The sequence below is a fragment of the Aulostomus chinensis genome, chromosome 4, assembly GCF_037954235.1.
Source record: "Aulostomus chinensis isolate RoL2024-O1b breed Wild chromosome 4, RoL_Achi_v1.0, whole genome shotgun sequence".
NCBI classification, from domain to species: Eukaryota; Metazoa; Chordata; class Actinopteri; order Syngnathiformes; family Aulostomidae; genus Aulostomus; species Aulostomus chinensis.
Window position 1 is genome coordinate 369,865 of NC_141323.1, and position 144,179 is coordinate 514,043.

At 42.7% G+C, this 144,179-nt stretch overlaps 5 protein-coding genes, 2 long non-coding RNA genes and 1 pseudogene across 12 annotated transcripts; 4 read left to right on the forward strand and 4 right to left on the reverse strand.

Annotated features, from left to right (window-relative positions):
* The first annotated feature begins 6,565 nt into the window (after positions 1 to 6,565).
* On the forward strand, positions 6,566 to 16,392 carry glipr1a (GLI pathogenesis-related 1a). 2 transcript variants are annotated; one of them, XM_086200941.1, is made up of 6 exons: positions 6,566 to 6,792; positions 8,654 to 8,899; positions 9,082 to 9,200; positions 13,361 to 13,446; positions 14,702 to 14,728; positions 14,845 to 16,387. In XM_086200941.1, exons 1-6 carry the CDS (start codon positions 6,622 to 6,624, stop codon positions 15,018 to 15,020), a joined length of 825 nt encoding a protein of 274 aa, XP_086057067.1. In that variant the 5' UTR covers positions 6,566 to 6,621; the 3' UTR covers positions 15,021 to 16,387. The 2 variants fall into 2 exon arrangements, with proteins under 2 accessions (XP_086057067.1, XP_086057069.1); XM_086200943.1 differs by lacking the exon at positions 14,702 to 14,728 and having other exon boundaries at positions 14,845 to 16,392.
* On the reverse strand, positions 13,862 to 28,262 carry krr1 (KRR1 small subunit processome component homolog). The gene is made up of 10 exons (XM_086200940.1): positions 28,012 to 28,262; positions 27,174 to 27,349; positions 25,639 to 25,773; positions 25,405 to 25,530; positions 23,665 to 23,748; positions 23,422 to 23,478; positions 16,412 to 16,582; positions 16,033 to 16,110; positions 15,815 to 15,914; positions 13,862 to 15,711 (listed from the first exon to the last, which is right to left on the reverse strand). The coding sequence occupies exons 1-10, from the start codon at positions 28,181 to 28,183 to the stop codon at positions 15,566 to 15,568; spliced, it is 1,245 nt and encodes a 414-aa protein (XP_086057066.1). The 5' UTR covers positions 28,184 to 28,262; the 3' UTR covers positions 13,862 to 15,565.
* Positions 28,263 to 33,117: 4,855 nt separating this feature from the next.
* Positions 33,118 to 52,726, reverse strand: LOC147262235 (uncharacterized). Of its 5 annotated transcripts, XM_086200947.1 has the most exons (20): positions 52,521 to 52,726; positions 52,359 to 52,417; positions 52,218 to 52,278; positions 48,850 to 49,004; positions 48,698 to 48,762; positions 48,527 to 48,620; positions 44,927 to 45,190; positions 44,516 to 44,541; positions 44,248 to 44,341; positions 42,500 to 42,751; positions 41,142 to 41,456; positions 39,832 to 39,956; positions 38,940 to 39,159; positions 38,678 to 38,830; positions 37,642 to 37,832; positions 36,861 to 37,012; positions 35,902 to 36,159; positions 35,648 to 35,801; positions 33,763 to 33,883; positions 33,118 to 33,554 (listed from the first exon to the last, which is right to left on the reverse strand). In XM_086200947.1, the coding sequence occupies exons 1-20, from the start codon at positions 52,550 to 52,552 to the stop codon at positions 33,430 to 33,432; spliced, it is 2,916 nt and encodes a 971-aa protein (XP_086057073.1). In that variant the 5' UTR covers positions 52,553 to 52,726; the 3' UTR covers positions 33,118 to 33,429. The 5 variants fall into 5 exon arrangements, with proteins under 5 accessions (XP_086057073.1, XP_086057072.1, XP_086057071.1 ...); XM_086200946.1 differs by having other exon boundaries at positions 33,119 to 33,554; positions 42,626 to 42,751; positions 44,248 to 44,541; positions 52,521 to 52,725; XM_086200945.1 differs by having other exon boundaries at positions 33,120 to 33,554; positions 39,832 to 39,953; positions 44,248 to 44,541; positions 52,521 to 52,725.
* Positions 52,727 to 58,937: 6,211 nt separating this feature from the next.
* Positions 58,938 to 78,147, forward strand: LOC147262236 (cAMP-regulated D2 protein). Its single transcript, XM_086200949.1, has 8 exons — positions 58,938 to 59,521; positions 61,709 to 61,910; positions 62,359 to 62,492; positions 63,333 to 63,460; positions 63,670 to 63,788; positions 64,271 to 64,411; positions 68,443 to 68,615; positions 77,128 to 78,147. The coding sequence occupies exons 1-8, from the start codon at positions 59,030 to 59,032 to the stop codon at positions 77,578 to 77,580; spliced, it is 1,842 nt and encodes a 613-aa protein (XP_086057075.1). The 5' UTR covers positions 58,938 to 59,029; the 3' UTR covers positions 77,581 to 78,147.
* A 7,904-nt stretch (positions 78,148 to 86,051) lies between these two features.
* On the forward strand, positions 86,052 to 90,142 carry LOC147262237 (uncharacterized). The gene is made up of 3 exons (XR_015112528.1): positions 86,052 to 86,401; positions 86,622 to 87,674; positions 87,793 to 90,142. It is a non-coding gene; the product is annotated as an uncharacterized LOC147262237 (long non-coding RNA).
* A 137-nt stretch (positions 90,143 to 90,279) lies between these two features.
* Positions 90,280 to 92,262, forward strand: LOC147262238 (uncharacterized). The gene is made up of 3 exons (XR_015112529.1): positions 90,280 to 90,735; positions 90,965 to 91,000; positions 91,297 to 92,262. It is a non-coding gene; the product is annotated as an uncharacterized LOC147262238 (long non-coding RNA).
* A 10,888-nt stretch (positions 92,263 to 103,150) lies between these two features.
* Positions 103,151 to 123,672, reverse strand: LOC147262239 (uncharacterized). Its single transcript, XM_086202500.1, is given in 3 exon segments — positions 103,151 to 103,894; positions 120,110 to 120,895; positions 121,399 to 123,672. Coding segments are annotated over 3 exon segments (3,804 nt in total).
* Positions 123,673 to 136,436: 12,764 nt separating this feature from the next.
* Positions 136,437 to 140,177, reverse strand: LOC147262240 (uncharacterized; annotated as a pseudogene).
* Positions 140,178 to 144,179: the final 4,002 nt, after the last annotated feature.

Sequence of the window (144,179 nt, forward strand, 5' to 3'; positions counted from 1 at the left end):
CAAATGCAAAATACGCAATCAACAGAGTTGCCTTAAAGACATTCTCCATCCCCCCCGGCACTAGGGTGTGCAATCAGGAAAACCTTTACAACGGCCAGGTCCCGAAATTTGTAATTGTATGCTTTGTTGATAACGAGGCCTACACAGGGTCATATATCATAAACCCATTTGATTTTCAGCATTGCAACACCGACTTTTTTGTCTGCAATGAGTCTGATCTGTTTTTTTCTTCTTCTTAAGCTGTCTGTATTGCCTAGTGTTTAGAGGTATGTTCCCATGAAGCAAATGAGCGCTATTTCACACAGAAATGATGAGATCGGACACCGCATTTGCTATAATGACCCTTCTCATATTCAGCGGTGACTTATATAGCAGTTCAGCAGTGGGAGGTTTCTTTGAACGTGTGAAAACGTCATGACTTTTTTTTTCGAATCTTTTTTTAGGCACGCAGACGACCGTCTTCTCAGCCAAAAGATTGCTTCTGAGTCTCAAATGATCAGGGATCTTTGCTTTATAATCTATGAATCTTACTCGTAAGCGGCGGAGGTTGCGTCATTGAACGACTCTAAAAAAATTTGCTGTTTCCTGTAAACATCTGTCTCCCTAATAATGAGGTTTGGTAACGGTCCCTGGGGTTTTTGAAAAGGACCAGATAGTTGGTGTTCAGGCTTATGGTCCTGCTGGCTCTGCCTTGGATAAACAGATTTTGCACCAGATATATGCAACTAAGATTTCGATGATGCACATATTTTGTAAAAACATTTTGAACTTCTATATTACCACTGGCGTCATTCATCAAGTTGTCAATAATTAGTAGATTATTTTTTTCAGGCGGTAGTAGAGAATCGTCACACAGAGAGTTCGGTAAACCCTTTACAAAGTTTATCTCTCTGAGTTTTAAGAGTTGGTCGTACAGCGGCTGCCAACACGAATAAATGTAAACAATGTTGTCCATCGGGTGTGAAATAATTCGCTGCGCATTTTCTATAATATCTTTGACAAAAAAAGTTTTTCCACAATTGGATGGGCCGCTCACCACCATGCTAAAGGGGTGTTTTAACCGGGGGTCAAAACCAGAATCCATTTTTAAAAACCGTAAGGCAGAGTGGTGTAATCGGGAAACACTCGGCGCTTGGTATGAACTACCTGAACTCTTTTAACTACTGTGTCATTTTTAAGGTGGAATTGCTTTTTATCATGCTTGATCGTATCCGATACAGCTGTCAAGTGGGCGTCTGTGTTTTTATTGGCTGCAAATGATTGAACAAAGCCCATCAGGGATTGGGGGGTGACGGTTTTGGAGTTGACACACCCTTGCATTTAACAGCGGTCTTGCCGTGGTGTGTTTGGTACGTGTAACACTTGGGCCCTCCAGACACAAACTCTGTGATAAAATCCCCATCCTCTAACTCATCTGTTAAATCACCCAGATACGGACCTGTCAGGGGGACCCACTCCCCTGGTTGAGATGTGAAGACCACAGAGTCTGTGTCACAGTCAAGCACGCGCTCCTGCAGCTTGTCAAGCAGGTTGTAGAGCTTGAGGTGTGCATGCGCGGTAGTCATGGCGCCTATGAACACATTCACGTCTTTCACCCGAGCCCCCACACCGTCGGCGTGTGACCATTGCACCATAGCAACGTCGTCAGAGATAAAACAAAACTGGCTCACTTTGTAATGATCACTAAACATGAGCTGGGTAAACCTCTCAGACTCTGTGATCAGCTCACATGTGGCCATGTTACAACGCATGCTAAAATGGCCCCAGAGCGAGTTGAGGAGGAGTTTGTTACAGCTTCTGACTGCTTTGTTGACACAGATTTTGGGCGGGTCAAGTCTGATACCCTCCTTTTCATTATAGTTGGATATGTATTTCTCACGCTCCTGGGGTGTTGTGGCGTGTTTGGGGTAGCCTGAGGCTTCCTGTTTGCATTTCAGGAAGGTCTTGACATATTCTTTAAACAGCGTGTCTGTCTTGTCCGGAAAGTGCCAGACCTCTTCAATGTGCAACAAACGATACCCCTTTTCAAGAGTTTTTTGGAGTTCAAAAGAGACCCACGTCCCAGACAACTGACGCTCTGTGTCACTATGTCTGCACTCGTCTGACTGATTTAGCTCTTCAGCACAGGTACGGCATCGCGGGAACATGAGCTTGGCGTGAGCCTTGTATGGGAGGACGGGTGGTAGAGCCCCCGCAGTGGCAGCACAACACATTTAATGAGACTAAAATAGTTTTCAAAGTCATCAAATTTGTTGTGAATAATTTGCAGTTGGCCTACAGGGTATTGTTTGTTAGACTGCGCTGTGGGGTAAAGGCTGGTGAAGTCGTAGTAGCGAATTTTTTCACCATCCACACACTGGTGGTACAGTTTCATTGCATTTGTACGGCCCCAAACAATGCATCTCTAGGGTTTAGACGTTCGGGTTTTCTGTACGTGGAGAGAAAACCTCTAACAGTCTGGTCAGATCTACACAGTGCACTCCACTCACACCCCCACATCACAACCACTCTCAAGCCATACTGCATTCTCAGGGCTGTCACATGCTCAGAAAACTGGTGGAAGAGTTCACCGTAAGAAATTTTGGACACTGGGTTCTTCTCGCTCTCCACATGACACTTGACACAGCCGTGGTAAAAACAACCAGCAAATTCATAACACGTCTTTGTAGACTCACAGAAACCATCAACAATGTATGGTCCGATCTTCCGCTCGCCCACGTTAAGAGTGTGTTGGATGTGTACATACACAGCGTGCATCACATACTCCAGCCACCGTATGGAGGCGTGAGAGCAGGTCTTATTTTGTGTCACATATGCGCCATCGTATGTCAGAGCCACTGTGTTGCGGGGTAAGAATAGTGTTTTATAAACCCCCATGCAGCTACCCGCTAATGTGGTGAAACTGTATGGATCTATCTGGGTAGAGTTTAAAAATGCGTTGATTGTGCAGGCCTTTCTCAACACCTCAACATCATTAATGCAGTATTTGCACACTTCAGATTGTAGGTCAAATGTTTCATGACACACCGTGTTGTACCACTCCATAAACTTCTTCTGCTCGCTGATGCTCATTTTATCAAAGCCGTAGCAAGACGGTTCTGGGTATTTACCCTTGTAGTTTTCATTTGCTCTTGTGTTAAACTGGTGTGGAAAGTGTCCTTTTTCCAAATCTTTAAATCCTGGAGCGTCGGGGTTTTTTGCCAAACACATCGGTAGAAAAGAAAAAGAGTCAATCCATCTCTGGTCGTATGATTTATCATATATATGGATCACTCTGCTGCCGCGCATGGTGACGGACGGAACATTCCCCCGCCGGACAAAATGCTCCAGCAGGATGTAGTTATCAAAACCTGAAGCATTGTGGGCTATGAATGTGAATCCACAAAACTTGGGCCGTCTGTAATGATCAACAAATGCCCCGACGCAGCGCAAAGTGTTGAAACAGGATATGTTTCCATCCATGTCCATAGCACACACAAAACATGCCTCGTGTTTTCCCTCATGGTACCGGGTTTCGAAATCATAAAAGATGTATTTTCTCTTGTAGGAATTTTTCAACAAGTCATCATTAATCAATCAGAAGGACCCACAGAGTATATGTATTGCGCTGTTCCAAATCCGGAGAGGACACCTTCCAGTTGGTTCAAAAGAATTTATTCAGATTAACAGGAAAGAATACAGAGCTCTGGAGATTGTCTTCCCCTATGCTGGAGTCAGCATACGCAGATGCGTCGTCCCTGGCGTTGGGGCAAGAAGTCCAACGATAAAAAATAAAAGTGGGTACACATTCAGGGTTGTCAGTTGCTACATCCCTGAAATCAACTTTTTGACGCAGTTGTATCGCATTAAATTGGCAAATCGCCCTCACAGACCCCTGCCCATTGCCAGTTTGTCTTGAAATGTGTGGTGTTTTCATACTGCTACAAGCAACAGCTTCAGGTTCATGTACAGGTCTAGCAATTACCTGTTCAGCTTTTGGTGGCTGTGTGGTGTGAGGCCCTCCATTTAAAAGTTCAGGGTCTCTTGCCGGTTGTGCTGGTTCGAACTCTGCTGCAAAAATTTCCTCCAGAACTTTTAAATCCTCATCTATGGGTTTACTCTGGTTCATCTCCGCTCTGTCAGCTTGTTCTAGTTTGAACTCTGTTGCAAAGATTTCCTCTAGATCTTTAAAATTGTCTTCTGTAGATCTGGTCTGACAAATGTCTTCCAGCGCCGCTAGCGCCACCACTGTGGGTGACATTTGTGTGATCCACAGCCCTCTAGCGCCCTCCAGTGTCAAGGGCAGTTGAATGTTGTGAGGTGTGGAAATAGTCTTTCAAGCACATTGACCACCTGTTGGATATGAAGGAATCCTGGTGTAGGATCGATGAATTGAAAATAAGAAAAACTTGTTAGGTCTGAGGGTCTCGGTAAAACTGTTTGAAAAGCATGCAATTACATCCCATCATGCCTGGGGCTCACTGCCTTTCTCTCAGCTGTGCATGGCTTCTTCTCACAGGGTCTGTATTTTTTTAAATTAAATGTGTTAAATTGTGTGGTGGGTGTTTTACATACACAAAGGATGATTTTGCCCTGTTACACACCCTTGCGCCCTGGTCAATCGTCTCCTCTTTAAACCGAGCCTGTTTTTGCGCTCAGGTGCGGTAGGGGTGTCTGTAAACAAATAAGTGATTAATTAATATAGGGTTAGGGTTAGACTTAATGAGTGGTAAATTTGTTCCTGTAAAATGTGAAGACAATAGCTGGGTTTACATGGAGCCTAATATTCCAATCAGTATCGGATTAGTCGCCCGAACCCAATAAAAATGTTCCATATTAACACCTCAATCTGAATAAAGAGGCCTAAACTAAATGGAATTTCATACGGTTTCACAGTGGTAGAATATTCCTTTCCCAAACCAATCAGATGTAAAATCTTATGTAAACGGTGAAGCTGTTCTTTCTGCGCATGCTCTGTCTTGATGTAAATGCGCATTAACGTTTCCTCACGATAAAAATGGCGGCTTCCAAGCAGCAGTAAACAGAAGTGGTCTGTGGCTGAGAGTTTATTTTCTAATACAAACTCTCAAAGACCTGAACATTATCGCACACGTAGACGGCAGGAAAACAAGAAATTCCGAACTGTTAAAAAAAAAAAACTCAGTGAAGCCGGCATCGACCAACATCTCTCTGCACAAGACACGGCAGGAAAACGACTGTTCCGATTAAATGAAGTGGCACATAAAACACCAGATCAGAATAGATCACGTCACATGAAAACAATTGACCCGAACTCTTATATAGGAACAATTTCAATCAGAATGAAGAAAAAGTTTGCATGTAAACGTGACTAATATATACGGAGTTGCTCCGGTGCAATCAGCCATTATTTCTCCCAGCAATAAGGAAAGTCAGGATCACGATCCTCTGTGCTTGTGCACCGCGTAGGCCGGTTACACAAACTGTTTGACCTCCTGAACCACTGTGGTTAAACCATACTAATAAATGAAAAACGGGTGGAGCCCTGCCACCTGACCGGGGCAAATGGTCAGACACCCCTCATTCCGTCTACATCAAACACGTTTAATAATATCACACATCGATGCTAGGCGAGATAGAGGAAACGCTGTCAGCGGTATGTCTTGACTTGTCCGGGCTTGAGTTTTCTTTTAAATGCAGTATTTTGCATAATCAAATATTTTAGCCAGAATGGGTTACTACAGAACCCCTTACAAACAGATACTCATGTTTAATTACATTTTCAGATTTGATCACACTGACCCCTTTAAGATCATGTCATCACAGAAAACAAGAATGCACATAGTGTGTAAAAAAGGTTGATATTTATTTAACTCTTCAGAGTTTACAGGGAAAAACAAGAACAAAACACCCACATCGAAAATAACCTCACTTTGCCTGCCATGTGTTTGAAATCAAGCGGCGTTCCACACAGCTGGTCCAGTATCCAGGTCCTGACGCTATGCTGCGGTAATAACTGTCGATGACTTTTAGCGTCTGAAAAACTTACCTCGACAAACACACACACACACACACGCACGCACGCACACAACATGCAGGGCATCTGGTCACACACCCCTAATTACGTCTACATCAGACACGTTTAATAATATCACACATTGGTGCAAAAGAGAAAACAGACACGTTTGAGCGCACATAAATATAAGAAAAAACCACAAACGCATTAAAACAAATAGGCAGTAGGGAAAAACTTACCGTTAACCTGAGCCATGTCCATGATTTCGCCGGAAAAAAACAGGGGTTGGAGTCCTCCGGTCTACACCTGGTCCGAAACCGGTATGATACAGCCAGCAAACTCCGGACGTATGCCGGAACATGTCGGGGCATGATGCATGGCAGGTGCAGCTACAGAATCCCAGTGTTTGAGATTTCCGGAAGGAAACTGACACGCCCCCTTTTAGCGCGGCGGTGCACGTGCACGAGGACGCGTTTTCACATGCACGCGCAAATGTTTTCACATGCACGCGCTAAGGTGCCGTCATATTACTACTTACATCCTCTTCCTGTTGGGTGTGTAATTTCCTTAAAAAAAATTGAGAGCACTTCTCAAACCACACTGACTTTTCATGCCATTGATGGCCTGTTAGCGTTACCCTGTGAAGCATGGAGTACATAGGGCAGATATTATTGTTGACCTGGGTGGTCCTGGAATCTGGGGTGCATTCAGGTGCGCTTCCAGGTATCACTAATGGGAAGTTCATTGAAGAATGTGTGCAGGAGCACAACAGGGCACGTTCATTGGTCAGTCCACCTGCAAGCAACATGCTGTACATGGTAAGCAGGGATAGCTCTTCTCTTTCTTGCTTTCTGTCTGATGTTCGGGCATGACATGATCAGGTGATCTGAATAAAATTCTCATTTCATTGTTGGAGTTATTAACTTGCAGACAGAGCTCGTTTTATTTTTTCTCAAGATGCAAATATTTCCCATGATGCCCACTAGACTTTGACACATGAATATGTACCACTTACTAAATTATACTTTAAAGTGGAGCAGTCATAGAGTTCAGACTGGAGGAAGCTGTGTTGAAACATCCTCTTACACAACCTTCAACTGTAAAATGCGTAAATCAGACACAAGCAGCTTTTACTTTAGTTAATCTCCAGCTACTGTAGGTATTTAATCAATCATCTTTTCAAGTGACAGTAAGCTTTTTGCACACTTAATGTGTGACTAGGGAATATACTATACCACATCATTCTTTCAAGAGAACAGAAAATTCAAAGGCTTATTTGTCAATGTAAATTCCAAAATGTCCATGTACATACATTTAGTAATGGAACTGTTTATTTGCCTAAACTACCCTAAGGATTGAGGGGTGTACAGATACAATCTCATACAGTTTTTTCACCGCACACATCCATATAATGTGAATTTTCAAACCTACCAAACAAAAGTTGAGTGGCCTCATTCCCATTTAAGATTTTTTCTGTTTTTTTTTCCATTTTGTTTTTGGTGCATCACATTTGTTTAGCAGCACATTTATGTATTCAATCAATTCTCATCTATTTACTTCTATCTATCTCTTTCTCTGTCTCTGTCTATCTCTCAGTCTTGCTAATTCCTGTCCCTCAAGAGCAGGTTACCTTTTTCTTGCAGAAATGGGTTGCATATAATTGGAGCATATATGTTTTTGGTTACATCAATGTCAATCAAAGCTAGAACCAAAAAACACCCATGCCTTATCGCAGGATCATTTGGATTTGGCTCACAGGAAAATGGAAACTATGATGAGGCTGCAAGGGAGTCAGCATCAGCTTAATACCTCCACAGAGTAAGGCAGGTTGTGAGAAGTCAGCTGGTCTGGGCCATCAACACATATGCCCTGGCAGTCAACAGATATCCTGTTGGTATCGTAAGCTGGCCAAAGGAGGCGATAGAAGCCATTGATATCAAGACAAGGAGGCTCCTCACCATGCATTAAGGTGTTATCCCAAGTCCAGCACCCTGAGACTATACACTGAGACTGAGGAATGACCATCAAAGCCACTGTTCAGGACAAAACAATAAAGATCCACGAATACATCAGGAAGATGGCTTCCAAAGACAATTGACGATACAGAGGAGAATGAACCATCATGCAGCTATATGGAGGTAGAAGAAGTGGCTGATATGAAGTGGCTGGAGAGGGCAAGACTGAAAGAGAGCACAGAGGCACTACTCAGGCACAAGAGCAGGCATTTAGTACAAGATGGATAGAGGCCAGGGTCTAGAGACATTTCAGCATATAGTAAGCATATAGTAAGATGCAAGCAGGAAGAGTGCAATGTAACACCATAACCAAGTGGCTGGCATAGTGTACAGGAACATTTGCACTGAGTGTGGGCTGAAATGCAAAGGTAAGAATGAAAGACCCCTCGTAAGGTGTTTGAGAATGACTGAGCTAAGACCCTGTGGGACTTCCAGGTCCAGACAGACAAAATGATAACCAGAAAACATGTTGATGAACAAACAGCAGAAAGTAGTGGTGCTGGATGTAGCAATCCCAAGCAACAGCAACATCAGGAATGACATATGCAAGAAACTATATGAACCAATATAAACCAAAGGCTACAAGGAGGAGGTGAAAATTTTTATGCTGTCTGTCTGTCTGTCTGTCTGTCTCTCTCTCTATTTGATTTCTGTGTTCATTTAGACATGGGATGAAGCTTTGGCTGTCACTGCCAGAGCATGGGCAAGGCACTGCGTGTTTGAACACAACATCTTTCTCATTGATGTCCAGCGTGTGCATCCCAGTTTTCCCTCAGTAGGAGAGAACCTGTGGGCAGGCTCCCCAACATTTAATGTTAGGCGAGTAATAAATGATAGCTGGGTGAAAGAAAAACTTGCCTACAACTATGAAGAGAATATTTGCTCCGATTACTGTGGCCACTATACACAGGTGAGTGAATGAGAGAGTGAGTGTTTGTGTGTGCATGTGTGCTATTTTGTGCGTACACATTTTTGTAGAATTGTTTTCCTGTATATGATGTTATTTCTTAATGCCAGTCAAAAAGAGGAACTACTACATGTTTTGTCATTTTGTGGGCATTGCACAATTCAACCATTCTTTTTTGTCTGCAGGTTGTTTGGGCCAGTAGCTACAAGGTTGGATGTGCTGCCCAGCTATGCCCACATGGTGTCAAAAAAACCAAATTTGCTACTAGACAAGGAATCATTTTTGTTTGTAACTACGCTCCAGCGTAAGTTGATCACATCTACAAAACTACAAGGCTGACATCAAAACAGAAGTACCCTTTTGAAGGATCCAGAGTTCCACTGTTGCCCAAAAACTTCAAAACACATAGATAAGCATCAGTGTTAGGCTGAATGACATTATCACTTTTCATACCCACTCTGTGGTTTAATTTTACTCAATACATCACCATCCTTGGTCCAGGGCCCATATCTGAAGGCTAAAATGCATTAAATTTGCATCCAAGTTAGCAATAAGTGAGAAATAACAGATTTCAAATATAAATATCTTAACAAGCACCATTTACAATCTGTAGCTAATTTCCAGCCCAAGAGAATTTACATACAGTAATAATTGTTAGTTGTGCCAGCCATAAACGTTGAAGGATGCTGTCGCCCTTGGTTACTGGGGTGCTTGATAACTTGATATACAGATTGGAAATATTCAAACTTCTATGGTTAATATCACAGGTATTTTTAGTGTCATTTAGAAGAACTCTTAACCTGGGCTCACACTGGAGGTACTGACCAATCATTAAATTTGTTTGTATCATACACTAAAGGACCATCTGCAATGACCAAAATCATTCACCAACTCCACCAACAACTTCACCCTCAAGTTCAATGAATCCACAGTACTTACCTCCACTGATATCTGAAGTGACCAAAACCTCTCTGTCCACCAACACATTAAACACATCACAAAAAAACAGCCTCCTTCACCTCAAGAATATTGCCTGCCTCCATCCATCCCTCTCCTCCACAGCTGCAGAAATCCTCACACATGCCTTTATTTCCTCGCATCTGGACTTTTTTAGTAGTTTCACCATCGATGGTTAATCATCAAAAAATCTCAATAAGTTCCAACACATCCAAAACTCTGCAGCTCCTTTTCTCACCCACTGGCAGACCCATGACCGTGTTTTCCCATCCTCCACAAGCTCCACTGGCTCCCCATCACTAATTCACTACAAGATCTTCCTCCTGACTTACAAAGCCCTTAATAACCTGGCCGCAACATACTTAACTGAGCTCCTCCATCAACACACTCCCATCCGCACACTTGGTTCTGCTAATGCCTTCTTTGTCGCTGCTCACACCTTCTAGAACTCACTCCCTAAAACATCAGAGACTCCTCCTCTCTCTCCATATTCAAAAAAACTACTCAATGTCTTTCAGTCACTGACAGTCTCCCCTAGTCATGCCTTATCTGTTTCCTTTATTTAGTTATTAACAGTGTTACGCACGTTACTTTGAAAAAGTAGTTAGTTATATTTACTAGTTACTTCTCCCAAACGGTAACTGAGTTATTAACTGAGTTACTCCACTATGAAAGTAACTAGTTACCAGGAAAGGTAACTACTCACCAAAGGAGAAAAAAACACACGCATTTGTGCCTCATGTGTCTGAGTGAGCTGAGTCGGATGACAGCTTCAATGAGTAGCTTCAGTAATGCATAGTAATGGCGTGTTGGTAACGGTAACAGCGTTGTAACGATAGAGAAAGTAATTAGTTAGATTACCCGTTACTGAAAAAAGTAACACCATTAGTAACGGCATTTATTTTAACGCCGTTATTCCCATCACTGGTTATTTATTATTTTTCTGTTTATCTATTTACTTTTCCTGATCACCATGTAAAGCATCTTTGAGTGTCATGAAAAGCACTGTACAAGTAGCAAATATTATTATTATTAAATTATTATTATTATTACCCTCCCTCTCACCCAAAAGCTGCTGGGATAGGCTCCATCCCCCCCCCCCCCCGACCCTTAACAGGAATAAGCAGAAGAAAATGGATGGATGGATGGATAAAATGTTTGGAATGTGAGATGAGCAAAAAAGCACACACAAAACATGTGTGAACTTGTATTGCACAATGTGTATGTACAGTGGCGAGAAAAAGTATGTGAACAGGTTGGGATTTCTTGGATTTCTGCATATAATTGGCATAACATGTGGCCTGATCTTCATTTAAGTCACCACAATAGATAAACAACTTCTGTTTTAACTAATACGGCACAAAATTTTATATTTTCATCTTTTCACTGAACACATAATGTAAAAAACTCACAGTGCAGGGTAGAAAAAGTATGTGAACCCCTGGGTCAATGACTTCTACAAGAGCTAATTTGAGTCAGGTGTCATCCAACGTGGAGTTCAATTAGTGTGACAAGTTTGCAGGAGTCGATTCAAGCTGCCCTGCCTTTATAAAAACTCACACTAGTTTTGAAATAGCTGTTCAGAAGAAGCATTGTCTGATGGGAATCATGCCCCGCACGAAAGAGCTCTCTGAAGACCTGCAAGCAAGAATTGTTGAGCTACATAAGGCTGGTAGGGGATACAAAAGTATCTCTAAAAGCCTTGATGGCCATGTCTCAACAGTTAGACAGATCATCTACAAATGGAGGGAGTTCAAGACAGTTGCCACTCTCTCCAGGCGCGGTCGTCCTGCAAAGATGACCGCAAGAGCACAGCGCAGAATGGTCAGTGAGGTGAGAAGGAATCCTCGAGCATCAGCCAAAGCCTTACAAACATCTCTGGCACATGCAAACATTTCTGTTCATACCTCCACAGTACGTAAAAGTTTGAACAAGAATGGAGTTCATGGGAGGACACCACGGAGGAAACCTCTGCTGACAAAAAAGAACATTGCTGCACGTCTAAAGTTTGCAAAAGACCACCTTGATATTCCACAGCAGTTCTGGGACAACATTCTTTGGACAGATGAAACAAAAATTCAGTTATTTGGAAGGAACACACAACGCTATGTGTGGCACAGCACACCAGCATCGGAACATCATCCCAACTGTGAAATATGGTGGAGGGAGCATCATGGTTTGGGGCTGTTTTGCAGCCTCAGGGCCTGGACGGATTACTGTCATCAATGGAAAAATGAATTCCAAAATGTACCAAGACATTTTGCAGGAAAACATAAGACCATCTGTCCACTAGCTGAAGCTCAAATGAGGATGGGTGATGCAACAAGACAACGACCCCAAACATACATGTAAATCAACAACAGAATGGTTCAAACAGAAGAAGGCGTAATGCCTTCTGGAGTGGCCAAGTCAGAGTCCGGACCTCAACCCCATTGAGATGCTGTGGCATGACCTCAAGAGAGCCATACACACCAGACAACCAAAAAATATTGCTGAACTGAACTGAAACTGAAACAATTCAGTTAAGAGGAATGGTCCAAAATTCCTCCTGGCCGTTGTGCAGGTCTGATCTGCAACTATAGGAAATATTTGGTTGAGGTTATTTCTGCAAAAGGAGGGTCAACCAGTTACTAAATGTTAAGGTTCACATACTTATTCCACCCTGTAATGTGAATGTTAACATCTTGTGTTCAATAAACAAAAATCAAAACACAATTTTTTGTGGAGTATTACTTTAGGAGAATGTACGATTGTATTGTTGTGACTTAAATTAAAATCGGAACACATTTTATGACCAATTTATGCAGAAATCCAAGAAAGCCCAAAGGGTTCACATACTTTTTCTTGCCACTTTAGTTGAAACCAATCTTATGAGAACAAATCAAGGTTGGTTAAAATTTGTTCACAAAAGGATGCCATGTATAACTGTAAAGCTGGTGTGTACTTATTTATGGAATGTGATTTTAACCTTTTATATTATGGAATTTTTTCATTGTGTTGACTTGTTTGAGTCAAGAATACAGATTTTTTTTATCCTGTTATCCATGTTCAATACATTTCAATATCAAATTTATAAAGCTATGCAGAAAAATCTTAAATGCCTACCAAATGTGTATGAATTCACATCTGAAAATACACCTAGAAACTATATGAAAGTCAAAACTTTTTTCTTAAGTCAAATATTGTGTACAATGATGTATGTGCAAAGTTTGATACGAGAGGGCACTTTCCACATGTGATGTTGGAAGGGTAATTTTTAAATCAGATTCTAAGGGTGGTTCTATGAGCCGGATTTGTGGCATGTCAAATATATGAATATTCAGCATATTTTTGTTGTGGAATATAAGTCATACACAACCTTAACATCCAGTGGACATGGACAACAGAATTGACATATTGGGGCATTTGTGTACAGCAATTTAACATAGGGCTGTAATGTATTATCTAAAATAAAAAAAAACATTAATACATCTACAGATTTTAACTGTAATGATGGCTCTTGTACAGGGGGAATGTGAATGGAAGACAACCATATGAATCTCAAGGGCAAGCCTGCTCTGGATGTGAAGGGGCCTGCAAGGAGAATCTCTGCCGTGAGTCCTCCGCCTACTTCGTGATGAAATAAATGAAATATATTTATATATTTTGACTTAGTGCAGCTTTAATGTAATCTAAGGCTTATGCTTATGTTGATGTTTTTGCAACATCATGTTAAATTATGTTGTGGTGTAACATAAGGCCATAATAAGCATGAAAGTAAAACTGTTCGGGTGATAGTAATTAGAGTTATGATTCAGCTATAATCCAAAACATTGAACAAAATTTAAAAAAAATTAAAAGTAGATGTCCAGAGTTATAACAATTCATCCTTTGAGCAACATGAATCAAAATACTGAACGTGACACTTATGAGATAGAATGTGATGTCCTCGGAGGGGTGCATGTTTTACAAACTACTAAATACCACACTGTTATCCAGACTCTGAATGTAGTTACCAACAGGTTTATTGACAAAAGTGCCGGTTGAAACTAAAACAAAACAATGAATCAGTATGTGTGCATTGTACAGATTTGCAAATTACTTATTGCATTACATTAATATGTATCAAAGGTAACATGCGTACACCTAGGGTATGCTCTAAATCAGTAATTCTCAAACTGTGGTGGACGATGTAGTGGTTGGCCACAAAATTATTACAAGATCGACAAGGGCGGCATGGCTCAGGGGTGGAGTGGCCGTATAGCAACCGAAGGGCCGCTGGTCTGATCCTCAACCCCGGTGACCATGTCGAAGTGTCCTTGAGCAAGACACTGGACCCATGATAGCGCCTGTTGAGTAGGTTGGTGCCTTGCATGGCAGCCTCCACCATAAGTGTATGTGAATGGGTGAATGAGATGACACTGTAAGGCACTTTGAGTGCCGCGAATGTAGAAAAGCGCTATAAAAAATTGAGTCCATTTACCATCAAATTTATGTGAATTACAATTTGGTTTACATGTTTTAATTTTAAAAAATTACTGTTTTGGGAGTATTCCTTTTTTTTTAAGAGTCTTGGACACATTTCATTTTCATAAAAATATTTCTGGGATTCTCTGCATACATTCTGCATTCTTGAGGGAGCTTGGACAGTTTTAAAATCAATGGATTAAAGTTACAATTCTGACATGAACTCATACAATAAAAATGATTTACCATGAGAATATTTTTATCAAGGCTGTTTTCTTTTTCTGTGACTGGCAGGGATGCACTTCCATATGAAACCCTGTACTAAACTTCTCAGCAATCCATCCAATAAATTTCAAGTCTTAATGCAGCAGTTGTGAAATATTTGTTTCAATGTCCTTGCAGAAAGCCCAGAACGGGATTCACAGAAACGTGTGTATCACTACACCTACAGTCCATCAGATTAGAAATGCACAAATACTCATTTCACTTTTTAGTGAATAAATGAGATGCCTTTAAACTATATCATTGTAACTTGTTTTTTCAAGGTTACAACTGGACCACAGATTGGGACCCTGCACTTATGTCCACTGGCTCCACTCACCAGGCCACTCGCTCCGGATATGTGGCTGTTCTGATCGTGCGACCCATTGCTGTGATCTGCACATTCATGGCAGCGTACACAGTCCATCGCTTTTATCCCAATGTCTTCTGCTATGAATAGAGCTGGAGATCACTGCATCTGACAGTACACTTTCCATCGTGTAAACCTCCTAAGACTCTTAGAAAAAATGCATTGTTAATGTTCTAAACTGTTCATTTCAATTTCTGAACATAGCATGAAACATTTCAATAGGCTGACAAAAATTATCTTTATTTTAGGATCCCAGTCAGGTGTTTATGCTATAAAAGTGTCGTGACACACTCCCCACTTCAATGAAGCAGTGGTACAGGGAGATCAGGATGCAAAGTGTGCAAGTAAAATATTATTGTTGAAAAACAAACTTCATTTCAGTCTTAAGCCTCCTCAACACATATCAGCAATAAATGTGGAAAAATGCAAATACTGACCATTTACAAAATCTATACAATAGGTTAGTACTGATGTAAGTTATCCGTAACAAACTTCAGTTCTTTATAATGTTGTCAAAATTCATTGATCTCTTGGGAAGCACACATTCCATACATGATAACCAATGCTCCTGTGTGCTTACATTCCTGACACTGCCCAACAAAAAACATGTCACACGATAAAAACATTTATGAGGGTCAGCCTTTGTTTTTTGTTTTCTTCTTCTTATTGGTGCTGCTGCTGGAAGGAGTCATGTTCAGTGGTGGAGCACCGAGTTTCTTAGTTGTGGCTTTTTTCACTTTTTCCTTGAAGGCCTCAATATCCAATTTACCTTCTGACAGAGCTGTGAAGTTAAAACAACAACAACAACAAAAAGATCAAGATGCAGAGTGAAATGAGCATGCTTTGTTCTTGTAGAAATTCTTGGCAAGTTGCTTTACTTCTACCTTTAGTGGTCGTCTTCTTCATCAGGGGTTTCTCTTTTGGAGGGACGAAAGCCTTGTTGCGGTCTTCCTGCTTTTTTGTCAGCAACTCTTCTTGTTTGACCTGAGGAAGATGAGTGTTACATAATGTTATAGTTCCCCTTTGCTATAACCAGATGAGTACGTTTTCACAACTGCTGTTAAATAAAATGTAACACAAAAAGAATGCAAATTAAATTTACCTTTCTCTCTTCCATCTTCTTCCTCTTTTTCACACTATCACGCAGGAAATATTCTCCAGTGGCCAACTCTTTGTCAACCTACACAGATAGAATTAAAAGATACAATTAAAGAATACTAAAGGGATGTTTAAATGTCCAGATTTGTATAAATGTTAAAGTCCAAACACCACCAGTGTAGAAGTTTGTTTATGTATATTAACATGACCATAAACACCTGCTGGAGTGGAACTTTTCATGAGTGTTTTTAAAGGGGCTAATGACAACGTATACTGTATAATACTGCTGTATACCTACTATTCTGTGCCACCCCCTGTGAACCTTAGCAGACAAGCGGTACAGAAAATGAACGTATGGATGGATGTTCACCACAAACACCTACCTTGCTATCTGGCTGTGCTGGAGGGAACGGTGTGTACTCTTTCTTCACGCTCTTCTTCTTAGGCTCCTTGCGCTTCGTCAGATTCTTGTGGCGAAACTTGGGCAGGAAGCGCTCCCAACTCTGCATCCGCAGGTCAGGGTCTTTGGAAAGCTCCCGTTTGATCATCAGTGTCTAATGGTGTCAGCAGCAAGACAATTCAGAAGAGATGGAGGACAGAAAATTAAAGAAAAAATGTGGCAATTTGTTGAAGTTAATGAAACTGAATCATAGTGATTAAAAGCCACATGTATCACAGAACAATTAACATTTGAAATCAGATACAGAGAACTTCACCAAAATCTGTGATTCACTCTTGGATAACATCCAAACAGATGACAGTATTTCATCTGTATAATGAAGCATATGTTCAGACTGTACTGTCATGGTACATGCCACTGACAAGAAAAAAATGCATGTATACTATCACTGTCATTACGACAACACTGTCATGGCAACACTGTATATTCTATTTGATTATTTGATGAGGATAATTGATGGCCTGCCAATTTCAAATCCAGGGGCTGGTTTCAGAAAGAGGGCTCATCAAACTTCGAGACTCACCCTGCAGTAGCATTGATGTTGGATATGTGAGGACAGATAGAATACTGCAGATGTATCATGCACAAATAAAGAATATATCAAAGAAAAACAGTAGTGCTCAAATAATGTGGAAATGATTATATACACATATTTAGTATGCAGTACTAGTCCCAAGACAACTCCCTGTGGACTGTGTGGAGCACTGAGTTTCTTCATCCGTGGATCCTTTGCAAACAATGTGCCATGTTTGACAAAAAATAGCTTTGTTTGTCTAAAAACTACTCCTATACCCTAGTAATTGACTCAAAGCTGAAGTTTTCCCCTTTCCACTTCTGAAATGGGCTGGAGTCACTCTCAAAAGGAGTACACTCTTGTGTACTCCTTTTATAAATTAACTCCCTGTCTTAAGGAAATGCTTGACAAGTGGCAAATTCCGCTGAGCAAAGTCCATGTTATTCTGAGGGACAACGCCAGCAACATGAGAAAGGCGATGAACAGCATGGGAGTGCGTAGTTCAGGCTGCTTTGTACACATGATGCAACTTGTAGTCAACGAGGGACTTCTAATACAACGGACTGTGAGTGATGCTGTTGCGAGTGGAAGACAGATTGTTGGACACTTTAAACATTCTCCACTTGCATATTCACGGCTCCAAGATATCCAGCTCGAGTTGAACATGCAACCAAAACGCCTTCGGCAGGACGTCAAAACCCAGCGGAATAGCACCTACATTATGATAGGGAGTCTGCTGGAACAGAGGCAAAGTCGACAGCCACTTTTATTTATTATAGTGCACAGCCGTCCTGGTTCTTACTCAGAATTCTTATCTGAATTCTCAGAGTTTATATCCAGTTTAGTTCTTAAAACAGATACATTTTTTCATAATTATTTCCACAGAACGCGCTTTTGTCTGACCATCAATAATCACTTTTGAATTTGTACGAATCGACTACACTCCACTCAGGAAAACTGTAGTTTCCAGATGTTTGTCTGATCAGGCTGTAGCCAGATTTAAGGGAGTGATTCCATTGGCACTAAATTCCGTATCATGTCCCATTGTAACAGAGGACGCCGATGTAAACTTTAGTCCCTCCCAAATTGATCATTTCATCGATAGTGCAGGAGGCACCTTAAGAACAACTTTGGACTCAATTGCCCCACTAAAAAAGAAATCTATAAATCCAAGGAAACAAGCACCTTGGTACAATTCCGAAACCAGACAGCTTAAACAAAAAACCCAGAAACTAGAGACAATATGGCGCTCCTCCAAACTGGAGGAGTCACATGTAGTCTGGCAAGACAGCCTTAAAAGTTATAAGCCCTTTGTATAGCGAGAGCAGCCTACTACTCGGCACTAATGGAGGAGCAGAAGAACAACCCCAGGTTCCTCTTCAGTACTGTAGCCAGACTGAAAGAGAGCCACAGCTCTACTGAACCAAGTATTCCTGTTTCCCTGGGTAGCAAAGACTTCACAGACTTCTTTAATGACAAAATTCTCCTTATTAGATAGAAAATTCATCTCCTCCTGCCATCTGCTAACAACATGGCACCTATAACCTCAGAAGCCTTAGAGGCTGCTGGAGGACCAGACATAAACTTTGACAGTTTTTCTTCCGTTAGCCTTCATGAGCGAAGTACAATAATTTCCTCCTCTAAACCGTCTACCTGTCTCCTAGACCTCATACCAACTAAGCTGCTTAAAGAATCTCTACCCCTTGTTAGCACCCATCTCTTGGACATGATCAATGTGTCGCTGAAGTTTTGGCCAACTACAGACAGATATCAAATCTTCTTTTTCTCTCTAAAATCCTGGAGAAAGCAATTGCTAAACAACTCTATGACTTTCTCCACAGCAACAGCTTATTAGAGGATTTCCAGTCAGGTTTCATCATAGCACAGAAACAGCACGAGTCAAAGTTACCAATGACCTCCTACTAGCACCAGATGAGGGACTGGTCTCTGTGCTGGTCTTATTAGATCTTAGTGCAGCTTTTGACACTATTGACCACCATATCCTTCTACAGAGACTGGAACTTGTCATTGGCATTAAGGGAACTGCACTAAATTGGTTCAGGTCATATTTACTAGGTTGATCTCAATTCGTACTAACTAATGATAAACCCTCTGAAAACACTAGTCAGCTATGGTGTTCCACAAGGGTCTGTGCTTGGACCAGTCCTCTTCACCCTATACCTGCTTCTTCTCGGTCACATTGTTAGGAAACACTCGATTAATTTTCACTGTTTTGCAGACGATACCCAACTGTACTTATCAATGGATCCACATGAAATAAATCAGCTGACTATACTGGAGGACTGTCTTAAGGAGATGAAAACTTGGATGACCCATAATTTCCTTTTATTAAACTCAAATAAAACTAAAGTTATTGTGCTGGGCCCAAAACATCTTAGAGACACCCTATCTACGGAGATAGGTACCCTGGAAGGTATTACCTTGGCCCCCAGCACTACCATAAGGAACCTAGGAGTTTTCTTCGATTAGGATCTGTCCTTTAACTCCCACTTTAAGCAAATTTCTAGGACTGCTTTCTTTCATTTACGTAACATTGCTAAGATCAGACACATCCTGTCACAAAAAGATGCAGAAAAATTAGTCCATGCTTTTGTCACTTCCAGGCTGGATCACTGCAATTCCCTCCTATCAGGCTGCACCAGTAGGTCCTTAAAGACTCTCCAGCTGGTCCAAAATGCTGCTGCCCGCGTGTTGACGAGAACTAGTAGAAGAGACCATGTCTCTCCTGTACTGGCCTCTCTGCATTGGCTCCCTGTCAAATTCAGAACAGAATTCAAAATTTTCCTTCTAACATACAAAGTCTTCAACAGTCAGGCTCCTTCATACCTGACAGAGCTCATAGTCCCCTATTATCCAGCTTGAACCCTTCGCTCCCAGGATGCAGGGTTACTTGTGGTTCCTAGAGTTTCTAAAAGTAGAATGGGAGTCAGAGCCATCAGCTATCAGGCTCCGCTCCTGTGGAACCATCTCCCGGTTTCAGTCCGGGATGCAGACACCCTCTCTACCTTTAAGAGCAGACTTAAGACCTTCCTTTTTGATCAGGCTTATAGTTAGGGCTGTTAAGGCTGGCCCTTAGATATGCTGCTATAGGCTTAGACTGCTGGGGGATCTCCCATGGTGCACTGGTCTTCTCTCTCCTCCTCTCTGTCCTCCTATATGTGTCATACATAAATCATACTCGTATGTGTTGCTAACTCCTCTTCTTCTCCGGAGCCTTCTGGCTCCCTGCATCCCAGATCCCGGGTGCTGCTGGAGGAGACTACAGACCTGAAGAGGCTCAAGCTGCCACCCGTAGCACCACCTGCTCATGTCCCCGTCTGTCCCTCAGTCTCTTCCCTTTCTCTCTCTCTTTATCTCTGTCCCACTCTTTCCTTCTGTATGTCTGTCTCTCGCCATGATCTGTCTTTATCTCTGCCCTGCTCTCCTGCTCTCTTTCCCCCAACCGGTCAAAGCAGAAGGCTGTCCCCACTGAGCCTGGATCTGCCCGACGTTCCTGCCTGTTAAAAGGAAGGTTTCATTGCCGCTGTTGCAGGATGTGCTTGCTCATGGAGAATTGTTGGTTGTAAATTCATAGGAGTATGGGTATGGACCTGCTCTACTTATAAAGTCATAAGATAACTTATGTTGTGATTTGGCGCTATATAAATAAAACTGACTTGACTGTCTGCTTATGCTGCCGACCATGATCTACCCACCACACAAACCAGTGGGCCTTGCTTGACAACACTATGACCTGTCTTGAACCATTTGTTAGCAAGAAAGGTGAGCTCAGCCACAGCCTCCACTGCTGATGTCATCCCAAGTGTGACCATTCTCAAACATCTGCTCATTATGGGAACTGAGGCTGACTTTGGGATTAATACCATGAAAAAGACCCTCTTAGAGGCTGTCAACAACCTCTTTAACACTGTGGAAGATGAAACTCTGTATGCACTTTCCACACTCCTGGACCCATGATATAAAGACAGGTGAGGCTATAAAATTTACATTATAGATGGAGCTCAATAAATTAAGAGTGTAATGAAAAAGTTCAATATGTTTTTAAAATGTTCTTTATGAGAAACAATGTAAATTTAATATACATTTTACAAGATTAATTGACACACATTATCATTGATAGTGTTTTTTCATCTTATTAAGTTATTAGTGTATGAAATACTGATAATTTATTGATAACACTATACACTAATAACTTAAATTTGAAATTTAAAGTATGGATAACTTGAGTGTGTTATTTTATTTCTATTCTAGGAAGTATTTATTTATTACTCTGTTGAGTCTATACATGAACCCTAATGTTGTTTGATTTTTTTTTCACATTTTTTTTTACCAGTGCAGATTATGCCAAGTGTGGGAATGATGTACTGGCCAAGTAACTGAAGGAAGACTTGAGGACGACCACAGCTGGTGAGGCTTTGGAGCCACCAGTAATGGCTTCCCGATTGGGAAATGAAAGAACTGGAAAAAATTCAGGGGGAGCGTGAGGAAAATCCCGGTGCAGCATGCTGCTCTGGCACTGCCGTTTAAGTGCATGGATTTTCTCTACAGAGGACACAATTCCTGTCACAAGACCCATACAAATACTGTGAAGACCGCCAGCGGTTCCCTACTCTTGTTGCTGCTGCCCTCAAATACATTTGTGCACCTTGCACAAGCGTCAGAAGTGAAAGGCTGTTCAACACAGTCGCCACCATTCTGGGCGAAAAGCCAATCTCACAGCCGAGAGAGCAGAAATGCTTGCTTTCCTAATTGAGAACCTGCCAGTGATGCTTAAGCCTGAGCTTGAAAAATCTGCTTGAGTAGGTCATTGACACTGAGTGGTATATGACTTTCAGCCACAACACAGCAAATGTTCACTGAGTCTGTTACTGGCCAAAAAAACTTGATAAGTTAAGGACTACCTCTTTTTGTTTATTATGAATGTTTACCAAGCTAGTGGTTTATTCCCGTGCTTTTGCAATTCCTGTTTGTTTTGAATGTCTACCAACCAAGCTAGTGAAGCTAGGTATTTCTTTCTCAGTTTTAGCTCCTTTTTATTATTTATTTTTCATTGAATTTTGAGTTCATAATTACAGACCATTTTAAATATCTGTTCCTGTTTGTTTTTCTATGTTGTTTGACCAAGCTAGTGACACCTTTCAGCTGCTTTTGTGTTTATTTTCGCACTAAACCACTGCAAAGACCTTACTGTTTATTTTGAAAGTTTATCAAGCTATTTTCCTTAATTAAGTCTAAATTCTTGCTTGTGTTGTACGTCGCTTTGGACAAAAGCGTCTGCTAAATGAAATTGTAGAATTGTAGAAAGCTATTGAAGCTATATGGTTATTTATTATATCAGATTTTGAAATCTTACGGTTACAGGAATGTGTTTTTCCTGAATGTTGCACATTTATTAAAAAAGTAAATCATGACATTTGTATTTGATTGTTATTTATTTTACAAAATTAGGAAAGTAATGTCAAGTCTGATGTTGCTTGCAACAAAGAATGATCCTAGTCTCTTCCGCACAGTGAGGCATTCCGTCTGGTAATTCAGCGCCTTTTTTCCCCCTTTTTTTCTGTATCGGTATCAACAGATACTAAAACAACAGATACCGGTATCGGATCGGTGGCCAAAAAAGGTGGATTGGTGCATCCCTAGTTTTAACTACACTGAAATGGACCTCTGGATGTAACAAACTATGACGATTAGGGTTATAATGGTAGCAGACTGTCATGCTGCACTGAAATATCATTGTATTACACAACTACTTTTTGAACAGCTGCATCTGAATATGAACCAGGAAAAAAGCTCCTGAATGGCCTACTCTTCCCAGACATGAAAGCTGATATGAACTTGATTGTCTGAAAACAATATTAATCTAGAATACTGTAAATAAGCAAGTGCACACGGTATGATAACCGTCAGGGTAACAACACTGCAATGACACTCACTTTTCAAGGAGACTTTGCCAAACTCAAGCATATTATCTTGATAACCTAGCATTAAAATTGCTCTAATATTCCAAGAAGCCCTGAACAATTGTTTTGTTTTATTTTGTTTTGATGAGTAAATGGATTATTCTATCTATTATTACTCAACAACGATATATAGTGTAGTTTTGGCAATAATGGACCCAACATTCATGCCAGTATTCATTCATGTTTGTTTGGCAAGAGATTCAAGCCCTAAAACAAGAACATGGCTGTTCACATTACGTAAACTAGTGCTATAATGAAGGATCCTCATCTGGGGTGGTGTCTGGTGCCCTCAGCTCCAGGTTGAGGCCCCTCAGCTCTTAAACCCAAAGAGATTGTAGTCGGTCAGGATATCCAGACCAAGGATGGAGTTCTTCTTCATCGGGCCACTGCTACGACAATGACGTTTGATGAACAGACCAGGTCTGAGAATAAACCTACCTTAATGTTGTAGATGGGGTGGATGTTTTTCATTGTATCCAGGACTACTTTGCGCACCTGAAGAACATCAACATCATTATCAGTAACTCCATACTTCTACACAGTCACATGAAATCTTGGAGGACTGGCAGCTCTTAAGTGAAAGTTCTGCAACATTTCATTTGAATAAACATTCATTTTACAAGATCACTTTATGCAAGCTTCTCTGATGCTCAGTTTAAGCAGAGAGCAAGAAGCTCTTACCTCCTTGAGGCCGCTGTAGGGCCCCAGGGCTGACACAGTGTTACCCTGCACCATGACATAGCAGTTGGTCAACAACTCTAAGGCCTGGATAGGAAAAAGGAGGGCAGTCAAATATTATCAATGTTCTTCGGGCAATCCACAAGTTCAGTAACAATATCAGAAAATGTACTGCCACCTGGTGGAAATTATAAAATGCACTGTGATGTCCAGAGACTCAAATATGTGCAGTCTCAAATTTCCCTCTTCATTTGACACAGGAAAAATCACTATGAATGAACTGCTCAACTTACTGTGTAACACGATCAATGATTCAATATTTGCTCAACCATTTTTTATTTACAGGTTATAAATGTTAAGTAGTTTCCCTTGCCACTCCTTACATCAATGAGTCCATATTCATGTTAATATGATGTTAAGACAATTGGGGGGAGCAAGTCAATACATTTTTAAGAAAAAATTAAATGGTAAACAAACGAACAAAAAACAAACAAACAATATTTGGTTTCAAACCACCTGAAAGGTTAAACCTTAGGTAAAGGTAAAACTTTATGAAGCAACTTTTTGTTTGTACATGTATGTTACCAACTACTGCAGAGCTGTTCATTCCGAGATTCAGCACCAGTCAATAGCACAATAATTTCATTAAACCAAATCAACACAAGAAAGTATGTTATACAAGCCAAAATGCCAGTTCTACTGCTTCAAATTGAACAGGCTGACCCTGAATGATTCAGCCAATCACAGATAGCCAACATATTTACCCAATTTCCCCACCCGAATATTTTGTGCATACTTTCAACCCAGCACTACATAATACATTTCTTGGCCTACTGCTGCTAAAATTGGGTGATCTGATGGATGCACTGAACATTCATTTTAAGCTGTCCTGAAAATGCATCTTTTAATATGATGCCATCATATACATGGTTTTGTGAACTCCCCCGACTCATTTATATGTTTCAAACTACGCATGACATGACATCCAACATAATATTTGAGGGTTTCTCATTCAGTTCAAGTCAAGTTTGGGATTCTATTATTTAGACAAAACAAAATAGAGGTCTCGGCTGCACGGTGGTGCAGTGGTTAGCACTCGGGCACGGGATCTTTCTGTGTGGAGTTTCCATGTTCTCCCCATGTCTGCGTGGGTTCTCTCTGGGTACTCCAGCTTCCTCCCACCGTCCAAAGACATGCAATTTGGGGACTAGGCTGATTGGATTCTCTAAATTGACCGTAGGTATGAATGTGAGTGTGAATGGTTGTTCGTCTCTGTATGTTGGCCCTGCGATGGACTGGCGACCTGTCCAGGGTGAACCCCGCCTCTCGCCCGTAGATGCTGGGATAGGCTCCAGCCCCCCCGCGACCCTTACTAGTGAAGAATAAGTGGAAGATGACGATGGATGGATGGAAAATAGAAGTCTCCTATCACATCTTACCCAGCGAGCCAACTTTTTAGAACAACAAGTCTTGGAGACAGATTCAAACTGCAACCATTCAACCACAACTTCACAAAAGCTCAGCTTAATGTTTCACTTTATACGCAAGGCTACGTGGGTAGGAGTCGCTTCAGACTGGTAAGACTAACTCAGAACATGTCTCTGTGTTATTAGACTTAAGTCTGCATGTGATTTACCTGAAAAACTGTACAATAGTTTAAAAATGGGCAATGATGAAAAGAATGTGGTGTGCTAATGTTTCCCAGGAGGTAAATGATATATGATGAAAGATGAGGGGACTCACTTTAAGGGTGGAGCCTTTTGGGCCAATCAGCCTCTGTCTCCTCTTCACAAAACGCTCTCTGTTCCGCACCAGTGTCCCGATTTTGATGATGTCGCAAGCTGTGTCATCTTGTAATATGCGGACAGCCTGGAGGCGAAAAACAACACAAAACACACCACATCTACAAGGAAATCATGAACTTCACTCTTTCACTGATCATCAGTGAGTCCCTTACAGAAATGTCAGCATCATCACCTGTTCGTACGGAACGCTCCTGGCCAGCAGCTTGATGAGGTCTCGGGCTCTGATTATAGCGTAAGGGTCATATGTTTTCTTTGTGGTGCAAACGGTCATGCTTCCCTCTATCAGGTCCAAAGAGGCTCTAATGTGCTGTAGGTCACAGAAAGCAGAGTGATAACGTCGTTGCACCGGATCTACGACTAGGCATCATCATGATAGAAGAAGTAGATAATAGTAGATGAAGATCTACTAGGCCCCTCCCTGCAACTTAGTCTTGACAAGAGACATTTTATCTTTTATCTATCTATTGAGGGGTCATCACGGACTTTGTAGACTGGTGTGAGCAGAACCACCTGCTGCTGAACACCAACAAGACCAAGGTGCTTCTAATGTGATTGATTTCCATAGGAAACCCCCCCCCCCCCCCCACACACACACACACGGCTGTGAACATCCAGGGCTAAAAAATATTGTTTCTGTCAAGTGTCTAATATACATATTCATATTTATTTATTTTAGTTTTTGGTTCTTATTTAATAAACATTTTTCTTTCTACTAGTTTATATTATCCTTTTTTCTTTCCCCTGTAAATGCTGCTGGAACTGCCTAAATTTCCCCTGTGTGAGATTAATAAAGTATTCTTATTATTATGTAGCTGAACTAGGCTAATTCTTAACATTGCTAATACAAATCTAGCAATCATGACAATATTCAGGCTCTGGGAAATAAGTAATGCTTGTGGATAAAATTGAAAGTAATAGTTAAATAACTCTTAAATCTTAGTTTATCCAGTTTTTTAAGTATCACATCACAACACAAACTCTGATGGTTGACAATAAAGAAATAATGACAGACATTATGGTCACCTAAGTCGAGTAGGGGTGTTAAGAAATTTTGTGTCACAAAATTTCACGAAATAAAAAAATGACAAAATAAAATCAAAGATGCATGAAATAAAAAAACAATGTAAAAAAACTGCAAAGCAGCGCCGCGCACCACTAATACTGATGATTTTTTACCCTCTCGCCTACTGCAGTGAGCACTAGTAGCATGATAGAGGAATATGCATCTGTTGAAGGCTAAATATTACAATTCACTGAGGTTCGACATTTATAAATCTAGATTAGGCTGCAGCCTTGAGGATTATTTAATGTGTTTTCCTTTTCATTCAAGAATGTAGTTGTCCTCATCGTTTACAACAAAAGCACTTTTTAATTGAAATTTTATGTTTGTATTTGCATTGTAGTCTAAATAAGGGAAATAATACGAATATTTTGTTTTTTCAGAGCAAAGAGAATTTAATTTTGTACTGACAGCAACAACTTGTATGTCTGCATGTTAAGGAAGAAAATATAGATTATTTCACTTTTGCATTTCAGATTTTCTTTAATCTTGATTTCAAATTGTGAGTATTTTGTATCGAGAGCCCTGTTTCGTATTTCGTATTGCTTCATGAGTTCACTGTTTCGTTGCACCCCGATTGTCAGGTATGATGAGATGCATAAATAAAGTTGTGTATGGAATTATTTGGCATATGCTAGTGAACTTACTGCTTCTCCTAAAGCTTTCTCAACCAGAGGCCAGCAGTCTTTCAGGTACAATTCTCTGTATTTTGGGAAGAGGGTGGCAAAGCTGCTCTCCTCAAGTAGACCGCGGGGGTTGTCTTCTTTGGTGAATGGCTGCTCTTTCCACCCATCAGGGACAGTCAACAGCTCAGATTCATCGTCTGCATGATCAAAAATATAACTGTAGACTGGTTGGCTAAATTTTTTCATGTGGCATAACATTTGTGTTGACCACCATTAATATTCGGCACATTGACATCAAGGAAATGACCAATGGATCACTGGCAAAATCCCTGTGGTTCTGATGATTCAAGTTACTGGTAAAACGACTTTTCAGAGCTCACAAGTTAAATCATCAAAAGACAAAATTGACAGTGTTGCTGTGAAGTTGTATGGTAGTAAGCAATGTAAGTGTTCACAGATATATCAAACTTTGAATTTCACCCGATTAAATCCTTTTTAAAGCAACATTGAACCAACAGAAACACCTTTCTACACAATAACAAGTTTCATGAATCGTTCCTTATAGCGTTGAATTACTAAATCACAAACAACTTCAGTTAAACCGGAGTCTCCATAAATGTCAATTCAAAACGTTATACCATGCCAACGTTGAAGAAATGTATTTAAGCTTAGAGATTCTTCAAATTGCTGTTGACGGCACAAGACATGTTAGCGCTGATGCTAGCGCATGCGTACCTGGCAGCTAACACGCCAGTTGGAAATTGTTCGAAACTTCTTCACACTCCGTAAACTTAAACTAAACTTGTCAGATCCCGGATATTCAGTAACACTTGCTGTCTTCGCAACATCGATAACTTGCCTTGAATTTTAGTCTTTTTCGATCTTTTTCCAGTTTGTTTTTCGCTCACGCTGTCTGCCGTCTTGCCAGACGCCATTGCAGAAGCGGAAGTGACATGCTCACTTTCTTCTTCGATGTCTAGGAACTCATTTTCCGGCATGCTGTAAATCTCATCGGTGAAGCTTCCCTCCATCTGCAAAAAACGCTAGTCTTTTCTTACGGTCTAAAATAAAATGAAAAAAATTACACGGTTAGCAAAATTATAAGTACATGCTCAGCCTGACACGTTTTGCAAAATACAACGACTTGCAATACACCAAACCAGGGGTGGAGCAGTGAATTTAAAAGAGGGGGTGTTCCAGGGGTGGCACACAGCACCACATCCTGCAAGCCTTTGACTGTTTCCCTCTCCAAAATTAATGATCCCTGACAGTATTCAGAGGCTCTTCCAACATAGAGTCAGACATTTTGAACTGAGTCATTCACTATGAACAGGAATATTTATTGAAACAAATGGAATCTATTATCAATTTTAATATTTTTCCTGATTTTTAAAGTTCTCCTCAGACAGTCATTTATATCATGCGCAACATTCATCTTCCATGTTCTCACACCTCCCACATTCAAACATACTTTAAAAATACTGAGGACCGTCACTATGAAACAATTTGGAACAATGATGGAAGAATTACCTGTATCTGTATAACCAATATCTAAACTAGCTTTGTTGGGAAAAAAACTGAAAATTGCTAAAAAAAAAAAAATCTCTTATTGAATATCATATGAACTTTATTATTTATCATCCTTTTTGACTTTGAAGATGACCACTATTTTCATAAGCCTTTTCTGGCTTCCACCTCTCCTGCACAATGTTTAATTTAACAATTGACATTTTTTTTTAGAAGTAGTTTAATTGTAGGTTTTCTAATCCATCCATCCATCCATCCATTTATGGTCTTCCGCTTATTCCTATTAAGGGTCGGGGGGGGGGGGGGGCTGGAGCCTATCCCAGTGGCTACGGGGAAGAGGTGGGGTACACCCTGGACAAGTCGCCAGTCCATCACAGGGCCAACACATATAGACAGACAACCATTCACATTCACTTTCATACCTATGGTCAATTTAGAGTATTCAATCAGCCTAGTCCACAATTGCATGTCTTTGGACTGTGGGAAGAAGCTGGAGTACCAGAGAGAACCCATGCAGGCATGGGGAGAACATGCAAACTCCACGCAGAAAGATGCCGTGCCCGAGCCGGGACTCGAACCCGGAACCCTCTTGCTGTGAGGCGACAGTGCACCACCGTGCAGCCAAGGTTTTCTAATGTTCAAAAAAACAAAACTAAAATAAACTACGAATAAAATAACATCACCCCTAAAAAACAATTGTGGGTGAAAACCTCAAACTATTAACACAGAATTTAGTTGACAAAAACTGCCCACATTACCTTTCCAAAAAAACAAAAGTGTTCTTCCTACATTCTCTGTGGGACACAAACTCTGGCAATTGCCTTTCTGTCCATTATGTCCAGTTTTTTGTTTGTTTTTTAATATGACACACAACCACACATTGCGTCATGGTATTCTGAGCCATGTCTTCAGCCTTTGTAGCCCACTGAACCCTCTTTCTGCCTCAGCCGATGACCCTGGCACAACATTAAGGAGTCTGATGAATATCTCAACTTGATCAAAGAGGCCACGGATCTCTGCACATATCCTCTGAAGGATACCAACAACATCACTGCTGGACTGGAAGTTGTACTCTGAACATGCAAGCTGTACCTTCAGGCTCTCTGCATTGCTCAACAACCCCCGGCAGATGTGGCAGAGCAGATAGTCCATCACTACAAGGGCTGTACTGTGTCAGCTGCGGACTCAGACGGAGCACTGGCAGAGGAGCTGAACAGCTTCTTTGCTCACTTTGAGTCCCAGGCACAGCACTCAGCCACACCACCCCATTCCAACCCACAACGACTTCTGATAGCCCCCCATTCACTGTGGGGATGGAGGACGTTAGACGGGTACTTCGCGCCGTCAACCCCAGGAAGGACACGGGCCCGGATGGAGTACCAGCGAAAGTGCTGAAGGCATGTGCAGACCAGCTAGCACCAGTATTCACTAACATTTTCAACATGTCATTGATACAAGCCAACATCCCAGCCTGCCTGAAATCGGCCACCATCATCCCAGTCCCTAAAAAGTCACCCACAACCACCCTCAATGACTATCGCCCAGTCGCGCTCACACCAATCATCACAAAATGCTTTGAGAAATTGGTGCTGAGACACATCAGAGCCTGTCTCCCCGCCACGCTGGACCCGCATCAGTTTGTGTACCGGTCAAACAGATCCACTGAAGTTGCGATAGCCACAGCCCTCCACTCTGCACTGAGCCACCCAGAGAAACGAGGAAGGTATGTCAGGATGCTCTTCGTAGACTACAGCTCAGCCTTCAATACAATATTACCGGACATTCTAATGCCCAAGCTAGCTGACCTGGGGCTCCCACCATCCACCTGTTCCTGGATCAAAGACTTCCTAGTCAACAGACCCCAGCATGTGCTGCTGGGCCCCCACCTATCATCAGCCCGCTCTCTAAGCACCAGCTCACCCAAGGGGTGTGTGCTGAGTCCATTGCTCTACTCACTCTACACGCATGACTGCAGACCCACTCACCCTAATAACATCATCATCAAATTTGCGGACGTCACTACGGTGGTGGGCATGATCACAGGGGGGGAATGAGGCAGCCGACAGAGATGAGGTCCTTAGACTCAGCCAGTGGTGTGCAGGCAACAACCTGGCACTGAACATCTCAAAGACTAAGGAACTCATCCTGGACTTCCGTCAGAACAGAACCCCCCCTGCACCCCTTTACATCAATGGGGAAAGCGTGGAGCGAGCAGAGACCCTCAAATTCCTCGGGGTCCACATCTCTGCCGACCTCTCTTAGACAGCCAACACGTCAGCACTGGTTAAGAAGGCCCAGCAGCGACTCCACTTCCTGAGGGTGCTCAGGAAAGAACAGCTTGACACCAACCTGCTGGTGACCTTCTACCGCTCAACCATTGAGAGCCTGCTGATGTACACTGTGTCAGCGTGGCACTCCAGCTGCACTGAAGCTGACGGGAAGAGTCTGCAGAGAGTGACCAACACAGCGCAGAAGATCATCGCATGCCCCCTGCCCGACCTAACCACCATCTACTCCTCACACAGCCTTAACAAAGCCAAGAACATCATCAAGGACAGCGCTCATCCCGCATTCCACCTATTCAACCTGTTGCCCTCTGGCAGGCGCTACAGGTCCAGGGCCATACCCAGGATTTTTCAAATATTGAGGTCAAATATTGCGATACATCTTATTTGACACAAAAACATTGTAATTTGGTGACTTTTCATACATTTTGGTAATGTGAATAGAGTTCAAATTACAAGCCCATCAAGGAGGTGAACATGTTTATTTTAACAATTCCAAAACGGAGTGATCACAAAAGTAGATTATTTATGTGTGTGTGTGTAACAACGTCATAAACAACAGGTTGCGACGACTCTTCAGCCTTTTTTGAATCTGAAATGCGCCAAAATCAAATTGAGAGAGATGAAAAATCCTCGACCTACTCTCCAAGCATTTTTGTGCCGACTGGAAAACTAAATCCTATCTAGCCAGTTGTTGCTTGAACAACTGTTGCTTGAAATGCTAATTAAAAACTATACTGATGATAATGATCATTGATCAAGCATCCCTAGCTGCCATGCAAGGAGATAGTGTGAATGGTGAGGCACCCGTAGAGGGGAGTTACATTGCTACAGGGGAAACACAGGGAACACAAGGGAAACCAAACACTGCACCTTCTCACTAGCGAAAGCAACTCACCTCCTTCTCTCTCTCTCTTTTCCCCTGGCCTGTTGGCTTTCCAAAGCTGAGTTTTGTTTGTTTTAGAGTAGACTTCATCTTGCTTCCATTTTCAAATTCCACCCCGACAAAAAAAAAAACTGACTGCGCGGAGTTTGACGAGAACGTAGGCTATATCCCGCGGTGCTTAGCTGCCTTTCACGAGGCTGCATCATATGATACAATGTTTCAAGTGTCGGATCGTTCAGCTACGTTTTAAAATGGTGATGATAAAAAAGATTGTCTTATGTGGACTTTATTTTCAGAATAAACAAATGAGAATAGCTGCTGAATTTTCCACCAATCAATGAAAGTCAGAAGGATTTTTATCATAAATTTATTTAACATTTCTGAATTTAAAAAAAAATGTGGGAAAAAAATACCGAGGATATGACCTCGGCGTTCTCAATGGTAGTTACGGGCCTGTACAGGTCCATCCCAGCAAAGACAAACAGACTCAGCGACAGCTTCTTTCCCAAAGCTGTCACCATGCTCAACGCAAGCCTGCACTGAGGAACTGAAGTGCCTCTGCACAATTACTGGCACTATGTTTTCCACCACCAAATCTGCTAGCCTCCTACACAAAACCAGCTCAGGATGAGGACTGAACTGTATAAATACCTCTGTATGTTTTGCACTATCACCAGCACTGTTGATCTGCTCTTGTTCTGCCATGCTTGCACTGCAAATGCTATGTCACCTCAATCTGTTGATGACACAGCCACCTTGAATCTGGTACTATAATGTGCCTGTGCACCTAGATGAACCACAGCACCACTTAAAGCTGCTATCCACTCTCACATGTATCTACAGTGGGACTTGCACAAGCCTGTTTACAGTTGGACAGTATGTATATGTCTTATATGTATAAGTCCTTATGTCTTTGCAGAGTCTATGTACAGTTATGTCATTTGACATTTCAAATTGAATTTTGGTACATATTTGCTGGGGCATCTTTAGAAAATTAAATCTCAAATGGCTTTTTCTTTTACATTTTAATTAAGTTACAGAATGATCAGCGTTGAAAAAGAAAAAGTAATTGCAGTTTGGATTATTTATTTCTAATTTCATATATGAGTCAAGAAATGCAGGTACATTCTGAAAAAGCAAATGCATTCCTGTTAATCTATTTTCACTTGAATTATGATACAAATTTGCTTCCATGCATAAAAAAGGAATCAGGTTCTCTCTTCAGTGGTACAACAAGAGAGTTAAGAGGAGAGGTGTAAGATGAGCAGAAGGAAGGAAAGAAGGTGGTTTAAAAGAGAAGGGGAGAGGGAAGAGGAGAATTCTTACAGATGAGATCAGGGCTACTTGGGTTGACCATGTCATCAACCATGCATTCGTCATTTGTCACAAGTATTACTGTGTGTGCTGCAAAAGGCCAGGATGCTGTGCATCACCAACTTGACACCTACAACACAACTCATATTCTCAGACTTCCTTGACACCATTTTATCTGTATTTCTCCTTTCACTCAAGTAAAAGAAATATGTACTTCCACACAGTGAGCATCTTCATAATCAACTGACAAAGTCATTGAAATAGTTTATTGTAGCCGTAGCTGCTCACAGTAAGTCATGATTGCTTTGATGGCATTCACCAAGAGTACTGTTGATCCTAAAATGGCAATAGATCCGACCACTGTGGCGATCATCATCATGTGCTCCAACCCTGACAAGAGACAAGATATGACATTTAATTCATGCATATTCAGGAAACACATTCATCAGGCCCTCAAACATATGCTTAACCAATATGAGCCACAGCAAGTCCAAAATAAAAGATACTTTGTATTTGTTTTTTTGTTTTTTTAGAAGGGTGAACTTTAAAAAAAATGTATCCAATAATTTTAATAAAAATCTCTTGGTAACAAACTTACAGGAATATTGCCGGCCTGCTGACGAAACCTCAATTCCAACAAATAGAGGTCCAGCAGACACTACAATGGCTGGTTTCCCCTGGTGTATCGCCCTTTTGCTTCGCTTCAGGCTACTGCAGTCCTATTAATTCAACAAATTCAGTGCTAATTCAGGTGAAATGAATGTTGAGTATCAAAACTCAGATTTTTTGCTTGGCTGTGTGAGACTGTCTGTGCTGAACAAACTAACACAGCCACACACACACACACACACACACATATATACAGTGGGGCAAAAAAGTATTTGCCAGCCAGAGTCTGCAAGTTGTCCCACTTAAAAAGATGAGAGAAGACTGTAATGTTCATCATAGGTACACTTCAACTGTGAGAGACAATGTAAAAAAAAAAAAAAATAATCCAGTAAACCACATTGTACAATTTTCAAAGAATTTATTTGTATAATGGTGCAGAAAATAAGTATTTAGCACATACAAAACAAACAAAGAATTCTGGCCCTCACGACCTGTTACTTCTTCATTAAGAAGCACTTCTGTCCTCCACTCGTTACCTATATTAATGACACCTGTTTCAACTTATCTGTATAAAGACACCTGTCCACACTCTTAAACAGTTAAGACTGGAACCTCTCCACCATGACCAACACCAAAGAGCTGTCTGAGGACACCAGGGACAAGACTGTACACCTGCACAAGATGGGATAGGCAAATCTACAATAGGCAAGCACCTTGGTGAGAAGACATCAACTGTTGGAGCAATTATTAGAAAATGGAATAAATACTAGATCACTGACAATTTCCCTCGACCTGGGGCTCCATGCAAGATCCCACCTTGTGGGGTACAAACGGTGAGGAAACAGCCCAGAACTACACAGGGGAAACTGGTCAATGACCTGGAGAGAGCTGGGACCACAGTAACAAAGGTTACTTTTAGTAACACACTCGGTCGACATGGATTAAAATCCTGCAGTACTCGAAAGGACCCCCTGCTTAAGCTAGCACATGTCCAGGCCCATCTAAAGTTTGCCAGACACCATCTTGATGATCCAGAGGAAGATTGGGAGAATGTCATGTGATCAGATGAGACCAAAAATGCAACTCCACCTGGAGTGGCTTAGCTAGTGTCCAGACCTCAATCCAATAGAAATCTGTGGAGGGAGTTGAAAGTCTGTGTTGCCCAGCAACAGCCCCAAAACATCAGAGCTCTTGATGAAGAGCCGGCCTACATGGAAGAATGGGCCAAAACACCAGCTACAGTGTGTGTAAACCTAGTAAAGACCTACAGGAAATGTTTAATCTCTGTCATTGCCCGACAGGGTTACATTACAAAGTATTGAGGCGAACTTTTTGAAATTGATCAAATACTTATTTTCTGCACCTTGATACTAAAATTTTTTAAAAATCATACAATTTGATTTCCTGGATTTTTTTTACATTCTGTCTCTCAAAGTTGAAATGTACATATGATGAACTTTACAGACCTCATCCTTTTAAGTGGGACAGCTTGCAGAATCGGTGGCAGTCAAGTACTTATGTCCTAATGTACATACGCGTACATACACCCACCAACCCGTACATACACCCAACCGTACATACACACGCTTTGAGTTAAAAAAAAATTGACAAACACAAATTTCACAATAATAAATGTTGCATCTTGTAAAATCAAAACTATAATACACAAATACTGTAGCATTAAATTGATTAAAATCTATAAGTTTACCACAAGTTAAAGCTTTGACTCTGTCTCATTTTGACTGCTATAGATAATGGAATCCCGTTTCAACCCTTTATGAGGCTATTAGCAAGACTAAATCGAGAGTCCATTTAGCTACTTATCTCAGAGCAGACACCAGATATAAGGCTGCATACACAGTGTTTTGGTTTACCCGAGTGCACTCTTCATTATGTCCACAGATATCTGCCAAGCAGTGAAAATAGAGCGGCAACCCTGTGGGCATGTGAAACATCTTAATGGAGAATCTGCTTTCCTGTGCCAGGCCATTAACTGAGAGCCAATGGAAGGTGTCATCAATGGGACAACTGGAAGCAATAAATGATTAGATTCATTCAAGTACTGTAAATTGCACTATTTCAAACTCCTAGACCAATTGTGGCCTGCCAACCAAGGCTGCACATTTACCCATCCTGAAGAAAAATCGCATGGACTGGATCTTGTGGGTTGGTGGTCTCAGTGGCCCAGCATGAATCCACCTGCAGCAGAACACCTGACGCAAAAGACCTATTGGTCTCCAGGGCCACCTTGAAGAACAGGGTGTCCCCAACTTCCAGTGTTATGACGTTCTTATAACTATGGTTGTAGGACACATCATTGTACAGGGTCATGGTGAGGAGCAGCTGCAATGAGGAGTTGAACTCCACAAGTGAGAGAGCAGACAACCTACAACAGAGATATGAAATATCTGTTTAGCTGTATTTAGGAGGTTTCACCAAATCAAATAAGTCATGATAGTTAAAAAAAAAAAAAATTTCCATACAGGAGTAAATAGCCATCATATACTGTATACAATCCATAATCGTGGCATCACCAAGGTTTTTTTGGGGGGGGGGGGGGGATACCATAGCCGCAAAGAAGTAATTTGCAGGTCCTTGCAATCGTCTACACATTGCACTTTGCGGCTGTTGTGTAGAGCTTGAGGATGATGAAACTTTATATTTGATGCCTGAAGGAACAGGTTAATGTGTGCACTGTGGTGCAGATCACTTCCTCTCCCCACTAGGTGGTGCTTGAGAACACCACCTGCTGCTGTACTTCACCTTTTAAATCAAATGAGGTTTGTTACATCTGGCTTAATCAATAGCTAATCTGAGCTGGATCTGGTTGACCCACAAGGAGTACATCGAAGTGTAAGAACAAAGTCATTTTCTTTAGCCACTATTATTATCGACACCAGGTTGTGCCAAACAATAATAACTGACAATAAAGTAGAATTCTTTTAAGGCCTACTATACACAACTCTAAGTTTTAGCCCCACTCAGTTTCATTTTTTTGTGTAATCCTCCTGAGAAACATCACCACATGACATCCTAGGTGCCAATTTCTAGTGAGTCCTTAAAATATTGGGATCCAATTTGTCTCACCATTCCATCCCCACACTGACTTGAGCATTGCGAATGTAATGGAGTGGGTAGACACACTTCCAGAAAACCTTTAGATCCCGCCGGGTGATCGATTGTTCTTTGGTCAACATCACAGTAAGAGTATTTTGAAACTCGATGTGGGTCTTGTTCACCTGTGCACACAAACATTTATATTCTCAAAAAGTATATAGGTGTACAGAATATAAATTTACAAGACTGATTACAAAGTGAAATTTCTAATATTATCCCAAGTCAGAACTTGATAGGCACATTAATGTTCACAACACAACTTCCAATAATATGCTGGAGAAATGAGGCAGTACTTCATCAGGGACTTTTATCATGTTAATGTAACAGTTTTTGACCACAAGGAGCACTCTGGAGCCAATTTGAGGCCGTGTTCTTATTTTCGTTTTCATTGTGCAACCACATGATATACAGCAACATCGTCATTAGTTTAATTTTACTCTGCTGATGGAGGGTTTGGACATCAAATGCCTGAATTCAAATAGCATCAATGAAGAACAAGTTAAGGTCAGACAGCCCCCCCCCCCCAAAAAAAAATCTTACATGGCTGCCACAGGAAGTTGGCAATGCAATGCAAGTACATGTTTATAGGAATAGTAATCATTGTAAAAGTTCTTGAATTACATTGCAAGTAATCTGAAGTGCTTACTGTTATTGTTGCAGAGCTAAGACATGCAAATTTTACTCTGCATATTCCAGAGCATCAGTCATTGTAATGTAACAATTATGAACTGTGGTAAGGCTGGTCACTCACACGCATCTCTGTCCCACATTCTGAAGCTTTCCGAGATGTGCGGAAGTAGTAGAACATCCCGCTCTCACTCACAGTGCATCTCCCATCGTTCAACTTCACATCAATCTTACCCCCAATGTGGGAGGTCAGGTAGGGTTTCGCTATTCCACCAGTCATCATTTTATCGAGACACTGACTGAAAAGGCCTTTCTCTATTGAGAGGAGGATGGCAATTAAAAGTTGTTGCATCTGTACAGCTATTGCATTCCTTTGATAATGTTGCACTGTAAGACAAATTCTTTCCATTATGAAGAGTTATGACAACAAATACATGGTCACTCACCTGTAAATCTAGACTTGCCAAGTTTCACCCAGAGTTTATATAGAAATACGTCTGACCAGTAGCTACATGGAAGCAAATAAACTTCCCATTGTTTCCAGAGTATAGTGCAAAATTTTACAACTTGCATACAAAAGTTAAGCCAAATGAATATAGTTGTAGACTGTCGAAAATTGAGTAATACACTGCATACAATGAAATGTGACATGAACTATTAAGTCATATTTTCAAACCCATTGTCAGTTCTTTATATTCCTGATGAACAAGGCAAACATTCTTTGTTTGGAATTTCTGAATATTCAGCCAGGAAAGCCTTAAAAATATCAAAATCTAAATAGTGCTTCAACAATGGGCATTAATTTTTATCTACAGAGAAGCAGAGTTGAGTGACATGGACAAAGTCCCAAATTGTGGCACTGAAGTAGGTGGAGTTATTACTTCTTTCACAAAGTTATGACTAAGATTTTTGAGAAATAATCAATGTTGATATAATGGCTGAAATAATTTGGGCAAATACTAGAATTGCTTCATCACTTTGGTAGGTTCAGAATATTTTTTTATTTCTAATGCATTTGAAAGATGTGCTAAATCACAATGATATTCTTTATCTAAGATGATATTTAGTCTAATAGCACAATAACTGCAACTGTATCTGCTTCATATCAAAATAGATATGATATACTGTCCAACCCTACTGAGAAAAGGTCTGTACTGTACCGTTGCAGACTGCATACGAGGACACAGGCAGCTGAAGTACAGGGCTCACATCATAGTAGCCATGTTGACACACACACGTGTAGGAACCCAGAGTATTGAGGCACAGGGAATTACGAGGACAATTCTGGGCGAAGGTAGCACATAGATCCGGACCTAACAGAATAAGCAGCCAAAGCACACAAATACAGTATTGTATGTGATTTGATTAACAAGCATGTTTACTTTTTTAATCAAGTTTTAGCTGATGTCCACCATCACCTACCATCCCAGTGAATGATACCATCTCTTACGCTGATGTTGGTTGTATTTAGGGATTGAATATAATGAAGCTGATCTTGAGCTGGCAGGGGCATACCATCTTCTGGGTTAGATGAATCAAAAGACATCAACAGAAATTCTGTTTTGTCTGGGTCATTAGCAGGTTCAAATGATGCCAACTCAACATGGACTTTCTGATCAAAACCACTCAACAGCTCCTGCAGCTGGATACACACACACACACACACACACACACGTTTTAACAATGGTAGAAATAAGAATTCCTGAATGTCAACCTTGTCCAACAAGCCCATCAATTTCACTGGACTGAATAAGCACTTTTCTAGAGCAACTTTCCAAATCACAGTTTATATTTCATTTATTCTAAATCCATTCATCTTATGCACATAAAAATAAGATGTTAGGATCTATGGCCTTGTAAAGCCTGATTGGTGTATCCAGATCGATTTTAGACAGACTTGACAACCATGAAGCACAAAAAAAAAAAAAAAAAATCAGATTTTTCTAAATCTGACTGAAACCATATTTGTGGGTGGTGTGAAATCTGATTCAAACCAGATTTCTGCAGTTGTATCTCAGTCTGGAAGATCAGGACACTCAGGTTTTGAGTCACACAACAGAGATTTTGAAATCCCATCTGTTTCTCAGATATTGGCTGACTTAAGTTTGGGTCTGTGTATAGGTTGTCAACACATCTTACCACCTGAAAAAGTGTGGGCAGGAAAAAGCTGATTCGAGAAAAATCAGATGTACCTCCAGTATGAATGAGGTCTTAATATCAGATAAACAGATTCAATTTAATTTCTCAGCATGTACAACTTGTTGAGCTGCAGTGTACAATCACTTGTGAGGCCTATTCAGTAGTTTTTCCTTACCTTATTCTGGACAATCTCCCCGAATTTAACTCTTGGTTGTGATACTTCATCTTGCAGTTCTTCAGGCAGAGACCATGGCACGACCATGGTGATACCCAGGTTGGAAATATCAAACTGCATATCTACTGAATTGAGCAAAATCCAAACAGATTTGTATTTGTCAACATAAATGAATGACAAATATGTTCATTTTGATGGGCTATTTTTTCTTAAGTAATTATGGTTCTATTATTTTTATTGTCAAGGTCACCACTGCCAACTCGTTTTAACCAGGCCATCATCAATCAGGCCATTTAAAATTTCAAGTCATCTTTTACATATTTTAAGAAATTTTAGATTGGGTCACTGCCCCAAGTTTCTACAATGGGGTAATTTTTGATCCCAGTGCAACTGCTATCAACTCTCATAGGAACCTATCTGCTATTTCCTTACTGCATCTGTCTCGTACAATTGCTGTCATCCACACATCCAGTGTGAATGGTGTCACCACTCAGGACATTTCTCACAGCAAGATTTGATAAATACAAGTATTTAGAGAAAATCATTGTAATTTATTGAAGGAGTGTTTTTAGTCCTACTCAACTTGTTAAGCGTCATGAAATAACTCTTGTGATTCAATGCAGTACAAATAAAATTTACTTAATTTGGTTAGAGTTAGGGCTTGGGTAAGGCAGTCCATATGAATAGAAGGGGAGGATAAGGATGAAGGTTAGAGTCCCCCCTATAGAATTTGATCTCATTCATCTCATCTCATCTGTTCATGTGTTTTAGTAGTCTGTAGAATGATATAACCCTGTTTTTTTATGGAATGTGTCAAATTGTTCCCTAAACCACTGATAAGATTTTGTATTTTGTGTGTGTATGTTGGTGGCGAAAGTAGCTTAGAATTAGTAAAGAACTTTTTTAGTAGTTTGATATGGTATTTGTGTTTCATTATCAAAAATTTCATAATCTGTTAAAAAGTAAAACATTTCAATAATGAAATCATTGTTTTGTGACAAAACTATAATACAAATCATTATTCTAATAAAAAAAAACAATGGAAATGGCATATTTATTCTACACAACATTGATTCCAATTGGGGTAAAAGATGACCACTTAATGAAAGAGAGTAGGATCTAATCACTCATGTCAAGGGATTAAAGGAATTACTTAATCTTTTGAGAAGAGGTTTCACATAAGGTTAAGTTCTGAGTAGAAACCAGAAATGGTACCAGACCGGTTCATTCTGTATTGTTTTTGCTATTGTAATAATTTACATTTGTACATGAAGCTAAACTGACTCACTGTAGAAGATGACAAAACTGACCTTGATTTGAAGCAGGTCCGGCAGCCCTCAGCAGGACTCCATATGACGAATTAGCCACTGTAAAACACAAATAACTATGTTCTGACTCCCAACGTCCGTCACACTCCTCCCACACATCAAGGATGTACGTTATCCCCTCCTCCAGTCCTTGGAGGTGCAGCTCTGTCTCGGTTATGTTACTGACATGGAGAATGGTGCCATTTTCCAGGGACAGTTCATACAAAAAGGCCACAGCTGACTGGTACGAGGTGCCGGGAGTCCACAAGGCTATTGAATCTTTGGACTGGTACCTGAGCTCTGACACGCCACGAGGTCCTGGAATCATGTACCACAATAAGTAGAAAAAACATGTAAAGACTATTTTCGGCATGGATAAATGAAACAACTTGTTAGAAACCAGTAGAATTACAATCTACAAAATTTGCATTTCCTTTTTTTCCCCACTGTCAGCCAAGAGCTGCTGCTGTAATGATAAGACTAATACCCTTTTCACACTGAAAAACGCGTGTCAATGCGGATTTTTGGACCTGTGTTTGCTCGTAATTAGGGTGCATTCAAGCTTCAAGAAGACCTGGGTCTGGACTCCCAGTGTGACGGCTGCGTGCCTGTGTTTTTCTCTCTCGTACGTCATCGCGTGACGACAACGTCATCATTTCACATAAACGCGCGCCGGAACACTGAGATGTAAACAAACGACAACATGGATGTCGCCGAGTCAAACGTTAGCGTTGTCGTTGCGTACATTGAAATGTTGTCTCTTTTGCAAAGCATACAAACTCGGCACATATTGCAAAATGTCCGAGCGCTAATGCAACTAAGGAGGATGGAGTTTTTGGCGAGTCTGGAAGGGAGCCGAAGAAGCTACAGACAAAGCCTGACAGGCGGCACAATGACCAAATCAGGATGCAATAGGAAGGTTGCGTGAAACCTGAGATGCGGGTTGCCTTTTTCACACTGCAGGCGAGCAGAGCCGCTAAACACTCTGGTCGCTTGGAGAGTCGGTTGACGCAGGTCGAAATGCTGAGTTGACCCTTTCAGAGTGCTGAAAAACCTGTGTTGACCCGCGTTTTTGGTGCAGTGTGAAAGGGGTATAACAGAGATTATACAGAGTTCGAATAATTTGAAGAATGCTTTCTTGATAGCAGGTGTCCATCCATGTCAGGATAGAGGCTAGACAAGACTTAATCCTAGTTTTCATAGAATACACAATATGAAAGTCTGTTAAGTGTACAGGTACCCGTCCTTGAAAAAGGTCTGCCTTTAGATTTTGGACTACAACTTGCCTCTGTCAAACTTGTTTAGTGTGTGCAATTTAAGTCCATTTTAACACTACAGCTCCATTGTAGATTCTACATCACCTGTATATACTGTAACCATCTTCGTGCTCATTAGCACACTGTCGCCACACAGGGCCTGCACCTCGGCATGATACTGGTGGCATGGCAGCAGCCTGCTAACCGTGTAGCTGGTGGTGAGGGTGGTACCTTGAAGCGTGCCCTCATGGTAGATTCTGAACATGGAAATGGATGAAATGTTCTTCACCTCCCAGCTCAGAGTGTAGTTGTCGGGAGCAATCAATGTCTGACGTATAGCTTCAATGTTTGAGTGACCTGTGTTGCAGAGAGAGAAGAGTGTTGTCATTTCATCACTTCAAACTGTTTAAACAGCACTTTTCATACATATCAAAATGCAGCAATAAGTGCTTCACAAATTAAAAATACAAAAGAAAAATGACACTCAAAACACTTCAAATATTGAAAACCTGCCCCTCCCACATATATACACACACATGCACACACAAACTGTCAGTCTACAAACATGGCAGGGGACAGATTATGCAAATAAGGGAAAAATTAAAGCTTCAAGCAGCGTTGTTAGGGCCTGAGCCTCCGTGCGCCTGCGACCGGGTGCCAAATGCTGGCCCCAATCCAACGGTGTAATAGGCTTCTATCTCCTAAACTGCAAGGCCCAGGGATTTGCCAGAGTCTGATCAGAGAATGAGAGCAGAGCTGAGAGCTGGCCCTTTAAGAACCCCTCCCCCACTGCACTCTGCTGTCTGTGTCAGAGTGGCGAGCAGAGGAGGATTTTTCATTTAACACCATTTAATTCGTCTCATAAAGACGGACAAATCATACACTGACACCCCTGTCGTAACTAACAGGATGTCCACAATTTGTACATAAATGTCCAATTTTGCACCCCGAACAAACGCTATCTCCTCCTAGGGCGTTCATGGTATCACTTCCACAACTTAATACATGACTCCAAACTCTGCTGATCAAAAGTTGCTAAAGGTTTTTATATAGCGCAAACAGTTTGGATTTTATAAGCTCTCAAAGTGGGGGAGACACTTTTTTCACTTTTCACCTTACAATGGAAACCAATGGGGCACCTGTCTGCTCTCATGGTACATACTCTCAAACACTCGCTTCTCACATGTAAACTAAAAGTCCCACAGCTTCAAAATACAAACCACTGTGTTCCTGACAAAATCCCCACAAAAATATGGTATTATGTTCCACTTTTGCCCAACATATGCAGAGTTATTTCATTTTGACACACTAAAAATGTCAAAATCCTCCTCTGCTCTCCACTCTGACACAGACAGCAGAGTGCAGTGGGGGAGGGGTTCTTAAAGGGCCAGCTCTCAGTTCTGCACTCACTCTCTGCATCAGACTCAGGCTTCTAACTCCTAAACTACAAGGCCTACAGATTTGCCAATTACACCGTTGGATTCAGGCCGGCGTCAGTGACCCGGCTACGGGCGCGCAAAGGCTCAGGCCCCGACAACGCTGCTTGCAGCTTTAATTTATTTTGCGTTTTAAACGTTCCTTCTATCCAATCACCAAAACAGTGTTGGAGTATCCAGCATATTCATCAACTGTCAAGGGCTTTGCAAAGGGTTGGATGAACCAGGTAGGTTTCCAATGCTGGAAAGCGTCAAATTTCAAATGTCAGATTACACAGTGAGTGTTAGCAGAGACCATCATTAGAACTGTAATCAATGACATTGACATATATTTAAGTACAGTATTACGTAGTCTCTTATGGGTTCATATTAAAAAAAACACAGACAGTCTATTAATTTAACCCATTCAGATCTTACCAGAGTTCCCATCATTAATTATCATCTTGCTGTAGCGGGACTCCATCCCTGCCTGGCAAACTGTCTGCAGGCCAAACTTCACCTTTCTACAGGGCTGCAAGTCAGACAAGGTAAATACATAGTTGTCCATTGTGTGCCAAAAGGGCAACTCTTCTGTGATTTGGTCTGTGCTGTTGAGGTAGAACGCCGTTAAAAGGAACAGGGAGAACTTGCGGTTCTCTGGGCAATCCCACACCAATGATATGCTGCTGATGTTCCATGCACTGACCTCGAAGCTCCTGGGAACATCTGGGTCTGGTAGGTAAAGGAAAGGATTTTGAAAAGCCTTTTTGCAGACTCTCATTAATATGACAACATAAACTGTGCGTCAGGTCCAATCAGTCATGAATATCCTGAAAAGTCATGGGAAAAGTAGTTTTGGAGAATAGTACTAAAATACCTATAGAGTATATGTGGTTCAGTTCAGAATGACTGAAGAACGAAAAACTATTTTGATTTTGTGTCAAGACAACTTGTAATTTTAGTTGCATATATTATATTTTGGTAAAGTTTGACAACGATTTTTTCTGTTCTTATTTTCTGTGTGTATACAGAAAAAAGTAAGAAAAGTATTGGTGAATAAAATTGTTCTGTGTTGTTTATCATTGAAAGATCCCCCATTGATCCAACTAGTCCATACCAGTTATAGTTGAGACACAGGTGAAAGAGTTAGTGCCTGCGATTTCCACACACACCACATAGAGGCTGCAGGGGTCCAGAGCTGTAAAGCGATAGTAGCTCTGGGTAGTGGTGTCTGTACTGAGTGTGTTATAGGAGCCCAGTTCAGTGTGGTAGAGGGTCAAAGTGTGACTGCTACCAACTGCTGGCTGGCTTTTCAACCAGGAGACCAGTAACATGGAGGTCGTCCTGGAATCCAGCTTGATAGGGAGACGCAGAGTGTGACCTAGGATCAAAATAATTGCAATCAAATATGAGATCAATGTAAAGAATTCATAGAAAACTGAATGTCAACTGTAAATGTGCTCAGTGTTTTGGGCATAGCCTTGCATCCTGTCTTAATGAAAGAACAGGATCTCTCCTTGAGTCTTGAGTCACTGTGAGGTTGCAGGGCAACTACCAAATTTGAATAATTTACAGTTCAAGCACAAAAACAGTCTGCTCCAAAAGGTCTTGTTTAGACTACCAGCCCAAATCATTTTTTATTTTTTTTGGTGTATTAACATTGTATCCAGATTCATTATTTATAGTCTGATCAGCCAAAATCAACATGAAATATAGTTTTTTTTTTTAATCTGATCAGACCACATTGGTAGTTGGTTTGAAATGTCCTTTTAATCAGATGTCTACAGATGTGTTGCACTCAGAGCTAAAATAGGATTTCAAAATGGCTTTTGTCTCATTTACAACTCATTTCTCCTTTGATATTGGCAGCCTTACGATTGTATCCTGTCGATAAATTGGCAATGTCTGAACACAACGAATCTGATCACTAGCAATTATCTGTATGAACAGAAAGATATTTGATCTCAGAAAAATCTGATTTGAAACACTATTTTTCTCATTTACCAGCTGTCTGAATAAAACCAAAAATCGTTTTAATTTTTCTGATAGGTTTTTGTTTACATAAGGTCTATAAGTAACACTAGTTTAAGACTACAGGGGTTGTCAGACATTAAACATCATCCCACCGAATACAAATGAAAGTGTAAGCAAGCTGTGGGACTGTTGAAGTCATGCATCCATTGTGCTGTTTTTTTTTTTTCTTCCCCCAACCAGTCAAAGCAGAAGGCTGTCGCCATTGAGCCTGGGTCTGCTCGACGTTCCTGCCTGTTAAAAGGAAGGTTTTCGCTGCACTGTTGCAGGATGTGCTTGCTCAGAGAATTGTTGGGTGTAATTTCATTGAAGGAGTGTGGTACTAGAACTGCTGTTCTTGCAAAGTGTCATAAGATTTGTTGTGATTTGGCGCCATACAAATAAAATTAACTTGACTAATAGCATAATGTTAGGTTTGTAATTCTCATGATTGCCTTTACTCATAAAATCAAACAAATGGTGTTGATTTATGAAGATTAACTTGCTGAAAAACTTGCCAGTCTAGGTTTTCATATTGGATTTTGGGAAAAAAAATATAATCGGCTTTTAATTGAGACACTTCATGGCAATGCTAACTTCTGGGTTGGCCTATACAAACAAGTGTCACTATTGCCATGGGTCAGGTAATGAAATGCCTTATTGTGTCCAGAGATATTCTGATTTATTAGCATAGGGTGCCGAATGTAACAATTTGGTTACAATTTTCTAGATGATATATTTTCATCATTTAGCTCATTTTCCTCACATTTGAGACAGAAATTCATGTAAAACAACATATTTATATGTGATTGTTATAAATTTGTTCATGTTAAAAATAAGTTAAATCTAAATGTTAATCTAAACGCTAAACCTAAATGTTAATCTAAATGCCAAATCCAGATTGAAATGTTAAATCTAAATTGAAATGTTAAATGTAAATATGAAATCCAAATATTAAATCTAAATGTTAAAACTAAATATAAATGTTGATTCTAAACAACACTAAATGGTTCGCTGAGTGTAAAGCTAAATATTTACAAAATATTCAAATCACCAAGGAAACCATGCCCACTGCAGTGCCCTCAAATTGCACAGCCCTGCCCACTCCTCTGACTGTGCATCATAGGATCAATAACACTAGATGAGACGTTGTGAAATGAAGTGAAAGGCATGCATGGCTGGTTAGGAGAGATTGAACAAGTGGTTAGTGCCGAAAGACTCACTGGAGCCCCCCTGCCCTCCATTCAGGAACTGTACTCCTCCAGAGTCAGGAAGAGGACAAGGAACATCATCAGAGACCCTTCATACCCTGGACACAAACTGTTCTCACTCCTCCCCTCTGGCAGGCGCTACAGAGCCCTGCGCACAAAAACCACAAGACTGAAAAACAGTTTTCCACTGCCATTACTCTCTTAAACAGTTGATCTGTTAACCTGCTGCACTGTTGAGTGGTCACACACTCATGTTCAACTGGATACCCACTTAAGTCAGCACTACATTGTGTACCTTGCACCAATTGTGTTTTTGCACTGACCATATTTTGTACATATCTTCTTTATATAGGTGTATATACTTTCTATTATTTATGTTTATTTTATGTTTCTTCTGCGACTTTCATGAGTGACACCAACGGCCGGAGTCAAATTCCCTGTATGTCGTGAACATACTTGGCCAATAAAACTGATTCTGATTGCAGATGTGCAGACTGCACTCCAAGGTATATCTCCACCGGTACATCACACCATTCACAGTAAGTAAGTTGTACTGTACTACATACTGTCCGGCCTACAGTATGCATGAAGAAGTTAAAATTACAACAACTTAACTTACCATTAATGGTGTGACACACCAGTGGAGTTCTACCTTGAAGTGCAGCCCGCCTGCACACCTGCAATAATCACCCGTTTATTCTCTATTTGTAGAGAACCAGCCATACCTGAGTTTCACCTCATCTAACGAGATTGATCCCATGATGCATGGTCAGAGGTGTTTGCTAGGTTGCGCGATTTGAGGCCACTGCAGCGGGCGTGATTTCCTTGGTGAATCGAATATTTTCTAAATATTTAGCTTTACACTCAGACACATTTAGATTTATATTTAACACTTAACATTTTACATTAAGATTTATTGTTTAGATTAGGAGTAAGCATTTAGATTTAAAAGTTTGGTTCTACCATTTAACATTTAGATTTAACATGTTGATTTATTTATTTTTATTACATATGAACATATTTTGACAATTCCGCATAACATGTTTAAATTAATTCCTTTCTCAAATTTGAGGAAAATGAGCTAAATGTGAGGAAAGTGAGCTAAAGGTTGAAATTGTATAAGCTAGAAAATTGTAACTGAATTTTTACATTCAGCACCCTATATTAGGAGGAGTAAATGCTAGCTTGCTGTTTCTAGTCTTTACTCTGTTAAACTAATTAGCTGCTGGCTCAAGCTACATACGGTAATTACATTCTCAAACAAATCAATCAGATCTATTGGACTCAGTCATTTTAACTAAGAAAGTCAATGAATATGAAGTTTCCAAAATTTTGAAATTTTCTTCTAAGGGGATTTAAACCTCACCACCTCACCTTTGACAAAAAGTTTTGCAGCCTAAAATACAAAGTTAATCTGAATTCCTAATACAAATTTTGCTATATTCCTGATGAACTGAAAGACTTCAAATAAAAATATTATAAGTACATAATCTCACCCAAAGCAAGGAAGAAGTTTTCCTCCTGGAGGAAGAATAGTGTGCGATTTTCACATGCAAAAACTTCAGTGGGACTCAACAGCGCCAGGATGCCCTGCAGGAGAGGAAAATTAAGTCACCTGACCAGCCACTTGTGTCAGACTGTAGTTAAAAATGTCATTTCAGGAGTACCCGGGTGGCATTCATTAGATGTTCCTGTGGTCTGTGCAGGCCTCTGATAACAGTGTACTTTGTACCTTTCAATTAGAGATGAAAACAAAATTCAAAATTCACTACTCCTGGTGGGAATAGTCACATGATGAAAAAGCCGACACTATGCTTACGTGGGGAAATGGTGAAAGTCCAGGTGTAAACGGAGCCTCCATATTTAAGAGTCAGCTTGTTTTCCACAGCAGGGGACACAGTCAAGGAGGTCAGTTTTCCCTCCGTCCTGATGGATTTTAGCATTGTGGTATTGAGCCATATGTTTCCATTTTGTCTGTGTGGATGATAATGAAACTTAGTATACCCTGTGACTCATGTGCAAGAAGGTCATTTCCTGCACTCTTAGTTGAACTTAAGTTTTCAGCTTTACCAGCCATTCTGCAATTAATATTCAATGAGTACACCAAATCAGTCCAAGCTGAACTGTGTGGCTATAATATACTTCTGTAGTATTTTGCTGTCATGTGGGCAGGTTGGTTGATTGTTCCACATATAGAACCTTTTCTGCCCTCTACGAGCTTCTTCCTAAACAACTATCCCCAAATCCACTTTTGTGATCAGAGGGGATCAGGAATTGTACTACCCTGGGGTACACTTTCTATAGAGACTAGATCCTTAACATCTGTCCATCTTTTGATTTTTTAAAAACACAAAATCTTTTTCCTACGACGTTGTTTTCAAAGTGTTCCTGTAAACTTCTGAACTTTCATAGGCCAATCCAGACATTGGGCTTGGACTCATTTGTGTGTGTATGTATACACAAATAATTTGCCTGTTGGTGGGCTTTATACATTTGTTTTTGTAACACTTTACAATTTTATTACCATATTGACATTGTTAATCCACATGATGGTCTTTTATATTGGTTTTAACATTTTAACTAATTTATTATCTTGTGATGCACTTTGTAACATTTTCCAGGTTAATGTTACATGCCGTTAACCCCCCCCCCCCCCAAATATTTCCAGTCACAACATGGTCTTATATGTACATGACAGTATATTCTTACACCGAGTACATACTCATATCATTAAGTTATTCAACAAAAAATATCGTTTTTGTATGTCCACGGCAATTTTGAGATTTTAGTCTAATTAGGGCCTGAGCCTGAAGGTACTTCAGGCAAAGACCTTGTTATATTTGCTCTGCAGAGCAACACATTAGCAGCACTAAAAACACACACTAAAGAGTGTCCCAGCCCCCCCCCCCAAAACACGAGGCAGCTCGGCCAGACAGCCTGGAGCCGGTTTTCACATACACACCCTTTCAAAACCTGGTACTCGACTGTTCTTACTGTTAATGAGCGCGCGCAACATGCGCATAATGTTATTTCACCCCCTGAACATGCATGAAATTCGCTACAATTCAGCACACTTGTCCAGTCTGGCGACACATTTGCTAATCTAAAAAAAAAGTGCCCCAAAACGTCAATAGCGCCACCTAGGGAGCCACACAACTAAAAGATAATTTGGGATAATTTGCAACTCCTCCCACGACTGTCCCACAAACATGGGACCAAAACCGTTGGACTCGTCTCATGAAGACGCAAAATTCATACACTAACCCCTCACCTATCTACAACAGAATGTCCACAATTTGGACAAAACTGTCAAAATGACTTTTTTTACTCCCCGAACAAAATCTATCTCCTCCTAGGCCATTAATGCCATCGCTTCCAAACTTACATTATCACACAACTCTGCTCTTCAAAAATCTTTAAAAACTTTGTAATAACTCACTCGGTGTCAATTTTACAAGCCCTCAAAATCAGGGAGACACATTTTACGCTTACAATGGAAACCAATGGGGAGGCCGTGTCCTCTCATGGTACGTACTCTCAAACAAACGCTTCTCACGTGTACACTACAACTCACACAGCTAAAAAAACACACCACTGGATTCCTGACAAAAATCCCTACAAAATTATGGTATTATGTGTCACTTTTGACCAACGTATGCAGAGTTATACAACTTTTACATACTAAAATTCTGTTAATCCTCCTCTGCTCTCCACTCTAGCACAGATCAAAGACAGAGCAGTGGGGTTCTTAAAGGGCCAGCTCTCAGCTCTGCTCTCTCTCCATCAGACTCAGGCTTCTATCTCCTAAACTACAAGGCCTAGGGATTTGCCAATTACACCGTTGGATTGGGGCCGGCTTTAGCAACGCGGCCTGTGGCTGCGCGGGGGCTCAGGCCCTAACAACGCTGCTTACAGCTTTAATTTATTTATGTGTTTATCAAGAACATTTTAAGATTGCGAGGAAAATAATCTAACAATAGCTAACCATAAAACAGTCTGCTGGATTTGTTTGTGACATACACATTGCCCTGGTATTTTAGATAATGTTTAAGAATTACATTAAAGCTTGTTATATTTAAGGTTCATATTTTTCACTCACAATTTTTACTGACAAAAAAGGTTGAAACTATTTACTTCCCCACCCTATGAAGCAAAACATGGTTGGTCCAGCATGCCTAAGGTTGTTGTTTTGTCATGACTAGCATGAAACACATAGGAAAATGTTTTCTTATTCAGAAATATAGCTGTATATGGATACAGTGTAAGAGAGATAGACATTCAAAATGAGAACTGTCACATTAACAATAAAATAAAACCACAAACCTCAATAACTTCTTTCTTGTATGAAAAACATACAACACAGACATTTAAATGTAGGCTTGGGCCTTTTGACACAACAGACACTTTGTGGGCCTGTTCTGGAGTACTGCCATGAAAGTTTCATGGTGATATTTATCAGGCTACATCTTTAACCTAATGGTTTATAAACTCCTCCTCAAGTATGCACAATTTGTTAACACAATGCTTGTAATCTGATTGTGCATTATGCATGTACAAGAACAGATATACAGATTATAAATTAGATAAACCTTTCCATTTGCATTCGACTGGCAATGGGAGTGTTTCATGAATTTATGAAGGTGTTGACTTCTCATACAAATTCAGATTCTTCCATTCAATATATTTTTTTGTACTTTGATTATTGATCTCTAACATTGATACAGGAGTTGAGCATAGACTCAATATTAGGCGAAGGGTGCATAATATTGGTATGTCATTTGTATCAGTAAATTGCTCATTTCTTCTGATTTGCTCAGCAATAATGAGAAGCAACTATTAATATACCTATGGGCTTTTCCACATTTTTTGGAATTCATTTTTTTGGGATAAATTTTATGTTTGCAGTATCTAAGCTTGCTTTTATACCAATAATATTGATATCTGCAAATATTATGGCCAAATCAATTGTAAAATATCTGTATATATTTAATTTTAGCAGAATATCAAATAGCTGCATCCGTCAGGTGAACCCGCAAAATTTCATTCAAAAGGAAATTTCCAAAAATAGGTCAAAATTTCATAGAGGACAAGATGAGCCCCAATGGATGATTTTGTGATGGGAAGCAACAATTTGGTGCATCAATTAAGCACAGACTGAACCACGTCACGAAAAGTGCGTCTCTTTACCTTTCCATGGCATCGTCCTTGCTCATCCAACATATTGAGAAAGAAATATCGTTGCATCGTCCTGGAAGAAAGCCCCATTTGAATTTGTCTACCTGTGACCAAATTATCTAATATTAAGAAGGTCAGCGATGTGCTGCTCACCGAATGATATGGTGTGAGGTACCAGTACAAAAAAGACGAAGGCAAACTCAAAAGAGTTCCTGGAAAAATTAAAGTGAAAAGTGCATTAATCCTGTGCAACCCTGTCTGATCAGATAATCACGAGATTGTACAAAATGACTGCGTAGGCCATTTTTTTCTTACATTTTCTTTGTAATTCCAGCAAAGGGAAGCATGGCGTGCTCAGTAAAGGATTCTTTGCAAGAGATCAACTCCTAATGAATGACAGCTGTGCTGGTTCCCTTCATGCACCTGCTCCCACCTTGGAGGGGAACAACTTTAAGGGTGGAAGCCAGATAAAACCATAGATCAGGGGTCTCAAACTGGTCCAGTAAAGGGCCGTGTGGCTGCAGGTTTTCATTCCAACCCAGCAAAAGCAACTCCTGATCCAACAAATGAGCTGTGTGAACACAGCTTAATTGATTTAAGTAGAATCAGGTGTTGCTTTTGCTGGGTTGGAATGAAAACCTGCAGCCACACGGCCCTTTACTGGACCAGTTTGAGACCCCTGCCAAAGACAGATCAGTCATATTACAGTCTCAGATTTTTCAGGAAAATATCTGCACCATGCTTTCATAAATTTAAAAGAAATTACACAAACATTTTTTTTTTTTTGTAAAAGTAGGACAGACTGGAAATGTACAGGAATGTGTCTGTAAATGGCCATTTCATAGTCATTTGCAGTCAATATGTGCAGCAGCATTTTGGGAAAAATCTAAGTCTTTAGAGACTTATTAAGGGCTGACCACCAAATGAGGCATTTCCATATTTAAAGCAAAGGAAAGCATTATTTACTCCGAAACTAATAATTAAAAAAAAAATTGCATAAGCATCTGTACATATTTTATGTCCCCCTTAGGGGAGGGGTTCTTAAAGGGCCAGCTGCCAGCTCTGCACTGACTCTCTGCATCAGACTCAGGCTTCTAACTCCTAAACTACAAGGCCCAGGGATTTGCCAATTACACCGTTGGATTCGGGCCAGTGTCAGCGAAACGGCCTGTGGCCACGCGAGGGCTCAGGCCCTAACAACGCTGCTTGCAGCTTTTTAGGGCCTGAGCCTGAAGGTACGAAGACCCTATTATAATAATAATAATAATAATAATAATAATAATAATAATGCGCATATTGCGCATGCTCATTAACAGCAAGAACAGTCTAGTACCAGGTTTTGAATGGGTGTGTATGTGAAAATCGTCTCTGGGCCGTCTGGCCGAGCTGCCTTATGGGTGTTGGTGGGGGGCTGGAACACTGTTAAGTGTGTGTTTTTAGTGCTGCTAATGTGTTGCTCTGCTGAGCAAACATAAAAGGGTCTAAAAGTTCGAACAGGGCAGCATGGTGGTCGAGCAGTTAGCACTGTCGCCTCACAGCAAGAAGGTTCTGGGTTCGAGTCCCAGCTCAGGCACGGGATATTTCTTTGTGGAGTTTGCATATTCTCCCTGTGCCTGCGTGGGTTTTCTCCAGGTACTCCAGCTTCTTGCCACCATCCAAAGACATGCAATTGGGGAATAGGGTAAATGTATACTCTAAATTTACCGTAGGTGTAGCTGTGTGTGTGAATGGTTGTCTGTCTATATGTGTTGGCCCTGTGATCGACTGGCAACCTGTCCAGGGTGTACCCCATCTCTCGCCCGAAAGCCCCTGGGATAGGCTCTGGCCCCCCCCCCCCCAGCAACCTTTAACAGGAATAAGCAGAAGGAAATGGATGGATGGATGGATGGATGGATGGTCCAACAGTCCTCTTTAATAGGCCACTGTAACTGGAAATTTCATTTATAAGAAATCATATGTAGTTTGAACAAATCTGGTTCCTGATAATTAAATCCATCACGTAGTTTCGATGGGGGGGAACTGGGCTTCATGGCCCTGGCCCTGGGGCGCGTGGCTATGGACGCTGGCTGCTTTGGGTCTCACCTGTGCGGGATGGTGTGGGGGGTGTGAGGGCGGCTTCCCCAATCATGGCGGCACCCTGTGGGATTGGGGGTTGGGGGTCCTTGGGCTGGGTCGGGGCCTCCACCCGGTATGGGGGGGTCAGGGGCCCTGGGCCCTGGTGCCGGGGATCTGCGCCGGTCCCCCGACGGGGTCCTGCAGTGGGGGGGGGGGGGGGGGGGCTGTGCTTGCCCGGTACACGGGCACTGGCGGGGCGTGCCGGGGCCTACCGTGGCGGCTGAGGCATGTTTGCCCCTGGACGCTGGGAGGAGGGTGGGGAAGGAAGGTTAGGTGGGGGTTGGAGAGGGAGGGGAGGAGGGGGAGGGGGGTCGGGAGGGAAGGAGGTAAGGTGGTGGAAAGGGAAGGGGAGGTGGATTGTTTGGTACCTAGGACTCGCTAGCCTGGGACCCTGCCACTCCCCCCGGGGTCGCACCCACATTTGGGAGGAGTTTGCTAACCTCGTCCCGTCCTTGGGTGGGCTGGGCCCTGGCGCGGTGTACTGGGCTGCCGCCACCCTAACCCTAACCCCCCAAATTTAATCACAACGTAGACATTTAGGGCTTGGGGGGAGTGCATGAGGATGTACTGGGAGACTCTGCCGTCTCCCATGCCCTGGGTGCCTCCCCCAATTTTAACTACATTCTAGTCATCCACATCATCACATCTACATTCCCACGCACAACACGCATCCTGCACCCATGTTGGGATGGGGGGGGGGGGGGCAGCTGGGGCGGGGAGTGGGTCCAGTGCTGCCTCCTTTGCTAACTGCACTATTGCAGGCCTGGGGGCCTGGCCAGTGCTCTTGGGGGGATGGTCCTCCTCCCAACATGGTGGTTGGGCTGGGGTTGGTCGTGGGCCTTGCCGTTGTGGATCGCTTGCTGGCAGTTTTACTTGGTCTGAGGTGCCCTGGACTGTATCAGTATCTATGGAGTCCTCAGCCCCTGTATGGAGGAAGATGAGGGTATGATTGTTTTGTCCGGGGGTGGCAGTCCCGGACGCACGTGCCTTCGGCTCACCCCGACAGGTGGGCTGGGCCTCTCGGGGGAGAGGGGGGTCCTGGCTGGCTGGCTGGTGGTGCCCTATAGCCTGAAGCCCGCCTGCTCTGGGGGCAGGGGGAGAACACGGGATGGGTGGAGGGGATGGGGATTGAGAGTTGGGGGGGGGGGTAGCTCTGTAGCGGGCCGGTGGGCCTGGTCGTTGTGGTGGGCTGTGGTTGCCCCGCCTGGGTGTGGGGTGTGGGTGGGTGACGGCCTCGCCGCTGGCGGACCTCTTGGGGGGCTCTGGCCGGATCTTGGGCCGGAGGGGCCCTATGCTCCTGGGCTCTGCTCGTGCTGTGTGTTTGTGTGTTTGTGTGTGTGGGGGGGGGGTGCCCGGCGGGACCGGGGTCCTCTCTCTGCCCCGTCTCTCTGTGGGTTGCTTCCGGGTGGGCGTTGCTGCTCCTATGCTTTCCTACGCGTCCTGGCATTGGTTGGGCCTGTGGCTATTTCCTGGGGGGAGGGGTGGCCTGGGGCTCCTCGTGTTCTGGGGGTTTCTGGGTGCTCTGGTGGCCTGGTCCTGAGCTGCCTGCTATCCTGGACTGGGGGTGTGATGTCCTGGCCCCCCACATCAGCTACAGTCAGCTACCCACAGCATTCAAGACAAACCGTAGCACAAACATACACACAAGTATCCACACATACACACATGCAGTGCACAACTGACCCATAATCACACACTCAGACATTTAGTTTAAAATTATATTAAACCAAATGGTAAGCCTGCACTGGAAATTCTGCAACCAATGTTTTTCCTTTTTTCTTTTCCTCTCTGTTGTTAGTTGTTACTTTTTGTTTGTTTGTTTGTTTTTTCTGCTATTGTTGTTGTTGTTTTTTCTGCTATTGTTGTTGTTGTTTTTGTCCCCCCCCCTTGTCTTCCCTATCCTGTCCCTGCTCTCTCTTCCTATCCACGCCTGAGCCTCAGTCTGGTAGCTTTATCAATGAACCAATACCATTCCTAATAAAATTAAGCACAAATGGTGATAGGAGGAGTTTATCGGATTCCTCCTATGCAGAGTAAAAATGCTTCAGTACAACAAGGCTCCAGAAACACTGATGCTGCTTGCCCCAGCTACTGAACAACAGGTTTAAAATAAAAAAAAAAAATCATATTTAGAAAGTTTGAGTCTTAAAAACCTATTGCAAAATTTGGATGTGATTAGAGGATATAAACTAATTTTCAGATTATTAAAAGCCGTAATAACACACAAATTAATCAAGGTACCCCGAGCAACCTGACTACTGCATAAAGTATGGATTCACTGTCTTTAAGCAAGTAAAAAAATTCTGAAATCCTTTGACCAATAATGTCAGAATGAGCAAAAACCTCTGATATTTTCCTCACTAAACCCCTTCTCTATCATTTTATAGCTTTATTCTGAAATTTTATTTCCATGGTTTGAACTCCAGTCATAAAAACATTTTTTCTACTTTTTAGCAATAATTTGCTTTGAGCAATTGTGTTGATCAGTAAATCATGGTTAGCTGCTATTGACTTTTTCAAGGCAGTGAAAAAAAGCAGTCCTCTGGAGAGAAATGTTTTTAATCCTCACAAGGGACGGACTTTTGTTTCAGCACCAACAACAATAACAGACGAAAAACAAACTAAAATAAATTATTGAAATAACAAGAACAAATGATTTTGGTAAAAGAAGATGAGGATGACAAATTAATAAAAATTGACAATAGTCCATAAGACATGTCTAAGGGCTGGGTGTCCATCTGTGTGGCAAACATGTGATTCCAAAGACCCCACTAAGCTTCTTCTTCTTCTTCTGCATTATTGTACTATAAATTAAAAAAAAAACAAAAAAACATTGGCCTACCTCAGCCAAAAGTTTGCAGAATAATGCCCTAGTCAGGCTGCAATATATGTCCATGGCTGTAAAAAGCCAATATGTATTTCTTGGTAAATAATGAATCTGCTGGTACACACCCATAAAGGATTGTGGTCGAGACACCAAAATGAATGTTCTCCTACAATACAATACTTACAATAATAATTTTTAAGCACTTAGAAACTGGCTTCAAATCCCGAGAAGTGGAAATACAGCTGATTTCACGAGCTGGCTTGTACTCCTCTCTCCAAATTCAGAACAATTATACAAATTGATGGAATGCTCCTGTAATTATATGCACAACTTTCCTGTTGAGGGTAATTGGATAATATGGTACGACATGTTACAAAATAACATTTAACACCCTGTCAGCTGATGCAATAGTGTTTTGCATAGTATAGTGGAGAGAGGAGAATTTTGGAGAATAATAACATTTAAACAGGAGGTGGTAGAGTTTAGGCCATTTACCGATATGCTCTTAAGACTTTGACAGAGACCCTATGAAGCTCTTGAGAGGCTTATTTTTGACATAACCCTGAGGGTAAATGTGCAAGAAATGGGAATCATGGATTTATACAAATGGTCAAAAGTTAGCGAGGCTTATATGTAATGCAATGTCCAGAAGAAATGTCCACAATGACAAAGTGTGACAGGCAGCACGGTGGTGCAGTGTTTACAACTATTGCCTCACAGCAAGAAGGTTCCGGGTCTGAGCCTCAGCTTGGGCACGGGATCTCTCTGTGTGGAGTTTGCATGTTCTCCCTGTGCCTGCGTGGGTTCTCTGCAGGTACTCCAGCTTCCTCCCACAATCGAAAGACATGCAAATGGGGACTAGATTAATTGGATACCCTAAAGTGACTGTGGCTGTGAGTGTGAATGGTTGTCTGTCTATATATGTTGGCCCTGCGATAGACTGGCAACCCATCCAGGGTGTACCCTGCCTCACGCACGAAAACTGCTGGGATAGGCTCCAGCCCCCCCCCCCCCCTCGACCCTCAACAGGATAAGTGGAAGAAAATGGATGGATGGATGGACAAAGTGTGATGAGATCAAGGGGTCTGGTCAAATTGAACTACAGTGTTGACCCTATTAAGGGACCAAACTCTAGAGGGGTAGGAAACTCTCCAGACATTGCCTCATGCTTAAATTATCAGAAACAGAGTTGAACCCCTGAATTAACTAAAGAGGTATGTTAATCAATTAATGGTTAGAGGGAAAAGAAGAATAATGTATCGATTGTATTTTTCATTAAGACACAATATATTATTGAATTTTTTTTGTATCAGCCAATCATGACATCTCTGAATTATTAGGGTCTCTTTTGGTGTCCCAACCCATTTATAGAATAACAGCTGCATTGTTACTGGTCTAGAAGGCCACGTAAGTGACAGTGCGCACCTACATAACAATTTCCAGTTCACTATCTGAGGTCATGAAGCCCAAACATTTTCTTATTTTAATTAAACAGAAGTAGCAGACCAACAGAAACAGAAAATTTTGCAGGGAATGTAAAAAACACTTTCATTAAGCCTGCTGCATGACTGATACCAATTTGTGTATGATTTAATTACATTAAGTAAAGCAAAGACAGCTTGTTCTTAATTAGCCCTGCATTAAAGTTTCAGTGTTCAGCCATTATAGTCTACAGAACAGCACTCAGCAGAGTCAAACAGAGCAACCCTTGTTTGGTAAACCCTAAGACGGAACAAGCCAAATTGGAGTCACAAGTATACACAGTCTGAGAACGTAAGGCTGCAGGCTTGTGGGGGCTGTCACTTCTCTTCTGCATCTAGGATATCATTTAAGTCAAATCATGGTCTGAGCAGCGGGATCTGGGGAAGTGTTCTGTGACAATATGGGAAGCTGGCACTGTTTGCTGCTGCTTTGCAAGCTGAGTTTAGTGCTAACCTCCAGAGAAGCACAGACAAATGATGATGATATTGACCTTGTCAGCTTTCTGAGAAGAATCCACCCTGGCCTATTGGAAAGAGATGAGTTTTTGGCCATCAAATCTGACTTTGATTTGAGCTCCCACGAGGAACTGGGTCGCCAAGAGGTCCTGTCAGTCACAGGGGAGAAGGAAATCAAGGACAAACTTGTCAATCAGGATACAAATGTGTCTCCTGGACCAGTGGTGTTAACCAAAGATGGACAGATCCGGGGAATTACAGTGGATAAAGCTAACATATTCTATGGGATACCATATGCAGACCCCCCTATTGGAGCTTACCGTTGGAAGGCCCCTAGACCTGTGACTCCTTGGCAGGGGGTTCATGATGCCTCCTCCCCAAGAGCAGCATGCATGCAGACCTGCCATGGACCTTACACTGAGGATTGTCCTCGAATGGTAAGGAACAATTTGACAGTAATGTGCATACTGTTTGACTTTAAAGCTTGCAGTGTAGTGGCATAGAGAACAACAGAAGAGAAAGTTTAACCTCACACATCATCAACAGTTGAAGATAAGATATGTCAAATACAAAGCAAGTTACCACTGGTCCATTCCTCTGGGTTCATCAACAGGAAATAGTGTTTCACTTTCTGAGTCACAGTACCAGGTTTACTACTACCTATTTCAAAGGCATGAAATACACCTGTCTATGATTGGTAACATCAGTCTGGTGACAGTTATTGCAGTCAGTAATAGTTATAATCACTGATGCAGCTACACTGAACATGGTTGTTGTAAAACAAATCCCTGCATTTTGATCTTTATTCCCCCATTGCAATGACGCTGCCATTCAGGTATTCAAAATGACAAAATCTCCATGGGAACAGCTCCATTTGTGCAGAGGGATGGTCAGAGCACACAGAGCCAGTAAATCAGCTTAAAAATCTGTCCTATATTTCAGCCAAAAGGCTAAGCTCAGCCATAAAATATTGCGGGCATGTATTTCAGCCATAAGGCTTATCCCAGCCATATAAAACTCAACAAATATATTCTTACTGGCATCAGATATCCTGTTTGCATGAGATGCCATGGGAAATTTTGAGGTTAAGTTATGTCACAGTCCCAATGAGAAAGCAACAGTACTTAGTGCTTTGCTCCAATGTCCCTCAGTCTTGTGTCCATGTGATCGTGCACGGGATGGTTGAGAGTGGTTATTTATGCAGTGTAGTGCTAATCTTAGCTTGCTATTCTGCTCACTTTTCCCACTTCCGCCTCCTCCCCATTGCTGAATGGCTTTTAACTGTTAGCATTTTTTTTTTTTAACAAGCCAAGGGGGGAGGAAACACCACAGTTATCTGAAGTGGAGTTGGTCATGGAAGTAATGCTGAGTTTGGTTGTTGGAATGCCCTTTGCATTTTGAAACAATTCAAATCCACGATATAAACACCCATGCACAACGTTGCTGTGTACAGGATTTGCTTCTTTCATTGTTATTTGTGCACTATTAAGGATTTATTCTGTAATCATCCCGATTCTGTTTGGAAAATAATAAATTACAGAGTTCTGTATCTCAATGAACCCAGTAGTGAGACACAGCTGAATGAAGCTGGGCTTTTTTTCACACATTCTCTGTCTCATTTCATTTAATTGTCATTTTATTTGAAACACTTATATACTCAGGACATTGAGTGATACAAAGCATTATTGGTCTGATAGTGACACCGAATGAGTGAACCAGCTCAACTTCACAAGGCAGTCATCAGGTCAGTGTCAGTACAAGCTCAGTCAGAAACTGTTCTGTAAATTGTTCGTCTTCTTATTAAAAACACTGGTATTAAGCTTAATCTTAGGCTGTATAAAATGGTTTTCAACACAATAAAAAAGACTGGAAAGGTCTCATGGATCCCTATTATTTCTTGTAACCAATTATGCAAAAACTCCACACTTTCACAGACAGTCACACCAACTTCTAATTCAAACCCTGCCCCTCTGAGCATGGATACAGATAAAGATGATTTTGGTGGTTGCACAAATACAGATAATGACAGATAATCGTGTACTTGCTTAGAAAATAGGTCACATAATGGTGTGACAACCAGGCTACCTTTTAGGATAAGCACTGGGAAATAAAACACAAACAAAACCAAATTCAGTGTTGTTCTGATTTCTTTGCCCTTCTGACAATTAAGCAGCTTTGAGGCATTTTCCAGCTCTTGGCTAGCATTTGGAATTGACAATGAGAGACCTCTGTGCAATACTAAGTGAATTAACAGGGATGGGCAGGACTTAATATTGCTTCTTCTATGCCAACATTGTGTTTAATGGAGTACAAGGCTATATTATTGTGAAAGCTAACTGATTTGAAACATCGCAATTAAAGGACATAAAATGTCGGTGGAAACTTAAAAAAAGTGTCTAACATTTTTTTTTCCCCATGAGGTTATGCTAATGATATATAATGGCATTATAGTATCCAATTAGCCAGTTTAAAGCCATGACATATTTATACATGGAGGGCAGAGTTATAATTAATTTCCATTAAAATATTGTCTTCTTACAGTGGCCTGAAAACATTTTGGCATTATAAAGTGGAGCAGCATAGAACGTTCATTTTAACACTTAGTGAATGTGTCCTCTTTGAAGGTCAGTGAGGACTGTCTCTATCTCAACATCTTTGTCCCTCTGGATGTGAACTTCAGCTCCCCCCTGCAGAGGCCACTGCCTGTCATGGTGTGGATCCACGGTGGGGATTTCATTGCTGGCTCTGCCTCGAAGCTGTTGTATGATGGACGTTTCATCAGTAACTTCACCCACACTGTTGTTGTAAGCCTGGAGTACCGACTGGGTGAGGGCAGTCTTTTGTACTTTACTGAGAGAGCTCTTTCAACATTTGATTGAGTTTAACTTTAGAAAAAAAAAACAAACATTGTTACAGTGGTCGTACTGCAGCACATTGACATACATCTATTAAATTATCATACAAAATAATACCACAGTGCACCATTTTACAGTATCAGTGTCCATATAATTAATGTGTTCCTTCTGAACTGTTTTGTGTTGTCAGAAATAAAACAAGGATGAAGGTTAGCTTGGTTAGGTACTGTAGCTCATGAAACACATTAATCACTTAGTTAAAATAATGCCCTGTTTGTGTGTGTGTGTGTGTGTGTGTGTGTCTTTGTTTTCCTGCAAGACTAAAAATTGAGTTGTGATGTGTGAATAGTAATTTGGAAATGAATGCCTTGCCAGAGTCCATAATGTGCTGCTGATCATGTGAAGTCATGTGATTTAAGGTGCATTTGGGTTCCTGGTATCTGGCAAAAACCCTGGCTCCTCAGCTATAGGGAATTATGGGATTTTGGACCAGCAGGCAGCTCTCCTTTGGGTCCAGCGGAACATTGCTACGTTTGGAGGTGATTCCAGCAAGGCAAGGAAGTAAACACACACATGCATATCTCATCAGCTATTCTATTTTAGTGACTCTTTGACATAATGAATTGACTAGCCTGTTGCCCTAAGCATTACAAGTGAGTGCCTATTCTAACCCTTGTTTTAAACTGAACCCAACCTTTTAACCTTAGCCCTAAAACTGTGTGTTATGTCTCAAACTACCCTTCAAAGGGTTTTCAAAAAACTGTAGGCTGACTACAAATGTCTTGATACATATGCAAATTATCATGAAAATTAATTGTGCTTCATCATCTTTCTCAATTTATGAGAGATATTTTATTCATTCAATATTGTCAAAACAAATTGTTTTACTGTTTAAAGAAATACACAGATGTGCACTAAATCTACATCTTCTCTGGCTTCCCTGGGATAACCTAGTCCAGTTTTGACCAGTTTAGGTGAAGTAGTTTTTGATCTGGCTTTTAGACCTGGTCAGATCTGGTCGAGGTGTGAAAACAAAAAAAAGACTTGCTTTTTCCCAGAAATGTTTCAAGGTTTCACAAATGTGAATGCGGGTAACAGCATTAAGCCTTTATCAACCATCATGTCCAAGTGTTGCAACAAAACAGGGATGGGTCAAAACTGCTGTTGAATACAAAAAAAAAAATGGAATCTCTGATTAAAGTTGAGTAATGTGGTTCTTTGACAACCTGTTTCGATGTCTCCTATATGAAAGTGTGTCAAGTCATACTACGAGTGAGTGTACCCTACTCACAGACACTGTTTTGTCTTCACAAAACTTTTGTAAATGAGACCCCTGGGCTTTTTCTGTTGGTGAATTTAATACAAAATTGCTGTCCACTGTGTTTTGTGTCAGGTGACGATATTCGGAGAGAGTGCAGGTGCTCAGTCAGTGAGTCTTCACCTTATGATCCAGAGCAGTAAGCCTCTTTTCAAACAGGCCATCCTACAGAGTCTTCCATTCTCCATTCCTCTGAAGACCAGGTGAAGAGGCTTCAGCTCAACTCAACACATTACATGTGTCCCTGGCTGGGAGCTACAATAAAAAATTATTATTAATTTCCCTTCAAAATTTTAGTTATCCTCAATTTTTTGAGCACATCCTGCAATTAACTATTTAATGTTAATTGCAGGATGTTGCCATAATGCTTAACTCAAACTGAGATGTAATGTAGTTTCTGCACAATCCTCAGACATGATGCCCTAAGGCTCGGAAAGGACTTCGCTAAACAGACCAACTGCTCCGTCAGTGACATTGTCTGCTTGCTGTCTCTCCCTCCACAGGCTGTCCTGGTTGCACAGATGAAAACAAGTAGGAAGCCGCAAAAAAAACAGCCCACACTCATCACGTTTAGAGCAGCGCTCTTGGATGCACACACAGTTACATAAGAAGGCATCTACTGGAGTATGTTTATCTGCAAGAGATGATGAAAAATTTTAATTTCATCTTGAGCTGTGGCAACACTGACAAACAGCAGGCCTCTAAATGGGAAATTCTATGTTTTACAGCCTCACTTCACAAACTGACTATCATATTTACAGGAGTGACAGGATTATTGATTTATGACTCTAAATGCAGGTGTCTGGCTATCTCAGACCCAGAAATCTGCAATTAAAACACTCTGGGGTCAAGTCATTTCATTTTTGATAGCATGCAAATCTAATCACACGCAGGTATTAAACAGAGTAATGTTTAACATTGTTGGTTTTCTCATCAGCCCTGTATTCCAAAACACCATGTTGTACAAATCTGGCTGTACCTGTGTGGTCTAATGTACAATTCTTTGATGTCAGGCTCCAAGATGGTGAACCCATTCAGGTTCCTGGAGGTGTTTGAGACATGGGGTCCATTCATTGATGGTGAATTAATAAAAGAGCAGGCTTTCACTGCTTTCCAGAAAGGCCACTGGCAGAAAGAAAAGTCGATGCTGTTGGGTAAGACAGAAAGAAAGAAAGACACAGACACATATGCACAACAAGTTCAATTCATTCAGCTGACAAATGTCTAGGATCACATGAAAATTCCGCTGTCTGAGGAAAAACAAACAAACAGAAACCTGAATCACTCTGACCCTTGTGCACAAACATAGTGCACGAGAATTTCATGGGTTTGCATATAAAGTGCCATATGCCGTCTTCTGTGCGTATGTGATTTTTTTTATTAATGAGGCCCTTGCTTCAAACACAAACCTACAGCTACAATTCAATTCAAGCAGTGGATCTTTGTTGGACATCAGTCATCAGCACAGCCCATTAGCATCTGAGTGGTCGGTGAAACTCCCTAACGACCACCCCTGAAACTCCCTGACACCGCACAACGACTGTCGTTTGGGGAGGCCAGGTGAGTCTCGGGAGGGCCGTTTCCACCACAATAGCACTGACCACTCCCACATAGGTTTATAAGCTGGAGTTTCCACACTCTTCACTAGAACTGAAGAAGCCTCTCGGATGAGAGGTGAAACGTCTTCAAGATAAACTTACGTCCAGTTGACCAGATTTTACTTCGCTTCGATCTACGATGACCTGGATGAATGAGAACCTACACAGACACCCTGAGATACTGTTTGCATGTTACTGTTAATAGTTAAAAAGTGGCTTGAAGACAACAAAGTCAGTGTCTTGGAGTAGCCATCACAAATCCCTGATCTGAATCCCATCGAAAATTTGTGGGCGGATCTGAAAAGGCGTGTGCAAGCGAGGCGACCGCCAAACCTCAGTTACACCAGTTCTGTCAGGAGGAGTGGGCCAGAATTCCAGCAACGTACTGTGAGAAGTTTGTGGAAGGATACCGAAAACGTTTGATACAAGTCATGCTGTTCAAAGGCAATGCTACTAAATACTAAGGAAATGTAAACTTTTGACCTTGAAGAAAGTACTAACAAATTCTCTAAAATATACTCTATCTCGTTATTGTGGCATTTAGCAAAAAGAAATAATTTTGGTAATCCTAACTGACCTAAAAAAGAAGAGGTTCAGTATGATTCAGCTTCAGACTGTGAGAAAAAAATTAGTTGTGTCTTTTTGCACAGCGTATGTAAACATCTGGTTTCAAATGTATATAAAAGGATAAATTATATCTAGAACATGGCGTCAATATTGATTATTATAAATACTAAATGATTTAAGAATATTTCAGCATAATATCCACTAAATCAAGTCAATTTCAAGGTTTCAGGATTAAATAATAAAGCAAGGGGCACTGTAAGCAGCATTTTGATTGTGTGGTATTTTTGTATGTTACTGAAAAAATGAGCATTTATTTAAACTAATTCGACCAGTTTGTGTTTCCTCATTCTCTAGGGCTGGGACTGTTGAGAGACTGTAGCCCACTTAGAACAGTTGGTAATCCTATGCTCACATTATATAATCTACTTAAATGAGCTAAAGCTTGACAAAGCCATAATGTAAACATGCTACTTTCCCATTTATCTACGGATAATAAAGATTTAATTGGACTTTCTTGTTACGCTTACAAGAGCCTGTCTTCTCCTTGACTAGTTGAACTGCTACATTACTGTGTATCCCTTAAAATACCTCTCTAATTTTCCAATAATATTTTTTTTGATCGAGGATTTACATTGTTTTTTTACATTTTCTTTTTTTGCCATGGTACCTGAACTCAGGGCCAGGAGACCAAAAATTAAGACCTCTCACTGAATAGGTGAGAGCTATATTTAATCAATCCAGAGACATATAAGCTCACTTAAGTGCTAGGGAGCCCTGTCTTTTCTTCCCATTTTTCAGCCCATTCACTGCTATGTGCAGATGTCCCTATAGTGGTTAAACTTGAATTACACCACAATTTCCATTCAGTATAGTCAGTGTTGGACACGTTACTTTGAAAAAATAATTATTTATAGTTACTAGTTATTCTCCAAAAGGTAACTGAGTTAGTAACTGAGTTACTCCACTCTGAAAGTAACTATTGCGCTACTCTTTTTTTCTTTTAAGTTTAAAAATGTCAAAGAATTTTGATTTTTTTTCTTTCAGAAAAATCCAGCTGTGGCTGCTTGGATGGCGTGGCTCCGTGTCCTTCTTTGCTAGTGGAGCTCACATTAACAGCACCTGGCTTGCTATCACCGCTAGCAGTGTCAACAATGTTTCTGGCCACTAGTTTAGTAGAAGCGTGGGCCGTTGAGAGGTGCTTCATTAAATTGGAGTTGCTTACATTGGACGTTGTCCGCCTCTTTGCTCTCGCTCTGGGACGAGATAACATACACTCAACATGTACATTTTGACCTTTAACCTCCATTAAGTTGAAGTAGTGCCTATATTTCCATCTTGAAAACGCCGTCTTTCCCTGCAACTCCAGACCCACCATATCATGATAGTTTTTAAGTGTGTGTGTGTGTGTGTGTGCTGCTACATGCTGGGTTTCTGTGTAAACACCCGCCATCTGATGTCTCTGGTTGGCTTAACATGCAATCTTACTCTCTTAACCAATCATCATTACTTAGGTGGTTATCTTGCCCCTCCCTTCCCCCCCTCACCAAAGGAGAAAAAAAACCCACAAGCATTAGCAGCTCTTGTGTCTGTGTGAGCCGAGTAGGATGACAGCTTCAATGAGTAGCTTCAGTAACGCGTAGTCACGCCGTGTTGGTAACGGTAACGACGTTGTACCGACAGAGAAAGTAATTAGTTAGATTACCCATTACTGAAAAAAGTAACGCTGTTAGTATCAGCGTTTATTTTAAGGCCGTTATTCCCATCACTGGGTATAGTTCATCAGAAATGCATGTCAAAATATAATTGCACCATGTAATTCCATGTATTTATACTTTTGAATTAACAGTCTGAACAATTCTTAGGTGGATAACTTGCAAATTGAAATTTAAAATGCAGCATGAGAATTTATTGAGTTGCACTACCTGGTCTTTGGCAAGCTACAATGTGAAATTATATTTCTGATAGACATCTAAAGGTATGCGCCACAGTGGGGCAGTGGTGAGAGCTGCTGCCTCACAGCAAGAAGGATCTGGCTCAAGCCCAGGCTCGGCCACAGGGTCTTTCTGCGTGGAGTTTGCACATTCCCCCTTTGCCTGCGTGGGTTCTCTCTTGGTACTCTGGCTTCCTCCCACAGTCCAAAGACATGGGGGACTAGGTTAATCGAATACTCTAAATCAGGGGTCACCAACATGGTGCCCGCGGGCATCAGGTCGCCCACGAGGACCACATGAGTCGCCTGTGGGCCTGTTCTAAAAATAGTTCACCATAGCACCACTCATCAGTGAGCTGCATCTAATTTTTAGGGCCTGTTTTGTTTCTATTTTTAATCACACTTGCATTGATGTGAATTTGAATTGACAATTGCCTATTGACAATAGGCCTGTACCAGATTTATCTATATATAAAATGGGTTTTTACATATAGAATAAAAAACAAATATATATATATATATGTGTATATGTATACACAATAAATATATATATGTGTGTATATATGTGTGTGTATATGTGTGTATATGTGTGTATATATATATATATGTGTGTATATATATATATATATATATATATATATATATATATATATATATATATATATATATATATATATATATATATATATATATATATATATAGGTAGAAAATGGATGAATGGATTTAAAGGTACCACCAAGCAGATATTTTAGCAATCCTGCAACAACCTTTTTCCAGTAATCAGGCTTAGCTTAGTCCCATTTGGGCAGTCTGGCAAATTTCACAGTACTCTATCTGCGCAGCTCCCTTTGGTTCTCATAATAACACCATATATGCTCCCAACAAAGCTCAGGGCAATATTTGCTCTCCAGGAAACTATGCAACCCAGTGAATCAGGTGAGAGCTGAGGTATAATTACAGTCAATCATCATAACACAAAGAATGTTTAGAAATCCATCTGTATCAAGATGAAGACAAGACAGGACAGGACAGGACAGGATTTAATGAACTAACATAAAAGTTGTCTGAGACCTTGTTAACTGTCTGCAGGGACGACCTCAGAAGAGGGTGTGATCTTTGTGTATGGCGTCTTCAGCAAGCCAGTCTCAGCAGTGGAGTCCACTGTGTACATAACAGCCATCTTTAAACAACATGCGCTGCAGGTCCTGCACAAGTACCTTCCCCTGTACAGAGATGCAGACCACAGGGATATGCTAGCTCAGGTAAGAGGCAAAGCCTTTGATTTACTCTACAGTAGTGACTATACCCAAAACTTCAGAAATTAAACTGCAGTTACAGTCTGACAAAGAGATTTTAGATTACCTCATTGGGTCACACTATTCCAAATTTATTGCTTACATTTATGATTATGCTTTTTGAAGTTGTTGGGCAAACAACACTCCTGACTCCACAACCCATGGCTTGATACAATGGATGAGGAATCTTATTCATTCCTTTCAAAGCTGCCTACTCAGCATTCACTTCAAAATAGTTCCTCATGCCTCCATTGATTAATATGAACAATATAAAATATACATAAATCAGCCCCCCCCCCAAAAAAAAACACTGACAGGTTTTAATTGATGATACAAACATCTTACAATAGATCCCCCCTTCATGAGAATCATAATTGTCAATTTGTATTGAATCAGTTTGATCTATTGCACTGGGATTTGAAGGCCTGTCATTGTCAGACAGGATGGTCAACTTAATAAATGTTGTATAAATAGTATTCAGGTATTTCAGCAGGACACTAATAATAACAAGCTCTGAGACATTATTAGTTTAAATTCATTAAAAAAAATCAGCTCATCGTAAGTGAACTTGCATATGAGCAGTCCTTTTACTGAGACTGAAACGAATAGCATATAATTAATGATCTATTTGATGTAACTCACTTATGATTGAATATTTGACAGCATGACAGGAACATTTTAGCTTGCTTTAAAGGACCCAGTAATAGAAATCCCTAAGAATCAATGTCTGTTTGAGCTTTATTAAAGTTTGTTTTTCTCATAGTACTAATTGAAAAGTGTGCTGGAGAGTCAGTCTCATTGTACACACATATGCATCGATACCCACCCATTTACATGCTTAACAAGGTGAGTGGTCATACATGGACATACAACATCCTTCCCAGCCAGCAAGAGCTCAGAACCTAGAACAATAACCTCAGTCTTGCTTGTGCTTTCTCCATGCTTTTACAAGTTTGACAGAGAATGGACAGTTTTGTTGTAGTGATGTTGTGAGCTGACATTTACATCCTCTTATTTGCCTGCAGAGGGAGGTACAACTCCAGCTTCTCCTTAATTTTGACTCCTAGACAGATCCATTTTTGTTCCTTCCTCTGTCATTTGTATGGGTGAAGCATGTGAACCAGCTGGAGTCAAGGAGTTTGTCTATTTGAGATGCTGTCTGACACGCTAAGAAGTGAAGCGGTGAGGTGACAGGAGGGATCGGCCTTGGAATCATTAATGAAGTAGAAGACAAAGAAAGAAAGAAGACTGTGGAAGACATACATAATGCCATCCAGTTGGTTTATATTATTCAGATAAGACCATTTTTTTAAAGTAGATTTAATTTTGTTTTCTTTGCAGATAATACAGCAGAATGCAGTTTAGTATCTAGCCTGAGTGCAAAGAAGCAGTGATGTGCAGTGTAAATACAGTATGGGCAGGGTTCAAGGAAGTGAAGATATCTACAAAAATATTATTCAACATGAACACTATAGTGATTTGAATTTGGATTTAAATTGGCAGTAAAGGAATATGTGCAGTGTATGTTACAAGTATGAAACCATCATAGACTAAAGTAGCATGGAATTAAGTAGAATGTGGAGATGTGGGAATAAAGGTATGTACAGTATGAATAGTAATGTGATGAAAATCCAGGGTTCACGACCTTCTTCTACATTAAGGCCCACCTATTCATACTTGTAACAAATAAAATCCAAAATGATTAATCCCAATTTATTACTGCTCCCAGTTCTACAGATCATATCCCTCAAACTAAAGAGAATAACATTCTTTGTACTGGCACCTGGAATTAAGTAACCAATGGCGTGTATTGGATACTTAATTTTCAAAATAGTTAATGATTTTTTTTAATGTAGTTATAGGAAGAGGGAGGTGTCAGCAAACCAGTACTTAACCACACTCACTATTTGCTCCCTCCAACAGTGAACTTGTCCAACCTTCAGCTTTTATTCACTAAAGCCTCATCTCCTTCTGCAAAGTCTCTTGAAATTTAGAGACCTTGGCCAGGAGGGCTTTGCCTCCTCCTGCCATGCCAGTCAGAGGATAGGCCCTGAGTCTGCCAAGAAAAGCTCTACCCGCTGGGGCTCCACTCCCCAGGCCTAAAAGGAGCCTCATGTGGGAGGGCCATGCAAGCTGGGTATGAGGCAACTATTTGCCTGAACAAATTCCGGTTCATTGTCATTTCGATCACAAAGTAGAGTTAGAAGAAGAAAGACTCAGCAAAGTGTATGGTGCCTGCCTTAGGGAGTTACAGGGGTCAGGAGGTTATACTCAGGGGTGAAAGTGGCTTAAAAGTCTTGCCGGAACTGTACGCCCTTTGGGCGTGCGTTAAAAAAAAAAAAAAAAAAAAAACGCTGATGAAGTTTTACAGTTTTTAATCAATTTTGGGTGATTTTTATTACAGTTTTCGGGTGTCTATTCCCCACACAACTCACAACTGCTGCCCCCATAGCACCGTCCCCACCACCCAGAAGGGTAAGCAGTGGCCATGGGGCTAACAGCATCACCTAAGTCAAGATAAAATATGATAAGATCAATGTCACTGTACTGAACATATACAATAAACTTCAACCACAAACATAAAGTAACTTAAACAAATAAAGAAATGACACATTACTGATAACATTGTGCCATAACATAATTTCCTTCTTTTTCATCACTTGCTCCCCTTTTAATATTTCACTTCCCTCTACACAAAAAAAATATGATGGTTAGTATGATTATGATGATATAATTATTATTATCATTATTATTATTAATGTATGTATGCATGTATTTATTTATTACCTGTGCTTGCTTCTGATGATCCTGATACATCTTGTAGGTTCTCACAAGCAGACAGAGACAGTCTCTCCCTGTAACTCATTCTCATCAGTGACTTGCTTCCTTCCGTGGGTCTAATTTTGCTAACTTTTTCTCTTGCTTCTTCAACTCTGTCACATTTTCGCTTAAACATGTCACTTATTTTACGTTGCATTATGCCAAAGCAGGAAGTCAGCAGCCTAGTTCTTTGATTTTGCCCTGTTTAGTTTTCTTTCTTTTTTTTTGTTCCTTGAAAGCAGAACAAGTGTGGTTTTAACCAATCAAAACTAACAATGCTGGTAACGTGACCCACGTGTCCGTCTGTCAGCCAACCAGAAACGCCTCGCATGCGGAGATGTGCTCATGGGCACACTGAACGCGCATGGCGCAGACTGTGCAGAGGAAGTCCATTCATTGTGTATGTGAGCACGCTGTGACGTCACGAGCGCCAACCAAGCCCAGCAACTCGGTAGCGCTGCGTGTGTTTGCACCCCACCCCGCACAGCATGAAACCGCCTTCAGACATCGTTTTCTGTATGTAAGATGGGATTTTGACAGCTCCCTTCTCCTCCTTTTTTTGACGGAACTCCGTTCCGGCCATGAATATTTTACCGGAACTGCATTCCGGCCCGTTCTGGCTCACTTTCACACCTGGTTATACTCCTCCAAATTTAGTATTCAGTAACAGTTCACAGTGTAGTAGGGACATATTGAAGCAACAGCCTTAAAGGAGCCCTTGCCCCCCCCCCCCCCCACACACACACACATACACACACACACAAATAAACAGCATTATTTTTTATTGAGTGGTTGTGTTTCATGGGATGCAAGCTTGGTACCTACCCAAGCCAACTCCAGTGCCACTCAACTTAAGTTCATCATTGTTTCATCTCTGAAAACACAAAACAGTTCAGGTGGAACGCACTATTTTCAGTAACCACACAAGGATGGCTCAATGCATTTTGTCCTTGCGTGGATACGGATAATATATTAGTATCCAGAGAAAAAACTACAGCCAACCATACTCACATTTCTGAAGCTAGGCTTTATTGCAAGGCTTTTGTGTAAGAGTGCAATAAGTTTTAATAATTGTTGAAATAATGGAATTCTAACCGATGTTTCAAATATTTTATCTTTGAAGGTGCTTTAATGATTATTTCTTCACAAACAGATTCTGGAATTAATGATGTTAAAGAAGCTGAGGCAGCCCATACTGGCAGATAGCCTACCCCTGCAAAGAGAATTTTTTAACTAATGGAACATAAAACCTTTTTAAAAAAATTTTTTTTGAATATCATTTCTGCAAAAAGTTATTAAACTTGTATTTTATATTTACTGTCATTTTAGAAAAGTAATTTTCTATAATCTCAATGCACATGAGCACATTGCAAATGATCACAATACAGCAAACTTTGTATGTAGCTTTTTAACTCGATTATCTGAATAACTGTTCATCTGATCAATCTCAAACCTGGTGTATGCTTTGCTGGTGCTTAAGTAAATGCAGTACCAAGTTTGAAGTCAGGGATACGAGGATCTAAGGTCTGAGATGACAGTCAAAATTACAGGCTTTCATGCCAGATTGAGAGCAAATATGGTTTATGTTTTTTATGAATATCTGTCATACTGTTTCACTCTGGTCATGGCTGACAAATTAGTTCTGTAGCTCACTCTCTGTCTATTAAGGATATGATTATCAAGCTTCTTCCTGTTTATTTCACAGATTTTGTTGAGTGTTGTGCTTTCGATGACAGATTTATTAATGTTTTGCTTGCGTGTATGTCACATATGCCTTTATTATCAAATCATGAATTTTACAAAGTTTTTTAACCTGATGTTTAATAGACATTCATGTGTCACCCTGACTTTTCCTTAAAGCAATCACTGAGGATTGCTTTGTTGGAATAAACATCCAAAATGATTACTAAAAGCTTTTCCCACCCGGACTGGAAAGCAGAGAAACCACTCTTACTTGCTGTGGTGTATTGTCCTCCTGCACCTTATTCTGAGTTCTGAGAAGAATTCCCTGACTTTCTGTCTAACTTGGCACTGAATTCAGACAAAGTCATTACAGTGGGTGACTTTAACATCCATGTGGACGTCGCTGATGATTGTCTGGCCACTGCGTTTAAGTTGCTTCTTGATTCAGTTGGCTTCTGTCAGAGGGTAAACAAACTCACTCACACTTTTAATCACATCCTTGATTTAGTACTCACTTATGGAATAGAAGCTGACCTCATCACAGTTCTTCCTCAGAACTCTGTCTTGTCTGATCACTCCTGAATTACATTTGAATTTACCTTAACAAATTATATCCTACCTGGGAAAAAAAATCCCGCTTCAGTAGATGTCTATCTGACACTGCTGTTTCTGGATTTAAGGAGCTTATTCCAGCAGAACTTGCTGCCACATCTTGTAGTAATATAATGGGCAGTTATGCTGATTTCACCCCCTCGCAGGTAGACTATCTTGTGGACAGCACTGCAGCAGCACTCCTTGGGACACTTGATGCTGTTGCTCCCCTGAAAAAGAAGGTTATCAACCAAAAAAGAATAGTTCCCTGGTACAGCCCAGAGCTGTGTGCCTTAAAACAGAAGACCAGACAACTGGAAAGGAAGACACATTCCAGCCAGCATGAGGAAGACCGCCAAGCCTGGAAGGAGAGTTTATTAATATATAAAAAAGAACTCCGTAATGCTAGAAGCGCTTACTACTCGACCCTAATAGAAAAGAATAAGAACAACCCCGGTTCCTCTTCAACACCATGGGCAGGCTCACCAAGAACCATAGTGCTGTTGAGCCATGCATCCCCCAAACTCTCAGCAGTAACGACTTCCTATCTTTCTTTACTGAAAAGTTTGTGAACATCAGAACAAAGATTGCCAGTAATGGAGGACAGACTACAGTCCCCATAGAGGCACCTTCCAGACTTGGTGCATACTTGGACAGCTTCTCCCCCATCGACCTGTCAGACTTACCTTCTGCAGTCACTTCCTCCAAGTCAGCCACTTGTCTGCTGGATCCCATCCCGACAAGACTACTTAAGGATGCCTTCCCCTTCGTCAACGCATCCATATTAAATCAAATTAATCTTTCCTTAGTCACAGGTTATGTGCCACAGGCCTTTAAGGTGGCTGTCATCAACCCTTGACTTAAAAAACCTTCTCTTGACCCAGATGTGTTAGCCAGCTATAGGTCGATATACAACCTCCCCTACATCTCCAAGATCCTTGAGAAGGTTGTCCTGGAGCAGCTACATGAACATCTGCACAGCAACGAGCTCTTTGAAGCCTTCCAGTCTGGATTCAGGGAACACCACAGCACTGAGACAGCACTGGTCAGAGTCTCTAATGATCTTCTTATAGCTTCAGACAGAGGTCTTTTCTCTGTACTTGTACTTTTGGACCTCAGTGCTGCATTTGACACCATCGACTGCAGCATCTTACTTCAGAGACTAGACCATGAAAGTGGGATTAAAGGACCTGCCCTTAAATGGTTTAAGTCATACTTATCAGATAGGTTTCAGTTTGTTAATGTTAATAATGAGTATTCAGAGTATAGCAGAGTTACATATGGTGTACCACAGGGTTCAGTTTTAGGAACCCTCTCTTCATTCTTTATATGCTCCCATGAGGTGACATAATACGGAAGCACTCAATCAACTTCCACTGTTATGTGGACAACACGCAACTTTACTTGTCGATGGAGCCAGATGACACAAGCCAGTTTACTAATCTGCAAGACTGCCTGAAAGACATTAAATCCTGGATGTCTTCTAACTTCTTAACGCTAAATTCAGATAAAACTGAGGTCATCGTGTTTGGGCCTACACACCCCAGGGACACACTCTCTAATCGGATCACTACTCTAGATGGCATCACCTTGACCCCGAGTACAACTGCAAGGAACCTTGGAGTCATTTTTGACCAGGACCTTTCCTTCAGCTCCAACATAAAGCATGTGACTAGGACCACCTTCTTCCATCTGCGCAGTATCACTCAGATTAGTAATATCCTTTCCCAGAGTGATGCTGAGAAACTGGTGCATGCATTTATCACTTCTAGGCTGGACTACAGCAACTCTCTCCTGTCAGGATGTCCGAAATACTCTCTAAAGAGTCTCCAGCAGGTCCAGAACGCTGCAGCGAGGGTTTTGACAGGAGTTAAGAAGAGAGAACACATCTCTCCCATTTTAGCTTCTCTCCACTGGCTTCCTGTAGGATCTAGAATCAACTTCAAAATCCTTCTGCTGACTTATAAGGCTCTCAATGATAAAGCTCCATCCTATTTGAAAGAACTCATTAGTCCCTACTGTCCGACCAGAGAACTCCGCTCCCAGAATGCAGGTCTTTTAGTGATTCCCAGTATCTCTAAAAACAGACTGGGAGGTAGAGCCTTGAGTTACCGGGCTCCTCTACTGTGGAACCAGCTCTCTCCATGGGTCAGTGAGGCAGACACTCTAACTACGTTTAAGTCCAGGCTTAAGACTTTCCTTTATGACGGAGCCTTCAGTTAGGACTGGTTCAGGTGGCTCTGAACCATTGATAGCTTTGCTGCTATAGGCTTAGACTGCTGGGGGACACATCAGGTTAAATGGAGCCCTCTCCTCTCCTCTCCTCTCCTCTCTCCTCCTCTCTCCTCCTCTCCTCCCCGCACATTTTTGGAACTGTCATTACCATTACATGTTGCACTTTGTAGTTTGGCCTTGGTGTCTCGCAGTCTCTCTGTGATTCCACAGATCCACCGGAGCTCCATCTCCCTCCTCCAACCACTGCCTGCATCGACCCCCCACCCTCCCTTTCTTATCCCATCCAGTCATCCAGCCCCCCATCAAGCTGGCTTGCTCTCCCTGCCTCCCCTTCCAGAAGCTTCCTTCTTCAACTGTTATTAACATTTCCATGTTTCCCACATTTTGTATTGTAAACTGTTTTCTTGTCTGTAACAACATCTACTGGACGTCTGTCCGTCCTGGGTAAGGGATCCCTCCTCTGTTGCTCACCCTGAGGTTTCTCAGATTTTTCCCTGTTAAAAGGGTTTTCTATGGAGTTTTTCCTCAGTCGATGTGAGGGTCTAAGGGCAGAGGATGTTGTTATGATGCCATGTAAAGCCCTTTGAGACAAACTGTTTGTGAAAATGGGCTATACAAATAAAATTGCCTTGCCTTGCCTTGCCTTACTAAGCCTTGTTGCATAGTTTCAGCACTACTTCATTTTTGTCTCAAATCGAAAGCATCTCCCCTTGATCTGCGAGCTGCCTGCCCCCTGAATACACTATGAAAAAGTCTGGTCTCTGAAGACAACACAGGGCTCACAAACGGCAAACAAACACTGAGTGCACAGGATGTGCACTCAAACATAACAAACCACATTCCAGCCAATCACCGACAAGATGGTTGGGGATGGGGGGTGTGCGTGTGCATACAATGGGGAATAAGCAGAATTGTTGACTAGCATAGTAGCTATGACACTCAAGCCATTTTTCAATTTAATAGTTTGTTATTCCTAGCTTACTCCATAGGTCCTATATAGCACTAGCATCGATTCCAGGAGGAAGGTTCCAAGTTCAAGCCCCGGCTCGAGCATCGGATCTTTTTGTGTGGAGTTTGCATGTTGAAACCAAGTTTGTGTTTCCAATTATTTCAGCATGATAAACTCCCTCTTTTGCTTCTCTCTCTTCAGATTGTCACAGACTTTGTCTTCCTGTGCCCATCCAGGATGTCAGCACGTGCTGGCTCAGCAGCTGGCAGCAAGGCCTGGATGTATGTGTTTGATCATGTGGCATCAGATCACCGAGTCTGGTCAGGTCTGACGTTCTGCTTCCAGCATGCCTGCCATGGTGCTGAGTTGCCCTTTCTCTTTGACTCAGCCTCAGTGGCCAACTTCACCCTATCGCCGCCAGAAAAATTGCTGTCCAATCGGATGCTATGCTACTGGGGCACATTTGCCCACACTGGAGATCCTTCATCACGGGCCCAACAGTCAACTTTCTGCCGGGAGCAGCGCCTGCCTTTGTGGCCTCGTTATGCTGACACCAGTGGCTGGTTGGTTATGAACCTGACTGTGCGTTCACATGCGCAAGTGGGGCCCAGGAACCATATATGTGACTTCTGGGACCAGCTAGGGATCTACTAGTGTGGCTCTACTGGGCTTCTTTGCATGAAACTAGCATTAATACTTACCATTTAAACTTTTCAGTGATTCTAAAGTTTCAATTTATTTGTGAGTTACAGTTTTATTCATAAAATATAAATCTGTTTGTATCTAAATATGACATTCAACCTATCACTTGCAATAAGCATTTATTTCATTATAAAGGGTCCTATTTTCAATGTTATCTGTTATTGTTGAAATCTTTTTTACAAAAAAACAGACATACATAGTTGTTATCCTCTCAAGAGCCAAACAAGAAGATAGATACTGTCTCTGTCTTGTGTTAGGGAGCTGAGAGCCACAGAGATTGGTTTCATGCTATTTAGCTTAGCACAATGAATGCTAACAGAACAGATAGTAGGTGTGAGGTATTTACATTTTTCAGTCAAAAGTCATCAAACAGATAAGTTTCAGGATCTTGGTTAATCCTTTAGATCCTTCTTACAAAGAGCCAATGATTTTTAGCAGTAGTTGCTCCTCGTCATTAACAAACATTTTGTTTTGTTTGCTGAAGTTTTGAGGTTCTGTGTCAAAACATTGCACTCTGTCAGAAAAGTAGCACATGCTAAGAATTGTATTCTAAAATTACAATATCTTCAATATAATTACCGGATCAACTCACTTGCATGCAATTCTGTCTTGGTGTTGTGGTTATTTAAGTTATTAGGGCCTGAGCCTTAAGGTACTTCAGGCAAAGACCCTAATATGTTTGCTTGGCAGAGCAACACATGAGCAGCACTTAAAACACTACAAACACAGGCTGCGTCCGAATTGCCTAGTGGCAACCTACGACCTATTGCTACACCGCACAATTCAGACACCCTCGAAGATTGGTGGTGAAGCACGACCTCTGCTGGCAGAGCACCGATACCACAATTAGGTAGACAGAACCAACGAAAGCTACACCTGCTGGCCTGGTCATACTGCACTCCACTCGGAGCTGACCCGTCATTCATTCTCTATGATTAAGCACATTAACGCACATGTACAGGTGTGTTCACACGCATCACGTTTGATGTGAACACACCTTTAGTCATCAACAATGACTGTAAATGTTGGTGTTGTATAAGAAAGGGAGACTGTTGGTGGCGCAAGTTTGCGCATCCACAAGTTTTTAGGGGACGAGGAAGAAGTCCGCGGTGCATTGTGCGTCATAGGTTGCCCCATAGGATGCACCTGAACCGACCTACAATGTGGGCGTGTTTTGGCTGGAATTTAGTCAAGTCAATTTTATTTATATAGCGCCAAATCACAACAAAAGTTATCTCATGACACTTTACAGGTAGAGCAGCTCTAGTACCACACTCCTTCAATGAATTTACACCCAACAATTCTCCATGAGCAAGCACATCCTGCAACAGCGTCGACAAAAACCTTCCTTTTAACAGGCAGGAACGTTGAGCAGATCCAGGCTCAATGGGGACAGCCTTCTGCTTTGACCGGTTGGAGGGAAAGAGAGCAGGAGAGCGGGGCAGAGACAAAGACAGATAATGGAGAAAGACAGATATGCAGAAGGAAAGAGTGGGACAGAGATAAAGAGAGAGAGAAAGGAAGACACTGATGGACAGACAGGGACGTGAGCAGGTGGAGCTACGGGTGGCAGCTTGAGCCTCTTCAGGTCTGCAGCCTCCTCCAGCAGCACCCGGATCTGGGATGAGGGGAGCCCGAAGTAATATGTGTGAGTATGATTTATGTATGACAAATATAGGAGGACAGACAGGAGCAGAGAGAAGCCCAGTGCACCATGGGAGATCCCCCAGCAGCCTAAGCCTATAGCAGCATATCTAAGGGCCAGCCTATGCAGCCCAACTATAAGCCTGATCAAAAAGGAAGGTCTTAAGTCTGCTCTTAAAGGTCGAGAGGGTGTCTGCATCCCGGACCGAAACTGGGAGACGGTTCCACAGGAGGGGAGCCTGATAGCTGAAGGCTCTGGCTCCCATTCTACTTTTAGAAACTCTAGGAACCACCAGTAACCCTGCATCCTGGGAGCGAAGGGTTCTAGCTGGATAATCGGGACTATGAGCTTTGTCAGGTATGAAGGAGCCTGACTGTTGAGGACTTTGTATGTTCGAAGGAGAATTTTGAATTCTATTCTAAATTTGATAGGGAGCCAATGCAGAGAGGCCAGTACAGGAGAGACATGGTCTCTTCTACTAGTTCTCGTCAACAGGCGGGCAGCAGCATTTTGGACCAGCTGGAGAGTCTTCAGGGACCTACTGGTGCAGCCTGATAGGAGGGAATTGCAGTAATCCAGCCTTGAAGTGACAAAGGCATGGACTAGTTTTTCTGCATCTTTTTGAGACAGGATGTGTCTGATCTTAGCAATGTTTCGTAAATGAAAGAAAGCAGTCCAAGAAATTTGCTTAATGTGGGCATTAAAGGACAGATCCTGATCAAAGAGAACTCCTAGGTTCCTTACGGTCGTGCTGGGGGCCAAGGTAATGCCTTCCAGAGTACCTATCTCATTAGATAGGGTGTCTCTAAGATGTTTTGGGCCCAGGACAATGACCTCGGTTTTATTGGAGTTTAATAAAAGGAAATTTTGGGTCATCCAAGTTTTTATCTCCTTTAGACAGGCCTCCAGTTTTGTCAGCTGATTTATTTCATGTGGATGCATTGATAAGTACAGTAATTTAGGTTGCGAAGTATGTCGCTACTCACGCCAGGTGTGGTTTTGGACAGCCTACGTCGTAGCAGTAGGTCATAGGTTGCCACTTGGCAATTCGGACGGAACCACACACGAAACAGTGTCCCAGCCCACCCCAACACCCATGAGGCAGCTCGGCCAGACAGCCCGGAGCCGGTTTTCATAACGCGCATAATCTAATGTCACCCCCTGAACATGCATGAAATTCGCTGAAATTCGCCACACTTGTCTGGTCTGGTGACACATTCATTAATCTACAAAAAAAACAAAAAACAAAAAAAAAATCTATAGCGCCACCTACGGAGCCACACAACTTTATTACACCGTTGGATTCGGGCCGCGTTGGGCACCCGGCCGCGGGCGCGCGGGGGCTCAGGCCCTAACAATGCTGCTTGCAGCTTTAATTAGTTATTATTACCAACTGTGAATGTTTTTTCACAGGTTTTACACTGCACTCTTCTCCTCTCCCTACTTCAGCTATACTGATCATAATTACACACCTCAGGTTGTTAACATATGTGAACACATGAACAAAAATGTGAGTACCCTTCTGTTAAAAAAACTCACAATGGTCACTGAAATACCTTGTAACTGAGAAAAGTAAATATAATCTTTTTTTACTGAAAAATAACTACTGAAAAGCAGACATTGCTTTTCAATTGTTGTTCAACAGAATCATTTAAAAAAAAGCTTAATTAATGAAACTGGCCTGGACTACAATGATGTACAAGTACAAAAGATTGAAAATAATTCACCATTGACATGTTAACGAGGTATCTGGACATTTGAAGCAATGCTATGCTATATGGCAACACGACCAGGTGTTTTTGTTTGATGTCTGACCATTTTTAGCTGATGGTTTGGCAACATAACAGGGTGTTTTTAGGGAGATCTCAGAAAATTTGAGCCCATTGATACAGTGACAATACTGCTTGTTTTCAATGAGATGTGCAGACATTTTCAGACATTAACCTGGTGACTTAACTGGGTGTTTTTGTTTGATGAGCAGATATTTTCAGACATTGACCTAGTAACTAAACAGGGTGTTTTTAGTGAGCTATCAGGCAATTCGCATCAGGCATACAGAGAAAAAAATTCAAAATCCAAACAGCAAACTCAATACATAAAGGCCCCAGCCAGCGATTAGATTTATGCCCATAACCTTTTGCCACTGCTACTGAAACGTTTGCAATTTTTATTTAAAAAGAAAGCATAATGAATTTGCATTATGATGTTGACCCTGTAAAATTTCATATTATATGTGTAAAAATGGGTGGCCCGGTGGTGCAGTGGTTAGCACTGTCACCTCACAGCAAGAAGGTTCCAGGTTCAAGCTTCAACTCAAGCACAAGGTCTTTCTGTGTGGAGTCTGCATGTTCTCCATGTGCCTGCACGGGTTCTGTCCAGGTACTCCGGCTTCCTCCCACAGTCCAAAGACATGCAAGAGGAGACCAGGTTAATCGAGTCCTCTAAATCCTCCACCTCTCGCCTGCAGGCTGCTGGGACAGGCTCCAGTCCCCCTCATGACCCTTAACAGGATAAGCAGTAGTCAATGGATGGATAGATGTGTAAAAATGTCTGCTATCCTATCCCCTCATTTAAATCACAGGGATAGGGGGTAAGAATCCGTGTCCACCATTTGTTGACTCTTAAACCTACCATATAAGCCAGAGGAGGATAGGCCTTGATTTTATATCTAGCGTCGCCCCTGACATTGAGGCATTTGTTCATGTTATTGAAGGAAGTGTCAAAGGAGGGGTCACATTTTGTTACTGCTGGGACCAACTGTTTCAGGAGATCTTTGTCATACCCTCCTCCAGCAAATTTTAAAATGATTGAGGGCTGAGGTTCATCAGTCTTCCTGTTCAGCTCCACACAGGAAGCGCCCCGGTGTAAATTATACCAGGTGTGAGGATAAATAGTTTCACACAGATCCATCATCTGTTCCACAGTGAGTTCAATGGGTTTAGCTAAATCCACAGTGTAACAAATACTGACATTAGTTTAAAATAATTCCTTTCTAGCGTTGCCTGTGCCGATGCCTTCCCCACAACAACCCCTCCTGTTGCAGAAATTGTTGCTGCAGGCTTAGGCACATCTGCCCGAGTCATGCGTGCTCTCCAGCGTCGGTGACAAGTTGAAGGAAGCGGCTCTGCACACTTGTCCCTAATTCACCAATCATCATCACACCCTAATAAGCCTGGCACTGCAGTCTACTCTACACTAGAGTAGTGTACTATGAAGCAAATTCAACATAGCCAGGCTTTCTTTCAATAAGATGGCTTGGTGAACCCTAAACTCGCAATTACAGATAACTGGTATCATGACGGTGGATATGATCTTTCTTTGTAAATTCAGGCTCTGTGCACATCCCCATAAAAAGGGACGTTTAACACATCATTTGGCTCTTTGGAAATGGATAGATTGTGTGCTACTTACTTTAGTGAAGAAGAACAAGTGACTATAATGGAGGGTTATGAACAATATCAAACAATTATGACAGCAAAAAGCAACACAGTTGCTGCAAATAAGGTGAGAGAGGAATGCTGGCAGAAAATTTATTGTGTAAATTCTTAAGTTTATATATTTATTTAGTATATTCAGAATTGACTCTGTCCCATAATAAAGGATAAGCAGAAAAACTTTAGTTTTTGGCTAAATCAAAGTGAAATTAATTTCATAGATTGAATATTATCTGTGATAAATACCAATAAACTATCATTTTTCTTTTTTTTCAAAATATTGTCTGCATTAATGTTTATACGGCTCCATCGGTTTGTAATAAATAACGTATTCCATCAGTTTGTATACAGGGTGTGTGTGAGGGTAGCTACCCGTAACTGTAAATACTTCACCCGTAAAACTTTGTTCATATTTTTTATCAAACACTCCTTTTAACTTGGATATTCTCATGAGATCCCCCTTCTTAAATTTCATCTTTATTATAGGATGTGGTGAGATTGTACTGTACAGGTTACAAAACACTTGATCAGCATTCTCTGAGGTCACCTCCATAGGAGTAATTTTTATAGTACTATGGTAACTGTTGTTGTAGCAATTTATCAGATCAGTTAAGATCTCAAGGTAGGATCTCTCATCAGCTACAGCCAGCTACGCACAGCATCCAAGACAAACCGTAGCACACACACATACACATACACACGCGTATACACACATACACGCATGGAGCGCACAACTGACCCATAAACACACACTCAGACATTTATCTTAAAATTATATCAAACCAAATGGTAAGCCTGCACAGGAAATTCTGCAACCAATGTTTTTTCTTTCTTTTTCTTTTGTTGTTGTTACTTTTTCTTTGTTTGTTTATTTGTTTTTGTTTGTTTTTGTTTTTTATTGTTGTTGTTGTTTTCTGCTATTGCTGTTGTTGTTTTTGTCTCCCCCCTCCCCCTTGTCTTCGCTGTCTTGTCCCTGTTCTCTCTTCCTGTCCACTCCTGAGCCTCAGTCAATGAACCAATACCATTCCTAATAAAAGTAAACATAAATGGCGATAGGAGGAGTTTATCAGATTCCTCCTATGCAGAATAAAACTGCTTCAGTACAACAAGGCACCAGGAACATTGATGCTGCTTGCCTCAGCTACTGAACAGGACAGGTTTAAAAAAAAAAAAAAATCTCAAGGTAACTTCTGATGTTGACATACGATTAAAACTCTCCACCACCGAGGCCTTCAAGTCGCTCACTGTGGCAAAATGTACAATACCGTGTTTCTTCATCAGAGAAAGTAAACTGTTGTTGAAAAATTCTTTCCCCTCATCTGATTGTAACTTTTTGGGTATTTGACTCTGAAGTAACACTGGCTCAAGTGTCACCTCTTCAGAAGCTGTTTTCTTCTTTGAGACACGTGTTGGCTTTTTAAAAAAATATGTCTATGATGGTCAATAAATGTTTGAAACTGTTGTTAAGATTGGTCAAGGCTTGCATATCACACAGATCAGCTTCAAAGTTTTTCAGCAGTCCTGCATCGCCCCCCACCCCCTTTTTTTTATCCCCTACTATTACACCGGCCTGCGCTCCCCTTCCATGAACCAGTCTGCCATCCAGTCCCCCATCAAGCTGGCTTGCTCTCCCTGCCTCCCCTTCCAGAAGCTTCCTTCTTCAACTGTTATTAACATTTCCATGTTTCCCACATTTTGTATTGTAAACTGTTTTCTTGTCTGTAACAACATCTACTGGACGTCTGTCCGTCCTGGGTGAGGGATCCCTCCTCTGTTGCTTACCCTGAGGTTTCTCAGATTTTTCCCTGTTAAAAGGGTTTTCTATGGAGTTTTTCCTCAGTCGATGTGAGGGTCTAAGGGCAGAGGATGTTGTTATGATGCCATGTAAAGCCCTTTGAGACAAACTGTTGGTGAAAAAGGGCTCTACAAATAAAATTGCCTTGCCTTGCCTTGCCTACAAACCCTAAGAAAAAAACATGATGAAGTCTGCAAATCAGTCTAATTTGCCAACAAAAATAATCTAGGAACTTGTTTGACTCATCTTTGTAAATTTTACCTTTGTGGTTATTTAGGTCTTAAATAAAGAAGACCTTAATTATTCCAAGCACTTTATGTGATGTAATATGCTTGCTTATCATAAAATCATGAGAAATAACTCTTTACATCATTAGATTAAGGTGGTAGCCTACTGAGAACAAAGTGTTGGGGGAATCACTTTTTTTTTCTTTCTCATCAAACCGCAGGTTTTGCAAATTCCCACAATTTTTGCAAATTCCTGCAATTTCATCACATGAAATTGTATAAATATCCCGCATATTCCATTGTGTTTTTTTAAGAAATCATGCTGCATCATCAAGGATTTTTTTGCCATAGCACTCACAAAAAAGTCCACATTTTTCTGGAAGAACTGTCTTATAAATATTTGGGGACTAACAATGATAAAAAAGTTGAACTTTGATGTCAAGTGTGAAGCTGTGTGTGAGGGCCCACAGTGTCTGTGTCACATCAGCCTGTCAGTCTCACCTGCAGCAGTCATCCAGCCCACACACCACCACTCAGACAGACCACACCTCTCCCTGATCAGTCACGCCTGCAGCCACTCTCATATCAGTGCCATATATAAACCACTGGTCCACACTCACTCATTGCCAGTAGTGATGGGCATTCCAACTCTTCTCAGAGATTCGGCTCCTTTGGCTCGGCTCTCTTAGAAGAGCCGGCTCTTACGGCTCCCAAATGGCTCTTCAGTTTTCATTCAGTATCACAAGCAATTTTTGATTCAGTGTTTTCATAAACGCTTTATTTTTATGTATGGAACTTTTAAAACTGAACACAACCACAGCAATCAAACAAATCAAACATACAAATCAAATGAACAAAGTGTGAACAAAGTATGAACAGAGTGTCTAGTGGAGATTGGCATTCAGGAAAGCCAGATGCCTCAGTTTGGATGGGCTGATCCGATTTCTCCTCTCTGTTACAATTTGTTCTGTCTTTGAGAAGACTCTCTCTGAGGGGACCGATGTAGCAACAATGCAGAGTCTTCCTACTATTACCTTAACCAGGCGTGGGTAGCATGAAGCCTTGGCCTCCCACCATTTCAGTGGGTCTTCAGCTCTCTGGATGAGGGAGTCCTGAAGGTAGGACCTCACCTCCAGTACAGCATCAGCTGTGGAACCTGGCCTGTGTGTGTACCTGGCCTGTACCACTACATTCACGGTCTTTGGAGCGTCTGTCCCCCTTCCTTCTTTCACATAATGGTATGATCCTGGTCTGTCCTCGCATGTGATTGGCCGCATGATGTGCCCATCAAAATAAACTCCCGCCCCCGCTGGCATGGATTATCCGCGGAACGGAGCCACGAACAGACCGCTGCTGAGCAGGCGGCTGACGATTCGGCTCCCACCGACGGGCATTGGCTCTTCTCGTTCACTACAAAGCATCGGCTCTTAGAGCCGGCTCGTTCGCGATCGACGCATCACTAATTGCCAGATTGTCCTCTGTTTTCTGCATGACACTCCAGCGTACCCTGTTCTGCCTGCCAACCCGATACCTGTTTCGTCTCCAGCCTGCTTCCTGCGTCCCAGCCCTGTTAATCTTGCCTGCCTTCTGCCTTTGACTACGAGCCTGTTTGGACTGCCTTCCAGGCTTCGACCTGGAGAGTTCCTGACCAACCCGATCTGCCTCAGCCCAGGTAAACCTGACCGCCTTCAGCCCCCGACCAGCTGTTCACGTCTCAGTCCCGGAGAATCGAACCGCCTTCCGTCCCTGACAATGAGCTGTGGCCATCAGCATCTTGGCTACAGGCCTTGGGGCCTCTCAACCCGTCACCAGGCAGTCTGGCTGCCTCAGCTGCAGAGGCCCGGGGTGTGTGTCATTCAGTCTGTCTTTGTCATGTTTCTCCATCTCTCCAGGTTCCTGTCGCCATGGCTCCAGAACCACCAGACCTGTCAAAGGTGCCGTCCATCTACCACAACTTAGCCCAGGTGTTCAGTAAGAGCAGAGCCACCTCACTGCCGCCACATCGTCCCTACAACCGTGCCATAGCCCTGTTGCCGGGGAAAGCGCCTCCTAAGGGAAGACTCTAATCGCTCTCAGGGCCGGAGAGGGAGGCCATGGAGACTTACATCCACAGTTCCCTGGCAGCGGGTATCATTCGTCCGTCATCCTCTCCAGCTGGGGCTGGGTTCTTCTTTGTAGAGAAGAAGGATAAATCGCTGAGACCCTGTATAGATGACAGGGGCCTTAACGATATCCCTGTCAAGAACCGTTGTCCTCTTCCTCTGATCTCTTCTGCTTTCGAGCTGCTCCAGGGGGCCAGGTGTTCACCAAGCTGGACCTGCGGAATGCTTATCACCTGCGGCCTCATGTATCAACACAGTTTACGCAACAAAAACTTGCGAACGTCAGGATCGATGCTCACGTTCAGATGTATCAATGCGAAAAGTTCGTCGATTCTTGCACTGTTTCACACCAACTTTGGAGGTGCAGTAGAAGTTGGCGGAAAGCCGATTCTTGCGTTAACTGCACTTTGGTCCGTTGCCGACACCCTGTGGCGGTGTTTGGTAAATGACATTATTTGATAATCGCACATACATCGGGAACAAAAAAGCCTCCCAGCGGGAGATGGCGGACCGTTCGGGGTGAGTCAGTCGACCCTCAGCTGGACCATGTGTTTGGTGGTGGGCCTGATCATCTCCCTCTCCCACAGGTACATTAAATTCCCTTACTTTGCAGTTGAACAGGTCAATATTAAAGTGCAATTTGCAGCAAAAGCCGGATTCTCTAATGACTGCACTCATGTTGCCATAAAAGCGCTGTCCCATGAGGAACATGCTTACGTTCATCGTAAGGGTTTCCACTTCATCAATGTGCAGATCATCAAAGCCAGAGGGTGGAGGGATGGATGACGATCCCGGCCGGGCAGCCATCCTCACGCATGAATTTCATTTCCACAGTGTGAATGGGTAAGAAGCGATTACACAATTTATGAAGCCAGATTATTTTGTCCACGAAACACTCCTGAACATTTATCAGGCGGTCAAGCTGCTCATTGATCCAAGTTATGTCCTCCTGCGACTGCAGGACCACCTGTGTGAGGACCCTCCCTCTGGATCTTTGTGAGACGGAGGACTGTCCGCCACTTGTCGGCCTGGTGCCTGTGCTGGGGATGGGCTGGCCCGAATGCCACTGGTCCTGGCGGATGACTCTGAGCCGGTAGACGGGCTGGCGCAGGCCGGCGGGGATTCTGCACGTCAGCGGCATGGCTGATGGATCAATTTCTATTGAACATATTGGTTTATTTAAATGGCTGATTCTGTGTATTTGTTGCCTTTCCATCTGTGGCAAAGCATGTGGAAGTGTTGTAAGAAATGGAGTTGCCACTTACCCTCCGGGCTCTCGGAGTCAGCGTGGGTGGCGGCGACAATCCCCCCCCCCCCCCCACAGAGATGCTGCCCATGACTGCCGCCACCCGCTGCTCCAATTCCGTCAGGTGCCCCTCTCCCTGACGCTCACCTGTCTGGCCCGCACTCCTCCGGAGGGCAGCTGTATGCCGCTTGACCTCCACCTTGAGGTCCTGTTCCTGCCATTTTCCATATTGTTGTTTAAATTTAGATTTAAGCCAGTTGATTATTTTAGTTATTGCATTTAGTGATTGCGCAGTGTTGAATTTAGTCATACGTTTACCTTGCATTGTTTGGGAAGTTAGAATTGCAGATATGCATTAGAAATGGAGAGGAAATCTTTCAGAGCGCGAGCAGTAGAGCAAGGTTATGACGTAGTGATGCTCGTGCAGGTTTAGTGAGGAAAACTGTGCTTTGTATCACTTTGTTTGTTCAGTAAAGGAGGCGCCAACACTTTTCTACCATCGTCATAAAACTTCAAACATGCATAGCGACTTGTTCATTCCGTCATTCGAAGTGGTTAAAATGTATGAACATGATGATAAACAACACTGGTGATTCGAAGGGAACTTTAGCCAAAAATAGGTCCGACCACTTTTTTTTAAATCTCCGCGGGGGTGCATTGCTCTGAACCCACCGCGTTCACCCTCTCGCACTTCTTATCCCATTCTCAACGGTTATTGTTTATATTGACACCACTAGACAGGCTGCCAAACAAACAGAATAAAAAAAAACTCCTTCTGGCTGGCAAGACATCTGTGGTCCCATCTCCTTCCTTCACACTGCATCTAAACACAACGCAGAGGGTATAGCAGCATGCCGTGTCAGGCCAGGCCGGCTACAGTGGTGCCGTGACCTGGATCCACACTGCCTCAGACTGGTTTGTCATCGCCTCTGGAGCCGTGGATCAACACCAGCTTGGTCACCGGAGGTTGCTACGTATAACAAGTAGCACAAATACAATTTTGAGTTTTGTAAGGTAATTTAAAAACAAAAGAAAGGGAAGAAAACGGAAATTGAAATAATTAATTTCAGGTTTAATGGGCAAGTCTGTCATTTTGTTATATTTTATTGTGTACAATTAACTGTTGAAAAAGAGCCTGAAAATTACATGTTATGGGAAAAATGGATGAAGGAAAAGTTTCAGATGATAGTTTTAGTTTAGGTGTTGGAAGGGGGAGGTTTATTAGTAGTTCACCCAGTACCCCAGCACGGGCAGCAGCTCGTGTAGATTCCCCAGCTTTTTGCTCGACACGCATACTTGATAATGCCGTTTCCGGACCTAATCAGGAGCATACACTTTCAGGTTTCCCAGCTACAACTGACCCACCTTTAAATAACCTGATAACACATATTGCTCAGCAGGTAGGACAGATTATAAGAGAGCAGTTCAAGAATGAGAGTGAGGAAAGCGGTGCTTGTGGCACACAAACTCAAAGCAGTGCAGGAACACTACCCAGAGACTCCACTTACCTTAACTTGACTGGTGCAAAGTTTGTCTCATAGTCAGATGTGAGAGAGCCTCCAGTGTTCAGAGGAGATGGGTCTGGCAAGAACACAGTCTGCGAATGGGAAGAGCCAGCATACTTCCCAGCCACAGAACACCCAGACTTTAAACTAGCTGGCCCACACTGGGTGAGGGGATGTGTGGGCACAAAAGAAATAGAAACCCTCAACAATGGTGATGTTGAAAAGCACGACATAAAAACATGTGCAGCAGCACCAGCTGGTGCTAAAGTAATAGTGCAGAACACATAGAGAGTGGTTCTTTTGATGAACTGTTTTACACCCCTGTTGAGATAAATAACACATTCCAGGTGCAGGGGATGCTCGACTCTGGTTCCATGGCCTGTACATTCAGCCAACAAGCAGAGCAGAAGATGTTGAATGAACGTGTTCTCTCAAAATCCATTCCCTTGACTCAGGAGGTTGTTCTAGGAGGCTGTGGAGGTACGCCAACCAGACCAAAGTGCATGAATGAAGTGGAAATGGAACTGTATGCACTGTTAGCCCGGATTTCATATGTCATTACAAAATAAATTACAATCTACTTACATGGTTTAAGTTGTATTGTATTACTTTAAAATGTGAGTATATGATCCTTGCTTAGTATCAAATATCAGTTTATGAGACTTAAGTTTGACAGTAATGCATGTGTCAACAACTTTACATTACATCAGCTTTAATTTATCAAGTTTTAGCCGTGATCACTTTCATTCATTGAGTTATCTTTTGACATGCATTGTGGGAAAGAGAAGCACCCCGTTTTTACCGCCCTCCATTTCGTCGCTGTTGGTCAGTTGTTACAATTTGGAAAGACCGAAAATTTCAGGAATTGAAAAGTAGTTGGGAAATGTGGTTTATCAGTTAGTCTGATTATTTTGACCCGCGGAGTCGGACACGCCTCTCATTGAACGCCGGACCCTGTGCATCGCGATTCCACCGGAGAAAGAGGAGGCTGACGGCGGGAGGACTGCCGTCATTACCGCGGTCTACTGGGATATTGTTCACTCCCTGAGTCGGACACCGCCTCTCATCGACCGCTGGAGCTGGACCCCGCTGTGTACCCTGCTTCCACCGAGGAAAGAGGAGGTTAACGCCGCGACGTCCTTACCACAATCTGGTGAGCTCCATTACGTTACTTTAAGCTAACGTTAGCGACCGTGTTAGGTTTTCAGATGGCCATTGATTGTAGTCACCTAACTTTTCACAGCTGCGCTACTGGAGTTTGGCTTTGTGTTTTCCTCACGAACAGTGATTTAAATGGGTGAATTTGAGGTACAGTTGGTGAGAATTAGGAGCTTGTGTTAACCAGATAGACATTTTCACCGGCTGCATTTCTTTATCCGCAGTAAGGACGTTAGTGGGCAGCGGAAGAGGCAGTTGAAGTAAGTTTTACCGGTCTTTTTTTGTCTGGTGCAGGTGAAATATAAACTTTTACCGCAGTAAATGTTCAACTTTGCTCTGAGTAAGTAGTTCTTAAATTTTTGTGAGCAGTGTACTTATAATGTGTAGATCCAGTTATGGCTGCTGTCGAAAAGCCAAATTAAGGCCAACATTATTCTTTTCTCGATTACCTTTGCTGTAGTTTCTAATGTAGGATGGTTTCCATTATGAACAGTGAAAGGTACTTTTTTGATGGGCAACATAGAATTATCAACCAATGTCTTTATTTCTCTGTTAGGATGTGACCAACAAGGACGGGTACAGCCAAACTCAACTGGGAATCCTCTGTATGATGGAGAAAGTCCTCAGCTCAACCCATCCGATGTAGCCATCATCCTGGAGGGGAATGTGGTGATGGATGAACCAGCCGACCTGCCTCAGGCTTTCTGTATCCTGTTCGGACTCATTTATGCCCTACACCTGCAGTACCCAAAGTGCATGAAACACACATTCCACTTTGTTCAGCAGGTAATGTTGAACCTGGGTAGGGGACAGCTGGCACCCAAAATACAGACTTTGAAAAACCAGCTTGCAGTGTGAAACAGGGTTCTGAAGAGTTAGCTACTGCTCCATAGTAAGTATTTTGGCTTTAATGTTGCGTGTTTACACTGTTCATACCCTTTAAGTTAGCTGGCAGTAGTGTCAGTAGGGAAGCTCCTGTCTTTGTTTAAGGTTTTGAATGTAATAATGTTCCTATGCTGAAGTACCAATGAGTGCATTTGTTGTCAGCCTACTTGATAAATGTGACTTTTATCATCTGAAAGGATATTTAATTTTTGTTGTTCAAAAATTCACTCAGAAGATATATTGACAAAAGGTTAACTACAGATCTATGAGGGGAAAAAATAGTTTAAGAGAGCGTGATTTACCAGAAAAAATGTCAATATTCTGAGACAATAGTCATACATTGTTGAAAAAAAATCTAAGTTTTATGAATCAAACATTTTATCTGGTAACAGTGTTAAGCAGACCTGAGTTCATCAGTGTCCAATTGTATTTTTGTTTTGATTGTGAGATTTTGACTATTTACATTCAGGATGAGTGCACTTGTTCCAACAACAGGAGCTCTGTTCTACTCACCTTTAAAAGTTTCTCAGGAAAATTTGTGGCAAATTTTAAGCCTCCATTCTGTATAGAGTTTTATAAGACACTGACTTGCATTCAGTATCAATAAAAGAAAAAGTAATGTTTGGGCTTTGATTTTTTTCTTATTTTTTACACCAATTTTGCAGTTGACATATTTTATATTAGAAATATAAATATGAAAATTCATCCACCAAAAATTCTAAGTACAATTAATTGGGCCCAGCAATTTATATTACTCAAGATTTTAAGTTAAATCAGCTTGACAAAGTGCATTGTACTTAAAATAACAATTCCAGATCTTGACAAATTTAATTTAATTCACTCAAGTTTTCATTGTACATTACTTAAATCTTTTAAGGCAACCACTTTCCTCTATTTTTTTGAGTAGATTCAACTTATTCGGGCTTACAGTGTGGAGAGAGTTGTATTGTGCCCATTGTTGTGGTACCAGGTCAACATGACGACTTAATCATAGGCACAAATGTCATTAGATTCCTCATCCATCAGCTGAAAATGACCAGTGACTATTGGCGCCTTGTGTACCGAGTCTCCTTCCAGAATGTGAACAGTTCCTTGACCTCATGGCGAACTCATCTCGGTGGAGAGGAGAAGAGCTCTCAGACAAGATCGGGACGGTTAAGCTCCAGCAGTAAGTCACCCTGTTGGCAAGACAAGAACATCTAGTCTGGGGTAAATTGCCAAATAATGTCCCCATGTCACCCGGCAGCACAGTGATTGCTGAGCCGACCTTATCCAAGTCCATCCCTCGCAACATCTTGGTTGGTCGAGTCATCACACCATTGTGGGGTGATAGATGGGTTCCCATGAAAGTTACTAACATGTCAAACAAGCCCATCACCCTCAAGCGAAACAGCAAACTGGCAGATGTGTCTTCCTGTTTAGCTGTGGAAGATTTTAACGTTTTTCATGGCACCAACCAGGGGTGAAAGTGGCTTAAAAGTCTTGCTGGATATGTACGCACGCCCCTTGCGTTAAAAAAAAAAAACGACGAAGTTTTATGGTTTTTAATCTGTTTTGGGTGATTTTTATTAGTTATCGGGTGTCTATTCCCCACACAACTGTAGCCCCCATAGCACCGTCCCCACCACCCAGAAGGGTAAGCAGTGGCCATGGGGCTAACAGCATCACCTAAGTCAAGATAAGATATGATAAGATCAATGTCACTGTACTGAAGATGTACAATAACACCATAATTGACACCATATTTTCGACAAGGAAATCAGGATCGGAGGAACCTGCCTGTCCGCATGGAACCGACCCTCCGGGCTACGTTCTCGATTCCTGGGGGAGATGGCGTACCGCGTGCTTGACACCTCTCTCCGTGGAGGACATCGAGGACCTCTACTTATTTGGGTTCATGGTTGTGGGGCTTCTCCTCCTCGGACTTGGAGGTGCCCTCACATATAGCAAAATTGGCAAGACGACGGCTGCCACCAGATCTGGATCTCCACAACTGACCGTCATTTACAACGCAATTATTGAGGCTGGCAAAGCGGGGCAACAACAGACTCTTGAACTGAAACAACAGACTTTTGAACTGAAACGCAGGATGGAAACCATCTCGGAGCAGTTGGCCGCTTTGCGAAGAGGGGAGGGATGTTGAAGACCAGAACATTTTTAATTTACTATTTGGATTGGACTGAAAGAGAAGACAGATTGGAATGTGTGCTCCTCTGCCCAAACCCAAACACAGCTTCCTTATCGGCTACTGAAGGTCATCTGCCCCACTGTTTATCCTCCAGGAGAACTCCTTCTGCCTTGGTGACGCAAATGGCACGTACTATCCCCCCCCTCCCCCGTGTGTTCCTGACCCCCGCCTCTGCCCTCTCCACCTCCCTTGGGGTGGCAGCGCCTGTTGGCTGCAGCCTGCCCCGCCCGGGCTTAGTGGCGCGGCCCTGCTGCGACGCCTCTCTCTCACTTGCCTCCATTGGGTCAACGGACTGCTCATATATATATATATATATATATATATATTAGGGCTGCACGGTGGTGCAGTGGTTAGCACTGTGGCCTCACAGCAAGAAGGTTCCAGGTTCGAGTCTCCCGACGTTTTAATCAATCAAGCGCCCCACCCCGCGCATAACGCCGTGTCTGCCGTGTTCAGTGTGAAACTACCTTCAGACATCATTTTCTTTATTTAATATGGGATTTTGACAGCTCCCTTTTCCTCCTTTTTTCAATGGAACTCCGTTTCGGCCGTGAATATTTTACCAGAACTGCGTTCCGGCCCATTCCAGCTCACTTTCACCCCTGACACTTAGATCGCCCTGTCCCTGACTGCCGACGTGTTCTGGATCCAGGCTCAAATGATGTCACTCCTGACGATTCCCAGTGAAAGTCGGGCCCAGCATACTGGAAGCTTTCTCAGTTCACGTTATGACTGGCAATAGAAAGAGATTGTTTAAATTGCCAAGAAACAGGGTAATGTCAAATTTAACATTCATTCCATGTCAACCACAGTCAGTACACGGTTCTATAGATACTGCTTCTAACATATCAAGCCAGCAGTATTAAATGTCAGGTCATTAGCAGGCAAAACATTTCTAATCAGCGATTACATTATACAGCACAACCTGGACGTCATGTTCCTAACTGAAACATGGTTAAGCCAAGATAACAGTGCAGCAGTTCTCATTGAATCAGCGCCCCCCAGCTTCAGTTTCGTAAGTGAAGCTAGAGTGGATAAGAAAGGAGGTGGAGTTGCAATGTTGTTTGATGAAACCTTCCAATGCAGGAGGATGTCATATGGAGGTTTCAACTCCTTTGAGTGTGTTGCTATTCAGTTGAGAGCCTCCTGTTGTGCAATATCATTAACCATCTACAGGCCCCCAAAACATAATGCACTGTTTTTTGATGAGTTTTCCAAACTATAGTCGATTATCTGCATTGAGTTTGACTGTGTTATTCTAGTGGGGGATTTTAACATTCATGTTGATAATGTGAAAGATGGATATGCAAAAGAACTCTTAAATACTCTGGATATCTTTGGACTCTCCCAGCATGTAACGGATCCAACACCTAACTAGGGCCACATATTAGATCTAATTATCTCCAAGGGTCTAAACATTTCTGATGTTGTGGTGAGTGATGTTGCTCTTTCTGATCATCATTGTGTTCAGTTTAAAATGACTATCCCTGCCAATCTTTGCAAAAGTGAAGCAGAGGTGATAAAAAAGCAGTCAATTAACAACAGTACTGGTACATTATTCACTCAGGCTTTTACATCATCACCAACTCTGCCCTTAGCCTCAGTCAATGACCTTGTTGATAGTTGTAGCTCCGGTGTTATGACTGTTGTGGATGCCATTGCTCCAATTAAGACCAAAGTTATATCTGGTAGAAAAAAGTCAACATGGAGGAACGCCATTCTGGTGAAAGCTCAAAAAAGAAAGTGTAGGCAGGCTAAACGCAGATGGCGTAAAAACAAACTCCAGGTATACTATGATGATTAATGAAGACAGTCTTCACATTTATAACCAAGAATTGAAAAAGGCAAGACAGTCTTTTTCTCTGAGATGATCAAAAATAACACCAACAATGCCCGCACCATATTCACTGTTGTCGACAGACTGACAAATTCTTTGGCATCTGTTCCTGCTGAACTGCTGTCCAACAAGTCATGCAATGACTTTGCAGCCTTTTTTATAGATAAAATTCAGAAGATAAGACAAACAATATGTGGCTCCTCCAAAAGCAACTTAGTTATGTCACCTGTTCCTCCTCAGTTTCTCAGAAATCTAGAAACATTTCAACCCATAGACCATGCAACTCTGACAGAAACGGTTCAGAATTTAAAATCCATGACGTGCTGCCTTGATATGATGCCTACAAGCTTGCTGAAAAGTGTTTTTCATTGTGTTTCATCAGATGTATTGAGGATAGTAAATGCTTCTCTTCTATCAGGTCAATTTCCCAGGGCACTGAAAACTGCAGTAATCAAAATTCTCTTAAAAAAAGCCTAATCTGGATGCTTCAGTAATAACTACAGACCCATATCTAACCTTGCGTTTTTGTCAAAGATCATTGAGAGAGTTGTCTATCAACAAATTCATTCTTTCTTGACCCAAAACAATCTCTTCAATGCTTTCCTGTCAGGTTTTTGACCACACCACACCACTGAAACTGCACTTATGAAGGCGTTAAATGACAAACGCCTTAATACTGATGCATCTAAAATATCAGTATTGGTACTACTAGACCTTAGTCTACAGTCGATCACAACCTTTTGCTTGACAGACTGGAGAGGTGGGTTGGACTTTCTGGTGCAGTGCTAAATTGGCTCAGACCTTACCTAGAAGATCGTGATTTCTTTGTCTCGTTTGGGAACTGTGAATCTGAGCGAACAAAGATGACATGGGGAGTCCTGCAAGGCTCTATTCTTGGGCCACTTTTCTTCAACATCTATATGCTCCCACTGGCCCAGGTCATAGAGCACTATAACATCTCTTACCACTCATATGCTGATGACACACAACTTCATATTACAGTGTCACCATGCGATTACAGTCCACTGAGTGACTGTATCCTACAGGTCAGTCAGTGGATGGGCCAGAATTTTCTCCAGCTCAATGCAGAGAAGACAGAAGTCATTGTGTTTGGTCCAAAAAAAAACGCAAGGCTTGAGGTCAGCAGCCAACTTGACTCAATGACACTACAAACCACCGACCAAGCTAGAAACCTTGGTGTTGTTATGGACTCAGACCTAAATTTTAAGAGCCACATAAAAACTATCACTAAATCAGCCTATTATCATCTAAAAAACATTGCATGAATCAAAGGATTTCTCTCTAAACAAGACTTGGAAAAACTCGTCCATGCATTTATTCTTAGTAGGCTAGATTATTGTAATGGTGTCTTTACAGGTCTCAGTAAAAAAATCAATCAAGCACCTGCAGCTCATCCAAAATGCTGCTGCCGGAGTCCTGACCAACAGTAAGAAAATGGACCACATTACACCTGTCCTTAAATCACTCTACTGGCTCCCTGTGTGTCAAAGGATTGAGTTCAAAATCCTGTTACTGGTCTATAAGTCACTGAATGGGCTTGGGCCTAAATACATATCAGAGCTGCTGACTGGGTATGAAGCATCCAGACCCCTCAGGTCATCAGGGACAGGTCTACTCAGTGTCCCCAGGGTCAGAACCAAGCAGGGTGAAGCTGCTTTCAGCTTCTGTGGTCCACACCTGTGGAACAAACTCCCTGAACCTCTGAGGGGGGCACAAACTGTCAGCTCATTTTAATCAGGGCTGAAAACACTGCAGCCTTCTTATAGTATTTCGAAGCGAAGTAAAATCTGGTCAACTGGACGTAAGTTTATCTTGAAGACGTTTCACCTCTCATCCGAGTTCTTATAGTATTGATTTGGTATTGATCTGGGTGATTTGGTATCGATGGATTGATTTGATATTGATTTGTCTGCTGTCAAATTGATTTTAAACTGTTTTATTGATATTAAATTACTTTTGAATGTTTTAATTCATGTATACGATTTTAAACTTTTTAACTTTCAATTCTCTCTTTACCTCTGTAAAGCACTATGAATTGCCTTGTGTATGAATGGTGCTATACAAATAAATTTGCCTTGCCTTGCCTTGCCTGGCACCAACCAATGTGAAAATGGCAAACAAGACAAAAAATATGATGATGCAAAGCCCACTGACCTCAAACACCAACTTCAGCAGGTTGGACTTACAGACATTGACATTGATCAGAGTCACTATGGCCAAACAGGGAAGGAGAAGCTGGTTGAGCTGCTTGAAAAGTACAGTGACATCTTCTCAAAACATGCACTGGATTGTGGTGAGGCAAAAGGTTTCAAGCACCGCATTCGACTGACAGATGAGAGACCGTTTCGCCTTCCCTACCGACGGATTCCACCTGCTCATTACCAGAAACTGCGACAAGTTTTGTCTGAAATGGAAGAACAGGAGATAATCAGGAGGTCAGTGAGTGAGTATGCCTCACCTCTTGTGCTGGTGTGGAAAAAAGATGGCAGTTTGAGGCTGTGCACCAATTTTAGGTGGCTGAATGCGAGAATCTTCAAAGATGCACACCCGCTACTACACTAGTCAGACTGCCTGACCGCCCTGGTTGGAAACACCTACTTCAGCACCATGGACTTGACCTCTAGCTTCTATAACATTGCGATGGCAGAAGAGGACAAGAAATTCACTGCATTCCCCATGGGACTCCATGAGTACAACAGAATGCCCCAAGATCTGTGCAACAGCCCTACTTCATTCATGCGAATGATGCTTAGCATATTTGGCCATCTGAACTTTAGCAGTCTGTTGCGCTACCTTGATGATTTGCTTGTGTTTGCAACCACTGAAGAGGAGGCTTTACAGAGGTTAGAGTATAGAGGGTTCGATCGGAACCTCAACCGGTAACCAAGTGACAAAAATGTAAGAATAGACCAGAGAAAGAGATAGAGTACAGCCGACGGGTTTTATTCTCAAAGTCTCACACGTTCTACAACACAGAGTAACAGAAGTTGCCCATGTTGAGGAAAGCCCCCCTCACACATCTCATCAACCTATCTTTATAGTCAAAGAGGCGTGTATTTTGATTACAAATGTGTCTGAGTGTGTGTGTTTGGATATGCGTGTAAATGTGTGAGTGTGTGCCTGGGTCGTTCCGACTGGAACATTCCAAGCTGCTTCCAACTCTAGAGAACTGGACTGTCCGGGACTGATGTGTGTGTGTGTTTGTGTGTGCGTGCGTTCTGACAACTGATACCTGTTTTGGTCTCATGAACTTCTCGGAACATTAACAACTTCTTGGTGACATTAACATCCTCTCGGTAACATTTCCAAACATGGGAGTAATTCCCGGGACATCGATATCTTTTCAATAACAACTCCAAACAGGGAGATGATGATGTTGTAATATTCCTTGGTGTTTGCCAAAACCTGACCTTTCCCTTAGTATTCTTCAACCTAACACAGAGAATCATAAATTTTGGATATATAACCATACATTGTGCCACTACATAATTCCCCCCTTTGAGGACTCTTGTCCTCACCATCCACGGGGGAAGTGAATGGTGAAGAATATATATATGGTGTATGATGTACCTATATGAAAATGTATCCGATCAAATGTATATATTAATGCACGAAACACATGAATCATGAATATGTTTTAAGTCCCTGTCCATCTTTCCTGATGGAGGCGAAAAAACCTGGCGGCTGTTGAATCCAGGAAAAACTCCTCCATCGGCCCCCTCCCGCTGGGCAGCCCATCACAACAGATGGATCAGACACAGAATATAATGATAAACACATAGTCGTTCCAGAAAGAAGGCAGCACTCAAGAGGAGAAGAACATCATCAGCTCGTGGCAGACCAGCGATAAGAGACATATTTTAACAAAATGTCGCTGATTCACACCCAGTCAGGAGAGTGTGTGAAAACCGAGCTCGACCTGTTCACAGTCCCATACACGCAGACGTCTATTGAGAAATCTACATATGTGGAGGTAGCACCAGTCTCAGCTCTCACAGAGAATGGCCCCCTGGAGTTCTATATTTCAGCATGCGGCGAGGATTGCCTGGATTTGAACAACTCATATATCTACGACAAGTTGATGTTAAAATAGGGGATAGGTTGATCACACAGAGCTCCAACACATACCCATACAGGGGAATAATTGAATGTTTAATCAAGTATAACACGGACACCCTGAACACACAAATTAGCAATGTGCTGTTTCGTAAAGACGGCCATAATCACATAAACGACATGTCTATAACTGGCACAAATCCCGGACTCGCCCACAGAGAAGCGTATACCGTACACAGCAGAATTGTCGAGCTAATTGCACTGATACATTCTGATTTGTTTTTCCAAGAAAAACTTATGCTCAATGGAGTCGACATATCGTTGAAGTTTCTACGCTCTACAGACCAGTTTTGTCTGATGACTCCACAAAATGTCTTGTATAAAGCCAATATCGTGTCAGCCAGCACATTTGTGAAAAAAGTCTCCATCTCTCCCGCTGTCAGACGAGCTCACAGCAGAGCCCTCCAACACACAAACGCAAAATACGCAATCAACAGAGTTGCCTTAAAGACATTCTCCATCCCCCCGGGCACTAGGGTGTGCAATCAGGAAAACCTTTACAACGGCCAGGACCCGAAATTTGTAATTGTATGCTTTGTTGATAACGAGGCCTACACAGGGTCATATATCAGAAACCCATTTGATTTTCAGCATTGCAACACCGAGTTCATCAGCCTGTATGTTGATGGTGCCAGCCAAGCCGTTTCAACCACATTTCCCAAATGGTCAATATGTAAGAGAGTACTTTCAACTCATTCAAAGCATGGGTCGACACCTGAAGGACAGATCACTCGCCATAAACAGAACTGAATTTGGGTCTGGCTACACCGTTTTGTTTCAACCTGGAACCTGACGAGGGTCATGGCGGAAACGTTTCTCTGATCAAGTCTGGAAATGTGAGATTGGAGGCGCGATTCAGAAAACCCCTCGCCAGAACTGTTAACTTAATTTGTTATTCAGTGTTTGAGATATCAAACAGTAGACAGGTGCTGCTGGACTACGACTGAGAACCATGAACACCGCCGAGCTGACCGGACTTGTTAAAAAAATACTGAAGAGAGACCAGTGTTTTTTAGGTGTACTGGCGTGTGATGAGCTCCCGAAAAGAAAAATACTCTGTAATGACGATTGTTAACACAGATCGGTCACATCTGCCTGGAGAGCATTGGCTAGCTCTTTACATCACAAAAGACAAGAACGGATGCTTTTTCGACAACTTTGGGAATACACCTGATATTTTTGCCCCAGAGATACACCATTTTTTATGGAAAAACTCTATAGCTGTGTCTTATTCAAAAAAACAGGTTCAAAGCCATCAGGCTGTCTCCTGCGGCCAACTCTGTGTTTTTTTCTTTACCACATGCAGAAAGGAATGTCTTTTGATTGAGTGTTAAAAACGTATACAGATAATTTACTGTGTAATGATACTGTGGTGTGTAAGTTTGTAAACAATATCAGACCTTGCCATGGCCATGATTTTACATGTGTGCAGTGTGGAAAATTAAAAAAAATAAAAACACAAGAAATCAGTATGCTCTCAAGCGTATTTTATTCTCAAAGAAAACATCATAACATATGCACCAGCATCTATTCATAGTGAAAACATACAAGGCAAAACGTGTGTGATAAGTGAAAAAAATCATGGATTTAAATCAACAAAAAAGCATTTAAAAATAAAATAAGCTATAAAAAGGTTATAAAATAAGCTGGTAACACTGCTTGTGTTGTACGTCGCTTTGGACAAAAGCGTCTGCTAAATGAAATTGTAGAATTGTAGGTATAATGCATGTATTGACAACGACAATAAATTAAAAAAAAGAAAAGAAAAGAAAAAAATGCAGACATCAATTCCATTAGCTCTTCCACATTGATCAAATAGCTTTTTAAAAATAAGCCTGTATAATGCATGTATTGACAACAATAATAAAATGAAAAAAAGAAGAAAAGAAAAACTAAACATCAATAGGTCTCCCACAATTCGTCACCCAACATTGTTCTCTTGCTACCTCTTCTAACACTAGGTGTTGAATAGGTAAAGCTGACATTGTCTGCGTGTTTCATTTCACTGATAGCTCTGCGGACATCAGCCAAAATTTTTAGAAAAGTCGACCACCCCATGACGAGTTGCTCACGTTGTGGCTAGCTGTGACATTCTTGACCAAATCGTACACATGTGAGCCGTTAATTATTTTATTATTGAGAATAATTTCCCCTTGGTCTGACCACGACACAGTGTCTGGAGCCCTAGTCAGTCATGCCAAAATGTGCTCCGCGTTTCTCTGACTCCTCTTAGGCATGTGTTTAATTAAATCTGAGACTACGTCTCTGTCTGGTGTGTGTGCAGCAGATGTGGCAACAGCGCCCTCTTCAGCATGAGCAACGGCCTGAACAGGGTTTTGGGAAATTGGGAGTGACAAGACTCAACACATTCTTTTCCTGCTCACCTTGTCTCACCAGTGTCAGATATCTCTGTAAGATAGATGCATATTTTTTGGCTTTTTCATGCAAATTCACACCTGGCTGATCCAGAACCTCGGCCATGGCTTTGTCCAGCTCGTTTTGAGCATCAACTCTAATTGAGCTGGTTTTCTGCTGCTTCAACGAATCCAGCTGACGTTGGGGAACCAGATACATTTTATTTGAACGTGTGAAAACGTCATGATTTTTTTTTTCTCATCTTTTTTTAGGCACGTAGACAACCGTCTTCTCAGCCAAAAGATTGCCTCTGAGTCTCAAATGATCAAGGGTCTTTGCTTTATAATCAATGAATAGGTACCTGTAAGTGGCGGAGGTTGCGTCACTCTAAAAAATATTTGCTGTTTTCTGGAAGCATCTGTCTCCCTAATAATGAGGTTTGGTAACGGTCCCTGGGGTTTTTGAAAAGGACCAGATAGTTGGTGTTCAGGCTTATGGTCCTGCTGGCTCTGCCTTGGATAAACAGATTTTGCACCAGATATATGCAGCGAAGATTTCAATGATGCACATATTTTGTAAAAACATTTTGAACTTCTATATTACCACTGGGGTCATTCATCAAGTCGTCAATAATTAATAGATTATTTTTTTCAGGCGGTAGTAGAGAATTGTCACACAGAGAGTTCGGTAAACCCTTCACAAAGTTTATCTCTCTGAGTTTTAAGAGTTGGTCGTACAGCGGCTGCCAACACGAATAAATGTAAACAACGTTGTCCATCAGGTGTGAAATAATTCGCTGCGCATTTTCTATAATATCTTTGACAAAAAAAGTTTTTCCACAATTGGATGGGCCGCTCACCACCATGCTAAAGGGGTGTTTTAACCGGGGGTCAAAACCAGAATCCATTTTTAAAAACCGTAAGGCAGAGTGGTGTAATCGGGAAACACTCGGCGCTTGTTATAAACTACCTGAACTCTTTTAACTACTGTGTCATTTTTAAGGTGGAATCACTTTTTATCGCGCTTGATCGTATCCGACACAGCTGTCAAGTGGGCGTCTGTGTTTTTATTGGCTGCGAATGATTGAACCAAGCCCATCAGGGATTGGGGGGTGACGGTTTTGGAGTTGACAGAGTTTAATGTCACACCCCTGCATTTAACAGCGGTCTTGCCGTGGTGTGTTTGGTACGCGTAACACTTGGGCCCTCCAGACACAAACTCTGTGATAAAATCCCCATCCTCTAACTCATCTGTTAAATCCCCCAGATCCGGACCTGTCGGGGGGACCCACTCCCCTGGTTGAGATGTGAAGATCACAGAGTCTGTGCCGCAGTAAAGCATGCGCTCCTGCAGCTTGTCAAGCAGGTTGTAGAGCTCGAGGTGTGCATGCGCGGTGGTCATGGCGCCTATGAACACATTCACGTCTTGCACCCGAGCCCCAACACCGTGTGACCATTGCACCATAGCAACGTCATCGGAGATAAAACAAAACTGGCTCACTTTGTAATGATCACTAAACATGAGCTGGGTAAACCTCTCAGACTCTGTGATCAGCTCACATGTGGCCATGTTACAACGCATGCTAAAATGGCCCCAGAGCGAGTTGAGGAGGAGTTTGTTACAGCTTCTGACTGCTTTGTTGACACAGATTTCGGCCGAGTCAAGTCTGATACCCTCCTTTTCATAATAGTCGGCTATGTATTTCTCACGTCCCTGAGGTGTTTTGGCGTGTTTGGGGTAGCCTGAGGCTTCCTGTTTGCATTCAGGAAGGTCTTGACATATTCTTTAAACAGCGTGTCTGTCTTGTCCGGAAAGTGCCAGACCTCTTCAATGTGCAACAAACGATACCCCTTTTCAAGAGCTTTTTGGAGTTCAAAAGAGACTCACTCTGGTGTCTTGGGCTCAGTGAAGAAGAGCCGACATCTTGTGCCAACCTGGCAAGATATTGATGTCTTGGAATCAGTTAATAAAGCTGTCCAGCCACTCCAAGACTTTACTGATGTGCTGTCTGGGGAAGCTTATGTAAGTGTTTCATACATCAAACCTGTTCTCAGTTTGTTCAAAAGCAATCTTCTAAAGGCAGAGGAGGAAGACACAGAGCTTACCAAAACTATTAAAAAAACATTCTGCAGTACTTGGAGAAAAATACAGCAACCCTTTAACTGACGAACGATTGGACATTTCTTCACTGATGGACCCCAGATTCCGCACCACTTACATTGAGCCAGGCAAGGTAGAGCAAGTGAAAAAAAGGGCTGTCACTGAACTGATGTCTTTGCCTGTGCCCACTGAAAAAGGTACACCACAGCAGCCTGCTCAGGTGTGCCAAGAAGCACAGCCACCAAAAAAGAAAATGACTTTAGCTTCCCTCTTCAGGAAGAATGCACCACAACAGGCATCTACTCACCAGTCAGAAGCAGAGAAAATTGAAACTGAGCTGGCAACCTACCTATTGACCCCTGAGGCAGATCCAGACGTTGATCCACTTGGTTGACCAGTGGTGGAAGCAACATGAAGCAAACTTTCCAAGGCTCAGTATTCTGGCCAAAAAATACCTCTCTATTCCTGCTACCTCTGCCCCATAAGAGAGGGGTTTTCGTGTACGGGGTGGCATTATTACTTCCAATAGGGCATGTCTCAAGCTGGAGGTGGTTGACAGACTTGTTTTCCTTGCCAGAAATCTGTAAAAACTACAGTATTGCAAGCGCCTTTTCTCTTCTGCCTTCTCTTGCACCTGAACCTCCATGGCTTTTATAGCAGCGTCTGGTTGGGCTTGATCGTATAACATTGTCTCAACGGCTCCTGCTATTTTAGAGGGGCTGATGAGCATTTTCTTTAGATATAGAAAGTTTCTGATTGTAGACAGGAAATTGTTGTTCCACAACCTCGTCATGATTGCGTCATAATTCCTATCAAAGTACAGATAGGGTATGTCATCATCACACGTATGGGGTCCCTGAAACGTCCACGCAGCCATCGTCCTGCTGCTGCACGCGGCACTCCAAACAGTCATCGTACCACTGCAACATCATTGATTTGTTTAGCAGCCAAAAAACACAATACACAGTAAAACACAATGTTAAACACAAACGCATAAAAACAAATAGGCATTGGGGAAAAACTTACCGTTAACCAGAGTCATGTCCATGATTCACTGGAAAAAACACGGGCGTGAGTCCACTGGTCTACACCTTGGTTCGGAAACGCATATGATACAGCAACAAACTCGGGGGGTATTATTGCGAGCTGCGCTAAACTGGAAATGGAAACGGACACGCCCCTTTTTTAGGGCAAGGGTGCACGCGCACGAGGGCGCGCATTCGCATGCACGCGCATTCACATGCACGCACAAAAGCACCGTCTACTCCCATGCATCACTACTTTACACTATAGTGAAAAACTGCAGTTTTGTAAGTTAAAATATATATTGTAACGGTACAACAGCAAACCTAGCGCATGCTTGCAGAAACAGTACCTATTTTCCATAAATCACACGGGTCTTCTCTCAGGTAGAGTGGCAATCCCTGCAGAGCTGCTTCTCTCTTGCACTGGTGAGAGTCCTAATAATGAAGATAACATAAGCATACATTGTGAAAGGCATGATTTGGACACATAATTCTTTTGTTTTACAAAATATGTTGTGCATTTCAGTTTGTAAATATCAGTATGAAAATGAGTATGCATCTTTGTATTCCCCAGACCAGGGGTCACCAACCTTTTTGAAGCTGAGAGCTACTTCTTGGGTACCAATTAATGCGAAGGACACACACACACACACACACACACACACACACACACACACACACACACACACACACTCTATATATATATATATATATATATATATATATATATATAAAAAATTTGTTTTTTTATCTATACACAAAAACCCATTTTATATATAGATAAATCTGTGACAGGCCTATTGTCATTTTCAAATTCACACCAGTGCAAGTGTGATTAAAAAACATAAAAAAAAAATTAGATCCAGCTCACTAGTGAGTGATGCTATGGTGAGCTACTTTTAGAACAGGCCTGTGGTCAACTCATGTGGTCCTTGCGGGCACCATGTTGGTGACCCCTGCCCTAGACAGTTTCACCCCGATTTACATAACTTACATTGTTTGACAAGTTCTCTATCAACTCCTGAAGCTTATGGTCACCCTCCGATCTTCGACTTGAATAAAGCTCAAGAAGTCGGGGAGTGTGCTGATCTAAGCCATCAAAGAAGGCCCTCTTGAGGTCGACGGAGACCAGTCTGGTAAACTCAAGCGCAATCTCAAAGACAAAAAGAAAATCAGGCAGAGGAAAAGTTTTAATCATATTGAATATAATATGGGTTACTTCACCAACTGAATACATCAAGTGAGTTTACAAGTCTTTGGGATTTATACTACACGTGTAAATTAAGTTTTGTTAAGCCTTTCTGGCTTCAAAGGAAGCTATACGTCATTTGATATATTGCCTTCAGTGAAAACACTTAGTGGCTGAGTTGTATTGTGGGAAGGTGGCTGTTTTTTAGAGACAGTTCACTGGCCTCATTGCCCTCTTACAGTGTTTGACTGATTTAAAATTACAGCACAAATTTCAAAAATGGATAGAGTAGAACCTAAAACATCAACTTTTATATTCAACATAATGTTCTTATTTATCAAAATCTGCTCCTTCACAGAATCTTGATTGCATACCTGTCTGTCTGTGAAGAGTGCTGGCCATCTTGATTTCACCTCTGAAGTGGCTCATCTTCCACTATTTCTTTCCTCCTCAGGGAAAAAGTGGATGTCATGGCTTTGTCAATCAATGTCCAATCAGGGTGTCTTTTGGTAACTTCATTCAGTATGACTTCCCTTTTGTTTTCTTGGCTTGATACAGTCATCCCCTTTGGCAACGCCGGAAGAAACTTTGTTTCAGATCTCCTTGGTTTTTTCAGTTTCCTCTTCCTTCCTCCTAAATCTGTTGAACTTCTGTCACCATTCACAGAGAGCTCAGGACATCCTGCAATGCGGAGTTTCTGTCTGAAGTTCCCCATTTTAAATTTTAAGCTGATATGCCAGCCATAGAGGCCACTGACTGATCCTGGCTCTTTTAGGGAAGGATGCCTTTCTATTCATGCCTGTGCAACTGCTTTTAATTGAGTGCATGTGGGATATGCAGTGTAGCTGTAGATCTTTGAAGCAAGTTTTTCCAAGACATCAGCCTTGACATCCTTGGTCACAACCATCAGGGAACCATCTTCTTCGAATTTCTTATCCCCCTGCTCGAATTTTGAATGCAATATCATGTCTGAATGTACGTATAATAAACACTGCAGGCCAGGATTGAGATCTGTTCGACTCTGACGATGAACACCTAGTTGCAGAATCCTCAGCAGGGCCATCAGGAGGAACATCTGTAGTAGCCACATTTGGGGTGAGAGTGCTTTTGAAAATTAGCTTCAGTGTGGCCTTCTCTGTGGGCAGAAGACTAATGGTGGTCAGGTTACAAAGTTCAAAGCCAAAATCAGGATCCTGATACTGAATAATGAAGTCTCCTTGAATTTCAAGCTCTTTTTCCAATGCATATTTTAATCCATCCACTGTTTCAGGAACATTTGTGAGGTCAATCCGCCTAATGTCGTCTGCAGTAGCTATTACCCTGAACAGCATCTTCACTGTTGACAGCAACTGTAAGGGAAAAAACTTCATTAATACTATTCAGTTCTGATTTTTTTTTCTTTTTTGCTTATTGATAAGTAAGGACACCATTTGATGTCATTTTAAATGGTTTCAAAGGCATTTTTCATTTCAGTTTAACTTTAATGGGGGGGGGGGGTCGCTTGTTGTTGTTTTGTCTTCACTCATGTTAAATTAGTAACTGTACCTTTGTTGTAGTAAGAAAGTCTTTGGGACAACACAGAGACATCCACCAACAGTGTAGCCAGAGAGAGGATGATGTCCACTCATTTCTTGAGTTTCTACCAACTGAAGTTCTGAGTCTTGGTTTTTAACAAGTTCATAACACCTCAGGTTTTCCAAGTACCATGAAGAGTATGGCTGAACAATAAACTCAGCCTTATTAAATATTACTAATATTTTTACAATTTTGCTGAAGTCAGGCAAACAACCTGTGTGTCCTTTGGAAATAAACATTCCCTCTGCAAACTTTGTGCCATTGATGAATACTTTAGTGGCAAGGCATACACTGTCAATCCCCCGGTTTTTGGTCTGAATCGCCACTTTCAAGCCCTGATCCAACCTCAAGGTTTGACTTAAACACTGATGGCATATCAAGGAGATAAGCAAGAGTCAACTGATGTTGATTTGCCAAACTCAATAGAATGTTCTTACAATTGTGTGCCTCTCGTACAGTCTTCTTAAAAAAGCTATGTTTGGCCCGAAACGAATAGTCCAGAAATCAATCAAGGGTCCAAAACAACGGATAAGGTGAGAATAATGTTCGATATAATGATGCTTGGGACGGAGTTTTAAGTTAGGGAATTCCTCTTTGAGCAGGTTCCTGTGATCTGATATCCTCGAGTCCAGGTAAAACAGAGTCTCTTCAGTGAAACCTGGAGATGCAAGAATTTCAACTATGTCCTTTAAAAGCAGAAGTATCTCCCCGGCCCTGTCAGTTTCTGGAATCCTGTTACCAATTATCAAGGGTAACAGCCTTAGCAAAGTCCAGTTTTCGTGCTCATTTCCTCCAAGTGACCCCTTCAACTGTGTGCGCTGCAAAATCTGTTGTGGTTTGTTTGTTTTGTCACCAAACTTGTATGGGAAGGAGCTTATAGCAGAATTGAGTTCCTCGAGGTCCAAGTATTTCTTAGCAATAAATGTCTGAAAGCAAAAACTGAGCTCAAGTGGAACAATACCTTCAAACAAGTTGTGAAGTAGGTCAGGGGGGAAGCCTTTGATTGTCTCAAAATATTCAAGTCTTTTTAGTATGCAGTCACCTTTTACTCCGTCTATTGCCTGTTGTGGTTCTGTTCTCTTAACCTCATCAACTATTCTATTGTGATCCTGTACAGATCTAAGATGGAAAACACCTTGTCTGACCTCAAAAGTTTGTATGTCCTCACGGTTTGCGAGGCAAAATCTGCAGGTTTTATCAACAACAAAGCTCTCTTGGAAATCAGCAAGGGAATGGACCCCTAAATTGTCAGCAGACACATGAGGTACAGTCCCTTTGCTTTTGCCCAATTTTTCTATAAATATTCCTTGCTGCTCAAGAAGTTTTAAATCTCTAATCAGTGGGTCAAGAATAGGTCCGTACCCATGTGTGCGCAGATCACTAATGTTGCACAAGGTTGCCAGATAAATGGAAGAAAGTGTTGCACGAAATTTTGTTGGAAGATTTACAATGACCCAGTAGATAGCACAAATTTTATGTTTCTTGTGAGATGTCCCTAGTGGATTGCAAATTTCAAATTCATCGATGTACAATCCAAGAGCTAAACATTGTTCCTCTGAGTTTAACAGTGGGTTTTCTTTGAAATAAAGACAATCTTTATGAGATTTATATTGTCCCACCTGTGATGTTGGTTCAGCATGCAATACTTACCTATCTAAGATTTCACTGCGATTAAGAAGCTCTTTTAAGACTTTCAGAACTGGAACATAAATGAAGTTTCTTTTCAGAACTGGATTTACAAAGTATTCAATAGGTTCTACAACAGAATAATGTGTCTTGAAGTATGATTTTCTTTTATAAGTAGTGCAGAGAAAACCACCTGCTGAAAGATGATAAAGCGGGTTTAACTTACTGAAAAAATCTCCTAAAGCGTTGAAAATAGTGCTGTCTGTACTGCAATTATGATTTCTCAATATGTCTGCAACAGCTTTTTTGTAAACCTCTGTGGTTGCTGAACCGATCTGACTCAATTCCTCTGCGATTTCCTGTACAGCTGATTTAGACACATGTAAAATTGTTTGCACACGAAGACACAGTGATACCAGTCTATGTTCAAAGGACTTATCTATGTCCTCTTCATTATCACTAGGAGATGAGACACTAAGATCACTTAACAATGGTTCAGGTGTATCTTCAACTATAAGTTCACTCACAGGTGACAGACTGACCCTTGTGGTTAATTCTGCTCTAAAGCTGTCCACATTACATGACCCGTGAACTCTGCTCCTGTGAGCCTTAAAAGTAGACAAAACACTGGACTGAAAAGCACAATTGTCAAAAGGGCATTTCACAATTTCTTAAATGAAGACCCAAATGAGAAAAAAAGTTCTTGATATTGCAAGCTTCAGAAAAGTTGCACAACTCACAGCTTACATTAGCTACTAAGGATCCTGCTGCTCTTTTATCATGAAATCTAGTAAGATGAACTTTGAGGGCTATTTGAGTTTGAAATGAGCATGAACAATTCTGGTAAATGCATATTATGGGGCAGCTGCGGCTATAATGTCCATGTTTAGTCTCATAATGCCATAGGATGTTTTTCTGACTAGTTGTATTGAAAATACAGTACTTACATTTCCACTGCATGGCCATTTGGTTGGGAAAAAACAGGTGTTATCTGTGGACAAAAAGAAGACAAGGACAAAGCAATACTTTTATCAATCGGTCGACAATCACAATATTTGATAACAAATTTAACCATGCCAGTACACATTTAATATTGTTTTTATACATACTACAGTGGCCTTAATAGACTGGTCACTGAAAATTAGATAAAGAAGCTATTAACAAAGAAGGTACAAATGTATATGAAATGTTTAATTTTAAAAAAGGAAAGCACAGGAAATCTAGTCTTTCATCATTATTACCAAGGGCCCTGTACTGTAAAGCAAGTTAAACATACCTATTAGGCTTTAAAAAGCCCAACAATCCAATCGGGCCAAGCCACACATAAAGGTCTTCAAATCAACCTTGGGTTTCCCAATCGCAAACGCTAGTAGCATATTTTACAACTGACCAGAGAATTTTGACGTTAGACAAATACAAAGTTAAACATAAAATTCAGGCTAAAAGCAACATATTTATGGCTGCCAAATAATGGAAGGCTGACCAATAGACATATACCCTCGGTATGATGAACTTGTGCTCATAGCAGAGGCTTAAAAGCCTCAATAGGTATTTCTGGCAACATCAATATAGAAAGTACTTACATTTCCACTACACTTAAATGGAGCCAAGGGACAGGAAGTCTGTATTGTAACTAGCTACTCTAACCTGTAAGAAAAAAAAAAAATATATAATTCATGCAGTACCAACAAAATCGAAACCACCCCAAATCTACAAAAAGAGACTGGACTGAAATGAGGGTAAACTTAAAGAAAGTAATTAACAAAGTAAATTACAACTCTGTTACCGTAATATCTGGACTATAAGCCGCGACTTTTTTTCGACGCTCCATGCCCCGCGGCTTATACTCAGGTGCGTCTTATACGAGGATTTTACCTTCACCCTGGGGTGTGGTGGGCAGCGGCAGCGGGCAGTAATTCCCTATTGTTCCTGACGGTAGCTCCAAGTACCGTACTTAGGGAAATTCCTAGCTAAATGTTATGGTAATTTCTCTAAGTACTGTACTTGGGTCCAGCGTCCAGTCCATGCCGCGGTGCAGTGTAGAAAGAGCATCACAAGATATTTTCAGTCATTTGTACTCACCCTCAAGATGGAGAGCAGAAGAAGGAACGCTTATGATGCAGCTTTCAAGTTAAAGGCAATCAATCTGGCGGTGGCAGATGGAAATAGAGCTGCAGCACGTCAGTTTGGCATAAACGAATCGATGGTGAGACGCTGGAGGCGGCAACACGACAAACTGACCCAATGCAAAAAGACGACAAAAGCTTTCAGAGGTCATAATAGCAGATGGCCCGAACTTGAAAACGCTCTGGAAGACTGGGTCAACACGCAGAGAACGGGCGGCCGAGGTGTTTCCACCGTGCACTGCGGCTTATTTACCGGTGCGGCTTATACGTGTACAAAGTTGATTTTTTCCCTAAAATAAGCATCTGTGGCTTACATAACGGTGCGCTCTATCGTCCGGAATTTACGGTAATTACTTTCTTTAAGTTTACCCTCATTGCAGTCCAGTCTCTTTTTGTAGATTTGGGGTGGTTTCGATTTTGTTGGTACTGTATGAATTATAATATTATAATTTTGTGTGATAGTTTTGGTATTCTTAAGTAAATTACAACTCAAGAAAACCCAAACTATCACCCACTTTACTGCTCATTCATTCATAGGAGTCCATTAATAGTCGATTATCCGCAGGGGCATAGCACCAAATTGTGGGCCTTGTACACTCACAATGTCAGTGGGCCCTCTCTGTGCCAGTGAACGAGGCACGTGAGCACACATTACACACAGTATTCATCATGGTCAGCAAGTTGCAGAGGCAAAAATGTTTTTAGCCATTTTTCAACCAGATGGAGAGGAATAGCTAATTGTTTTTCTATGTTCTCACTTCTGTTGTCAAAAATATTGATTTATCGATTAAATATCGATTTTGAAAAATAAAAACGGTACAAAATGACTTTTCCATAGTGTCCATGTATTGATACTGCACCTGCCTCCTTGGTTTACACATGTGCCACCGCCGCAAACACACACACACAAACAGACAAAGCACTGCCCTGGGGAGCGAGCCATCGTGCAGCAGCCCCTCCCCTCCTGCCTCGCTCACACAAACACCGCTGGCTGTATTTGTCTTAGTGTTGTTGCTCTACTTGTGTAAGCTGTCATGAGAAAGCTGTTGCAGGAGATGCAACAGAACTGTGCCGGGAAAAGGAGCAAACACGACTAATTTAGCAAAGCACCTCCAAGACAGACCCTTGGACCTGTTTAAGGAATTCAAAGAGGTTGGTAACAGTACAATTTGAAGTATTTGTTGCTTAGAGTCATCACATCTATCGGTGTTTAATTTAACGTGTTGTCTTGTTAGCAAGCGCTAGCTAAAGTTAATCGACTGTAGGTTACATATGTCCTCTACATATTTACTTCTTTTGTTTCATTTTAAGATTAATTAAGATCATGGTTATTTTAAAGGACTGGTTTAAACAAAAAATAAAAATAGATCATTTCTCTTTCCGTTATATTTCTCTTTTAGCATCAGAGATAACTTGAAGTTGAGACAACTGAAAGTGTCGCAAAAACAACACAGTCACCCCAAAATATCAGATGCCTTCGAACGACAGAGACATATGATGAAAAATCATTTGAAGCCAAGAAGCTGAACAGGGCTGTAGCAGAGTACATCTGCATTGATCAAGTCCCTATTTATACTGTTGAGAAACCTGGATTCAGAAAACGTATTCATCAGTTAAATAGTAAATATTCGCTTCCTTCACATAATTATTTCACAGAAATTGAAATCCCTGGCCTAATTAAAAGGTCAAATCATGGACAGTCTCGAGGGGAATCCTTTCTTTTCATGCACCACTGATTTATGGACCAGCAGGGCCGCATCCTCTTTCATAGCAGTAACTCTTCAATTCATAAGAGACTCCTGGAACATGCAGAACTGGTGTTTGGGCTGTGTTGACAAACAAACTCTTGAAAATTTACAAGTGCAAACAGGAGGCTCAAGACCACAACCCCCTTCTCCTGATGTCCAGCAACCATCAAAGAAAACAAAAATGAGTCTGAAGAGACTGCTATCAAGCATACACTTGGAGAAAAGGAGTGAGGCTGATGTAGAGGAGGAGGTTGGTGAAGTAAGACTAAAAAAAAAGAGTTCACAAAATATGAAAAGATTCCTGAGCTGAGTGCAGAAGGGGACCCACTCACATGGTCGTGAAAACAGGACAAAATGTACCTCACCTTGCCCACTTTGCTAATAAGTATTTGTGCATCTGTGCTTCAAGTGTCACTTCAGAGCGTGTGTTTAGTACTTCAGAGCTTATTTGCAGTCCAAGAAGGGCACGACTTACAGAGGAGCACATTGACATGTTGGTGTACCTAGCACAAAATATGAAGCAATGGTAGTTTTGTTGCTTATTGAAAATGCATTAGATTGCATTGCACTCCCACCCCCAATTGCAGTAAAGTTGCTTAAACTTACAGCAAGGAGTTGATTTGTATCAACAAAGTCAACAGAAGGGACTGAGTGAACCAACAATTGTGAATCTGCAGTTTCCAAAACACTTGAATGAGTCCCTCTGCTCAAGATTCATAGCAGTTTCCGAGATCACCGGATATGAAAGCAGTAACATGGGCAAGCACATATGCTTGCTGTATAGTACAGTTTCTGGCCGCGCCAATCCATATGAGCCAAACAAACAGTCAGAGTGGATCACAGGAGCTTCCTGCACCATAATGATTGGGCAAACCTGACTCAAGTGACTCACACAAACTGGATCAATTAAGTGAATGACTGATTAACCTGAATCTTTAAAAGGGTCCAACTTTACCATCACCAGGAACTTGTGAATTGCTGTTCCCTGTTTGCCTGAAAACAACGAGGAAACCTAAAACATCCAAGTTGTAATAAAAAGGATTTGTTTTGTCTTGTAATCTTAAAATGTAATGATTTGACTTTAATGAGCTCTTACAAATTACACTGTACATGTAGTTTATAAAATATACATAGTTTGAGTCACCCAGCATTTGCATTTGTAGCTACAATGTGACATTACAATACACATGTTTTATGACAAGGTTTTTTCATTTCTGGTGAGTAAAGCCCTTTGAGACAATCTGTTTGTGAAAATGAACTCTACATATAAAATTGCCTTGCCTTGCCTTGCCTAATGTGAGTTTTCTGGCCAAAGGCCTTTTTGTCTCTGTTTTTATGCCTGGACATAAACAACAGCATTTCTAATTTCATCTCGTCTTTTACCTGCCCTTGAGCCCTCACTGTGTTAAAACAAACCTCAGCACATTCAAACATATGTGGTTGCCAATGTTACTCCTTTCATTCATTCCCCTTTGCAAAAGACAAAGCTGGGGAGGATAAAAAGCAGAGGCAGGAAAGCGTGTATCATTATTAATGCAAAAGGTGCCTTGTAGGTACGGTAAGTCTTATCTGTCTGCACTGTCAGCCAATTTAGTTTTTAGTTTTAGAAAATTTCATATTTTTCTAGAATCTTTGTGAAAGTCAAAATGGATATAAAAATCCGTCAATTAGGGAACTAACACACAACAGTTTGAAAAAATTATTATTTTTAAAACTGCCGAATGTCATACTAAAATGTTCAAAAACAGTGAAACAGCAGGCCTAGGAGAGCAATGAGTCCTGACATGTGTTTTTTTAATTGGTAACCCCACATTCCACCATTGGTAGTCATTTTCAAACACACTTTCCAAATTTCTCAGGGTTAGCCTTGGGATGTGGTCAGTAGAGCTGCTGGTGTCCCACTTAGAGTCCTTCCACCACAAACAGTGGGTGCCTTTGCATTGCGGATTGACGTCCCGTTGCTCAGCAGGCATTTTTTCAGGTCTTTCAGGTTCCATCTGGATCATCCAACTCTGCTGCTGTCTCTGTTAATTTTATTTTTATCAACTGCATTTTCAACATTTTATTGTTTTATTGTATTTTTAAATACTTTCCATAACATTTGTTTATGAACGGTACAATGAAAATAAAATAGATTTGAATCGAGTTTAGGACATGCGCAGTGCGATATCTAGTGGCCAGTCATCATGGGCTTTTCTTTGTTCGAGGACCGCAACTGCGACTGTCACAGCTTGATGAGTATATCTGTCTATTTGATTATCAAACATGTAAAATTCTTTTAGAAAACAGTCTAACTCATCAATATCATTGTGATGTTTTTAATAAATAAGTTAAAATCATGTGCAGATTGAACTCAGCCCGTCATAACTTCATAAATGTTTCAGCTAGCGTTAGCGAGTACAAATGAACCTAGCTGACTATGCACTGAACTTCATACCAGAGCAGTATATAGAGAGAGTTCGGCCAACTCAAACGTGGGCGCCAGATGATTCTGCAACTTAACTAGATGGGGCAGACATGCTATATTGATATAAATCGCTTATCTTCACCATTAATAAGCCTAAAAATGTCAAAGTCTGGCATTATGTAAAAGGCCCCCACTTAAACAATCCAGTATGTACTTACCTTAAAAATCTTAAATGATAAAATAAATGTAAAATGCATTGTAGCCCAGTTCCTCAATTAAGCTGTTTAACCTCTTCTTAGTCTCCGGTGTTCATTCATCATTGAAAAAAGGTAAAAATTACTTTTGAAAAAATTTCATGACTCAGATATAGTTAAAATGAACTAAGTCTTAGTATTACTTCTTGTTGTTAGTGTTATTATTCGTATTTTCATTATGAACTCGCATAAACCTTACCAAGACGATATGATTCCATTTAAAACATATCTCATAGACAAAGAAAACCACGCCATTGTATTGAATGATAGTGCATTCAAATTTCTAAATTCAAGAAAGTGCAGGTGGTTATTTCTACATCGTCATAATTTACAAACACACGTGGTTTTCACGGTATATAGAAACCGAGTTACAGTTGGATATTGAGCAATTGAGATAAGATAAGTTAAATTCAAGTCATCACAATACCTAATTTTCTTAGCATTTAGTCTATAGCTCACTCCACGGCTAGAGCATGTAAAGGGTGAAGAGAATTGGTCCTAAAACTGAACCCTGTGGTACACCATATGTAACTCTGCTATACTCCGAATGGTTAACAAACTGAAACCTGTCAGATAAGTAGGACTTAAACCATTTTAGGGCAGGTCCTTTAATCCCAATTTCATGGTCTAGTCTCTGAAGCAGGATGCTGTGGTCGATGGTGTCAAATGCAGCACTGAGGTCCAAAAGTACAAGTACAGTGACGAGACCTCTATCTGAAGCTATAAGAAGATCATTGGAGACTTTGACCAGTGCTGTTTGTGCTAACAAAACTAGTGATTAGCACCTGTCGCCTCAATAAGAAGGTTCCAGGTTTGAGCCGTGGCTCGACCATGGGGTCTTTCTGTGTGGAGTTTGCATGTTCTCCCTGTGCCAGTGTAACAGAGTTAAAAAGTGGTGTGATTCCACTTTCCATTAAAAACTCATCAACACAACACGTGAACTTGTTTGTCCGATGGGAAGTGAATGCAGCATCAGCATCAGAATTCACTATCAGTGCTGTTTCAGTGCTATGGTGTTTTCCCTGAATCCAGACTGGAAGGCTTCAAAGAGATCGTTGCCGTGCAGATGTACATGCTCCAGGACAACCTTCTCAAGGATCTTGGAGATGTAGGGGAGGTTGGATATAGGCCTATATTTGGCTCACACATCTGGGTCAAGAGAAGGATTTTTAAGTAAAGGGTTAATGACAGCCACCTTAAAGGCCTGTGGCACATAACTTGTGACTAAGGAAAGATTAATTTGGTTCAATATAGAAGTTTTGACTAAAGGGAAGGCATCCTTAAGTAGTCTTGTCGGGATGGGATCCAGTTGACAAGTGGCTGACTTGGAGGAAGTAACTGCAGAAGGTAGGTCTGACAGGTCGATGGGAGAGAAGCTGTCCAAGTATGCACCAAGTCTGGAAGGTGCTTCTGTGGGAACTGTAGTCTGTCCTCCATTGCTGGCAATCTTTGTTCTGATGTTCACAATCGTTTCAGTAAAGAAAGATAGGAAGTCGTTACTGCTGAGAGTTGGGGGGGTGCATGGCTCAACAGCACAATGGTTCTTGGTGAGTCTGGCCACAGTGTTGAAGAGGAACCTAGGGTTGTTCTTATTCTTTTCTATTAGGGACGAGTAGTAAGCGCTTCTAGCATTACGGAGTTCTTTTTATATATTAATAAACTATCTTTCCAGGCTTGGCGGTCTTCCTCATGCTGGCTGGAATGTGTCTTCCTTTCCAGTTGTCTGGTCTTCTGTTTTAAGGCACACATCTCTGGGCTGTACCAGGGAACTATTCTTTTTTGGTTGGAGCTTTTCAGGGGAGCTACGGCATCAAGTGTCCCAAGGAGTGCTGCTGCAGTGCTGTCCACAAGATAGTCTACCTGCGAGGGGGTGAAATCAGCATAACTGCCCATTATATTACTACAAGATGTGGCAGCAAGTTCTGCTGGAATAAGCTCCTTAAATCTAGAAACAGCAGTGTCAGATAAACATCTACCGTAAATTCTGGACTATAAGCCGCAACTTTTTTTCGATGCTTCATGCCCCGCGGCTTATGCTCTGGTGCGTCTTATACGAGGATTTTACCTTCACTCTGGGGTGTGGCGGGCAGCGGGCAGTAATTCCCTATTGTTCCTGACGGTAGCTCCAAGTACCGTACTTAGGGAAATTCCTAGCCAAATGTTATGGTAATTTCTCTAAGTACTGTACTTGGAGCGTCCAGTCCATGCCGCGGTGCAGTGTAAAAAGAGCATCACACTATATTTTCAGTCATTTGTACTCACCCTCAAGACGGAGAGCAGAAGAAGGAATGCTTATGATGCAGCTTTCAAGTTAAAGGCAATCAATCTGGCGGTGGCAGATGGAAATAGAGCTGCAGCACGTAAGTTTGGCATAAACGAATCGATGGTGAGACGCTGGAGGCGGCAACATGACGAACTGACCCAATGCAAAAAGATGACAAAAGCTTTCAGAGGTCATAATAGCAGATGGCCCAAACTTGAAAACGCTCTGGAAGACTGGGTCAACATGCGAGAACTGGCGGCCGAGGTGTTTCCGCCGTGCACCGCGGCTTATTTACCGGTGCGGCTTATACGTGTTGTGAGAAAATGAGCTTTTGATCATGTTCTGTTCATATGTCAGCATTATATCAGGAGTTGATTGTGTATAAATACATGATGTGATTGTTTATGTTAAGTTGTGCAGGCTGCTAGTTGCGCCCGAACTGTCAAGGCTGAATGACGAAAACAACAGGACAAGATGAACTGAGTGTGCAGGAGGCTGGAGTACTAATCAAGAAGTTTGATATGCATGAGTGTAAAATTACGTATGCAAAAAGGTGTAGCTTCAAGCATATATTCACTGTCTGTTAATATCTTATTCAGACTCTCTGCTGCACTCTCAAGGTGCATGTAGTGGGGTCTCCAGATATATCTGTGTCTGCTTTGTTGTGTGAAATAAAGTGTTGATTTGTCAAAAGCAGACGACTCCGGTTGATCTCTTCTCATCAACGGACCCGGTGAAGTCGGCGTACTTCAACAGTGTACAAAGTTGATTTTTTCCCTAAAATAAGTGTAGCAGCAGGCATAGCACCCAAGGTTCTTTGAACACACCTTGATGGCCTGTCGGCCTATCAGAGAACAGGTGCCCATATTTAAGACGGCCCCCCCTCGGCCTTCCTGCTTCGTAACACTTCATGTGGAAGTGGCTGTGGGTGCGCATGCTGCTCTGTCCTGCTGTGCTGCTCTCTGCACTCCGTTTATGAGTGGAAATGCTGACATCCGGCTCTCTCCCTCTTGCCTTCCCTCTGGGATGAGCGTCTGTGTGTGTGCGTGCGTGCTGATACACTTCAGCTAAGGGACAATCAACCAACCGGACGCTGATGCTTTGTCTATGCTGACCCAGCTTGTTCATCAGGGTAATCTGCGTGGCCGTGGGTTGTTGAAATGCAGCCTTGCTGCCTCGGCTGCTCGGTGCTTCGGGTGGCCCTTTTAGGCTATTTCCTGCAGTTACCCACTCTGCGCGTCCACGAGGTGACACACACCTGAACGGAGCTGAATCCGATCGATTTTTTTTATTGTATGAGTGATGTTTGGGTGTGGAATTAATTTTGGTTTAATTATTTTGTTTTCTTTTTAATTTCTATTTCTTGTTTTGGGTTTCTTGAGTTAGTTTGTTTCAGTTGGATTCATAGGATTAATTGATATTTGCTTTTTGTTTCTTTTGATCAGGGTTAACTTTCTTTCATTTGTGTTCGCCTTTTTGGTTAAATCATGTTTTGAATTATTAGTTTTCTTTGAATTAGGTATTTTGCTTTGATTTATTTGGGCTGTATTTGAATGATTAAAATAATTTTCTTCTTTCTATAGGTTATTTTGATTTAACTTCTCCCACCAATTGAATTATCTTTACATTTGGTTTGAGTGTAACTTGATCTCGCCTTCTTGACCACCTCCTGGATCTCCTTCCAGCTGGGCTCCCTCTCATCAAAGTCCAGCGTTGGTACAGGTGGGTCGATCAGGGACTGGCAGTCGCCCAGCTCTTGCTCCCTGGCGGCATCTCGGTAGGTTGCATCTAGGTGACGATCGATCTCAGCTTTGGAGCAGGTAAGTTGGCCACTGCGCTTCTGCCCCAGCAGCTGTTTTGTAAACCCAAATGGATTTGCTAGAAAGGCAGTCCGCTTCCTGGCTCTTTCCTTCCTCCTTCTCCTGTTCCACTCAGCCCTCCTCAGGATCATGAGCTTCTTGCGGAGTATGTTTCGCAACTCTGACAGAGGTCCCCTCTCCTCCTCTCTCGCCTCCTTAAACTGCCGCTTCAGGACCTTCAGCTCCTGCCTGAGCTGATGGATCTTGTTTGCCGTGTTGCTTTTGGTGTAAGGAAGTTTCATTGCTTTCTTCTCCTCCAAGCCAAATCTCTCAGCTGCTAGGCTGATGATGATGGTGGTCATGGTTTGGAGACGTCGATCGACTTCCCCCTTGGCTGTCGCTTCCAAAATGGAATTGGTGTCTTCATCAAACTGGCGCCACTCCTGCTCGTTGTTCGCTTGGGGCCATTTAACCCGACGGTGTTCTGGTGGTCTGTGTGGGTTTGGGGCTTGTGTCACCTGGGGGATCTGGTCACTATGGTTTGACTCCAGGCCTAGCTCCTCCTGCGTCTCACCAGGGGCGTTCCCTGCGCGCTGTGACACCTGCACCGTCTGCACACATCCCATCTTGGTCTGGTGGATCTTCAGGCCACGCGGGTTTTTGCACACTTAGCCACAAAAGCATTCTGTACTCGTCGTCGTATTTCCGCTGCGTAGTGTTGTCTTTCTTTGGTCCTTCCGAGTGGGACCCTCATCCTCCCCCCCTCTCGGGGATCCCTGGGGGTATTTTCCCGTAAGTTGATCTGTAGCTTTAGGTTGGGTTCTTCCTCCTAGTAGAGAGGAAGATGCAGGTTTGGGTTGCTGACCCTTACTGCCCCAGTGCCGTCTCTCCGGGCTGTCCGCTGTCTCTCCAGCTGCCACCACTCTATTCTTGGTAGTCAATCAGTCTTTCCTGATAGTCACTGGGTGTTCCAGACAGAAGCTTGTGACATACATCAACTACTGATGCAACCTGGACACATCATCAGTGATGTTTCCTGGGCTCATTGAGTGTTTCGGGTCTCACAACATCATACACTCTCACCCAGGCGACCCAGCCGGGGGTGATCAATCCCCCAACTTGTGTCCAGGTAGCGCTACCCTACCCACGGATCTCCTCTCCTGATCCACAGCCAACGTGAGGCAACCTCTGCTGCCTCCGTGGCCTCCCTGATGGCCCTTCACTTACTGGCCCCCGTAATGCCCAGCATGTTGTAAACCCTGCAGAGGGACTGGCCTGCAAACCCTCTGCATCCCACCTCAATGGGCTCACATCTCGCTCGCCACCCATTGCGCCGACACTCCTCCTCCAGCTCCTGGTACTTAGCCCTCTTTCGCTCGTTGGCCTCCTCGATGCAGTCTTCCCAAGGGACCGTGAGTTCCAGGAGCATGACCTGCTTGGAGGTTGCTGAGGTCAGCACCACGTCTGGCCTTAGCGATGTTGTGGCCACGATCTCTGGGAACTTTAATTGCTTCCCCAGATCAACTCTCAGCTCCCAGTCTTGTGCCATTGCCAGCAGGCCAGAGGAACAGGTCTTGGCCGGTCCTGTTGGTTCTTCCCCAGCTCTGATGAAGGCGATTGTCTTCTTCACTGGGCGGAGGCGCTTGCAGTGTGCAATTCCAAAGCAGATGGAGTTCACTATTGCCTTCAAGACCTGGTCATGGCGCCAGCAATAGCGCCCCTCACTCAGGCCTCTCGGGCAGCAGCTCAAGATGTGCTCCAGGGTCCCTCTCTTCTGGCACAGAGCCCAAGTTGAAGAGTCCACCTTCCCCCAACAGAACAGGTTAGATGGGCTTGGCAGTACGTCATAGACGGCCTGGATCAGAAACTTTATACGCTGGGGCTTGGCTTTCCACAGCTCAGTCCACGTGACTTTGCGCTCTGCTGCCTGCTCCCAACGCATCCAGGCTCCCTGCTGCCGCATCCCAACCATCCTGCTGGCTCGCTCTTCTTCCACTGCTGCTCGCACCTCTTCCTGGAGCAGTGCTCTCCTGTCCTTACCTCTTGCCTTGTCAAAGCGAGATGTTGTACTGCTGCTGCCCAGGCCTGTTCTTTCCCGAGCCACTGTCCCCACCAGAGCCCTGTGCCGCAACCGTTACTCAGCAACATTCACAGCCTCTGCTGCCCTCCATTTCCGCCCTGTTCTGACTACAATCCCTGCTTGAGAGACTTTAGGGTCACATGACTCTCTGTACTGCAGCACCTCCCTAGTATGGCTCACCTTGAATTCCTCATTCAGGCTACTGATAGGGAGCTTCAGCATGTTGTTATTGCCATACAGGGCGATGCTGCTCAGACTTTGAGGGACACCAAGCCACTTCCGCAGGAACCTGCTGACTCTTCTCTCAAAGCCCTCGACAGTGGAGATCGGGACCTCGTACACCAGGAGGGGCCAGAGAATCCTTGGGAGGATACCATGTTGGTACACCCAGGCCTTGAACTTGCCCGGTAGACCTGACTTATCCACCTTGGCTAGCCACGCCTCCAGCTCCTGGTTGGTCGAATGGATGGCTGCCTTGTCTTTCAGGCTGCAGTCGAACACCTTCCCGAGGCTCTTCACAGGTTTGTCGGTGATGGATGGTATTTGGATGCTACCAAGTGTGAAGTGGAACTTGTTGGTAACCTTTCCTTTCTTCAACACAAGGGATCTGGATTTTGCAGGCTTGAAGGTCATGCGGGCCCAGGTGGCTAATTCCTCCAGGCCCTTCAGGATCCATCTGCCCCCTGGGACGTTTGGTGTTGTCACAGTCAGGTCGTCCATGAAGGCCCTGATGGGCGGCTGCCTCACACCGGACTTGGTTAGGGGCCCTCTGCACTGAACCTCAGCAGACTTCGCCAGCATGTTCATGGCAAGTGCGAAGAGGATCACTGAAATTGTGCATCCAGTGATGATTCCCTTCTCCAGCTTATGCCAGTCCGATGTTGTGGTCCCTGCTGAGACCCTCAGACTGAACCTGTTGTAATAGTCCAGAATGAGGTTTCTGAACTCGGCGGGGACATGATGCTGGCGTAATGCCTCTTCGACCAGCTTGTGAGGTATGGACCCATATGCGTTTGCAAGGTCCAGCCACAGTACGACTAGGTCGCCCTTGTTCTCTCTGGCTTCCCTGATCAGCTGGGTGACTACTCCATTATGCTCCAGACACCCCGATGCCATGTGGTGCAGCCTTATCTTCAGAAACCTAGCCACAACCAATGACAACAGTGTAAAATGGTGGTTGTCGATACCAAACTGTGTCTCCTCAATGTGTTCCCCAAGATGAAAAACGTCTTCTGTTCCAACCTCCTCCCGGATGATGTAGTTGACTGTTGACAACTTTGGTGCCTGCCTTGTTGATGCTTGCCGGGTGACCCTCTCTGCAGCTCTCAACACCTTCATGGTACCTTGTGATGGAATCACAATGCCACAACTGTTTTTCAGTGTCAGCAGGTGGTAGTTTTCATCAAATGATGACGGTACAGCATCTCTGACCAAGCTTGCACGGCATACATCACAGGACAGCTTTTGCAGAATCTGCCAGACCACAAATCCTGCTATGTAGACAAGGGCATTTTCCACCAGCCCCCCGAACCGAGTGGGCAGGTAACTGTGATCTGTCACAACGGCCGAAATGTTTGCAAATGGAGATGGATGTTCTTCAGCTGTTTCCAGAGAGGACATCTCAACTGCAGCTCGGGACACAGTCTGATCTTGGGCTGCAACATTGCCAGTCTCACTGGGAGACACACCACATCCAACCATCAAGTGGTGGAAAATGGCCTGGAACTGGCTCGCAGACGGGTTATTATTCCAGCCACCTTGCATGTAAAACAGGCAGACAATATATGCATTACTCATTCACTAGAACTGAAGAAGCCTCTCGGATGAGAGGTGAAACGTCTTCAAGATAAACTTACGTCCAGTTGACCAGATTTTACTTCGCTTCGATCTTCAGTTCTAGTGAAGAGTGTGGAAATTCCAGCTTATAAACCTATGTGGGAGTGGTCAGTGCTATTGTGGTGGAAACGACCCTCCCGAGACTCACCTGGCCTCCCCAAACGACAGTCGTTGTGCGGTGTCAGGGAGTTTCAGGGGTGGTCGTTAGGGAGTTTCACCGACCACTCAGATGCGAATGGGCTGTGCTGGCAGCAGCCGTTCCACATGGGTCTTTCAGCTGAACTCTTTGGGGAAGCTTTGAAAGGACTTGGTTGTAAATAGGTGAAAGGAAATGTCGCAGTCCACCTCCTCTGTTCAAAGATGGTTTCTCTATCCTGACGTGGATGGCTTCTTTAACTCCTCTTTCGAACCATCTGTCCTCTCTGTCGAGGATTTGGACATGGTCGTCCTGGAAGGAGTGGCTTTCCTCCTTGAGGTGGAGGAAAACCACTGAGTCCTGTCCTCCAGAGTTGGCTCTTCTATGTTGGGCCATGCACTTGTTGAGGGGCTGTTTGGTTTCCCCTATGTAGAGATCCGTGCAGGCCTCACTGCATCTGACAGCGTATACCAGATTGCTTTTCTGGCTGTGAGGGGTGGGATCTTTGGGGTGAACCAGTCTTTGTCTCAGAGTGTTGTCTGGTTTAAAAGACACAAATGTCACAGATGTCAGAGACAACACTCTGAGACAAAGATGGTCACTGCTCAAACAAGTACAAACAGCACAATTTTGATCTTCACATCCAGTGTTAAATGTCCAACTGAAAAGACAAAAATATGAAGAGTTAACTTTTAGTAGCAGAGACATAACTTGTACAAATAGGTATACAACAATAATAATTTACGTGCAATGTATTACGTGCCAACTTCAGCATGTGGCATGCGTCCATCATTACAAATACTCGGTCACCAGTCGACGGATGTGGGAAACTGGTTTTAAGTGGCTCTTGTGGGTTACCCCTCAGCTCACATCCAAGTTGATTGCACCTGCTGATGTCTGTAGCATGGCCATCCATTGTGACACATACCGCCTGAATACCCGTGCATGCAGCTCCTCCAAAGCATGAGTGGAGAAGGACCCTTTGTGTGTCTGGAGACAGAGTCTTCGTCAGGTAATATGCAATGGGAGCCTTCCAATGTCCTTGAAGGCCAACCACCAGGAACACAAGCGCCTCTGTAGCAACATCAGTCTCATTGTTTGCATCACCCAAGTCTACAAAGCCAGACATTGACTGGTTGTGCAGATTATATTGCACATGTTTTCTTATGGCCATGGAATCAAACATGACTGCAACACGCCCATATTTAGCCTGGTCATCCTTCCGTCTTTTCTCCGGCATATCCAGCATCATTTTGTTCAGGCCAGGCTTGTCATCCACAGAACAAAGCCACCTGTACAAAAAATATTGAGAAATAGCAGTTTAACATATAGCCTATACTAGTGTATTTAACTTCCTGAAACAGAATTTGATAACATTATGACTACCTTTGTAATGTATGTGGATGGGGGAGGGGAAAATTCATAGTGTCTCTTAGGTATGTGTATGCCATAGGACTATGAAGATGGAGAGTCGGGGCAAATTCTCTGTGCTCCTTTGAGTACTCATGACCCTGCCTGGCCATGAAGTCTAGTTTAAGATTGTCACGATCCCTGTCTCGTGCTTCCTGTTTTATTTTGTAGTCATGTCCTGTCTTCCTGACTTCCCTCCTGTGATTACCTCATGTGTCTCACCTGGTTGATTGCCACACCTGCGCCTTGTTCCCTCCTTGTATTTAACCTCGGTGTTTTCTCGTAGTCGGGGTTGGGTCATTGTCGTTGGTTATTTATTACTGTTAACTGTTAGTTTGGATGTCTTGTGCCTGTCCTGTTCTCGGTCTGGTCTCAAGTTTGTCAGTCTCCAGTCACGTCGTCAGTCACCAGTCAAGTCTCCTGCCTCACGTCAAGCCTTCAGCCTCACGTCAAGTCTTCAGCTCTCCCGCCACGTCAAGTCTTCAGCTCTCCCGCCACGTCAGGTCCCCAGCTCTCCTGCCACGTCAGGTCCCCAGTGCCCCAGCTTTCAATAAACCTGTTTTGTGCACCTCAACACTGTCTGCATTTGGGTCTCCTTCATCATCCACCACGAACCCTGACAGAATGACCCAACCCAGAAAGACCTAGCGGACAAGTTCCCCCCCACGTATGATGACTCTTTTTGAGCACCTTACTTTGATGGCAAAAAGGAACTGGGAAGAAGAGTCACAAAGGTAGAGGGACTTCACAGGCACCCGGCTGGCCTTCGGGGGTCCTCGCTCGGTGAAGCGAGCCCGCAGGTCGACTCGGCCCCCATCCGGCCTGAGGGAAATATGAAGGCTGGCCACCTTCGTGCTCCTAGGCAGCCAGGTCCAGCCCTCATCCCAAGCCCAGCAGCTGCTACACCTTCTCTGACACCAAGGGTCCTGGCGGGCGCCACCCCTGTCCCGGCGCCGCCAAGGGTCCTGGCTGGCACAACTCTTGCTCTGCCGCCAAGGGTCCTGGCAGGCACCTCTCCTGTCCCGGCGCCAAGGGTCTGGGCGGGCACCGTCCCTATCCCAGTGGCTGGCGCTACTCCTGCTTCGCCGCTGAGGATCCTGGCGGGCGTCATTCCTGTTCTGGCACCGAGGGTCCCAGTGGACGCCACTCCTGTTCCGGCGCCGAGGGTCCCAGTGGACGCCTCTCCTGTTCCCCCTCCATGGGTCCGACTGGACGCCTCACTTGCTCCCGCGACGAGGGTCCAGGCGGACGCCTCTCTTGCTCCCGCGACGAGGGTCCAGGCGGACGCCTCTCTTGCTCCGACGGCTCTGCGCGGCCTCCCGGCCGACCCCTGACTCTCTGTGATCTGCGCAGCTACCTGGCTGCCCCCCTGACTCTCCTTGGTCTCTTCGGCCCCATGGCCACCCCCCCTGACACGAGGTTATGGTTCAGTCCACGGGTGTGGTGAGTGAGTAGATTTTGTTGTTTCGTTCACTGGTGTTTTCTTGCCCTTTCCCGCCTCCTGGCCACCCTCCACCCACCCTGGTGTGTGTTTTTGGTTTTTGGGCTGTCTGGGAGCCAGCCCTTGGGGGGGGGGGGGTACTGTCATGATCCCTGTCTCGTGCTTCCTGTTTTATTTTGTAGTCATGTCCTGTCTTCCTGACCTCCCTCCTATGATTACCCCATGTGTCATACCTGGTTGATTGCCACACCTTCACCTGGTTCCCTCCCTGTATTTAACCTTGGTGTTTTCCTGTAGTCGGGGTTGGGTCATTGTCGTTGGTTGTTTGTTACTGTTAACTGTTAGTTTGGATGTCTTGTGCCTGTCCTGTTCTCGGTCTGGTCTCAAGTTCGGCAGTCTCCAGTCACGTCGTCAGTCACCAGTCAAGTCCCCAGCTCTCCCGCCACGTCAAGTCCCCAGCTCTCCCGCCATGTCAAGTCCCCAGTCCCTCAGCTTTCAATAAACCTGTTTTGTGCACCTCAACACTGTCTGCATTTGGGTCTCCTTCATTATCCACCTTGAACCCTGACAATGATCTGAAATAGTATGAGGCAAAATTCACAAGTCACCTTCAATTATGACTAAAAGTTTTAGCTTATAAATACATTTCACAGTGGTAATTTCATCTTACCTGAGTAGAACTCAGGTCTGTCTTTGAGCTCTTCATTAATTAGGTTCTTTTCACTTAATTGTCCTAGAAGACTCTTCACGTTGGTCTTTGCCCTCTTTTCACGTGCCTTGGCATTCTTTTTTTGTCACTCCAATATATCAACTCTTTACAAAGCTCCGGTGAGTCTAGCCTTTAAAGCAGTTGGGGAGCTGTGATCCTAGTATAAGGAGAGATGAACATTGTTAGTTATGTTTTACTAGCTGTATCTCACATGACACAGATGGGCTCACATTATTTATAAAAGTAATCAGCATTCAAATCTGCTACCAGTCTCTAAAACCATTATGACATGCTGATATGTAAAATTGAAATACTCACATCTTTAGGCTGAGGTTCTGAATGTGAGGTTGAGGCCACCGGGTCATCCTGAGGATTCTCAGACAGGCTCTCCTCAGATCTTCTGGAGGCAGATGTGTTCCTGCTTTTTTCTGGCTAAAATGGATGGATGGATGGATGGATGGAGAGAGAGATAGATGGATAGAGAGAGGGAGAGAGAACCACAATGATAAGTAATTTATGCCCTGTAATCAATAGAATATTTCCCTTCAACAATGCTAACAGCCTTATTGTGATGTACCTACTCTTTGGAGGTGATCTGGAAACTTGAAGATGGATGGTACAACGGCATCTCTGAGGCGGACAACCTGTCCTGTCCTGTCAAAATTTTGCTCTTTAAAGTGTTCACTACACAGCACAGATGAGTCACTTGCTGTGAATTTCTCCCTCCTTAGAGCATTCTCCCACTTTTTCCTCACATTTTTGTCTTTAGGAAATCTTCAAAATGAAACAGGAGATCACCACAAAAAAATCTTAAAAAAGAGTTCACTTTCTTCCTCCTTCTTTCTATTGTATTCCTGAAAGTTTCTTTGAACCTCTCCCAAAAAAAAGTTTTTCAATCTTATGCAAATCTGTTGAAAAAATACCAAAGTTGCTATAATGGTGAATAAGCTAGCTGTTTGCAAAAGAATCTACAGTCAGGTGTAATGTTGAAAAAACGTTTAATCCTACCTGTGAAAAGTTATCCCTTGAGCCCTGTTCGCTACCGTCCACCTATTGGCACAGGAATACGCCGCACAGTGCTCCGGCATCGCTGAATCACCATATGAATGACTGGAGCGTATGGGAGCTTGACCAGACCAAGATGGCAGCCGTATTTCTCGCTGCGCAGCACCCCGAGCGGCACAATTGTGTATTGCGAATCCACGAGGCAAAATATTTGCGTATTCGCGCCGACAGACTGAAAATTCGCCTCATTCGCGCGTTTGCATAGACTTTGAATGGAAATTGTTCGCGCGAATTCGCGTTCGGTGTGAACACACAGTAAGAGAGCTCACAGAGCTGGTGACATGACTACATATAGTCTCATAGTCTCCGTGTCTATAGACTCAGGAAGTAGAGCAAAATTGAGAATGCTGTTTTGTTTTACCCCTGCTGTGATCTAAGCATGAGAAACTGTTCATATCTTCAGCATTTCATGGCATCATTGGTATGTAGCTGTCTTAGGAGTTAACTAAGTTCATAATTCCTTATTTGGAGTCGTGTAAAATTGTTATTGACAACGTTAGACAATCGTTTGAAATAGCTAACGTCAGTCTGGAATCCGACGCTCCTATGCTAGCTAGTGTTCTGCTACCATCTAGTGGCCATTTTGTGTTATGCACTCTTCGTGGTGATAAAAAAGAATGCATAGGGTTCTCAGACATATGTTCATTGATAAATATAAATACAGTGATTTGATACATAATTTAGTGGACAATTTAGACAATTGCTGTACATAATTGGTAATAAATATCATTTCTGTTCACATCAATAAAAGAGATTGAGATAAATAAATAAGATATGTTACTGATTATAGAATATGTATTTGTATTTTCTCAGTTTCACCTTTTCAATTGTCATTAAACCTGGGATCTACCATCAACCTGGTGACCAGAGTCGTGTTGAGCGGAAGGGGTTGAGCTTACTGCTGTCGTATTGTGTAGCCTTTATGGATGGCAGGATAATATTTTTTAATGTATTGCGTCCGAACGGGAGCATACAAATTTGACAGTTTTTCTTTTAGTTTTGTTTACAAAATGGCTAGTGCTACATGTGTTAGCTTACCTGCACTTTCTTTTCACTTTCCGTTTTTCAGATGTGTATGTGTGTGTGTGAGAGGAAAATCGAGACTGGCTGTAGTACTAATCCCTCTGCCAAGTACACTTTGTGTGTTATTTTATGCTCATTTTGAAACTATTTGAACAGTTGAACCTTGGTGTCTCCCTGATGTGTGTGTGTGTGTGTGAGAAGAAAATCGAGACTGACTGTAGTACTAATCCCTCTGCCAGGCCGACCTGTTTCCAAAATAAATGGCAGGTTGCCAACAGTGATGCTCTTTCTCTGTTAAATTACACAACACCATGAGAAAGTACAACACCGCTACACCTGCGTGGGTTCTTTTCAGGTACTCTGGCTTCCTCCCACATTCCAAAGACATGCAAGAGGGGACTAGCTAATTGGATATTTAAATTGACCGTAGGTGTTGCTGTGAGTGTCAGTGGTTATCTGTCTATTTGTGTTGGCCCTGCGGTGGACTGGCGACATGTCCAGGGTGTAACAAGCCCCTCGCCCGAAGGGTGCTGGGATAGGCTCTGGCCCCCCCACGATCCTTTAGTTTAAGTGGAAGAAAATGGATGGATGGATGGAACTAGCTTGCTAGCTTAAGGCTATCATAAGTCTTGGTAAACTTCATTCATTATCATTTCTAAAGCGGTGTTAGGACTTTTTGAGAGCATGATATGAATAAGTATAGGACTTAATATGACTTATTTTCCCAATGTAAATTCTTCACAAAAGTCAAAGCAAGAAATTGACGTGTACCTCACATAATATGGAGTAATCAGTTGGTGTCCAGTGTTTTCTCTGAACCTTCAGTTCCCATATCCTCCTCTGTTTTTTGTCATGGGGAACACAATGCATTTGTTTCTGCCCCGTTCTTGCTGTGCAACCATAGACTGTGCAGTGTGATTATTTTGGATTATTTGTGAGTTGATTGTTGATAATTTATTAAAGTTGAAAATTGATCTCTGATATTCACTTTGCTATGTGTATCATTTGATAATATTGGTTAATGGTAACGAACTCTGCGCCCATAAAACACATGACCGCCTCTGAACCAATCCCATGACAGAATTGCTCTGAACCTTCAAACCCTGAAATGGCCATACTCTCTCTAAATAATGGCTCTCTTATTTATTTATTTATTTTGACAGGCAGATTGGGGCGGCATCTGCAGTGATGCGGGTGCTAAACCAGTCCGTTGTGGTGAAGAGGGAGCTAGCCAAAAGGTGAGGCTCTCGATTTACCGGTCAATCTATGTTCCAACCCTCACCTATGGTCATGAGATTTTGGTAATGACGGAAAGAACAAGATTGCGAATACATTCAGCTAAGATGAGTTTCTTCCGCAGGGTGGCTGGGATCTCCCTTCGAGATAAGGTGAGAAGCTCAGTCATTCAAGAGGGACTCAGAGTAGAGTCGTTGCTCCTCCATGTTGAGAGGAGTTAGTTGAGGTGGTTCGGGCATCTTATGAGGATGCCTCCTGGACAACTTCCTCAGGAGGTTTTCCGAGTATGTCCAACCGGGAGGAGGCCTGGGGGCTGACCCAGGACACGCTGGAGGGATTATGTCTCTCGGCTGGCCTGGGAACGCCTCAGGATTCCCCCGGAAGAGCCGTGCACAATTCAACATGGCGGCACATACCTGAACGTAACCAAACAAGGTAACTTTTTAACGCCAATCTACACAATTTGAATAATCAGAACCTCAAACTACAGAAAGAAATTTTCATTTCTCTCATCCACCAACAATCCCCATCAATAAAATCTGGAAGAAGCAACCATGGAAAGTCCGCAGGAGTACGTCAACGAGTGCTACCACCGACTCGTCATGGGGAAGACCGGTAACGTGGCGACCCCACTTTCCAAAAGAAGCCGACCGCCCAGCGCACCCTCATTATCCGATAAGGACTTCGGGGACATCCTGGACTCCATTGACAGGAAACTGACAAGTTTCGATGCTAGACTTGCTCTATTGGAAATCCTCCACAAAAAGTTCCAGGCTATTCATGAGTCTCTGGAATTCAGCCAGCAACAGGTGGCTTCACTGGCCGCTGAAAATCAAGCCCTTAAAACCTCCTTTAAATCACTTACCGAGGGGGCGACAAAGATCACAGCGGTGAACAAACAGAAGAAAGAGGCTATCCTTGACATCCAAGCTCGAAGCATGCGGGACAACCTGATATTTTCCGGCATACCAGAGAAGACAGAGGAAGACCCTGAGATGTCCATCGAAGACTTCCTCCACAAACAGCTGAAACTTCTGATGGAGACTGTAAAGAACATTCCTTGGAGGGAAGAGACCAGACAACTGGCACCTCAGACCCATCGTTGCAAAGTTTGAGCACTTCAAGTAGAAGGAGCTGGTGAAGAGCTGGGGCAGGGAGCTGAGAGGAATGGACTTAAGCGTGAACGATCAATTCCGTAAGGAGATGCTGGAGCGCCGCAAATGCCTGTTCCCTGTCAGGAAAAAGTTCATCCCACGCGGTCATCACAGTGGACCAACTATATGTCAACGGCCAGCTGTTCCATGATCCGGCGATCACCCCTTGGCTCTATTAAAGCGTGTTTCCTCTCTCCACCCGAGATTCACCGGATTCACCTGAGTATAGTAATAGTATGGTTAAGGTAACGGACGAAGGTAACACCAATTTCTCTCATTCATCGTTTTTCTCTTTCAGTACTGTGTTAATCATGTAAAAATATACAAACGCACATCGCCAAGATTGGCTACAACATGCTGCTCTCGCTAACAAATAATGTGTATTTATGTCAACCCGTTGTTTTTTCTGTTGTTGTTTTGCGTCACACTTTATGAATGTGATGTTTATATGGTTCGCAGTGCAATTATGTAATATGCAGTTACATTTGTCACACACATGCACTCTCTTCCTCTCTGGCACTACCACACACGCACACAAACACACACAAAGACACGCACACCCACACAAAGGTACACTTTCTCTTACTCACCTACTTATTACATTTTACACTCAGTAGATTAGTTTAGATACAAACAAATCACATTTTGTCACTTTGAATGTACGCAGAATCAGTTCATGTGACAAACGGCTAAAAATTTTAACACACCTACACAATTTACAAGCAGTCATTGTCCTATTACAGGAAACCCATCTACCTAAAGTAGGAAATCATATATTAAGCTCACAGTTCCCGCACACATACACAGCTAGTGTTAACACCAAACAAAGAGGCTTAGCCATTCTAATTCACAAAAATGTTAGGTTCACTTGTAAAAACACCATTGTAGACCAAGAACTTAGGTTCATAATAGTTACCATATCCACACACAACACAGAGGTATGTATTGCCAATACATACAGTATGGTCCAAATGTTGATGACCCCTCCTTCTTCCACAGCTTCACAGCACTTTCAGCCCACTCAGACACAGCACTTATAGTAAGAGGGGACTTCAACCTGGTACTCAACCCACAAGTGGACAGAATCAGTAGGGCAGATAGTCAACGCAATTGCCAATTATCCAATATAACAAAGCAGTATATGAAGGATTTTGGTCTTTGCAATGCTTGGCGCTCACATCACCCCATGGAAATGTAATGCACCAACAACTCGCCAGTCCACCACTCTTACTCCCGTTTAGACCACTTTTTAATTAGTAACTCAATTGTGAAGGATGTCTTTGACACCAAGATCCACCCCATTGCCATCAGTGAGCACGTACCTGTCACCTGACACTCACAAAAAACCAAACTAAAACACCACTTTCTAAACAATGGAGATTTAATACATCATTGCTCAAGGACCCCAATTTTATTAAATTCTTTAAGAAGGTATGGACAATATTCTGTGAAATAAATGACCAGCCTGATGTCTCAGCATGTGTGCTATGGCAGGCGGCAAAAGCAATCATGAAAGTCAAGATAATATCTTACTCTTAATATAAGACAAAACAGGAGAAAGCTCTCGAAACAGAATTAAACAAAAAAATTAAAGCTGAGGAGACAGTTTATGCCGCCTCCCACGAGGAATATCTACTGAGAGAATTAAGGGAATTAAAACTAAAACTAAATGATTTACTCAACATCAAAACACAATTTCAGCTGCAATGATTACACTTGGAGAACTTTGAACATAACAATAAATTCAGCAGACCTTTAGCAAAACAACTAAAATAGAACAAAGACAGAGAAAAATATCCTCCATAAAGGACTCTACTGGGAAAACAACCTGTGACCCAGAAGAAATAAATTACAGTTTTAGGGAATTCTATAAAAAAAACTTTATTCGTCCGAGATTAACCCCTCCAAATCCAGCATTGAAACCTTTCTGAGCACAGTTGACTTGCCAAAATTAAATCAAGACCAAATAATGGCTCTGGAATCGCCTATTTCAGTCGAGGAATTTCAAGAAGGCCTCAAACATATGCAAAACAAGAAATCCCCGGGACCAGATGGCTTGCCTGCAGAGTTCTACAAAGAGTTCTGGCCAGAGCTTGCACCAATATTCTGCAAAATGTTTACCGAAATGCAGGAAACCTTGACCCTTCCACCCAACATGAACTGTGCGAATATTAGCCTTCTCCTTAAACCGGACAAAGACCCAGCACTTCCATCAAGCTATTGTCCAATATCACTAATCAATACAGATATTAAAATTATTTGCAAGGCACTCGCTAGAAGGCTTGAAAAAGTGGATAAAACATCTAAAGCATATCTTCCAAGACAACAAATTCATACAATTTAATGAAATGACTGTAAAATATGGTATTAACAAAAATAATTTTCTGGAATCTCTTCAGCTCAAATCTATAATGCAGGCACGGTTTGACCTTAGCCAGTTGGACTTAGAGCTTCTACCCAGAATAACATTAGGACGGTGGTAGAGAGGGTCGGGAGGGAGGGAGGTAGGGGGGTGGAGAGGGAGGGGAGGGGAGGGGGATGGAGAGGGGGAGATCATGGGGGCGGAGGGGGGTAGAGAGGGAGGTGGATGGTTCGGGACCTGGGACCCTGCTTGCACCCCTGGGGGAGGCTCACCTGCATTTGGGTGGGGTGTGCTTAACTTGTCCCTGTCCTTGGGCGGGCTGAACCCTGGCATGGCGTCTTGGACTGTCGCCACTCCCGGACAATGGCAGGATGTGGGGGAACATAGGAGGGGTGGGGGCGGGCCTCCATGGTGTGGATCGGACTGGGTGCCCTGACCATGAGCTGCCGGCATGGGGGCCCGCCGTCCACGGTGGACTTGGTTCCTCCCTGCCCTCACATGACGGGGTGGTGAACCCTGTGTCCGGATCTCCGGACGGGGCCCCTTTGCACTCCGGTTCGGCCCCTGGACCAGGTTTGCTGGACTCCCTGCCGGCTGGTTGCGGGCAGTGACGGGGGTGGCCAGCGGGGCCAGTCAGGAAGCTGGCTCCCTGTGGGTCCGGCCCATGCTTCGACCTCTCTGATCACCCTTTATTATTCATTTCTGAAGCGGTGTTAGGACTTTTTTGAGAGCATGATATGGATAAGTATATGACTTAATATGATTTATTTTCCATGTAAATTCTTCACAATAGTCAAAGTGAGAAATTTACATGTACTTCACATAATATGGAGTAATCAGTTGGTGTCCAGTGTTTTCTCTGAACCTTCAGTTCTCATATCCTCCTCTGTTTTTTGTCACGGGGAAAATGTGAACCTTCAAACCCTGAGTTGGCTGCACTCTCTGTATATAATGGCTCTCTTATTTATTTATTTATTTACTTTACAGGGGAATTGGGGCGGCATCCACAGTGATGCGGTGCTAAACAAGTCCGTTGTGGTGAAGAGGGAGTCTAACCAAAAGGTGAGGCTCTCGATTTACCGGTCAGTCTGCGTTCCAACCCTCACCTATGGTCATGAGATTTTGGTAATGTCGGAAAGAACAAGATCGCGAATACAATCAGCCAAAATGAGTTTCTTCCGCAGGGTGGCTGGGATCTCCCTTAGAGATAAGGTGAGAAGCTCAGTCATTCGGGTGGGACTGAGAGTAGAGCCACTGCTCCGCCATGTCGAGAGGAGTTAGTTGAGGTGGTTGTGATGAGGATGCCTCCTGGATGCCTCCCTGAGGAGGTTTTCCAAGTATGTCTGACCAGGAGGAGGCCTGGGGACTGACCCAGGGACACACTGGAGGGATTATGTCTCTCGGTTGGCCTGGGAAGGCCTTTGGGTTCCCCTGGAAGAGCTGGTGGAAGTGGCTGGGGAGAGGACAGTCTGGGCTTCCTTGCTGAGGCTGCTGCCTCCTTGACCCGGACCAACCGGATGAAGGGGTAGACTACGATACATACTGTGCCATATGTTAAGCTGTGGTGCCATACGGTAGATTGTACAACAGTTATGGCCTTAGTGAATTAGTAAATTTTCTCTAGTTTTACTGTGATTTCAACACTTAACAGCCAGACATTCCTTCTTCAGCGTCGAGTACCTCTTCTCATGGGGCAACAACTTTCTGCTACTGTAAAGGATGGGGTGCTCCTAGCCCTCCTGCACCTGAGCGAGTACCGCCCCAAGACCCATCTCTGAGGCATCAGCCTGCACAACAAACTTCTTGTTGAAGTCTGGCACCGCCAGGACCAGGTGGGAGCACAAGGCTCTTTTCAGGCCGGTGAAGGCCTCCTTGGCCGCCTGCGTCCACTTTACCCTTCGGGGGTGTCTCTTAGTTGCCAGGTCTGTTAGGGGGACAATAAGTTCCGAGAAGTTAGGAACAAAGCGTCGGTAATAATTTGCCAGGCCCAAAAAAGACTTAACCTGTGTCTGCGATGTGGGGCATGGCCAGTCCTGGATAGCCCTCAGTTTAGCATCTTGAGGTTTGATGAGCCCACAACCTATTGTGTATCCAAGATACTTGGTTTCACTGTAGGCTAGCCTACACTTGCTGGGACTGGCTGTGAGCCCGGCTGCATGCAGAGCATCCAGTACCTTTTGTACCCGCGGCAAGTGACTTTCCCAGTCCGTGTTATGTATCACTATGTCGTCCAAATAGGCATACTCTTTATGGGGTCGCAGGATTCTGTCCATCAGCTGCTGAAATGTGGCCGGGACTCCATGAAGGCCAAATGGTAGTTTGATGTACTGGAACAGACCCTCACTTGTTGTGAAGGCTGTTTTTTCTCTGGAAGCTGAGGAAAGCAGAATCTGCCAGTATCCCTTTGTCAGGTCCAAGGTTGTGATGAAGCGAGCCATCCCTAGCTGCTCAATTAGCTCATCTACCAGCGGCATTGGGTAAGCGTCAAACTCAGATACTTCATTCAGCTTCCAAAAGTCATTGCAGAATCGAGTTGACGCATCTGGTTTGGGGACAAGTACAGTAGGGCTTGCCCAAGCACTATGGTATTCTTCAATAACTCCCAGCTCCAGCATTTTTTAAATTTCATGTCGGATTCTTTCTTTCCGGGCCTCAGGTACTCTATAAGGGTGCTGGTGTACTATCGAACCCGGCTGGGTGCGGATTTCGTGTTCCACAAGATGGGTGGTGCCTGGTTTGGCTGAGAACACATCTTGGTTTCGGTCAACCAGCTCCAGGCATTCCTGTTGTTGCTGGGGTGACAGATCAGGGCCCATCTTTACGACCTCTTTTGGTGGGGCTCCCGGGTCTTTCGGGGGTAGACTGCACAATAGAACTTCGGCAGCATTTCTCTATTTCTTGAGCAGATTCACATGATACATCTTTTCCTGCTGTCTTCTTCCTGGCTGCCTTACCTCGTAGTTTACCTCCCCCACCTTTTCGATGACTTCATAGGGCCCCTGCCAAGTGGCTAAAAACTTACACTCAACCGTAGGTACCAGTACGAGAACCCTGTCTCCTGGCCGGAACTCTTTGGGCTGTGCAGGGCATATTGGCCATTTGTTGTTCTTTCTGGGCTTTTCCCCATGTGTTCTCTTACAATGGGGTAAATGTCTTTGTCTTTCATGGCTTCCACATGTTCAATAACAGTGTGGTGTGGACAGGGCTGTTTCTCCCTGGCCTCTTTAGCTAGATCAAGAAGCCCCCTCGGTTTGTGCGAATACAGGAGCTCGAAGGGTGAAAAGCCTGTAGAAGCTTGGGGCACTTCCCTAACTGCAAACATCAGGTAGGGAAGGAGCTGGTCCCAGTTTCGCCCATCTCGTTCAATGGTCCTCTGTAGCATGGTTTTAAGGGTCTTGTTAAACCTCTCAACTAACCTGTCCATTTGAGGGTGGTATACTGATGTTCAGAGGTGTTTGATCTTTAGGAGGGAGCACAGGCCCTTGGTGACATGGGACATAAAGGGGGTCCCCTGATCTGTTAATATTTCTTTTGGAATCCCTACTCTACTGCACAGGAGGAACTGCTCCCTGGAAATGTGCTGGGCACTTGCCTTCCTGAGGGGTATTCCCTCGGGATACCAGGTAGCATAGTCCACTAAGACCAGTATATACTGATGGCCTTGGGCACTTTTGGGCAGGGGACCTACAATATCTAACCCAATCCTTTCAAAGGGAACCTCAATGATGGGGAGTGGGATCAGGGGATTTCTAAATGAGGGCTAGGGGGCTGTGAGCTGGCATTCTGGACAGCTGCTGCAATAATTTTAAACTTCCTTGTGGATGCCTGGCCAAAAGAACCATTGTAAAATTCTGTCTTTGGTCTTTTCCATTCCAAGGTGTGCTCCAAGCGATTGTGTATGGGCCAGTTGTAATACTGTGGGGTGGAAAGACTTTGGGACTAAGAACTGTTCGATTACCTCACCATGCTTCCTTTCATCCTCTGATACAGTGATCCCTTTTTCACAGCAAAATGAGGGTAGATTAAATCAGATCCTGGCACTTGGTCCACTCTCTCTATTATTCTAACATTTCTTAAAGCATTTATCAATGAGGGGTCATTGAGTTGTATTACTTAAACATGTGTCTTTTCTTTACATGAATTATGAAGTCTGAGTAAACTGTACTTTTTAATAGCCTATTTTATTGTACTCATGTGATTGAGCTCAGACAACAAAGTATCCTCAAATATTGCCAAAAATCTAGTTTATACCAGTTTGGACAGAGTGGTGGCATATGTGAGCTCTGAACTTTTTGAATCAGAGAAGACACAGGACAGAACAAAGACACTGAATTCAGCTGTAGTAGCTGAAGTTCTAGCACGCAGGTTGTTGGCCCCACGTTGGAAGCCACTGGTGAAAGACCTCAGTTCAGCCACGAAACGGTAAGTTTGAACTTGGGAACATTACTGGTTGCATGCCGTTGCAGTCCCGACTGCTAGCGTCGTTCATTTGCTATTAGCAAGGTAGCTAACCAGGTAACTTGTATGTTGCTCCCAGACAGCTAATGCAAGCTGAGCTGAGCCAGACACCAGAACAAGTTAGATCCGCCACAGACCACGGACCAGCAGTCGTCCCGGTAAGTTGGCGCAGCTGAATTGCTAAGGGAGTCTATATTGTGGGACACAGTGTGAGTACGTGGTGTCTGCCCAGTCATAACTGCGTTTTGGTCCGACATGTCCGGCGAACGTCTGCTTTTGTTTGAAAAAAAAAACAAAACCCCGGGCGGATAAATAAATTGGATAAATGTAATGTTGCAGTCCCTGTATTTTACACAAATAAACACATAATTCACAAAAGAATCTTCTGCGTGTGTGTTTTTCTTTTTATTAAAACAGCTTAAAGGCTGAAAGGTCATCATTGGCATCTGTGTGTATCCTTTTGTTCTAGCTCAATGGGTGGTCGCCATTGGGTGACCAGTAACGGAGGTGGAGGGGTAATTAAAAACCAATTTGTGCCACAGATATTAACATTGTGTTGCGGGATACTACAAAGACTTCGCTCAACAGGTTTTGGATAAAGTATAAATCCAGAGATCTTGATGCTCCACGCTCTTCCACACAGTGCATCTATTTTAATTATTAGAGAGCTGCTTGACAGCAGGTCTATTCTATAGAAACTAACAAACTGCCTGTGGTTTGTGAACTTCACTGCATTTGTTCATTTGAAGTGATGAACTCCCAGCACATTTCAGAGCTGGGTGTACGTGGAGTCATGCTCACGTTGATGTTCACTCCTTCAGGCATGTGTAGCGCTGAGCCGGTAGGAAGTTCACAGTAGGATGGGCTGAAAGGTCATCATTAGCATCACTGTGTATCCTTTTGTTGTAGCTCAATAGGTGGTGGGCAGGCCAAACAGGTTCCCAGCCCTCACATTGTTCCAGTGTACAGATGAACTCCTGGCACATTTCAGAGCTGGGTGAACCTGGAGTCATGCTCACGTTGATGTTCATTAGCATCAGAGTGTATCCTTTTGTTCTAGCTCAATGGGTGGTGGCCAGGCCAAACAGGTTCCCAGCCCCCACACTGTCACTGAAAGAGGCCAATACAGAGAACCAGTACTAATATGACTGTCTACTGGCCGTCTCATGGTCTATTTTTGCAGAGCTGCGCCTGTAGTGTAAATCACTGGCAAGCCTTGGAATCTCCAGATGACGCGCTGCAGCAGACATGCAGAACTGGCGCAACTCTCCCTCTGCTCATGCAGGCATGAGCATGAGACAGGAAATAGACAGTCAAACCAGTATCATATGAGTGTTTTAATGTAATTTAAAGTGTTATAATGTCTGTATCTGCATATGTACCACTGATCAGAAAATACACAAGATGAGAGGGACAGGAGTTCTCCAGCAGCTCTGCTGCAGCTCCGTCTCTGTTCCAGCGCATGTTAAGTAAAATTACATCATCATTTTTGTTGATAATTGAAAAGCTAACTTCATGTAAACAAACTTATAAAAAGGTGAGAATTAAACATTTTTGACTGTTTCTGTAGTTTGAGGTATGCTTATGATCATAAAGAAAGTGATTATATACGATTTTTTTTTTTACATTAGTTTGTTCTCTTAAAATTTCATTTTTTATTGAATTGCAATTTTTGCCAATAAACACAATTTTACTACAAAAACTCACATACAGTAAAGCCTCACAAATTATAGCGCAATTTTTGGGAGAAGCTTCTGCAAAATCAAGCTTTTTTGATCACACAATCACAAAAAAAACTGTGAAATCCTGGAGGGACTGGCATACATGTATGTACGCTGTTGAAGTTCGCCGACTTCACCAGGTCCGTTGATGAGAAGAGATCAACCGGAGTTGTCTGCTTTTGACAAATCAACACTTTATTTCACAACACAAAGCAGACACAGATATATCTGGAGACCCCACTACATGCACTTTGAGAGTGCAGCAGAGAGTCTGAATAAGATATTAACAGACAGTGAATATATGCTTGAAGCCACACCTTTTTTGCATATGTAATTTTACACTCATGCATATCACACTTCTTGATTAGTACTCCTGCCTCCTGCACAGTCAGGTCGTCTTGTCCTGTTGTTTTCGTCATTCAGCCTTGACAGTTCGGGCGCAACTAGCAGCCTGCACAACTTAACATAAACAATCACATCATGTACTTATACACAATCAACTCCTGATATAATGCTGACATATGAACAGAACATGATCAAAAGCTCATTTTCTCACAATTCCCCCTTTTGATCTCCTTTAGGAGATCACTATAATTGGTAATGTTGAAAATCAGTTTCCTCCTCAGGATCTTCTGGCTCGTCAATTAGTGGAGGAATGCAAAGAAGCTTTTAATACACTTGATTCAGCTTGAAGCAGTTAAAACACAGTGCTGCCTGTGTGGGCTAACTTGAGCATAGCGGCAAGAAAAGTAAAACATACCACCAGACAGGATGATGAGCAGAATCAATTGTCCATCATTTATGTTGTCAGACGTTCTGGGTGGTATCTTCTTTCTTCTTTCTTCAGTCACAGGGGTCGACTACCCTGTGACCTTGCCACTGACCGGGGATTATTTTGCCCCTTTGTTGAGGTCAGGGTTTGATTCTGACTCAGCCGAGTCACTGCACCATCTTTGAAGGTCTGTGTGGATCTCCTGGACCGATCTGCCTGGTTCCTCTGCCGTTGCGCACTGGCTCCAATGGTACCACGTGTCTCCTTTCCCTCTGAGTTGCACCGCATGGGACGTCCTCTCAGTCACCTGGAATGGACCGGTCCACCTGGGTTCAGCCCACTTCCGCTTGATGACCTTCAGCAGGACCCAGTCAGCAGTGGGGAGGATGCCCTCGACCTTCGCCTGTCTTTTGTCCTGGACCTGTTTGGAGAAATCTGAAATGAGAGCTTGGAGTTCAGTAAAATATGCTTTGTGCCCTCTTTCGAATTCCAGCTCCACTGGTGGCAGGCCTGCTCCTGATCCTGGGAAGTGCCTTCCTGTGGAGAGTTCAAATGGGGTGAAACCTGTTCCCTGATTAACAGAGCATCGAACTGTCATTAGAGCCAACGGCAGAGCATCCAACCAATTTAATTTTGTCTGTGCACAGATTTTAGCCAATCTTTGTTTGATGGTTTGGTTCATTCTTTCCACCTTACCTTGTGATTGAGGGTGATACACGGTGCCAAACGAGTGCTTCAACCCCAACATTGCCTCCACCTGTTGTAGATGTTGGTTTTTCAAATGTGTCCCATTATCTGATCTAATTTTCTGTGGGAACCCGTGCCGAGGAATGTATTGATTATTCAAAAACTTCACCACTGACTTGCTATCCTCCTTCTTTGTTGGCCACGCCTCTGGCCATCCTGAAAACACATCCACACACATCAACACATACCTGTACCCTCTGACCGTCGTCCCCATGTCCGTGTATTCTATCACAATCTCCCTGCCTGGCCTGGTCTCCAGCGGAAACATACCTGTCTCGGGTTTAATGGTTGGCTTAGAGTTGTACAGGGAACATATGGAACAGCTTTTTACCCAATTCTTTATTGTGTCTGATAAAAACGGATGCCACCATTCTCTCAGAATTTGACTCATCTGAGCCGCTCCCACATGACCGATTCCGTGTGCTTCTTCCAGTGCCCGCTCTCTGATTCCAGGGGGCAGTATTAGCCGTCCATCAGGCCCTCGCCAGAGCCCCTCAGTTTCAAGTCCTCCTCTCTGTTTCCATGTTGTCTTTTCCTGTGGTGAGGCCCCCTTTTGACATCGGCTGATATCAATCAGCGTGACCTGTGGAGAGATTTGTAGTTCTTCTTCCATACTCACCATTTGTAGTTGGGGCAGATAACCTGTCGCTCTTTTTGTTGCCGCATCTGCTTCTCGGTTCCCTGTTGCTACTTCTGTAATGGCATTGTCATGACCTTTGCACTTTATGATAGCCACCTCCTGGGGAAGTTGCAGAGCTTCTGCTAATTCTCTCATTTCCCGCTCGTGTTTAATTGGTTTGTTACCTGCCGTGAGGTATCCTGCTCTGATCCATTGTCCCAGTTCCACATGTGCTGCTCCGGCGGCATAGGCAGAGTCCGTATAGATGTTTATTCGTTTTCCTTCTCCTAGTTTGAGAGCTGCCATGAGAGCCATTACCTCTGCTTTTTGTGCGGATTGCTGTCCTTCTAGTTGCCGGGCCTCTATTGTCACCCAGTTGGGTCCTTCCTTCTTCACCACCGCGTATTCTGCTTTCAGTCCACCTTTTTCATCTTTGTAGCAACATCCGTCTGTGAACATCTCTTCAGCATCTGTTAATGGTTGAGCTTTCAGATCTGGTCATACCTTTTCATCCTTTTGTGCTTCGTGTTCACACTCAAGCGGTGGTCCGGTTCCCATCCAATCCGCCATGTTGATTCCTTCATGGGTGAATGTGATGTTTGGTGCTTCCAGTATTTTACAGAGTCTCTGTTGCCTTAGTGATGTCAGGGTGAATGTCTGGGAGTTGACATATGCTATAATGCTATGTGACGTGAGTACCCTTAGGGGGTGTCCCATCACTATGTGTCCTGTTTTTTGAATCAGTTTTGCTACCCCTGCTGCATGTTGTGTGCATTTTGGGTGTCGTTTTTCCATCGAGTCTAGCATTATGCTGATGTACACGAGTATGCTCCTTTCTCCCCCTTTTTTCTGAAGCAGAACACCGTTAATCACTCCTATTTCAGAAACGTCGAGAAAAAATGGAGACTGGTAGTCGGGTCGGACCAGGTCTGCGGCCTGTGCTAGTTTCTGTTTGAGTTGTATGAAGACTGACTCGGTGTCTTTGGTCCAATTTAGTTTAGCATTGAGGTTACGCATGCCATGCTCTTTAATCAAGTAACGGAGAGCCTGTGTCGTGCCCGTATATTCAGGAATGTAATTGCGACTGTACCCAGTCAGACCGAGAAACGACAACATTTCCTTTACAGTCATGGGCTTTGGGTGATGCAGAATGGTA

Bases quoted from the DNA above. Each gene is read 5' to 3' on its own strand.
- glipr1a (XM_086200941.1), top strand. From the start codon at position 6,622: ATGGAGTACATAGGGCAGATATTATTGTTGACCTGGGTGGTCCTGGAA. The intron at 8,900-9,081 runs GTGAGTGAATGA...TTTTGTCTGCAG, and splicing joins ACTGTGGCCACTATACACAG to GTTGTTTGGGCCAGTAGCTA. The intron at 9,201-13,360 runs GTAAGTTGATCA...GCTCTTGTACAG, and splicing joins GTTTGTAACTACGCTCCAGC to GGGGAATGTGAATGGAAGAC.
- LOC147262236 (XM_086200949.1), top strand. From the start codon at position 59,030: ATGGGAAGCTGGCACTGTTTGCTGCTGCTTTGCAAGCTGAGTTTAGTG. The intron at 63,461-63,669 runs GTGAAGAGGCTT...CACAATCCTCAG, and splicing joins TCCATTCCTCTGAAGACCAG to ACATGATGCCCTAAGGCTCG. The intron at 64,412-68,442 runs GTAAGACAGAAA...AACTGTCTGCAG, and splicing joins AGAAAAGTCGATGCTGTTGG to GGACGACCTCAGAAGAGGGT.
- LOC147262235 (XM_086200944.1), bottom strand. From the start codon at position 52,552: ATGCTTCCCTTTGCTGGAATTACAAAGAAAAT. The intron at 52,418-52,520 runs GTAAGAAAAAAA...TAATTTTTCCAG, and splicing joins GCTGGAATTACAAAGAAAAT to GAACTCTTTTGAGTTTGCCT. The intron at 39,160-39,831 runs GTAAGGAAAAAC...GTGTGTATCCAG, and splicing joins GGGAGATTGTCCAGAATAAG to CTGCAGGAGCTGTTGAGTGG.
- krr1 (XM_086200940.1), bottom strand. From the start codon at position 28,183: ATGGAGGGAAGCTTCACCGATGAGATTTACAGCATGCCGGAAAATGAG. The intron at 23,749-25,404 runs GTGAGTCCCCTC...TTTCCTATCCAG, and splicing joins CAAAAGGCTCCACCCTTAAA to GCCTTAGAGTTGTTGACCAA. The intron at 16,111-16,411 runs GTAGGTGTTTGT...CTATCTGTGTAG, and splicing joins CAGCACAGCCAGATAGCAAG to GTTGACAAAGAGTTGGCCAC.